The sequence below is a fragment of the Rhamphochromis sp. 'chilingali' genome, assembly GCF_963969265.1.
Source record: "Rhamphochromis sp. 'chilingali' genome assembly, chromosome: 8".
NCBI classification, from domain to species: domain Eukaryota; kingdom Metazoa; phylum Chordata; class Actinopteri; order Cichliformes; family Cichlidae; genus Rhamphochromis; species Rhamphochromis sp. 'chilingali'.
This window is the reverse complement of record NC_137935.1, coordinates 14634074-14754368: the sequence shown is the minus strand read 5'-3', so window position 1 is coordinate 14754368 and position 120295 is coordinate 14634074. Positions and strand designations below refer to the sequence as shown.

The 120295-nt window shown below is 41.7% G+C and overlaps 5 protein-coding genes across 6 annotated transcripts; all 5 read right to left on the bottom strand.

Annotated features, from left to right (window-relative positions):
* Positions 1–7940: 7940 nt before the first annotated feature.
* On the bottom strand, positions 7941–11781 carry LOC308400665 (extracellular calcium-sensing receptor-like; the record flags this gene model as incomplete). Its single annotated transcript, XM_080888501.1, has 8 exons — positions 7941–8297; positions 9314–9394; positions 9476–9948; positions 10129–10252; positions 10398–10494; positions 10620–10750; positions 10870–11475; positions 11557–11781. 8 exons carry the CDS (start codon positions 11779–11781, stop codon positions 7941–7943), a joined length of 2094 nt encoding a protein of 697 aa, XP_080744627.1.
* Positions 11782–19921: 8140 nt separating this feature from the next.
* Positions 19922–70517, bottom strand: LOC308400648 (extracellular calcium-sensing receptor-like). Of its 2 annotated transcripts, XM_080888484.1 has the most exons (11): positions 68129–70517; positions 66206–68021; positions 65807–66096; positions 65389–65687; positions 56560–56765; positions 56193–56414; positions 55984–56107; positions 21914–22119; positions 21550–21771; positions 21006–21129; positions 19922–20914 (listed from the first exon to the last, which is right to left on the bottom strand). In XM_080888484.1, the coding sequence occupies exons 2-11, from the start codon at positions 66464–66466 to the stop codon at positions 20010–20012; spliced, it is 2859 nt and encodes a 952-aa protein (XP_080744610.1). In that variant the 5' UTR covers positions 66467–68021; positions 68129–70517; the 3' UTR covers positions 19922–20009. The 2 variants fall into 2 exon arrangements, with proteins under 2 accessions (XP_080744610.1, XP_080744611.1); XM_080888485.1 differs by lacking the exons at positions 19922–20914; positions 21006–21129; positions 21550–21771; positions 21914–22119 and adding an exon at positions 54821–55892 and having other exon boundaries at positions 66206–70517.
* Positions 24829–26594, bottom strand: LOC308400674 (vomeronasal type-2 receptor 1-like; the record flags this gene model as incomplete). Its single annotated transcript, XM_080888516.1, has 3 exons — positions 24829–25834; positions 25946–26235; positions 26334–26594. 3 exons carry the CDS (start codon positions 26592–26594, stop codon positions 25516–25518), a joined length of 870 nt encoding a protein of 289 aa, XP_080744642.1. The 3' UTR covers positions 24829–25515.
* A 6594-nt stretch (positions 70518–77111) lies between the features above and the next one.
* LOC308400676 (extracellular calcium-sensing receptor-like) lies at positions 77112–86818 on the bottom strand. The gene is made up of 4 exons (XM_080888517.1): positions 86705–86818; positions 84822–85043; positions 84613–84736; positions 77112–78027 (listed from the first exon to the last, which is right to left on the bottom strand). The coding sequence occupies exons 1-4, from the start codon at positions 86813–86815 to the stop codon at positions 77864–77866; spliced, it is 621 nt and encodes a 206-aa protein (XP_080744643.1). The 5' UTR covers positions 86816–86818; the 3' UTR covers positions 77112–77863.
* A 21011-nt stretch (positions 86819–107829) lies between these two features.
* LOC308400662 (extracellular calcium-sensing receptor-like) lies at positions 107830–111090 on the bottom strand (the record flags this gene model as incomplete). Its single annotated transcript, XM_080888498.1, has 7 exons — positions 107830–108734; positions 108815–108938; positions 109019–109240; positions 109384–109589; positions 110032–110327; positions 110442–110731; positions 110830–111090. 7 exons carry the CDS (start codon positions 111088–111090, stop codon positions 107830–107832), a joined length of 2304 nt encoding a protein of 767 aa, XP_080744624.1.
* Between the last annotated feature and the right edge of the window lie 9205 nt (positions 111091–120295).

Here is a 120295-nt window from a genome sequence, read left to right as displayed (position 1 = left end):
CCAGAATGAAAAAAAAACAAACAGAACAAGAATTCTGACTCTCTCTTAGTCTGCATTTGGGTGTCCAGTGTGCCCTGTGTCTTGAATATCCTGTGCTGCCCCAGCCTCTGTCTAGTGTGCCCTGTGCAGGTCCAACCCGAAAACTCTGTATGCCCTATGCAATCCCAACCCACAGAGTATTCTTGAAGTTCTGCAGAGGCCTGGTAATGAACTAACAATTTGATTTAGGTGTGCTGACCCAGGGTTATATCTAAAACCTGCAGGACGCCAGCTCTTGAGGCCTTGAGTTCCCCATCACTGGACTAGGGGAATAGAGGGAACATGAAACACAGAACAGTAACTAAACGTGGTACACAAGGAAGACAGTGACAGAAAACTAAAGACTAGAAACTAAGCATATAACACATCAAGACCAATAAGGAGAACATAAATAAAACTGAATCAAAGAATAGAAGAACCTAAACACAAAAACTTGGTCATGACAGATACCCTTCCAGACACCCCTACGAATAACAAACAAAACAATGTCCAACCCAACCCGGGTAGGTGGCGAGCAGTCCAGGACAGAGGGCTCCAAAAAAACAGTCCAAAGCAAAAAGGTTCAGGAGGCCGACCGCGGAACCAGCGGCAGCGACATCGACAGAGCAGTTCTGGAGGCCAACTGCGGAGCCAGCAGTGGCACCTGAGACAAAGCACCTCTTGTTGACGAGGCCAACCACATGAGATGTTGTAGCTACACAGGCGGAGTAGGTCCGGAGGCCGACTGCATGGAAAGCGGCAGCGACAACACAGTTTAGATGGTAAATGGTAAATGGACTGATTCTTATATAGCGCTTTTCTACTCTTCCTTAGTACTCAAATCGCTGTATACAACATGCCACGTTCATCCAATCACACCCATTCTCACAAGCACTTTCTCTATACCTAGTACTTTCTAACTACATTCACACACATTCATACTCCGATGGATGCATCGGAGAGCAACTTCCGGTTAGTATCTTGCCCAAGGACACTTGACATGCAGACTAGAGGAGATCAAACCACCAACCTTCGATCAGTAGGTGACCTGCTCTACCTCCTGAGCTACAGCCACCCAGGAGGCCACCTTTTCAGGAAAGATCCTTGGCCAACAGATCTGAAGGACGACGGTGGTGAAGGAGGGACTTTTCAGAAGCAGAGAAAGGAGATGACCGAAACGAAGAGCTTTAGGTGACTTGGATGGCGCCCGTCGTTGGTGCTGCTTGGGGGATGGTTGGCATCGGTGTGGCTTGGTTGATGGACGTGGACGTGTAGGCCGAACACCACATGGACATGTTGGCGTGCTGATCTCTGGCAGAGACCAGCTAGACCAGACGACCTGCAGACCAGACGACCTCTGGTAGAGACGGAACTGAAGCTGCGGTTGGCATGGCAGCCACAGGTGGTTGATCTGATGGCTGGCTGGACTTTGCAGAGCCCCCAGTGGAGACTGGCAAAAGCTGGGCAGACTCTCCAGAGCCCCCAGCAGAGACAGGCGTCGGCTGGGCGGACTCTCCAGAGCCCCCAGTGGAGATGAGAAAGTGCTGAAGTAGTTCACCTGAGCCTCCAGCGGACACAGACAGTGGCATGGAAGCTGTGGGGGGCTGGACCGGCTCTCCTGAGCCTCCACCTAAAATGAGGGAGTGCTGGACCGGCTTATCTGAACCTCCAGTGGAAACGAGGCAGTGCTGGACCAACTCTCCAGAGCCTCCAGAGGACACGAAGAGTGCTGGACCAGTTCACTGCACCACGGCTCTCCTGCAGCTGGGCCCGGGACCACACCTCTGCCACACACAAATACTGGGTCACAGACCCAGTACTGTGACAGCCAAAGTATTTTACCAACTTGGCTAATGCCTTATCTTCGAACTGGGCACTCAGAAATGGAACTCTTGTCTAGATTCATAAGGTTTATTCACAGGCAATATTCAATGATATAAGATTTAGGTAAACGCACACTACCAGTCAAACATTTTAGAACACCCCATGACCTTAGCGCCCAGCGAGGAACTTCTCTTCAGATCCTGTCTGAAGGCTAGACACACTGTGGTGCATGGTCTGATACGATGTCATCCCGGATCCCACGCGAGTTGTGAGCAATTGCCTGGTTTCCAGGGCCAGTTTAGGGAAGTCAGAGGTTTAGGGAGGGCCACGAAGTAAGCTGTCTTGGAGAACCAAATGACAATGGTGAGTATGTGGTTGTTACCTCCAGAGGTGGATAATCCGGTGACAAAGTCCTGGGCTATGTGTGACCAGGGTTGGGACGGCATGGACAGAGGCTGCAACAACCCAGCGGTCAGCTGGAGAACTTGTTCTGGACGCAAACAGAGCAGACCAGGACATATTCACGTACGTTTCGAGACAGCTTTGGCCACCAGAAGTACTGCTGCAGGAAGGCAATGGTGCGGTGCACCCCAGAATGACAGGTAAATCAGGCCGTGTGTCCCCAATGCAGTACATGAGCGCAAATGGAAGCAGGCACAAAGAGCCGACCTGGGTGTCCATTCCCAGGATCTGGGTCGGTCCGCTGGGCCTGGTGGACTCAATCTCCCAAGTGACCCAATAGCGAAAGAAGCTGGCAGAACTGGTCTGGATCAACATTGCCTTCGGTGACTGCGAACTGGCGTGACAAGGCATCCTGTTTGACATTACGAGACCCAGGTGATGGAAAAATGGAAACGAGTAAAAAACAGAGCCCACCTGGCTTGACGAGCATTTAAATGATTTGCTGACTGCAGGTATGCCAGGTTCTTGTGATAAGTCCAAACAATGAATGGTTGAGCTGTGCCCTCCAACCAGTGCCTGCACTCCTCCAATGCCAGCTTGATTCCTGCTCCCCGACATCGTAGTTTCTCTCTGGTGGGGTTAGACGGCGAGAGTAAAAAAGCACATAGATGAAGCTTACCATCCCTTTGTTGCAAGAGTACAGCCCCCACCACAGAGTCAGAGGCATCCACCTCCACCACGAATTGCAGGCTGAGGTCTGGTTGGGACAGGTGCAGCGACAAACTGCTCCTTAAGGCAAAGGAAGGTTGATTGGGCCTCAGGAGAGGTTTTACTCTGTTCAATTCAGTTCAATTCAATTTTATTTATATAGCACCAAATCACAACAACAGTCGCTTCAAGGTAGTATACAAAGTAATGAGACTGTATTGACATGAAACTGGCACTTTTCACCTATCACAAAGAGTCTGTTTTCCAGGAGATACTCAAGGACCTGTCTGACATGGTTCTCATACTCTGAAACTGACTTAGAGAAGATTAAGATACCATCAAGGTAGGAGAATATGAATGTAATCCCTTAGCACATCGTTCACCAGGGCCTGGAACATGGTTAGGCCGAATGGTATCACCAGGTACTCAAAGTGTCCAAGGTACGTATTGAACGGCGTCTTTCACTCATCATCTTCACGGATCCTTACCAAGTGATAGGCGTTCAACAGGTCAAGCTTGCTGAAAATAGTGGCTCCCTGGAGGAGCTTGAAAGCAGAGGAGAGCAGAGATAATGGATACTTGTTTTATTACTGTTATGATGTTTAATCCGTGATAGTCTATGCATGCTCTCATAGGTTTCTCACCTTCATCACTTCCTTCACGCTACCAGAAATGTCTTGGCTTGGCAGTGCTCCCACTGCAGCTCGGCCCATAATGAACTGAGGGTTCGTAGCATGTCATCCACCTGAATACAGAAAGACATCATGGCACCTAGGGAAGAGGGCAACTCACACATGGTTAATTCATCCTTTAACTCGTCGTTTACATTTTTCAATAAGGCTGAGGGCTTCTTGACACCAACCAGTATTTTCGGCCAGAATCCAAAAGTCTATAGAGTAATCTGCCATAATTCTCACAGGAGCACTTCTGCAGGCGTAAGATAAGTGAACATTGGGTGAGGAATCCTGCACATTTGTCCAACAGGAGAACAGCTACGGTGTGGGTAAGTAACTTTCCATGGATGAAGGTGGAGTGAGAGGAAGAACGGGCCCCTTGGCTGAAGCAGAATCTTCCTGTGGAGGAGGGAAATAAGGTGGTAATGTGCTTACCAGCGGCATCTCCTGCGTGACTGCCTAAGGGGGAATGGCAATTTCACCATGCAGATGTGTGAACATTTGCTCGTGGCGGGACAGCAGCACTTCCTGTGCTGCGAGAGCCTGATGGACCAGATCCTGGTCATGCTGGCTGGATCATTCTGTCATGGGACAGAACGGACTCAAGCACAGACCAGATCTAAGAATAAAAGTCAACAGTTTATTTACACAAAAACAGCAGGTGAAGCTATATACAAAGTGCGAGGGTTCCAGGGACCCAGGGAACAAGGGCAACAGGCTCGTTCACACAATCCAATCCAACACACTCCACACTCTGATCCAATGTTCATTCCATGCTCCTGTTCAGTCGGTCACGCTCTCACTCCATTCACACTACACCACACTGTCAGACTCGGGAACAGGAGAGGAAACTGGGACAGTTCCAGGGAATGGAGGTTACTCAATGAACTTCTGAGGATTTAAAGGACTGTTTTTCACCTGCTCCACTTCTGCTACAACCATCACTACAGTAAGCTGCTCAGGCTTCAGTTTAGGCAGCCGCTCAGGCTTCTACTCAGTCACTCACTCAGGCTGTAGCGCAGCCTGTAGCTCTGTCGTTAGCTCAGTATGCTGCTCAGCCATTATCGCAGCCTGCAGCTCAGTCATCCATTTTGTTATCTGTTTAGTCATGAGCGCCGTCATTTGCTCAGTATGCAGTTCAATTTCCCGCTCAGTCATTAACTCAGTTACCTGCCAAGTCATTAACTCAACTACCTATTCAGCCACCACCTTCACCTGCTCTTTCTATACAACCTGTAAAACTCAAATTAGAATGTATAAGCACAGTCTGCTCAACAAAAAGCAACTCAGAAACAGAGTATCTGGTTTTGTGTTCCTGGACCAGGGCCTTTAGGAAACAGTAAAGTTAAATAGTGTAAAGAAGGGAGCCCACCTGGCTTGCCGTGTAAGGCAGAGGTGTGGTTTCTGGCTCCGCTGCTGGGGAGGGGTGGTGCAGCGAGCTCAAGGGGCTGTGCCCGGCAGGCAGGGCAGCTGTGGGACATCTCCTAATCTAGGGTCTTCCATATTTCAGTGATGTCAGGACCAGAGAGGTGGGATAACTAGAGCGCGGTTGGTCTGGACCTCAGAAGATTAGGTCTCTCTTCCAAGTCTCTGTTAGTACACGAGTTAATAGTTGACCAACAAATCAATTTTCTCTGCCTTACAGAAACCTGGTTACAGCAGGATGATTATGTGCATGCCGAGGGCGCAGTGTGGCAGCATTTTCCCACACCAGCTCAATCAACCAAAGACCATGACAGAGTTTTAATTAATTTGAAAGCCTGATGCTTACCCTTGTCCAACCTAGCTGGAAAACTCAAAAAACAGTCTTTTTTGTTATCATCTATCATCCACACAGGCCTTACACAGAGTTTCTGTCTGATTTCTCAGAGTTGATCTGATTTAGTGGTCACCTCAGATAAGATAATTATTGTGGCTGATTTTAGCATCCATGTAGATGCCAAAAATGACAGCCTCAACACGAAATTTAATCTGTTATTAGAATCAATTGGCTTCTCTCAAATGTAAAAGAACCCACTCATCACTTTCATCGCGCTTTAGATCTTGTTTTAAAATATGGCATAGAAACTGAACATTTAACAGTGTTTCCTGAAAACCCTCTCCTGTCTAATCATTTCCTAATAACATTTAAATTTACAAAAAGTAATTACACAGGAATGAGGAATGGAATTAATCACAGTAGATGTCTTCCTAAAAGTGCTGTAACTGAGTTTAAGAATGTAATTCACCGACTGTTATCATCTTCAATGTCCTTTATTAACACAGAGCCAGGCAGCTACCTGAACTCTGCTCCAAGAGAGGTCGATTATCTTGTTAATAATTTTACCTGCTCACTACGTATGACTCTAGATACTGTAATTCCTATGAAAAGAGAACCTCTAATCAGAAGCACTTGACTCCCTTGTATAACTCTCAAAGGTGCACCTTACATCAGATAACTCATAAGTTTGCTGCTTTATAAGAAAGTCCTCCAGAAATCTAGAACATCTTACTATTCATCACTGATTGAAGAAAATAAGAACACCCCTAGGTTTCTCTTCAGCACTGCAGCCAGGCTGACAAAAAGTCAGAGCGCTGTTGAGCCAACCATTCCTTTAACATTAGCTTGTAATGACTTTGTGAATTTCTTCACAAATAAAATTTTAACCATTAGAGAAAAAATGACTCATAATCATCTCAGAGAGGTAACATTATCTACAGCTACTTTCAGTACCGTTGATATTCATTTAGTCTTTTTCTCCAATTGATCTTTGAGTCAATTTTAGTAATTACTTCCTCCAAACCATCAATGTGTCTTTTAGACCCCATTGCTACAAGACTGCTCAAAGAAGTCCTGCCATTAATCAATGCTTGAGTCTTAAATATGATCAACCTATCTCTAATAATCGGCTATGTACCACAGGCCTTCAAGCTTGCAGCATTTAAGCCGATGATCAAAAAGCCATCTCTTTGCCCATCAGACTTAGCTATTATGGACCAATTTACAACCTTGTTTTTATATCAATTCTTGAAAGAGTGGTTGTCAAACAGCTAACAGATCATCTGCAGAGGAATGACTAATTTGAAGAGTTTCAGTCAGGTTTCAGAGCTCATCACAGTACAGAAACATCTTTAGTGAAGGTTACAAATCATCGTCTTATGGCCTCTGACAGTGGACTCATCTCTGTGCTTACCCTGCTTGACCTCAGTGCAGTGTTCAATACTGTTAACCATAATATCTTATTATAGCGATTGAAATATGCTGTAAGTATTACAGGTACTGTGCTGCAGTGGTTTGTATCATATCTATCTAATAGACTCCAATTTGTTCATGCAAATGGAGAGTCCTCTTCACACAGTAGGGTCAATTATGGAGTTCCACATGGTTCTGATTCCGTTTACATTACACGTTTCCCTTAGGCAGTATCATCAGAAACCATAGCTTACATTTTTACTGCTATGCTGATGACACTCAACTTTATCTATCCATGAAGTCAGATAACACACACCAATTAGTTAAACTGCAGGAATGTCTTAAAGACATAAAGACGTGGATGACCTTTCTACTTCTAAATTCAGATCAGTCTGAGGTTACTGCACTCGGCCATGAAAACCTAGAAATATTGCATCTAACCAGATTATTACTCTGGATGGCATAACCTTGGCATCCAGTAACACTATGAGGAACCTTGGAGTCATTTTTGACCAGCATATGTCCCTCAATGCAAATATTAAACAAATATGTAGGACTGCTTTCTTCCATTTACTCAATATCTCTAAAATTTGAAATATCCTGTCTGAAAAACTAGTTCATGCATTCATTACGTCTAGACTGGACTAATGTAATTCATTATTATCAGGTTGTCCTAAAACTCCCTGAAAAGCCTTCAGTTAATCCAAAATGCTGCAGCAAGAGTACTGACAAGGACTAGAAAGAGAGAGCATATTTCTCCTGTATTGGCTTCCCTTCATTGGCTCCCTGTTAAATTCAGAATTGAATTCACAATCCTGCTCTTCACATACAAGGTCTTGAATAATCAGGCCCTTATCTTGATGACCTTATAGTACCCTACCATCCCATTAGAGTACTTCGCTCTTCCACTGCAGGCTTACTTGTTGTTCCTAGAGTGTTTAAAAGTAGAATGGGATGCAGAGCCTTCAGTTTTCAGGCCCCTCTTCTATGGAACCAGCTTCCAGCTGAACGTATTTTAAAACACTATCCAGAATCACAAAGACATCTCACAAAGACATCTCTCATAGGGTATTTTATTTAGCTTCAAATTCAAATGTGAGCATTTTATTAGTTACCCTGAAAAACACTGAAAATATAAATGTTCATCTTTGATATTTTCCAATCATCCCTTTCTTAATATTCCTCTCAGGGTGCAGTAAAATAATATAACATTTGGGAACAAATATACATAGTAACAATCCAAAACTGGATGCTAAGATAGCAAATATTTCCACTGCCACAGAAAATTTTGCAGGAGAACTGACATAAGCTGGGATGAAAGAAATCCATACAGCCCAGAAAATTAGCATGCTGAAGGAGATGAACTTTGCTTCGTTGAATGTGTCCGGTAGCTTTCGTCCAAAGAATGCCAGGAGAAGACAGACAAAGGCCAGTAGGCCAATGTAACCAAGGAGCAGGTAGAATCCAGGAGGCCATGGCTCTTTACACTCCACAACAATCTAATGATGTTAAACAAGTATGAATACAGGGAGATTTTATATGAATTCTCTCAGAGCCTCTCTCTCGCTTTTTATATATATATATTCAAAAGATCATTCTATATATTCAAGTTTCATTCTATATATTCAAGCTTCATTCTATATATTCAAAAGATCATTCTATATATTCAAGCTTCATTCTATATATTCAAGTTTCATTCTATATACTCAAGTTTCATTCTATATATTCAAAAGATCATACTATATATTCAGACTTTGGTTGGAATATATATATAATATTTTCCTAAAGGGCATTCCATAATATATATATATATATATATATATATATATATATATATATATATATATATATGTACAGATATATATAGACAGATACATATATAGATCAATAACTCAAAAACCTAAACGCTGGATAACCAGACCCAGGACCGTGACAATATCTATCTATCTATCTATCTATCTATCTATCTATCTATCTATCTATCTATCTATCTATCTATCTATCTATCTATCTATCTATCTATCTATCGGGAGATACATATATATATAGATAAATATTGTCACGGTCCTGGGTCTGGTGATCCAGTGTTTATGTTTTTGAGTTAGGTTATACTTTCTGGATTATGTATTTCTCTTTGTATTGTAATTATAGTTCTCTCTGTTATGTGTTCTTCTGTTATTCTTGGTCTCATCGGTGTGTGTTTTCTCATCATTTCCTGTTTTACTTTCACAGTCTTTATCCTATGTTAATGTTTCTGGTTTTGCGTCTCCCTGGTCCCGTCTGTTAATTAGTGACAGCTGTGTTGTTTTGCTTGGGTCCAGCAATAAAGCTGTGTTTAAGTTCAAGTTATTGTCTCTTTGAGTCTGCATTTGGGTCTTTTCCTGCCTGCATGGACACAGTACCTGACAGATATAGATGTAGATATATAGATATTGATATAGATATGAAGATAAAGATAGGGACATTTTTTGATGGTTGATATGATATATCAGGTAAATACAGAAAATATACTCACTTTTCCAGTTAAAGCTTGGTAGTTTGGGTTCCTGAATGGAAAGGGAGGTGCTCCCAACACCCAGCCAGAACAGAGACAAATCTGAGGGGAGGATAGGATGACAGAAGAATACCAAAACACACGTTAAACTCATGTTTAAGTGACAGTGACTGTTCGTCCTACCTGAGGAGCTGTCGTACAGATGATCAGAATCCTCTGCTGAGATGTTCCAAACAGCTTCCAACCCCTGGAACCAGATATACTAGTCCGGAAAGCCAGGAGGACCACAATGGTCTTAACAAGTAAGCAAGAGAGACACAGAACAAAGCTGATCCCAAATGCTGCTTGGCGGAGCCTGCATGTCCACCAAGATGGCTGACCAATGAACACCAGAGAACACAGGAAACAGAGCTTGAGTGACAGGAGAAGCAAGAAACTTATTTCTGAGTTGTTGGCCTTGACAATGGGTGTATTGCGGAAACTGTGAAAAATAATTGTGATGATGGATGTCAGGATGAATCCAAGCAGGGTGAGTGCTACCAGGATGATACCCATGGTGTCGTAGAAAGAGAGGAATTCTTCTTCCCCTGCAACACATTTCACTTTTTCTTTGTCTGACCAGAAGTACTCAGGACATTTTGTGCACTCAGTAGAACCTTTCGTAACACAAAACATAGATATATGTGTATAAACATTCAGTAACTTCTAATTGCATATCAGCATGTTTTGATGGTTCTGGTTTAAACTGTGCAACTTTAAATTCAATGACCTTCTTTATTACACTACATAATAATTGATTTAAAAAAAAATAAACATAATAAACATATATAGACTACCAGTCTTGTTACTGATCTCTCCATCTGCACAGGGCAAACAGTCAAAGCAGCATTTGGGTTCTCCTTGGCGTGTGGCCTGCCTGTTGCCGGGAGGACATGGAGCACTACACTGAGATACAGGAACCTGAACAAGGAACAGAGAAAAGTAAAATAACGGGCATAAATATGTTGTATCTGAGAATCTGAGATAGTGTATCAAATTTACTTTAGTTTAAAACATCTTTATTTTAGGTGTCATATCAAATACGTGCAAGATAACTATGACCTACCTGTAACTGTCCTTTTGTCCATACAATACTGTTCTTTATTATCTGCAACTGCTCTCTCTGTGGTGCTGAACCATCATAGGTTCCAACTTTGATAAATCTAGCATAAAGTAGCATGAAATATTTGAAAAAGCAATTAGGTTAATGTTAAATGTTACTACAGTTTATTGTTCACAATTACTTCAACATGCAGTTCATTTCCACCTTTATGTATATATAGCTCACCTGATTTCATCCTTGCTGTCCTTCTGCCAGTTAATAATGTCATAAAGAGGGACAGGCTCTCCATTGGTGTCAAAATACACGTTCTCATCAAACTGGTTGTGGAAATTTACCATTTTCAGATGATGAAGAAACTACAGGAAAAGAAAATTAGAAAAACAAAACAAAGAATGTCAAAAAACTACACATGAATCCCATGAATGTTGAATTACATAAATGTTGATTTTAAATATTTTATAATATTTTCAATTACCTGACCATTTGAAAATGAGCTGTGTTTCTCACACAATCCCCCACTAGGTCCTGCTGAATCGCAGTTCAAAAAAGTGTGCAGAGCATGGGCAATGGCATACACAGCTTTATACACATTGTAGGATATTCGAACCTGAGATACATCACTATAACTGCTGTCAGTGTTTCTCAAATCCTCTGACCCTGTGCATACAGGCTTTTCAAAAGCATATTCACCGTCTTTATAAGCTGACATGTTAAATAAACTTTTTTGTCCCACATTAAATCCGACCATATAAAGAGAATTGTTTTGGAAACCTGGGTTGTAACGAAAACTATCATTATCATTAAAATCATCTGCTTCATAGTCTTTGGCTCTTTGGCTTTCAAACTCTAGCTTACAACCAAAATGTTCTTCCCAGAACATATTGAAAAATTCCATTCCTGGTTTGGGAGAGGGTCGGACATTCAAAAGAAACTCTTTCAAGCCTGGGATGCTGACTCCAGGGAAAGTGAAGCCCAGTGTTCCCTGTAGAATGTGGAGAAACTGGGGTGAGGCCAGTCGGCTCGAGGTCACCCAGGCTTCACTGGCTATCCATTGTATCCCTGTCACATTCCTTTGAGCTAGCTGGAAAATCATAGATAAAATAATGCAGCAATTTTCATGAAAACAATTATGAGCATAATAACACTATATATCACTACTTACTTCTAAGAACAGATTTAGGAGCTTCCCTTCTGTAGCAAACACCACCACAACCCGAGCAGTTGAACTCTCCAGCGTATCTGTCATTTCTTGTATTTCAGCCATTGTGGGCGATGTTGGGATGGTGAGATGAAATGCCACACATCCACCTTGCCTTCCAAACTGATTAGAGAATGCTTGGATGCCATAAAGGCTGTAGTCATCCTGAAATGTATATACAGAAAGCATTTATAAACCATGTTGCTGTCTAAAAATGTCTCATTGTAGCATTTAAAAAAGTTTTTATCTCACCGTAGTTCCTATTGTGCCCACCCAGAACCAGCCTAAAAATGTGACAAGCTTTACGAGACCTCTAACTTGAAAGAGATCACTTGGCACAGTTCTTAAGAATGATGGGTACAAATGCTTATCAGTAAGACAGGTACAGGTGGAAAAATAACTCACCTAGAGAGAAAGTGATTTCTTTCTGTATTATTGAGCTAAAACACAAATCAAATACACAACACTATTAAATAAAGTTGTACAGTATATTACCAGTGGTATGTTGAAAGGGCCAAGTGTGTGAGCGACAGCTCTTGTAGGGGAAGAGGATGCAAGACCAATCACAGCAGGCACCGGAGAATAATACAGACATGTGGAAGACTCTTTCGTCTTTATTTCTTCTCTTGTATTTTCATTTAGGTAATATCCAGTGTTTTTAACACTATTTGAAATTTCATTTCTATTTTTCAATGAGGTCATTATTTCTTTTGTAGTTAGTTTTACAGTCTTTAACCCTTCCCCGTTGATACCATTGTATTCAGTATCTTCTGATTTTTCAACTTTACTGTCAACAGTTTTAGAGTGTCTGAATAACGAAAAAAGAGCCTGCAGGCCGGTGGGGATATGGTCACAGCAGTCTATGATATGGTAGCCTAGTTTAACACCTGGTAACAGACTTGAATTATGGTTAATTTCCTCCACTGCAAACACCATAGTCATCATCCAGCGAAAGGCTCTTTGATAAAAGCTGTAGATAAGAAAAACTCCATAACGTATTTATTCATTTAATAAAATAATATCATTTAAACAGTCTTATAGAAACATGGCAATATGGTCAAAGCTTATGCTTTTTTGAATTTGTGTTACAAGGAAGAAGAAAAAAAAACACTATACTACACTCACCTGCTGCATGATGTAATTTGAGGTTTACTGTTGTAGCTGTGCTGTGGCTCAGTGACAACATAATGCAGAGGGAAAAACCCTCCAATCACAACATCCCCATCAGAGTGCAAGGCTGGGAGGTCACTGCCTCCCAGTTTTACACACTGAGATAAACTAGAATCAACACTTCTCATTCCCCTGATCTTTAAACCATGCATTGGCTCTGTCATCGCAGCTTCTTCTTTTTCCACAACACCTCCCTCCACACTTAGTGACTTAGTAATGTTAACATCAAAGAACACAATACAAATCGTATTAAAGAAGACATTAAAAAACACCCAAAGAAAATAACCAACAAGGGTTGAATGCATTATCCACAGTAAACTCATAAAAACTTTGTGCTTAAACCAGTGGTCCTCTAGCATAGTGTATGACACCACAGTGAAGTGTTTTAATATATCTGGTGCTTGTGTCATTTTATTGTTTCTTATGAGTCATCATTAGATCACCCAATCACAGCAAAGTGCAACAGGAGAGAGGATAACACTGCTTGAACAAATCATTAATTTCTTAAGTTGAACCACTGCTTTAAATTCAAGTTTGTTAAGCTGTTTTCCTAGAGTCACACACTTTTCATTACAAAACACAGAAAAGAATAATATTTTTTTCATTTCCTCTGATATATTATTATTCCCCTTTGTCTGGTGCTAAAAACCACCACAATCTCTCCTTATTGCATCTCCGGCAGATGCAGTCCAGCATTCCCACATTATAACTGTTCATCATATGTAGCTATCTCCAGTGTTTGGTCACTCTGCTTCCAGCACACTTATGTTTCTTGTTAGTCAGAAGCTACAATCACCTTACCTTTCCTGTGAATGTAGAGGGGACACTCTGGGGTAATTAAGTAAAACCAGATAACTACAGAATGCCCTGGGTCTGTTGAATTTGCTTTGCAGTACAGACCTCTGCTCACAAAATTTGAAATCCTTAATTATTTTATATTTTTCAGAAAATCCATGCGATGTTGTAGTGAAATATGAATTATTTATGCCTCAATACTAGCCATGCATGTTTTTTTTCTGCATTTACACAGTGTTTGAGAGTAACGGAATACATACCAGTGTTATGTATTTAAAATACAAAATATGAGTAATTGTATTCCGTTACAGTTACCGTTTAAAAAGATGATATTCAGAATACAATTACTTTGTTGAAATAAATGGATTACACTGCAGTCTTTTTCTGTTTCATATGTTGGGCTATGCCCTCTCTATTTTTGGTAATTCCACACCGGTAGAAACCCAAATAAAACACGCATTAAGAGGCTCTAATGCCTGTGTGTCAATCGCAGTCTCAGGCCATGTCACCCCTACTTGCGACCCGCATAATAAAGCGAATATTTTTTTTTTAAAATCATTGTTTGAAAAGTTTTTTAATATGAAGGCAATAGGCAGAGTATAGAATGTAGCTAAAGAATGTAGCCTCATGGGCAGTGTATTACGATTACGTGCTGCAGGGAGAATGGACTGCCATACCCGTTACAGTATGTGCCTGTGAGCGTGAGGGAGGGGGAAAAAGGAGAGTCAAAAAGTACGAGTTGTCACCAACCATAAATGGGAGATGGAAGCATGTAAATATAATAATTACCACTGCAGGCAAAGAGTGCCTGACGAGCCCAGTTGTAAGTAAGCTATTAAGACTCGACTGGACATTGTGTTCATTTTTTCCTCCAAAAAAAAAAAAACGTTTTGTTGAAGCAGCCTTTCAACTGCTCTCTCTGTCTCTCGCTAGCAAAGTTGACCCAGACAACAAAGTAGAGCTAGTTTTCGGCTACGAGCCCGTTTTATACGCACGGAATAGTTTTCTATACGAGATCGCTGCAAAAAGTGCAGCTTTACCTAATGTCCACCCTACTGTTACTCATTTTATACTAAGATTTAAAAATCTAGTTGGTATTGGTGTGGCAAGTAGCCTTCAGTAATAGTAATAAACAGCATTGGGTAAGTTACTTTAAATTAGTAACTTAGTTACATTACTAGTTACTTCTATCAAAAGTAACTCAGTTACTTCAAGGTACTCGTTACTTTCAAAGTAGCTAGTTACTAGGGAAAGTAACATTGGTTTTACTCAGAATTCTCTTATTAATGTGTTGCTTCCCTAACCGGATACCCAGCAAGGATGCCAGTCTTCTAGCTTGCTTACATGTTAGCACTATCCTGTCACAAGTGCACTGTGCCACCTAGCAACAGAAAGGAAAAAATTATGTGCATATTTCCATGAGAGAAATCACACACCTGGACCATCGTCGACTGCCGCTATGATTTTAGTCTACGTCACAGCGTCATATGCGCTTTTTAGGTCCAATACGGAAACTGCAGTCGTGGTACTTTCAATTGTACTCGGAATTCGGAAATTCTGCCTTCCGAGTAGGAAGATGTAGGTAACTCCAGACTGCAGATGAGATGCATACAGGGCTGGACTGGGACAAAAAAATTGGCCTGGGCATTTTGACTAGAGACCAGCCCACCATTATAGGAAAAACCATAAATCCTTTGAATGAAAACAAACACTGTTGTGACAGTGATGTACACTGTCTTGTTGATATATATATATCAGTCTAATTGTCATGGTCCGCGGCCCGGCGTCCGGGGTGCTGTTGGGATGCCCACGCCCACGGGCGTGGCTGCTAACCCCACACCTGCATCCCATCCCAGGCGATCACCAGGTGGACTATTTAATCCTGCCCTACCTGCTGCTCCACGCCAGTCCGTAGTCGCCTCTCAGCGATCACAACTCAGCGTTTTTGCGAGCCACCTGCCTGTCCACCTGTCCGCCTGAGATTCGGAAGCACTATCAGCCTCGCCGTCTCGACCCTTTTGGAGCCCCCCCCTCTGGTTCACTCAGCCCGGCTACCTCCGTAAGACGTATACTCCACCTTCCCTCGTATGCTGCCTTTATTCCGCACCCCAGTAATCTGTTTCTCTTTTTTGTTTTGCAGCTTCTCACAGCCCCGCTCTCGGCGTTCCCTGCGCAGTTCACCTCCCCAGTCCCTCGGTTTCTTCTGGTTCCATACGTTGTTTTTTCGGCTACCCTCACGGGACACCTTTAGTTATAATAAATTTGCTTTCTTTATTCCCTCCTACCCTGGTGTGTGTGTTCTGCTTCTGGGTCCAGCTTGCGCACGGAACTTCGGTTCATGACACTAATAAACTTAAACCTACACAATCCTCCCTATTCTGGTATTCTAAACAGTACTTAGCCAAAACCCAAAGACTGCTTGGTTTTGTTAACCTCCTGAACTATCTACAACACATGGTGGAAACCTGAAATTAAGACAGAGAAGACTAGAGGTGAGACATGATCATTACTGAATATTAAAATAATAAATGACAGATTTAGTGATATTTTCATAAACTATTTATTTACCACATCAATAACAAGCATGGGTTAGGGTTCTAACATAGCAACCTTTAAAAAGTGAAAGGAGACAGAAAGACAGGTGAGAAAGTGTTACAGCCAAGAGGGCCAGGCGGTGAGTGCAGACACAGAGGGAGGCAAAGCTGGCGTGAATACAGTGCTTTATTTACAGTGCTTAGTTTAATTACAGAGCAGGAAATAGTGTAAGCTATGAACTGTGACGGCTATGAACTGTGACGGCTATGAACTGTGAAAGCCATGAACTGTGAAGGCTAAGAGGCCAGACTATGGAACATAAAGCTTAGACTATGCGCTATGCAGGCGCAATTCTAGGATCAGAGCTTTGGGGGTGCTGAGCGTCCAGAGAGCTGCCCAGCCAGGCAAGATAAACCTGTCTCTGTCAGTCCCTGCATCCTTAAATGTTGTCCCGAGTTCTCTCTGACTGTCACTTTGGTGCATTTAAACCCTGTTCCTCCCTGTCCTCATCGTCTGTTGTCTTCGTCTCCGTTATCAGTCATCATAATTTTACCATCTCTGTGCAAGTCTGCAAATTTCTTTATTAAATCATAAGATTCTTAAATTCATCAAGTCTCTCTGTGCCTGGGTTCTCGTCACAAAACATGACATCACTGTTTTGTACATTTTAACACAATTTAATCCCCACATTTGTGAAAGAAAAGCAAAACACTTTTTGAAAAGTCTGTAAAAAAACCATCAAATCTGATCAAGGTTATTTAAATGCTGCAAAAGAAGAATGGATTAGAAAAAATACATATCCTAACCTTAATTACCGGGGGAGAATAATGAATGATGCTCATAGTGAGTAAAAAGTAAACTGAGTGCACTTTTTGGACAGAGATTCACTTTTAATGTGTATGTATAATATAATACAGATGCACAAAAAACACTCCCAAAACAGAATAAATTATTACAAATAAATTATTACAAATAAATTATTACAAAATATTAATAAAAGCTATAAAAATGGAGGCAACTTTGCCTGTGGTAGAATGTATACAATGTATGAAAAAATCTTTATTGCAGATACTAATTTCACTAATTTAATAATAATAATTTTGTGTTGTAACATTTATGACTTTCATGCTTTCATAGTGGTACTTAGGAGAGCTTGACATTTTTATCAGGTGGTACACACTGTAAAAAGTTTGAGAAACACTGATAAGTGTATGTGTGCTTTTGGAAAACATTTGAAGCTGCAGTACAGAATCTTTGAAACAAGCTTAAAACATTTTTAGAATATAAACAGAGCACTCTGCTTCTCTTTACAGCTCCACACTCCACCAGGGCACCGTTTGGCATTTTCTGATAGTGTGCAAATGTGATCTACGTACTGCGTCAGTCATACAGACAACTGGACAGTCCAAAAGTTGGCCTACCTAAAACTGGCTGAGGTTTTAGTAGAGTTGTGGCTGAACCACATAAAAACATATCATTAATTTTAATCTCTCCAATCAATTACAATGTTATGTTGGAATGTTGTTAAAGAGGGTCAAAAATGTTTCAACCCAGTTTGTTTTGCAGATTCTGTATAGCAGCTTTAATATAGGGAGGACACAACCTCCAGATTGTGTGAGTAAAATCAGGTTTTTTTTTCTCTTTGTCAGTTTAACAGTTTCTGTTTTGCATGTCACTATTCCCTGTCTGTTTTCTTACCTGGTTCTTCCTGATCTTGCCCTTTCTCCTCACATTCCCCTCTTTCCTCTCTCCCTCTTTGGACTGACAATCATACACAAATAGATTCAATTAGATGAAAAATTACATTAATATGAAAAAAATTCTATTAAGATCACTAACAAAAAGTCCTCTCTCAGTCTACTTTCAACCAAAAGGCAAATAACCAAACCACATGAACATCTAATAAAAGATAGACACACACACACACACACACACACACACACACACACACACACACACACACACACACACACACACACACACACACACACATGCACACACACAACAGGAGTTATAAGGTTAATGGGCATTCAGTCAGTTAGCTAGTTAGTATTCATTACAAACAGGACAGTGGTAACCAACAGTAGGCTGCGGACAATTTAAAGTTTTAGATTTTAAATAGGCTGTATGAATTTGAATAGGAGCAACAGGACGGTCAAATGTCGCTGAATTTACTACACAGCAGGACGGATTGTAGGGTAGCAAACATTGTCAGAAAACAAGTTTTCAACACAGCAGGTTACCTGGTGTAATGTTTTTCGGCTAAAAAGAAACATGGTCTGACTCCTACCTAACTATATAAAGAGTAACTGAAGGTTAAATGCAGCTAATATGTCCTGTTTTAAGCCAGGCACTTACACCTCCGGTCCGCTGCGTCTCAGCCACCATCGCTCTGGCAGCAACGGCGCTAGAGCCAGAGCAGAGGAGAGCCAAGTTGGAACAAACCATTTTGGGAGGGGGGTTATCTAAACTTGTTGTTAAAATGTTATGTCTCAAACAAGTACTGTATGCTTTTTATATTTTTAGTAGTGTGTCACACAAACAGCAAATATTGTCAAAAAAAAGTAAGAAATCTTTGGGGGTGCTTTGATTCATTTTGGGGGTGATGAAGCACAGAAGGGGGACAGAAGACTGTGTTCCATCTTCGGAAGGTTCATGACTCATTGAGATCACCTGATGCAAGATCTGAATGGGGTTTGAGGCACCTGGAAAGAGATCTCAAAACTGCACTGTAGGTACCAACAATGCAGTTCACATCTTCGGTCATACGCTCTCAGTGGGTCACATAATAGGGCGAGGCACGGTCTCACAATGACTTCACCTGAAACATCTGCTCATAATGACCCATGCCTTTTTCACACATTGCTGCATGTGGTGAGGTACATGATCAATAGTGGATCAACAACCTTGTTAAGGGACAACTCCCACTAGGAATTTAATACCCGGGACTACACCATTTGGTTTAGAACTGGAGAAGCTTCTTGAGATATGAAACTTTTCTAGTCGCGATCACTAGTTGATCAAGTTATATTTTAACCATATGTTCATCCAGCACTTGGAGGACTTTGAGGAAACCTACTCAAGGTATTCTAGAGCAGTGGTCCTCAACCTTTTTTGTTTATGTCCGACAATATTTTTAAGGTGTCGCGGATAAATACAGCAAAATAAAACCAGTACTGGTACCAAAATAAAGAAGATTTGTTCATAAGTCACATGATTAATAGTGGATCAACAACGTTGTTAAGGGACAACTCCCACTAGGAATTAAATATCTGGGACCATCTGGTTTAGGACTGAAGAAGCTTCTTGGATGAGAGATGAAACACCTTCAAAAAACTCAAAGAAGTCTAGTTACTTTCTTTCCAAGCGCCTTATATTACTGCATATAGACAATCATTATACCTCATGGCATTGATCAATCTGTTATTACTACAAAATAAAAAAGAAATGTGTAGTTTTCTTTATTATGCCTTCCTTATTTATGGTTTTTACATAGAAACTAAACATTGCTTCTGGGAAATAAGCCACAGCATCACTGAAAAAGATATTTAATAATCACATCATCATGTTCAAACAAAGGACCAGGATTATTATCAGCATAATAGTATAGAAAAAAGTATACTAAAATCTGAACTTATATTTAACATTAAGATCATTATATGGTACTAAACTCATGATAATAAGGTAATATGTTTTGTTTACCATACCATACCATACGTTATTGCCTCTTGGGGATTGTTAAATTTGGTTTCCACAGTATTATTCCTAGTTCTTCTTCTTTTGTCTACGCTGTTTAGGGGTCTCCACAGTAGATCATCAGCTTCCAACTCACCTTATCCCTGACATTCTCATGTGTCACACCACTCACTTGTCAGAACAGGAATTGATGAACATTAGCAAGTACTAGAAGCTCTATACTATAACTGATTTTTGTTGATTAAATATTTCTTAGTGTTCTTCTCAGGCTTAAACAATATGATAAAACACTTGGGAGCAAATATACACATTATTAGCCCAAAGCTGGAGGCCAGAATTGCAAAAATCTCCACAACTACAGTGAATTTCCCAGGAGAGCTGACATATGCTGGGATAAATGTGATCCAGACAGTACAAAATATTAGCATGCTGAAGGTGATAAGCTTGGCTTCATTGAAATTATCAGGTAATTTGCGGGCTAAGACTGCTAAAACAAAGCAAAAGGCAGCAAGTATGCCTAAGTATCCAAGCACAGCCCAGAAGCCAGCAGCTGAGCCTAATGCACATTCCAATATGATTTTCTCCTTGTATGTGGTTAGATTTTTTATTGGAAAGGGAGGGTTCACTACCAACCAAACAGTACATATTAAAACTTGAATAAAGGTGAAAGACACAACAGTCATTCTTTGCTGTGGAGGACCAAACCATTTCATGACATTACTACCTGGAATTGTAGCTTTAAAAGCCATTAAAACCACTATAGTTTTCCCAAGTACACAGGAGATACAGAGTACAAAGGTGATCCCAAATGCAGTGTGACGCAGCATGCAGGACCACTCAGATGGTGCTCCAATGAAAGTTAATGAACATAAGAAACACAGAGTCAGTGAGATGAGCAGCAGGAAGCTCAGCTCAGAGTTGTTGGCTCGGACAATTGGAGTTTTCCTATGACAAAAGAATACAGCCGCAGTTACGATGGTCAGACAGGCACCAATGACTGAGAATGTAGCCAGGATAATTCCTAGGAGGTCTTGAAAGGAAAGATACTCTACAGGCTTAGGGATACAAGTGTCTCTCTTTTTGTTAGGCCAGAATTCCTTTTGACAAGGTAAACAATCAGTCGAATCTGGATAAAAAACACATAAATACAATTTTTTCTTGATTTTTATATATACACAATGAAACATTTTAAATGCATCGTAATCATTTCTCTTTACCTGTACTATTACTGATCTCCCCCTCAGGACATGCTGTACAGTCATAGCAGCAGATGGGTTTTCCTTTCTGCAACACTTTACGAGTTCCTGGAGGACAACTGTCCGTGCACACTGACACTGGCACCTGTGAAAGACATAAAGGTTGCAGAATAAACGTAAATATTTACTATGCAGCTGTGTGTTGTTGTTTACTAATCGATCGTGCGATCGTGGCTCAAGAGTTGGCAGTTCGTCTTGTAATCAGAAGGTTGCCGGTTTGAGCCCCAGCTCGGACAGTCTCGTCGTTGTGTTCTTGCGCAAGACACTTCACCCGTTGCCTACCGGTGATGGCCAGAGGGGCCGATGGCGCGATATGGCAGCGTCGCTTCTGTCAGTCTGCCCCAGGGCAGCTGTGGCTACAACTGTAGCTTGCCTCCACCAGTGTGTAAATGTGTGAGTGAATGAATAGTGGAAATGTAAAAGCGCTTTGAGGGTCTCGAAAACCGCTATATAAATGCAATCGATTATTATTATTACTAAAGTTTGTCAAATTCTGACTGCTTACTTTCATGCTACCCTCCATCCAGGTAATGTTTTTGTCGATCTGGAATTCCTGGCCCACGTGCCGTGATGCATCGTACAGCCCTACAGTCACTATCTCAGTCACGCCGTTTTCACTTTTCTGCCAGTTAACCAGTTCATAAATAGCCACAGGATCCCCATTAGCGTCAAATGACACATCATAGCCATTTTGGGAGAAATTTGCTTTCTTCAGCTCAATTAAAATCTGATAAAATTAGGGATAAGGGGAGTGGAAAGCAAAAAAAAAAAAAAGATGCAATATTTCAATAACAAATATTAATATTGCATATCAATTCATATTGCAGTTGATGAAAGACACTGACATCAACATATTTATTTCTTCTGACCTGTTTGGACTCTAACTTGGTTAACTTGTCACACTTTGCAGTGCCATTTATTTCCTGGCACACTGCATTATGGATGGCATGTGCTACTGCATACACGGCCTTGTACACCATGTTAGTAACTCTGAGCTGTGATGTGTCAGTGTACTGGTTTTGCAGATTCTGTATGTCTTCATTTCCATCACATACTTTCTTCTTTGCAGTGGCATCTAAAATCACAAAAAGACAGAGCAGATGTCAACATTAAACTAGATCTCAACTGTGTTCTCTTTATAAATGTTGCAAATTATGCTGGTACCATGAAACATATTTATTTTATAAAAAATAAAATAAAATATAATAAAAAATGGAAAATAATCCTACCACGAATAATTAGTATAGGACATAATGTCTGGACTTCTTTAAGTTACAAAGGGACAAAAGGACCCCCAGATCAGATTAGAGGATCATCAGGGGGTCCTTTTGTCCCTCTGTGGGGGGATACTCCCACTAGGTTTATATCTGGGACTCTCCACCATTTGACCTTAGAACTGAAGAAGCTTCTCGGATGAGAGGTGAAACGTCTTCAAGTAACTTAAAGAAGTCCAGACGCTTTTCTTTGCAAGCTCCTTTGACTACGATGACCTGGATGACTGAGAACCTTCACAGACATATAGGACATAACACTAACAGTAATCTAGCTAATTGCATTTTCTATCGTACAATCACATTGCCATTACTAACAAGGAAATGCGATGTGAATGCGTTGCTATTTTTCAGCACACAGATGATTGAAGCTGTCTTCATCTTACCGGGAGCTGGGGGAGGGGGGGCAAAGTCACACAAGTGCTGCTGATTGGCTGAGGAAGAATAAAGTAGTTTACCATGACTACTTTATTCAAAAAGCTCTATATCATCATGGAGGTCTCTGATGTTAACTCAAACTACACATGACCAGTTTAAGATGACACAGCAACAAGATGTTATGTCAACCCTGGACAACCCTTAGTCTCCATTTCTTGTTTTAACAGTGTGAATTTCAAAGTATGTACCAGTTTTTAAATTGTGTTGATAAGCCACGAAAAAAACAGAGTTTTGTTATGTTTACTGCAGTGTTTTCTAAGGAAAGGGCTCGAAAGCATTCTCTTCTCTTGTTGCGATCAAAAACGAAAGAAAAGAAAAAAAACACAGTTTTTCCTATTGGTGGAAAAATGTGTCATGTTGACCAATCAAAAGATGATATGAGAGAGCAAAAGAGAAAGAGAGGGAGCTTTGAGATGCAAGAGATTAGTGTGTTTGGAATGTGTCGTTAGTGTGTCGTAGAGTCGATAGTTTTATTTTGTGTGTCAGAACAATGAGGCAACTGCTAAATGTTGCAGTTGTAAGTGCGGACGTATTTTACCTCCACAAACAGCTGAGACGTGGTTTGCGATACATGTGGCAAAAAAGTGCTCCAAGAGTGAGGTGTTGTGGCCATACTAGGGAGACATTCAAAAGGGCTGTTGGGGGGGGATAAATAAATTTTACAGGGTTTATTTATCGGATAAAATATGTCAATTCAGAGGCTGCTTCCACCTGAGGACCTGGCCTTCACGGTCTAAAGAAAGCCGGGTAGTACGTCACAAGCTCTCTCGGTGGAGGGAAACTCTGCCATCTGCTCCTTGCTATCTAAAATATAACCGGGCACTGACATAAACTCTCAACCATCTCACACTTTGTTTAATCAGTTTTCTGTTTGACGTTTATTTAGCTGTGTGAAAACCCTGGAGGAACCCTCCCGAGGGATTAATAAAGTTAAATTTAATTTAATCTAATCTAATAACTTTAATCTCAGCCAAACCGATTTACTCACGAACAAATAAAACACTGAAAAAGCCAAACAATAACATTTTTAAGTTATCAATGTGACTTATATATCATGTTTAACACGAGTAGCGAAAGACCGCAGGGGTTTGAAGACGATGTGTCAGTCGGCTCAGATATTTGAAGACCCAGAAAGAGAAATAAGACTAATATTAAAACTAAGTAGCTGCATTGTTGGAAATTGAAATTGGCCATTCTACGATATGGTTTTTCAATTTTGTTGTCCGGGTGGAAAATCGGGAGAAATTTGGGAGAATGTTGGCTCCGGGAGATTTTCGGGAGGGGCACTGAAATTCGGTATTCTCCCGGAAAAATCGGGAGGGTTGGCATGTATGGTTGTGGCAACACCACTAACCTTGTCAAACACCTCAGAGTAAATCATATCACAGAATATGACGAGCGTATGTTGAGGCGAACTGAAGAGGAGGACAGGGACAGGTGCTGCAAGGGCGAGACAGACGTCGGCAAGGTGTTCAAATAGCGCACAACTTCAGTTTTTTTTTTATTTCTATATGATGAACTCTGCATTATTAAGTGATAAGAACAAGGAATCTGATGTCCTGTAATCATTATGATGCTATAATTTGAGATACAATGAATAAAATAAGTTTTTGTACAAAGTATCGGTATCGGATCAGTATCATCGATACTACCCTGAATATTACTTGGTATTGGATCGGAAGGAAAATCAGTGGTATCGCACATCACTAGCCAAAATGCCACCAAGGGCAGATTGCAATGAAACGCTAACTCCAGGTCGAAGACACGAGGGGTGATACACCTCCTGCTTTCAGGCCTGCAGGTATCAGGCTTGTGATGTTCTCCTTTATGTTAGAGTGGACAAAAATATTTTTTTGGAGTAGCAAAAATTATTTGTGTTATCTTATTTAATGCAGAACACCTGATTGTTCTGTAAGTACTTTGAATTGGTTATATAAAAACAAGGAGTGGGAATTTAACGCGTTAATTGCGATTAATTAATTAGAAAAAAAACAACGTACTAAAAAATTACGCATTTAATTGAACTTTGCATTCCAGGCAAAAGCTAACTTTTGTCAATGCACAATTTCCTGGTATATCGATTACAGTGATGCACACATCAGAGCTACAAAGAGTAAGAAGAAAGTGCATTGCTAGGAATGATTGGAGGCAAATTTAATTTCAAAAGACTACCCAACCGATGGAAGGCTTGATAATTGTGGTTTTGTGCAAACTGTGAAAATAGGAATTTGCATACCACCGAAACACTTCAACCTTATGGTACCATCTAAATGCAAATCATGTTGCAGCGAGCACAGAAACTGTGGGAGCTGTTGACTCTAGCAGTCAAAAGGTGTCGGCAGCCCAAACTTGATGAAATGACTGGCTTCAGGACCAAAATTAGCAATTCAACATTGGACAAAGTAATAAATTCTCTCCGAAAATTGATTGCTCTGACTGTAAACCACTATCATTGGTAGAAGACAGGTGGTTAGAAAATGTACTACAGTTATCGTCAGGGGACCCAATTTTCCAACTGCTGTGCCGAAAGACTATTTCAAGTAAAATTCAACAGCTTTATGACACTGGAAAGAAAGCAAATTTAGATGCCTTACAGACAGGCCTGCTAATATGGAGGAACTACAGTAGGAGCAAACACCACTGGGGCAACAGAAAGAGCCACTCATACAGGATGTTTCATCTACTAAAGAATAAAGAGGCCGTTTTGCCTCAGCCCATGAAGCAGCATTAGACTTTGTAACATCAGCAGTTGACAAGATAATTTAAACCAAGAAAAATGTCTTACTTTTGGTCAGTGTGCAGTTAAATGCATCCTCCCAGAACTCAGTAAGTATTTGAGAAGATGCCACTTGTGAGGGGGACAGATTCAGCAGGAAGTCTCTGAGGCCTGGGATTATAGACTTTGGAATCCCAAATCCAATGGCCCCAGCACAGAAACTGAACCTCATTAATTCTGAGTTGGTTACCCATGATTCACTGCCAATCCACTGGCGAGAAGGGGAAGGCTCATATGATAGCTCCTCCAACAGTGCCCTCATGTCCCCTAAAGATAGAAGTGCCACAACAACCATGGCTGTAGACCTTGACAGACAATATTGTGCATTAGAAGCATTTTAAAGTGTAACTGTAAAAATGTAATTTTGAAGACAGTAAATCTAATATTTGCGGAAATAATATCTGCGATGAGGACACCTGCGGATAACATCTGCTACTCTCTGAATTCTGCTATGTGGGTATGTTCGATGGAAAGAAAGAGAGTACTCCACACAGATCCCCTCTTTCTGTGCTGCTTTTAGAAATGAAGCCATGCCATTATTTCCATAATCCGAATCTGACCGAACAGCACCTATCCAAGTCCAGCCAAAGTGTTTTACCAGCTTGGCCATTGCTTCAGCTTGGAACTGGTCACTGGGAATTGTTCTGAAAAAATTGGGGTGCTGCTGCTTGTCAGACAAGCATGCACATGTTGAAAAGTGGCTAACCTAAACCAAATGAAACAAAACACCACACACCGCAAAATCAAATATCATGCACATGCATATTTTAAATACAAAAATTGACAGAAATTGAAAACATTTACTTGGGGAATGTTAAAGGACCTGATGACTTGGGACAAACTGATGGATGTCGTAGACCCCGAGCCACCAACAACAGCCATCACCATACCGGAATGTGAGCAATTGTTATCCATGGAAAACACAGGGTCGAAGCTATTTAGAATCTGAAATGCCATGTGCACTGCTACAGGCACTGATGCACATGAGTCATAGATCTGATACCCGAGCCTGATTCCGGGCAGCAGCTCTGTGCTGTTGTTAATCTCTTCTATGGCAAAAACCATTGCACGTGATGATTGCAGTTCACTGGTGTAAAGGCTGAAAATAGTTGTGTCAATGTTAGAATATAGACTGTAGATTTAGTTTAAATTAAATAGAACCAACAACAGGATAATTTGCTGGTTGTATCTGTTGATCAAATGTTCATCAAAATGTTGCCTGACCAGTTAAATTGAGCACAAAAGATTAGCATAAGAAATTAGTGGAAAATTATGGATTACTAATTAAAGTCTTTTCATTTCCTTTAAAATATAATACATTTAAATGCATTTCCTTTATCATTTCCTTTAAATCATTTCCTTTATAAAACTATTATTTAACATTTTGTATAATTTCTGTTTTTTAAAACACAACAAATTATTTTATAAAGAATAAATGACTTTTTTTTTAACACTACACAGAATCAATCTAGTTCCATTGATCATAACACACATGAAAACATTTCTCTCCTCATACAGTCCAACATGTTTTTACTTCTTCTTCTTCCCATTACTGACTTTCTTACTCACTAACCTTCCTTTGCATTTTGCAGGCTCAGGCATGCTGGTGTAGTCACTGTAAACTGTGTTCATGTAGACGTGAAGGGAAAAATCACCACCAATAACAAAGTCCCCATCCTTTGAAAATACAGGTAGACGAGTGCTTCCCTGCAGCTTGCAGTTCAGAGAGGATGCCGTCGTACCAGCTTGAGCTCCTATATGCCTAGTCATTTGTCTCATACCATCTAGACACACTGCAAAGGCAACAGCTGAGTTGAGGTGAAACAAACAAACAGGCAATACCAAACCAATTACAAGAGCTGCAATCTCCATTTCCATCTAAAATTGTCTGTATATGGGCACACATTGTTTCCATTGGTTTATATAGGTCTTCAAACAAAGGGGTTTTGTCATCTTCTCATCTTCTTGAGAATATGTGGTCATGGATTAACCCTTGCATAGTGTTGACATTCTAAGTCTTCACAGTATGGTTTTGATTGGGCCCAAGATTTCCCTCACAATAATTGGCTACGACAAATGATCCAATACAGCTTTATTTAATTTAGATTGGAACATCAAAAGATTTTTAATCCTTAACTAATATTTCATACAGCAGAAAGAGTGTATATTTTTGCTTTTGCACCAACTGTTTTTGCAAAAAAAACATATATAATCACACAAGATCTTATGTTGGTATACCTTTGACAGAAAAATATCATAGAGTATTAAAAATTTAAATCTATTTTTTGGAAAGTGTAAATGGCAAGAAATTCTGGAATTGTCGGGATTTATTATGACTGTACTGCATAACCATTACTACTTCTAACATTGACTTTTCTCTGTAACTACTATCTGTAGTAATACAAAGGAATTAAAATTTAGAGCACAAAAGTCATAATAGTATAAAAATAGTATCCTAAAATGTGAACTTATATTACCTTATTATCATGAGTTCAGTAGCACATAAAGATCTTAATGTTAAATACAGTGGTATGCAAATATTTGGGCACCGTTGATAATTTTCATGATTTTCCTTCATAAATCATTGGTTGTTTGGATCAGCAATTTCATTTAAATATATCATATGTCAGATGAGCACAATGATATTTGAGAAGTGAAATAAAGTTTACAGGATTTACAGAAAGTGAGCAAAAGTTACTTGGAACTGGGAACCCGAACAGACAAATTACATCAATATTTAGTAGATCCTCCTTTTGCAGAAATAATGCCTCCAAACACTTCTTATAGCTTCCAATGAGAGTCTGGATTCTGGTTGAAGGTATTTTGGACCTTTCTTCTTTACAAAACATCTCCAGTTCAGTAAGGTTTGATGGTTTCCGAGCATGGACAGCCCGTTTAATTCACACCATAGATTTTCTATAATATTCAGGTCTGGGGAGTGAGATGGCCATTCCAGAACGTTGTACTTGATCCTCTGCCTGAACGCCTTAGTAGATTTTGAACAGTGTTTAGGGTCATTGTCTTGTTGAAATATCCAGCCCTGGTGCAACTTCAATTTTGTTACTGATTCTTGAACATTATTTTCAAGAATTTGCTAATATGCACTGGCCACACAGCCTCACAGCATGATGAAACTACCACCACATTTTACTGTGGGTGGCAAGTGTTTGTTTTGAAATGCTGTGTTCTGTTTCTGCCATGCATACCGCCTTTTATTATGCCCAGATAACTCAATTTTAGTTTTATCAGTCCACAGCACCTTATTCCATAATGGCTGGCTTGTCCAAATGTGCTTAAGCATACCTCAAACGAATCTGTATGTGGCATGCGCGCAGAAAAGGTTTCTTCTGCATTACTCTCCCATACAGCATCTCCTTGTGCAAAGTACGCTGAATAGTTGAACGATGCACAAGATGCAAGATGATGTTGCAGGTCTTTGGAACTGGTCTGTGGGTTGACTATGACTGTTCTTACCATCCTTTGCCTCTGCTTCTCTAAGATTTTTCTTGACCTGTAACTTCAAGGCATTTACTAGAACTGTCCCTGTGGTCTTCCATTTCCTCACTATGTTCTTCACAGTGGAAACGGACAGCTGAAATCTTTGAGATAGCTTTTTGTATACTTCCCCGAAATCATGATGTTGAACAATCTTTGTTTTCAGGTCATTTGAGAGTTGTTTTGAGGCTCCTATGTAGACACTCTCGAGAGAAGATGCAAAGAGGAGAAAAACTTTCAATTGGCCTGGCCACCCTAAATACCCTTTCTCATGATTGGATTCACCTGTGTATGTAGGTGAAGGGTCAATGAGCTTACCAAACAAATTTCATGTTCCAATTATTAGTGCTAAAGGTATTCAAATCAATAAAACGACAAGGGTGCCCAAATTTATGCACCTGCCTAATTTAGTTTAAGTAACTTTTGCACACTTTCTGTAAATCCTATAAACTTCATTTCACTTCTCAATTATCATTGTGTTTGTCTTCTATATGATATATTTAAATGAAATTGCTGATCCAAACAACCAATGATTTATGAAGGAAAAACATGATAATTATTAGGGGTGCCCAAACTTTTGCATACCACTGTATGTTTTGTTCGAAATGCCCCATAGATTTTACATTTTATTACTCATAATACTATACGTTATTGCCTCTTGGGAATTGTTAAATTGTTAAATTCCTAGTTCTTCTTTTGAGACTGGTGAGAGGTGCAACTACATCTGCAAAATTCTTACAGAAGCCACAATAATAGCCGGCCATTCCAAGGAACCGGCGAAGTTCACGTCTAGTGCGAGGCACAGGGAAATCTAGGATAGCCTGGATTTTAGCCAAAAGGGGGCGCACCTGTTCCTGACCCACCTGCTTCCCTAAAAGCATTCTCGGACAGTCATGGGAACCTCACTTCTCCATTGGCTAGATCATTCCCCAGAATCATAGTAACCCCCTGCACGGGCAAGCGAGCGCGCACCCGGGCCCGAAGCGAGAGGTGACTGTAGGAAGACTCTGTGTAGCGGAGCCCGTAACACACTCATTTTCACTCCCCACACGAGAGCATCAGCACCACAAAACGAGTTACTTGAAAAAGACAACGCGCTTTCCAAAATGAGAGACTGGGCAGCCCCAGTGTCGCGCAAAATTACAATCGGCACGCGATCCTCCTCTATTCCAGTCAGTGAGGCGACCCTTGTGAAATGAAAGGTCGGTAACTGCTGTCAAGACTGTCATTTCCTGGTTCATCACTGACGGGATTAGGAGTAGAAACCGACTGAACAAAACCAACACATTTTGGCTTTTTCAATGTGTGAGTTTGCTCTTTGCGACGGAGTGACGGACAATTGGCAATGAGATGGCCAGTATCATGGCAATAAAAGCATTCTCGGACAGTCATGGGAACCTGATCAGGGCGTGTTTGACGCTTAGGAGAAACCCTCAAACTCCTCGCAGGTTTAGGCAACGTAGCACATTCACGGCGCACAGCTGAAAACGTAGCGCGATGGGTCAACACAAACTCATCTACGAGAACAGCAGCTTTAAACAACGAATCCACCTTTTGCTCATTGAGATATACAACAACATTCTCTGGAAGACACGTTTTGAGGACCAATTCTCTTAGCTGAGCAAAGTCCTTCGCTTTACTTGCAGCTAACCACTTATCAAACAAGAGCGTCTTCTCCCAGGCAAACTCTACATGTGCAGGTGGGTCAGGGACAGGTGTGCCCCCTTCTGGCTAAAATCCAGGCTATCCTATATTTCCCTGTGCCTCGCACTAGACGTGAACTTCGCCGGTTCCTTGGAATGGCCGGCTATTATCGTGGCTTCTGTAAGAATTTTGCAGATGTAATTAACCTCTCACCAGTCTCACAAGTGTGTCAAAACCATTCGTATGGTCGCCCACATGCCAGAATGCTTTTGAATCTGCCAAAGCTCTCCTCTGCAGCACACCAGTACTTGCCGCTCCTGTTTTCACACATCCGTTTATGTGACAGGTTGAATGACTATTGCATATAAAACTGTTCAGTTAATACTAATTCATATCAGTTGATATAAGGATGAAAATAATGTAAATATGGTAAGAAAATGGTTAAGAGTTTATTATTTTTCATGTTATATTAATGGCTTTCATGTTACTTAAGAGAACTGCAATCTATACATCAGTGATCGGCTAGTAAGCCTTTTCTGGGATCGATTAGTAGTGTCTCTATTCTCCACTAGGGGGCTTTCGCGCGTTCTCCTCACTGCAATAAACTACTGCATGAGAGACGCAAGTCATAATCACTCTCGTGATTCTTTTCCCCCTGTTTTCAGGTAAAAGTGTTTAAAAGTTGATATATTTCCAATGTGTACACTGTTAAGATATTTAAGAGGTAATCCTTCATTGTTTTGTAAGCGTTAAAAGCATTACATTGCAGTTTTGTGCACATATACGTGGCGGTTTTGAGCTGTGTTTTGTACTGTGTAATGGCCATTAAGATAACGGCAGGAGCTAAAAACACCGCGATTGTCAGCCATTTTGTCAGGAAACCTGCTCAAGTATATGTATAGTAAGCACTTTAGTATTTCGGTTTATTATTTAGTGTTTTTCTTCCACCATGTGACATTTAGCAGTACAGAATGTGAAACGTTCCTGCTCATTTTCACTGCAATAAACTACTGCATGAGAGACGCAAGTCATAATCACTCTCGTGATTCTTTTCCCCCTGTTTTCAGGGGTGTAACATTTGGAGGTACCGCTGGGATAGCTGCTTAGATGTCCGGTGTCCACAATCTGCACATCGTAGTCCAAGCCAGCTAAATCCCCCCACTACAACCCAGGCAGACTGCAGTGAGGAAAGTGTTGCTGTCGAGGCGAACTGGTAGCTGTGTTTTAGCGCATGTTTCCTGAGGCCAGCCAGAGATCATCAGGGGCTGCAAAAGCGACTCAGCTCAGCGTCACCCGTACATGCAAAATTCTTCCAGCCTACTGCCACAATGTCTTCGGTGGAAGAGCTGCGAGAAGAGGTTGTGCGTGAAATGCACACTCTGTCCAAAGACCAACTAGTGTCAATCTGCGAGTTCCTTGGCATTGCAGAGAAAATAGATGTTAGCAGAAAAACACGACTGTCACTGCTAACACACATCCAAATACACATTGAGAGAGAAGGTATAACAGTACTTGAGGATGAAGGAATGTCAGAACTGTTGTTGCTTAATGATAAGATTGCTGAAATAATGAAAGAGACAATTGTTGAGACTGAACCAAATGCAAATGAAGAGGGTGATTCAGGGCACAGAGAGCAACCAAATACTGCAACCTCACTGGTAACAGAGACAGCTAATGCAGTTAACACAGCGGTTATTTCTCACTCCCAAGGTAATAGCTTTGTCCCTAACTCATCTGTGTCAAGTACCCCCCAACGACCAAGCCCTTACTGGCAGAAAGATTTCAAAATATCAGGCCAGATTGGCGAACCAGGTCAAAAAGACAAACTGACATTTTCCAGTCTTGCTCACCAGATCGAAAATGGACTGAGCAGAGGCTACTCAGAGCTTGACATTGTAGATGCTGTCATCAGAGCTATCTTGCCAGGTCTACAACTACGCAGCTATTTGGAGGGAAAAGCTCAACTCACCCTTCCGACTCTACGCCGCATACTGCGCTCCCATTTCCAGGAGAAGAGCGCCACCAAACTGTATAAACAACTTGCCTCTGAGGTACAGACCCCAAAAGAGACTGCTCAAAGCTTCCTGATGAGAGTTTTAGATCTAAAGCAGAAAGTCTTATTTGCTTCCCAAGAATCTGAGTCAGGACTCAAATACGACCCAGCTTTAGTCCAGCGTATGTGTTTGCACACCATACTCACAGGCTTCCAGAGTGACAGTGTCAGGATAGATATTGTTAAGGTTCAAAATATTGGGGATGGAGACAAGAGAAAAACCACAATAACAACACTGGTCCGGTCGGGTTGAGTCAAACGATGATTTAATGATCACACACGTGGGAGATGGACACTGATGCAGACAGCCTCAAATCTCAAAGTGGTGGAGCATTGCTCAAACTCTTATAGCCTCTGGTTCTCCCATCTTATCATAAAAGCCTAAACATTCACATTCTTTCTCTCACACGGCGCCTAAGCTACGACCTTGGCTCCCTGTTTATCTGCTCGTGCTGAGATGGGGCAGAAAACTCCAGCATGTTCTATTCTCTTCTAATCAGACAAATAAGGCGATGACTTTCTGCTAACAGTATTCCTTATAACTCAACAGTATAATGCATCATAAACAATATCATTCATTCACAATAAATCAGCAGTCTAATGCAATGCAAATCAGTTTAAATACTGCAATAATTATCACCTTCTTCTAATTCAGGAGAATAATGCCAACTTAAACTACATAATAATTCACAATCTTTATTTCGGGGTCTAACATGGCATAAAATAATATCATAATTTTACAATTCCCCCTGATGAGCTCATTATTCTAATGAGCTCACAAACAACCCTGTAGCCCAGTGTGACCGGGTTCATCTCTTCTCACTCCTGAGGTACTTTGTCCCCCTGACGGGCAAACCATATGTAAGATGACCTCTGTGTTTGCGCAAGTCAGGTGCAAGACAAACTATTACTACAAGGATAGCAGGTCCAGATGACACTCCCCTGTTCTCCCACAGCTTTATTTGGTGTTCCCTTATACCATTCAGACGTAGACTAGAACCTCTGTCCGAAGAGCTCTTAACCTTTATTTTATTGCTGCAGCTACCAGTGTCGTCCAGTTGCGTGATCCTCTGTTCTTCTTACTTCAACCTCAGGGGTTAGACAACCCTTCAGTCGTGACACAGATCAGGGGATTATTCTGCCCCTATTTCAAACAACGATCTGTGTATCCTCGGGTCCTGTGTCTCCCGTGTATCCTCCAGAAAAGAACAGGAAGGCGTCCCCCTTTTGCCCAAGAGCCCCTCGAACCTCGTTGGTCTGGTGTTTCCGGATTTCCGTCAACCCCTTAATGGTTATTGCTGTATTTATGGGATTCATCCTTTTGAAGTGACTAGCTGGAGCCCAAACGCCATGACCCTTGGACCCAGTTGGTGTCTCGGCAGTCACTGTATCTGTCTCTGCTGCGAAGGACCCTCGTATCTCTGTGGCCTCGTCTGGTGTCTGTTCCTTTCTCTGTAAGAGACAGAAAACCAAAACACCCCCTTCCTAGCCCTAATAATCTAATGTTATTATCTACTGACCTTCTAGTGGATGGAAATAATGATAAATAAATAATGATTTATGCTTCTCACTGATTCTCTACAAAAGACCGTAAACTTCTCGGGCCACCATTAGCTTAAGCTTTACCATTCCTAAGTTATTAAAGACACAAATCAAGTTATAAAAATGTTCAAACAATCCTTGTTTGATGTTGAAACCCAACTCCCCCCCCCCCCCTTTTTTGACACATTCCAATGTGTCAAATCAACAGAACTAGAACATTAAAAGAAAAGGTGAGGCAGGCACCACGTTACCCAGAATATTAAGTTGATCTGCGTGCAATGTTCTGACTCAAGTATTTTTAATATTTTAATGAATATCGTCTAATTAACTGCCACTACTTATACCTAGCAAAAGACATAATTGAATAAAAATCACAAAGAATAACATGATCTTAGTGTTATGTAAGCGCGTGCAGCCCTCCATGCTCGAAGTCACTCCACACCATAGATCAGTCAGACCTCGCGCTGACTGTAGCTTTTGACCCTTATTAACTTGAGTGCAACTCTATAATGAGCAACAAACTGCCATATGTATATAAATTATCATGATTACCCCTGCAAAGAAAAATTAAATCAATATCCTAACACCTGTAAATAAAAGACTAATCAGAGGTTATAACAATCACAGGGACACAAATGTTAGAATACGGTCAAAAGCTTCTATAAATGCTCGTTGCATAAGTCTCATACAACAATAAAATGCTGATATTAAAACAACAGTAAAACACCCCCTTTTGTCCCATTCAACCTGACACATAAACGTTTATAGATGGCTCTCTTAAATTTGACATTCTCCTGATTTTTCTTCACTGACCACAGCAGGGGAAACTCTGCCATGATACAGCCATAAATGCAGCTCACCTGATTCATCACTGAGCTCCATCGTCACTGGGGTCTGACAGGGTGGCGCTGCATACTCTTCTCATCTAATGTGTCTATTTTCAACCTGTTTAGTCAGAGTGCTCAAACATGAGGCAGACTACGTCCACAACAAGTCAACACAGCCGTAAATGTGGCCAATTATCAATCTATTACCAATCAATAACAACAGATAGCTTTTATTTTATGAATGTTTTCAATCAACCACTCACCCAGAGGATCTTCAATCCCAGGAACTTCCTTCTTCTCATTTAATGAGTCTGTCCTCTTTCCAAGACCTGGTAACTGGTCTATCCAGAGCCACCTGATCTCAAAATATACTTACAACAAGCCAAACCACCCGTTGGTCACACCAACCCTTTTCCGCCCTAAAGATGTTCAACGGCTAAAGATGTTCAATGCCATCGTAGACTGGAGTGCCGAAAGAGACTATAACGCCAACTGTTCCAACAATCCATTTTATATTGCTTCCTGGTCAGAGTTGCAAAACTCCACACCAGGGTTCAAATCGTTTTACTATTTTCATTAGTTCTTATTTTTTATTTTAGTTTCGACTCCAGATTTACAATAGTCATCAGTCCTGATGTTTGTACCAGGTGTAATCAATGTTTACCTTAGTTTAGTCTAATTTATATTGTCCGAAAATCCTCAGTTTCAGGTTAATGTTGATTAGTGCCAGTTATAATTTTAGTTGTATTTTGCCAAAACTAAGTGTCACAAAATTCCAGTTTCAACACATCAGCCATGCTCCCCTGCTTATCCCTGGGTATTAAGACTATTAACTCCTGCTGCACTGCGTGTTCATAATTTTGGTCAATCGACAAACCTTTTGAAGGTGCTCGCACAATTATTTAGATGTTCCAATCCTGTTGTCTCGGGCTGCACCACGCTGCCTTATCCGGTGTTAGCTGTTTTCCGGTGATGTGGGTTGAATGGGGGAGCTCTTCAAGGAGGGGGAGTATGCTCCCCCTGATGAGCTCTTCAAGGTCAGCTAAGCTAACCTTCGTGTGTGAGCTTTTCAAGTGCATTTCAAGATTTGTGGGATTTTTGCTTTATAAATGTCCCTCATAACCCCCTGACGGCCCTCTAATTTATTTTAACACACCATAGTGTACATTTAGTGTTCACTTGTAGCTCTCATACTCTACTTACCACTCTTCTAAGTCCTGATGTTTCTTAAAGAGGACAACCGTACCTTTAAATAATATCACATGTGTGGGGTGGTGGTCTTACCAATTGTTTTTTCCCACCCTTTTTACATTTTATGAAAGCCAGAGAGATAGACCTGATATTTTCATTTGAAACATTTTGTTAAACTCAGAGTTTTATTTTATTATTTTTATTTATTTATTTTAAGCTTATTTAATTTCACGGAGAACATGCCTAACCTATTAATTTATACTGTAGTGCACGTCGGGACTTTATACTTATATTCATTTCACTTTTTCCTAGTAGACAACTCTTTAACAAGGGCATAGAGAATTCTTGACCGAATAGCGAGATTCAAACATAATTTTTCAAAAGGTAAGAGTCATGTGAGCCAGATAGGGGAGAGTGACACCCCAGGAGGAACAACACAAAGATTATCGAGATGCAGTGGCAGGTGTAATGGAGGAAAACACAGGGCCACAATCTGTCGTCCTATCTGGTTCAAAACTGATATGCAGGAGAATGTGGAATTTTGATTTTTGTTAAAAACAAATATGGATAAAATGCAAAAATATTTTCCAATAAAGTAAAACTGAGAGTCGCACTTATAACTGACTCCATGTCACCTGATTGTTTCTACAAGATCACATTTTTGCTAAGAGTTATTAGTGATCTCAATGTGCGAAAAGACTTCACCATATTTGGAGTTCAAACTCCTCTTGACTGAGAGACCTGGAACAAACATGTGAACAAAACCTGACTAGTACTAGTAATGAAGAGCTCTCTCCAAACGTCAAGAATAAAAGCCCCAATCAGATGGGATTATAACAGAATATGGTTCGCTCCGTTTGCCTGAAATAATTAGGAGTCACAGGCATTTCAGTTGTGGAATGGTTGGGTGCAACAGTAAACATATGTGAGATGTGGGAAGTGCCAAATGTTCCTTTGTGTCTCCAAATTAAATCACAATACTTCCTCAGATATCATAAATGAGTTGACTTTTGTGTAATAGAAAGCCCAGTGCAATCACTTATTCCTAAACCAATGGTTTACAGCTAGTCAAGTGTCAGTGACTTCTAAGTTGGTCCCTGATCTACATTTTTGATATTGTTATATAAATAAGTTTTAATATCCTGCTTATAAAAATTTCAGTGGAACCTGTAAGTTTCTTACATAGCTCCTAAATCTTATTAGTTTCACAGTAGTGATCAATGAACTCCCCTTGTGCACTATGTAAAGTTTAAATGACTTGACTATCGTAGGGCATACACACAACAATGGTGCTACACACATTTTGCTATAAATCCAATTGATTTTAATTAGTTTTGTAAACACTTTTCTTATTTTGATTTTATTTCCGTTAGCACAAATGTTTTTCCACTTCTAGTTTTTGCTATTTCATTTGTATTCTTTAGTAATAATAATCCTGCTCTGCTCACTAGAATAAACATAATCAACGTGATCGACAGCTTACTGCGTATCGATTCACCATCTTATCAATTCATTTGCTTCATCCTTTTGTGGTTTATAACCTTATATTTTATTTCAACCTACTTTGTCTCTAAATATTTGAAGAATTTTTCAAGTTCGGGGTCAAATTTTAAGAATTTGACCATAAGTGAAAGTTATGGTGTTATCACCCCCTTTGGGGCTTACCTTTCCCAGTTTTGGTGATTTTCCTCCCCATTCTCTATTCTCTACAAGTACTCCTTTTCGGTGGCGAAAAACTGTTGGTGTGGTCAAGCGGGTGCTGTAAAAACAAAAGCTCAGGACAGAACAGTCACCAGTCATGTACTTCACTCAAAATTAGCATATATCAAACTTCATATTGATCCTCTGAGTGTAATGGTACATTTTAATTTAAACTTCTCAAAGCTAAACACAATATTTTACTTTATCTTACTCTCGTTCTTGTGCAGCACCACCCCTGTCGGTTCTATCTTACTTTTAAATTGCTGACTATTTCAAGATGTCACCCAAAAGGCGGGGACCAGTATTTATCATTACATTATCTCTATTTTGCGTGTGGCAAGTCTATCATTCCCTGTTATTTATAGGCCTCGGTAGAGGGTTTTTTCTTTTTTTTTTCTTTCTTTCCTCTATAAAAGTTACTTGACTCTTTACAGTGACCCACTATGATTAATACTAATAACATGTTCAGTCATAAGTGAATTCAAACCTTTTCTTCATTTTAGCATTTAACATTCCCAACCATTTTATAATGGTACCCTAATCGAAACACAGCTACTAAAACACAATTTTTTATGTAAGCATCAGTAACTCCAACTTGGCAACCCAAGGGTTAAATCCGCAGTTCACACTCCTGTGAAGCTACAGCCTCCCCCCTCAGTCTCTGTCAACCTTCTGCTCTTGCAAAAACAAAACAAAGCAAGACAAAACATCCACCCTTCTTTTACAGGCTGGGTGAACTGTCTGTGGACATTTACTAATCCTAAAGTCGGTACCGTCTTTGTCTCAGTACCAAGTCAGTTAAAGCTTTTAGTCGTCAGTCCATAACAGTCCAGTCACATGCATACATCCACACACATTCATACCAGATATTGCTGATAATGGAGTCTCACGCGCAACCTATTCGAGGCTCCTTCACCAGCAAGATGACGTCATCATTTTAAAGGAAACAATTCCTTATTTATTGCTTTTTCTTGGACTGGATTGACTCGCTGCAATCCTTTTAGGATCAGGACTTTTCATTCGACCAGTGTCCCATACAAGTGAATTTCTCCTCAGCCCATTATAATCATGGAGAAAAATACTTCGCGACTGTTTTCAGTAAGAATATTTTATAGCACTTTAAAATTCACTCTCTCAGGCCTGGATTAAGGAGCCGATTTGTTAAATCAGGAGCTCACAAAATACCAAAATATCACCACCGGTGGATCACACCTCTCAGATGTTCTTATCTCAGTGCACTGTAACGAAAGCAAACACAGACGTAACCAATTAAACACTCATATAATAACAGATACTGGGGCCCATTACAAACATGCCCAAGCATAAAACCATCCTTTTCTCTCTCAGAGAAAGAAAACAATCCAAACCTCACTGATAGAATCAACCTAGTATCAAACAAAACCCAAAGATCAACCAAAACTCCTTTTTGCACCAACAAAACATGTTGGATTTACTTGACTCAATAGTGGACACTAGTTACACAACAACTAAGTTGAATCAACACAACCTTTTCATAATCTCTTCGAAATAAAACTCACACCATTCATTCATCATTTTCGCTCTGTACCACTGCTCCTTGTTAGACTGTGTGAAGCACAGTAAACAATTCAGTGGAGGCTTTGAGCCATAAACAGACATCACGCACAGACATTGTTTTCATTATCAAAGTGCTTCAGACCATGTCCTCTAAATCTACACAAATGCCCTCTGCGTGGCATGAAATACATTTAAGCAATAAATAATCAATCAGTTCTTGCTGTTGTAACCAACTCCGTATTTGGATGTTTGTGTGCAGCATTTGTTAGTAAAGCATTCTTCATTGCATCAGCGTGTGTGTGTGTGGATCACTTCTCAGTTCATTGAATCAACATTTTAATTTGTGTGTGTGTGTGTGTCATTTCTCCCTCAATCAACGAGTGCATATGTTCATATGTATGTTTCTTTTCACTCTGAGTCGGTGCATGTAGATGTGTGTGTTTGTGTGGGTGTTTGTGTTCATCACTTTCCTGTTGTAGTGTTCTGGGTAAACCACGGCCTGAAGCGTGCCCTGGGTCCTGCCCTCCTCCTTTTCAGTCTGTTTGCATCCATTGGTGCTGCTGCTCAGAGTTCTGTCCATACTGGTTCTGGCCCCAATTGAGGCAGTCCTTTTCTCCAGTGTCCAGCATCTTCTCCTTATTTCGCTCCTCCTTAACTTGACCCTTTTGCTTCGGTCTTCCTTCAGGGTTTTGATACGCAGCTCAATTGTCTGGATGTCCGTTTGTTGCTTGCAGAAGTGCGACTGCTGTCCGTTTGTTTGCAGGTGGAACGGCTGACATCCAGAAGGTGTATAGGAGAGTCTGCAGCTTCCACCTCCCCAGTGGAAGACCTCAATCTTTGTTCTGTTAGTTTAACACAGGCCTCAAGGCTCTCTGGGATCCCTGCTTGCACTTTCAAGCCCACGGCTCAGGTCGTAGTCGTGGTCCCATTCCAGGGGAATGGAGTCCATGGTTGTTTGGGTGTCTCGGCCCGAGCGTTCAGTCCGGAGCTGGGCAGCCCAGGACGCTGAGCGATCGGAGGACGGCAGAGGCGACAGGAAGCCATCCCCCTAACGTTTGCTCCATAGCAGACCGGACAAATCACACTGCTCATCTAGCTCCAGGATGCTCCGGCCTGATTTCAAGTCCGGTGTCTTGGACTCCAAGCCTGATGGGTTCGATTTTCAGCTAGCTCCTCCTGGGCCATGCTCAGTTTCTGCTCTGATGCCTCGAGGTCTTATTGAGGGCAGAAACCTCAGAGTCTTTTCCGTAGCAATCAGATTAAAGTCCATTGATGTTTCCCTTGGACCTTCTGTGGTTCTGCTGTTCGGCTCTTCCCAGAGGTCAGCTCCTGTCTGAGCCCCGACCCCTGTGCCTTCAGCTTATTTTCTCCTGGTGTTTTTCTCCATTCTGAGGTGCCTCCTGTCCTCAGTTTTCCTTTGTCTGTGGCACGCCCTGTTTTGCTGCCCGATCATCAGTGTTGGTCCGTCACTGTCCTGCACAGTTTTAATGCAGAGTTGTTAAGGTCAGCATTGTTTTGCTCGGCCTCACTTTTCCTCCGGGCTTAATGGGCGTGTCGTCACAGCTCTGTCCGCTGAAGCTGTCTTTTTCCATATGGCAAGAATGTGAAGAGTGTGTGAGAGGGGTGTGTCCGATCAGGCACTGCCTGCTGTGGATTGAGTGCAGGTCAAGGTGTTCGGAGCGGATGGTGCGCTCAGCTGCTCGCATAACCCTCTGTAGAGCTCGTCTGTCCGGCATGTTGCTGTTCCCGAACCAGACAGTGATACAGCTGCTCAGTATGCTCTCGATAGTTCCTCTATAGCAGGTGGTCAAAGTCATTGGTGGGAGCCGGACCTTTCTCAATCTTCTCATTTAAGAAGAGAGACTGACGGAAATCTCCCCGTGTAGTGAAACGGGCCTTGGATTTAACACTCTCCATCTCCGCAGCCTGATATCGTTTTCCTGCAGCACTGTTGACATTTTCAAGCTGTTGTTATAGGTCCAGCTGCTGTAGCATTTGGTCAGGGTCACTTCAAAGATGGTGGAGGAGTGAGCAACGATGGTGGAGGGGAGAGCAGGCGTCCAGGTCAGCCTCGGCTTCCCTACCTGTAATCAAACATAAAGAGAAAAAAAACAAAAAAAAAACAAAACAAAAACAAAACAAAACAAAACTAATGATGTTGTATTGGCTATATCAGTCAGAGAGGGGAGAAACACCGGGGCCAGGCCCTGTGTCAGCCTTCACTCCCCCTTTTTTTTTTTTTTTTTTCTCTCCATATAATCCTCTCATAACCCACCAAGCTGACAGGACGACACAGATACATTTTAAAATTCTTAAGATTGTATTTAAAGTTCAAAATGGAATTTTCTTTCATTCAGTAATCACCTATATTTATCAATCGGCAGAAAACTTGTCACAATTTGACTTTTCTAACCACTAAATTTGTCATATCTTCACTGGTTTGTCAGACCAGTGTTTTTTTTTTTTTTTTGAAGTTAAGATGTTGTCCTGCAACCCAGAGAGTTTATTCGTTAGTAGTGGATAAACTTTATTGTGTAACGGCGGGTGTATGTTAAGCTTCACTGCTTTAAACTTGCTGGAAAATCTTCACATGTTCATGGGTGTAAGCTGTTTCTTCATTGCGTGTATGTGCGTTTGTAGGTGGGTTAACTTAACTTTTTGTTTGCTCATGGGGCCGGGTGGTCCAGGCCCGTAGCCACCTGTATCAACACACTAAGAGATTTATTTAATATCATTTTCATCACAATCACACTCTGCCGACTGAAGTGCCGGTCTTACTCAAACACAATTTATCTCTTCTATATTAAAATCCAGCCGAACATCAAACATTCAGCGTAGTCATTCAAATCCTTATTTATAATATTATAATCAACAAAATCAGCGTTTTTATTACAAGCTTGTATCATTATTTGCAAATCCCACAAAACACACTAAACAGGAAGCAAAAGTCCTCTGTGTAGTTCACAGCTCATTTGCATGTTCACACACAGTCTAAAAATAGCCCTCAGCGCCGCAGCTGCACGTCACACACAGTCTCACACCAAGCTCAGGCAAAACTCTATTATTTTATATGACAAAAGACGTCTTGTATTTACAATCACTGACAGGCCTAACAGATTGAGCACCTAAGAAATTTCGACAAATTTAAAATAACGAGTAATCAATTAACCAGTATCTGTTTCCTCCAGAACAGCCTATGGCCTGATTTCTAAAGAACCTAAACAATTTCGACAAATTTAACCATAACGGGTCCAACCAAAGAAAGTTAACTTTTTTGTAATCAATTAAACAGTATCTGTTACTTCTGGAACAGTTTCTGACCTAATTTGTAAAACTATTAACCAGTCTCTGTTACTTCTGGAACAGTTTCTGTCCTAATTTCCCTACTAAACTACCTGAGCCTTCAGCTCACTATCCAGGGACTCAAACCCAACATTCTCTGTTACTTCTGGAACAGTTTCATATTTCTTCAACTTCATTAAATACTCTTAAGCAACTTTAACTGCATAACACACGGTGATTCTCATCAAAATCAAAACAGACACTCTACCAGTAATTTCAGTGAGTAGACTTTAATTTAGTCATATCCAATTTGGCACATTTTGGAAATAATTCAACAGGTAGTGCCTTACCTTTAGATAAGCCGGCTTTTGTCCACTCAAATCAGACCACTGGCTCGTGCCTGTCCGTTCGACAACCTCGGACCGTCCAAACTTTTAAATTCCACCCCAATACCACAGGACGAGCCCCCAAAATGTTAAGGTTCAAAATATTGGGGATGGAGACAAGAGAAAAACCACAATAACAACACTGGTCCGGTCGGGTTGAGTCAAACGATGATTTAATGATCACACACGTGGGAGATGGACACTGATGCAGACAGCCTCAAATCTCAAAGTGGTGGAGCATTGCTCAAACTCTTATAGCCTCTGGTTCTCCCATCTTATCATAAAAGCCTAAACATTCACATTCTTTCTCTCACACGGCGCCTAAGCTACGACCTTGGCTCCCTGTTTATCTGCTCGTGCTGAGATGGGGCAGAAAACTCCAGCATGTTCTATTCTCTTCTAATCAGACAAATAAGGCGATGACTTTCTGCGAACAGTATTCCTTATAACTCAACAGTATAATGCATCATAAACAATATCATTCATTCACAATAAATCAGCAGTCTAATGCAATGCAAATCAGTTTAAATACTGCAATAATTATCACCTTCTTCTAATTCAGGAGAATAATGCCAACTTAAACTACATAATAATTCACAATCTTTATTTCGGGGTCTAACATGGCATAAAATAATATCATAATTTTACAATATGCAGCCACTCCTGTTAGACTCTAAGGCACCTGATGAACTCCTGTTAGAGAGGTTAAATATGGCTTGTGCCAACGAGGCAGAAAGGAAAAACAAGAAGAGATGTTTAGCATCACAGACTGCTACAAGTGTGAGTGCAGTGCAGTCAGATGATGTGTCACCGGCTAAGAACCCTGTGAAAGAAGTTAAAGCTAAGATACCACCCGAGCTTTTAACTGAGTTAGCGGAGCTTAAGACAGGTGTAGCCTCCCTGAAAGGTCTCAGTGCAGAGATAGCTCAGATTAAAGAAACTCTACAGCAGCCGGTGGCTGGTCCTCAGTCATATGCCCCACCACCAGTTATGCAGTATGATAGGGACCAGCAGTATTATAGCTTCCAGGGCCCCCGTCAAAGGCCACCACCCCCTCAGTATCCTGTACAGCACTACACAGGTAGTCCAGCCCGCCGTTAGAGGAGGTGCCACATCTGCCAGCAGAATGGAGTCAACGAGCGCTGCACCCACTGCTACCTCTGTGGGAGTAGAGAACACTTTCAGGCTGGATGTAGAAGCAGAGGTATGAGACCATATAAAGAGAAACATTTAAACCAGCAATGGTTACCACCGAGGGACGAGTGTTAACCATGCCCATCATCCACAAGTCCCAACATTGCTCCAACTGTAAACAAGAAAAGTCAGGCATGAGACAGTGTTCAGCATGTAAAAACGCACTTTATTGTTCAAGAACATGCCAGAAACAACACTGGAGACAACATAAGAGACAATGCACTGGCTTAAAGACTAAGAAAGAAAATGAGACTGTCCAGGTACCACTGTCGCCAGCTCATGTAAATTCCCCTCACAAAGTCACATCTCTGGTGGGCAGGCAATGTCTGGTTGAGTGTTTCCTGGACGGCCACAGGCTTCAAGCTCTATGGGACTCAGGCTCACAGGTATCAATCATCGATGAGAAGTGGAAAAAGGACTATCTGCCACACACAGAGCTGAGAGATGTAGCAGATATTATGGACACATCTGAACTCACCCTGACCGCAGCAAATGGGACCAACATGCCATATCTTGGGTGGGTTGAGACAACCTTCCAACTTGTTTCCGGAACGGAACAAACTGAGAAATTGACCATCCCCATGTTGATAATGAAAGGTTTTCAGCTCACATGCCCAATTATAGGCTACAATGTAATTGAATACATTGTGAATAAGACTGACCAAGCTAAACTGTACAGCACAGTGAGAAAAGCATTTCCCAGCCTCAAAAGACACAAGGTGAAAGCTTTTATACAGGCTGTTAGTGCAGATGCAGTTGACGAGTACAAAGTGATGACAAAGAAAAACTGTATTACTGTACCTAAAAAAAGCCACATGCATGTTGAGGGTCGTATAGCAGCAGGGCCATTTAAACAAGACATGGTCATGATATTTGAGCCAGACTTAAACCCCCAGTGGCCAGACGATCTTGAGTTTTTTGACACTTTGGTTAAAGTTAAGAAGGGTACTTTACCCGTCATAACACTAGGTGTCTCTAACCCAACTGACCATGAAATTGTCATTCCAGGCCGTACATTAGTTGGCTCGGTTCAGACTATTACAGCTGTTTTACCTGCCCAGGTGTTTGAAAAAGCCACATCTGTAGCTACTGTTAACCAGACAAATACACAAGCCCAGTGTAGCGCTAGTGAAGAGTGGGACCCACCTGTAGATCTTAGCCACCTGGGTGAAGAGCAGAGAGTATTAGCGAAACAGATGCTCAGAGAGGAATGCCAGTCTTTCTCTAAAACAGACAATGATATAGGCTGTATTGAAAAACTGAAAATGACCATATCACTCAAAGACTACGAACCAGTCAAACGCACATACCTGTCTGTGCCACGGCCGCTCTACCAAGAGATGAAAAGTTACCTGCATGATTTAATAGCACAAGGCTGGGTCAGGAAGTCAGACTCGTCATACTCCTCACCAGTTGTTTGTGTTAGAAAAAAAGATGGTACTTTAAGACTGTGCATAGACTACAGAGACCTGAATCGGAAAACCCATCCTGATCGCCAGCCCATCCCACGCGTCCAGGACATTATGGACAGTTTGGGTGGAAACTCCTCGTTTTCGCTTTTAGATCAGGGGAAAGCGTACCACCAGGGGTTCATGTCAGAAGGAAGTCGTCCACTCACTGCTTTTGTGACCCCCTGGGGATTATATGAGTGGATTCGCATCCCCTTTGGACTTATGAATGCCCCTGCAGCATTTCAGCGCTGTATGGAAGAGTGTCTGGATGGACTGCGCGACAACATCTGCATCCCCTATCTGGATGACACATTAGTTTACAGCAAAACGTTCAAAGATCACTTGGAGGACGTGAGAAAAGTGCTCCAGAGATTGAGAGGCTTTGGTATAAAGCTTAAGCCAAGTAAGTGTGACATGTTTAAGTCTGAGGTGCGCTATTTGGGCAGAATAGTGTCTGCAGAAGGCAGTAAAGTGGATCCTGCAGATTTTGAAGCAGTCAAAGCACTCAAAGGTATAAAACCACAAAATGTTGGTCAGCTCAGAAAAATGTTAGGCCTTCTCTCCTACTACAGACAATACATAAAATACTTCTCCAGAAAAGCAGGTTGTTTGTATGAACTGTTAAAAGCTGACAAAACCACAGAGAACTCAGACACCACAAAAGGGACAAGGGCAAGACCAAAGAGAGCCAGTCAAGTTGTGCCCTCCTCAAAACAAATCGTGTGGACTGACCAGCATCAACGTGCGCTTGAGGAACTAATAGACTGTTTGCTCCACCCACCAGTGCTGGGGTTCCCAGATTTCACACAGCCGTTCATCGTACACACAGACGCCTCACACAAAGGGCTAGGCGCAGTGTTGTACCAGAGACAAGATGGTAAGCTGCGAGTTATTGCTTATGGCTCCCGTACTCTAACAGCGGCTGAAAAAAACTACCACTTCCATGCAGGAAAACTAGAATTTTTAGCATTGAAGTGGGCTATCACTGACAAATTTAGAGACTATTTGTACTATGCCCCAACATTTACTGTCTATAGCGATAACAACCCGCTAACGTACATTCTGTCAACAGCCAAACTGAATGCCACCACATCAAGATGGGTCGCTGAGCTCGCTGATTTTCACTTCACCATTAAGTACAAACCAGGGAAGGAAAACAGTGATGCAGATGCTTTATCAAGAATGCCACTTGATGTCGAAACCTTGATGAGAGACTGCTCTGAGGAAGTGCCACCGGACACTATTGCAGCTGCTATCCAGGCCATTGAGGTACAGAAAGACACACCTGCCGCATGGACACTCTCAGCTGCAGCAATGTCAGTCACAGCAGAAGGTGAGCCAGCAGAAGCAACATTCACACCCATACCAAAAGAACAGCTTAATGAAGCGCAAAAGTCTGATCCTGTTATAAGCCCTGTATTACAGTGTAAACAGACAGATTCAAAACCACTGCCCAAAGAGCTAAGAACATTTGACCCTAAGACAAAATGCTTGTTCAGAGAGTGGGGCAAGTTAAGACTAGATAACAATGGCATCTTGTACAGACTCACTTCTGCCCGGAAACAGCTAGTCCTGCCAGATCAGTTCAAAAAGACTGTACTTGAAGAGCTGCACAATAATATGGGCCATCAAGGTGTTGATCGCACAGTGTCTTTGATACGTGAACGCTTCTTTTGGCCACACATGCAGTCAGACATCGAGCATTATGTGACCAACGTTTGCTCCTGTGTAAAGCAGAAAAAGCCCAGCCATGAAACAAGAGCTCCTTTAACAAACATCGTAACTACGCAGCCCTTTGAGCTGGTGTGTATAGACTTTCTCCTTCTTGAAAAATGCAAAGGCGGTTATGAATATATTCTAGTGATAACTGACCACTTCACACGTTTTGCCCAAGCCTATGCCACCACCTCAAAGTCAGGCAAAACTGCTGCAAACCTGATATTCAATGACTATGCCCTAAAGTTTGGCTTCCCCTGTCGCATTCACCATGACCAAGGAGGTGAATTTGAAAATCAGCTATTCAGTCAGCTCAAGAAACTGTGTGGCATGGCCGGTTCTAGGACAACACCCTATCACCCAATGGGGAACGGTCAAGTTGAACGTATGAACAGGACATTGTTGCAAATGCTTAGAACGCTAACTGAAACACAAAAGTCAAACTGGAAGGAATCTATCAACAAGTTAATGTATGCATATAATTGCACACGTTGTGAAGTCACTGGCTATTCCCCATTTTACCTACTGTTTGGACGGTCACCCAGGCTACCAGTAGATATGCTCTTTGGACTGTACTCAGAAACAGATTTTAGTGACCACAGAGACTATGTTGAAAAATGGAGAAAGGGCATGGAACAAGCCTACTCTATAGCAAATGAGAATGCAAAGAAAGCTGCTGACAAGGGCAAAAGACACTACGACACAAAAGTAAGGAGTTCTGTGTTACAACCTGGCGAGAGAGTTCTGGTCAAAAACCTGACACCTAGAGGAGGCCCAGGGAAACTGAGAGACTATTGGGAGGACACTGTTCACACAGTAGTCAGACAAATGGGGCCTGACCTCCCTATCTATGAGGTAAGACCGGAGAGAGGCAGAGGGCGCTCTAGAGTGCTTCACAGAAACTTGCTTATGTCATGTGACCACTTACCTTTTGAAAAAGTGCCTGAAAAAGATAATCGTACAAGACATGAACAGAAAAAGACTGATAAACCTGTCGCTGTTGTGCCAGACTCTGATGATGAGGGCAGTGTTGATGAATACCGCTGTCATTACGCACCACCTCAACCTGTGTCCCAGCCATCAGAACAAGAACTTCTCACAGCAACGTCTCAGCCCGCAGCTTCAGTCCCTGCTCTTGCACCAACACCAGAGCCTCTTGCTGGAGACCATCTGGAGGCGCCTGACCCAGTTGCCGTGGAGACAACTTGTGAGGAGGCAGAGCCCACTGCAGGTGACATACCTGCCCCTCCTCCACCTGTTGTACTCGAGAGACTTGAGGAGGAGACACCTCAGCGGCCACAGCGAGAGAGACACCCGCCAAGACGGATGACGTATGACCAACTGGGCACCCCATCTTGCTACAGTGTTCAGCCAGCACCGCAACTGCTTCCTGTGTACCCGGGCCTGGTTCCATGGTTTCCAGCTGTGCAGTCATACTGCACCCAGCCCATTGGTTTGTATGGACTCCAGCAAATGTAAGTTGACACTTTTCCACTGATGACTTGAGAACTGTACTTAAAGACTGTCATCAAGAAAAAGACATGAACTTTTCCCCATCTGTGGATTATAACCATAGACAATAGACTTTGTGAAGACTCACATATGGACTGGTTATAGACTTTGTCTTCAGTCACCAGTGATGGACTGTGGTGAAACAGGTGTTAAACCCACAGAATTAAGGACATTGGTTCACTCTACTGTTGATGTCCTGACTACAAGAGAATATAGACTGAAAAGCATCTTGTTGGTATAATGTCGGGACGACATTTTTTGAGTGGGGGAGAGTGTGACAGGTTGAATGACTATTGCATATAAAACTGTTCAGTTAATACTAATTCATATCAGTTGATATAAGGACGAAAATAATGTAAATATGGTAAGAAAATGGTTAAGAGTTTATTATTTTTCATGTTATATTAATGGCTTTCATGTTACTTAAGAGAACTGCAATCTATACATCAGTGATCGGCTAGTAAGCCTTTTCTGGGATCGATTAGTAGTGTCTCTATTCTCCACTAGGGGGCTTTCGCGCGTTCTCCTCACTGCAATAAACTACTGCATGAGAGACGCAAGTCATAATCACTCTCGTGATTCTTTTCCCCCTGTTTTCAGGTAAAAGTGTTTAAAAGTTGATATATTTCCAATGTGTACACTGTTAAGATATTTAAGAGGTAATCCTTCATTGTTTTGTAAGCGTTAAAAGCATTACATTGCAGTTTTGTGCACATATACGTGGCGGTTTTGAGCTGTGTTTTGTACTGTGTAATGGCCATTAAGATAACGGCAGGAGCTAAAAACACCGCGATTGTCAGCCTTTTCAGGAAAAGAAAAACAGCGGGGAAGAGGAACGGTGATAAAGGGCAAAAAACAAAAACCAACAAAACAAACAGACAGAAAATACATATATCAATCACCTGGATCACCTGTTGAGAAAGAAAAAACAGAAAACAAGCAAACAAAAAGAGCAATATAATAAACAACATCATTGCAATGATCTATGTGAATATAACAGTAAATACTAAATATTGAATATTATTGTGCAGCATGTAGGATTGACAGCGCACAGTGTGCTTTGAGGTAGGAGCCAAAAAGGGTGTAGTTTGTGTGTGTGAGCACCTGTGTGTACACCTGTGAGCATGAGCACGCTTGTATTTAAAAGGTTCCTTCATGTAATGATCTGCTAGAGGGTGTGGGGAGCCATAGCCCCGTCCTCCAGGGCATGGAGCAGGTATGAAGGAGATCCAGGCTCCAGACATCCAGAGGCCCTCAGAGATCAAGAGACCAAAGAAGACCAATGGAGGGGCAACCGTGCCACTCTCCCGGAAAGAGCTGAGGAGAGCCCCAGATGAGGGGTCACTCAGCAGCCGCGGAGCAGAAGCCCAGGGGGGTTGCAGTGATGTGCCCGTGAGCTCCGCTGACAGAGCCCCAGGCTCCAGGCCACGTCAGGCAGCCACCAGGAGTGAGCCGGTGCATACCTGGATGCCCATCCCTGGACACAAAGAACCACCAATGCACCGATGTCTGAGTGCGTCTGCCACTGGCAGGGGGAGTGGTGGGGGGAGATAGGCCTCCATACCTTGGAGGGCCTGAGATGTCCCTAGAGAGGTGGCGTCTGATACCCGACCTGACATATAGACACAGACATAGAGGCGCACACAGAGACAAACATCCATTCCCACCCTCATGCTCTCATATGCAATTACTCAGCACTCACCCAATTTGGAGGCAGACCTAAATAGACACTGTACACACAATCACACTCCCCAAGCGTACTCTATATTCCAGGATTAGGTACCCTTGCCCCTGGAGGGGGAAAGTGCACCCAGACCCAGGTGGTGTTACCCTTTTCCCTGGGGTGGGGAGAAGCAGACCGCCCCGACTCCGCAGCAGCAGGGAGGCCCAACATTCCAGAGCCCAATCGGACGGCCAACTCCTCCTCCCAGCCCCCCCCGTCCCAACAGGCAACAGAGACTCCAAACCTCCCTCCGCCTGCTCATATGTAGTGTTGATGAATGTGTTTTCTAAGGTGCATTTAAAACACAGGAGTGCATGGAGCTACCTGCCAGTGAGCAGCAGATAAACGCATAGCCCCTTCTGATAGCCCTCAATGTATACGTGTATGTAAAATTGAGAGGTGGGCAACGGCGCCAGGGGTCAGGCTATACACCCTGATGGTGTTCTGGATGCCGTGTAGCGTGCCCACCAAGGTCCTATATGTACAGTGGGGCAAAAAAGTATTTAGTCAGCCACCGATTGTGCAAGTTCCCCCACTTAAAATGATGACAGAGGTCAGTAATTTGCACCAGAGGTACACTTCAACTGTGAGAGACAGAATGTGAAAAAAAAATCCATGAATCCACATGGTAGGATTTGTAAAGAATTTATTCGTAAATTAGGGTGGAAAATAAGTATTTGGTCACCTCAAACAAGGAAAATCTCTGGCTCTCACAGACCTGTAACGTCTTCTGTAAGAAGCTTTTCTGTCCCCCACTCGTTACCTGTATGAATGGCACCTGTTTGAACTCATCATCTGTATAAAAGACACCTGTCCACAGCCTCAAACAGTCAGACTCCAAACTCCGCCATGGCCAAGACCAAAGAGCTTTCGAAGGACACCAGGAAAAGTATTGTAGACCTGCACCAGACTGGGAAGAGTGAATCTACAATAGGCAAGCAGCTTGGTGTGAAAAAATCAACTGTGGGAGCAATCATCAGAAAATGGAAGACATACAAGACCACTGATAATCTCCCTCGATCTGGGGCTCCACACAAGATCTCATCCCGTGGGGTCAAAATGATCATGAGAACGGTGAGCAAAGATCCCAGAACCACACGGGGGGACCTGGTGAATGACCAGCAGAGAGGTGGGACCAAAGTAACAAAGGTCACCATCAGTAACACACTACAACGGCAGGGAATCAAATCCCGCAGTGCCAGACGTGTTCCGCTGCTGAAGCCAGTGCATGTCCAGGCCCGTCTGAAGTTTGCCAGAGAGCACATGGATGATACAGCAGAGGATTGGGAGAATGTCATGTGGTCAGATGAAACCAAAGTAGAACTTTTTGGTATAAACGCAACTCGTCGTGTTTGGAGGAAGAAGAATACTGAGTTGCATCCCAAGAACACCATACACCATACCTTGCTGCCTACTTCCATCTACGTAACATTAACAGATTGCTTCCTTCTCTTTCCACCCAGTCTACGTCCATTCTTGTACACAGTCTTGTTACCTCCCGTATTGACTACTGCAATTCTCTTCTGCATGGTCTCCCCCAAAAATCCCTCCATAAGCTTCAACTGGTTCAGAACTCTGCTGCTCGCATTATCACCAGAACCCCCTCCTACCAGCACATCACCCCTGTTCTTCAGGAACTTCACTGGCTCCCTGTGAAATTCCGGATAATTTTCAAACTTCTTCTGCTCACCTTCAAGGCCATTCATAACCTCGCTCCTTCTTACCTTTCTGACCTGTTAACCACCACTTGTTCTGCCCGTTCACTTCATTCTTCTTCTTCTATCCAGCTTACTGTACCTTCCTTCCGCCTCACCACCATGGGAAGCAGAGCTTTCAGCTGTTCTGCTCCCAGGCTGTGGAGCTCTCTGTCCCCTGAAATAAGAAATACTGGTTCTCTCCCCCAGTTTAAATCCCAACTCAAAACTCATCTGTTCAAATCTGCATATTCACTGTGAGTCCACTGTTTGTTCATTTTATCTTGTGCTTGTATTTTATTGTTCTTATTCTCCCATTGTTTTACTAAGTGTTTTATTCTATTGTAAAGTGTCCTTGGGTGACTTGAAAGGCGCTCATGAATAAAATTTATTATTATTATTACCTACTGTGAAGCATGGGGGTGGAAACATCATGCTATGGGGCTGTTTTTCTGCCAAGGGGACAGGACGACTGATCCGTGTTAAGGACAGAATGAATGGGGCCATGTATCGTGAGATTTTGAGCCAAAACCTCCTTCCATCAGTGAGAACTTTGAAGATGAAACGAGGCTGGGTCTTCCAACATGACAATGATCCAAAACACACCGCCCGGGCAACAAAGGAGTGGCTCCGTAAGAAGCATTTGAAAGTCCTCGAGTGGCCTAGCCAGTCTCCAGACCTCAACCCCATAGAAAATCTGTGGCGGGAATTGAAAGTCTGTGTTGCTCGGCGACAGCCCCAAAACATCACTGCTCTCAAGAAGATCTGCATGGAGGAATGGGCCAAAATACCAGCTACTGTGTGTGCAAACCTGGTAAAGACTTATAGTAAACGTTTGACCTTTGTTATTGCTAACAAAGGTTATGTTACAAAGTATTGAGTTGTATTTTTGTTATTGACCAAATACTTATTTTCCACCCTGATTTACGAATAAATTCTTTACAAATCCTACCATGTGAATTCATGGATTTTTTTTTCACATTCTGTCTCTCACAGTTGAAGTGTACCTCTGGTGCAAATTACTGACCTCTGTCATCATTTTAGGTGGGGGAACTTGCACAATCGGTGGCTGACTAAATACTTTTTTGCCCCACTGTATGTGTTATGAGAGTGTGAGTAATGTGAATGTCTAAGTTGTGGGATAAAATTGAGGCACAGGCAGCCAGAAGGGGAGAGGGGGGGTGCCTCCCCTGCACCCTTGTGACACACCTTTACCCCAAGGCCCTGCATGTGTGGGTGATTGTTGTGGAGCGGGAAGAAGGAAGCAGCTGGAGATGGGGAGGGAAGGAAGGGAGGGGCAAGTGCCCCCTCAGCAGCGCCGCCTGGCCCCACAGAGCCCGGGAAAGCCCACCCAACCCCACCACAGAGAAAACTGCACCCACCCCGTCATCCACTCATCTTCCAGACTACACAAGACAATAGACACTAAGCTGAGTTCTTCCTCCACCTCTCCTATATCTCCCCCACCAGCAGAGTGAGTTCCTGGAGAGAGGAGACCTCCTGCAAGATGTGACAGCCTCCCCCACCAGTTGAAGAGCCCCTCAGGTGGCTCGATGCACTGGCGGCACCCTGCGCCAGGGCTGAGCCCCCATACACCCACCCACCCAAAACCCTGGCGACACACCAACCAGGACCCAAGGCCCAGCCAGGGCAGCCTGGTGACGTAGCACCCCCAGAAAGTAGTAGTATTTTGTATTGAATTAATTGAAGACTGGGATTTCTAATTAAATGAAAGCTTTGTATGCATATCTGAGACAAGAAGTTTTGGTCTAAGTTAACTAATAAATCCGCTTCCCATTTTGCAATAGGAAGTGATATTGATTCATCTGTTTTAGAAAGCATTCTGTACAGTTTGGAGAGTAATTTTGGGGTTTTAAGAGTAAGAAATTATGCCACACTTGATGGTGTTTGTAGTTCAACCTGACCGGGTTTAAATTTCTTTTTTACTATGGACTTAATTTGTTGATATTCTAAAAATCTTTTCTTGTTGATCCCATATTGTGTAACTAGTCTGTCAAATGGAATAAATTCTGTTCCTTCTAATATATGTTCTAAGCATGTGATTCCTTTACAACTCTGGAAAGTTTATCATATTATTGTTTTGTAACACATCAGGGTTGTTTCAGATAGGTGTACGTTTCCATGGGATTAATGAAGACTCCGTCAATTTTAGAAACTCCCACTATGCTGTCAGAGAAGAGCTAATGTTGACGCTTTTAACCCTTTAAGACATACCATAGAACCAAGTCCGCCAGAGCTTATATTATATTTTTACATGCTGTAGTGCCATTTTTGGGAGCATTTCAAGTTTATATACATCATTACAACCATTATAGCCCAAATTTTAATAATATGAATAAATAACAATAACATTAATTAATAACAGAAAAAAGTTGTAAATAAAGAGATTTTTGAAATTAAAAAAAATTTGAAAACTTTTCTTTTTGCATTGAATTTGTACAATTCCAGCTTAATGTTGCAATAATTGCAAGTACTAGAAGCTCTGATATACTATGATTGATTTTTGTTCATTAAATATTTTTTGGTGTTCTTCTCAGGCTTGAACAATATGATAAAACACTTGGGAGCAAATATACACATTATTAGACCAAAGCTGGAGGCCAGAATTGCAAAAATCTCCACAACTACAGTAAATTTCCCAGGGGAGCTGACATATGCTGGGATAAATGTGATCCAGACAGTACAGAATATCAACATACTGAAGGTGATAAACTTGCCTTCATTGAAATTATCAGGTAATTTGCGGGCTAAGACTGCTAAAACAAAGCAAAAGGCAGCAAGTATGCCTAAGTATCCAAGCACAGCCCAGAAGCCAGCAGCAGAGCCTAATGCACATTCCAATATAATTTTCTCCTTGTACGTGGTTAGATTTTTTATTGGAAAGGGAGGGCTCACTACTATCCAAACAGTACATATTAAAACTTGAAGAAAGGTGAAAGACACAACAGTCATTCTTTGCTGTGGAGGACCAAACCATTTCATCACATTACTACCTGGAATTGTCACTTTAAAAGCCATTAAGACCACTATAGTTTTCCCAAGTACACAGGAGATAGAGAGTACAAAGGTGATCCCAAATGCAGTGTGACGCAGCATGCAGGACCACTCAGATTGTGCTCCAATGAAAGTTAATGAACATAAGAAACACAGAGTCAGTGAGATGAGCAGCAGGAAGCTCAGCTCAGAGTTGTTGGCCCTGACAATTGGAGTTTTCCTGTGACAAAAGAATACAGCTGCAATTACGATGGTCAGACAGGCACCCACAACTGAGAATGTAGCCAGGATAATTCCTAGGAGGTCTTGAAAGGAAAGATACTCTACAGGCTTAGGGATGCAAGTGTCTCTCTTTGCGTTAGGCCAGAATTCTTTTTGACAAGGTAAACAATCAGTCGAATCTGGATAAAAAACACATAAATACAAAATTTTCTTGATTTTCATATATACACAATGAAACATTTTAAATGCATGGCAATCATTTCTCTTTACCTGTGCTATTACTGATCTCCCCCTCAGGACATGCTGTACAGTCATAGCAGCAGATGGGTTTTCCTTTCTGCAACACTTTACGAGTTCCTGGAGGACAACTGTCCGTGCACACTGACACTGGCACCTGTCAAAGACATAAATGTTGGAGAATACATGTAAATATTTAATATGCAGCTGTAATCATTGTTTACTAAAGTTTGACTGCTTACTTTCGTGCTACCCTCCATCCAGGTAATGTTTTTGTCGATCTGGAATTCCTGGCCCACGGGCCGTGATGCATCGTACAGCCCTACAGCCACTATCTCAGTCGCACCGTTTTCACTTTTCTGCCAGTTAGCCAGTTCATAAATAGCCACAGGATCCCCATTAGCATCAAATGACACTTCATAGCCATTTCGGGAAAAATTTACTTTCTTCAGCTCAATTAAAATCTGAAAAGACGAAATTAGGTATAATGGGAGGGGAAAGGAAAAAAAATAATTATGCAATATTTCAATAACAAATATTAATATTACATATCAACTCATATTGCAGTTGATGAAAGACACTGGCATCAACATATTTATTTCTTCTGACCTGTTTGGACTCTAACTTGGTTAACTTGTCACACTTTGCAGTGCCATTTATTTCCTGGCACACTGCATTATGGATGGCATGTGCTACTGCATACACGGCCTTGTACACCATGTTAGTAACTCTTAGCTGTGATTTGTCAGTGGACTGGTTTTGCAGATTCTGTATGTCTTCATTTCCATCACATACTTTCTTCTTTGCAGTGGCATCTAAAAATTACAAAAAGGGCAAACAATCACACGAGTGCTTCTGATTGGTTGAGGAAGAATAAAGTAGTTTATCATGGCCCTTTCTCAATTCTCAAGTACACGAGTCCGTACTCATGTTCTCTGCAAGTCCGGACTTGCCAAGAACACGAGAATGCAAGCACGGACTCGCGATTTGTACAGTTGGAACACCACACTTGATGATATCACGGGTCCGGAGTTTTTACTGCCGTCCCCTCTTAATTTAACTGTGATTAACCCTCTGGGGTCGATGAACGCGCCGGTGCGTCAAAATCACATGACCAATTTAAGACGACACAGCAACAAGATGCAGCGACCCAGAGTCTCCATTTCAATGTGGGTCTAAAGTGCGGACTTCAAACTATATACCAGTTTTTAAATGGCCACGTAAAACCAGAGTTGTGATAACAAATACACACTATTGTTTTTCCTAAACAAAACAGTGGTGTTTACAGCGGGAAGAAACAGTAAAAACTGTTTTCTACAGACAGCGCCTGCAATCACTCCCCGCTTGCAAGTGAAAAAAGAAACAACACCCATTTCCTATTGGTGTTAAATTGTGCCATATCAACCAATCAAAAGATGATATGGCAACATGTGGTATTTTGTTGTGTATGAAGAGGGGGAAGTTTTAGGAGTGACACTGGTGACAGAAAGCGGGCGAGCAAAGAGAGAGCGTGTTTTCATATGTGAGACATTAGTGACGTTGAGTGTGTTTGGAGGCTATATTTAGTGTGTAGTGTAGTCACTGTTTTGTGTGTTAGTTATACTAGTCAATGTCACATTTGCTCCAGAAAAAGCCACCAAAGGCAGATTCCAGTGTAAACGCTATCCCCACATGGAAAACAGGACTGGTAGAACTACTGTTGTCAGAACTGCAGGGTTTAGGCCTGTGGTGTTCTCCTATAATAATAATAATAATAATGGATTGGATTTATATAGCGCTTTTCAAGGCACCCAAAGCGCTTTACAATGCCACTATTCATTCACTCTCGCATTCACACAGTGGTGGAGGCAAGCTACGGTTGTAGCCACAGCTGCCCTGGGGCAGACTGACAGAAGCGAGGCTGCCATATTGCGCCATCGCGCCATAGCCACTTTACCCTACCGCCTACTGGTGTTGGCCAGAGGGCCAACACCAGTAGGCGGTTGAAATTTTTTTCTGAGTTTAGATCAATTGTGCTAATATAGTATGCCAAAATGAAAAATTAACTCCATTTTCAGATATTTGAGGTTGTGCTGAAAATAATGAAAGCAAACAAGGCAAGATAAACAGTTTTTAAAGGTAAGATATAGATGTAAAATCAAAAGTAGACAAAAACGGCCAATTACACCCTGGACCCCAGAGGGTTAATATGTTATGAAGCTTAACACTAATCTCAGCTAAACCGATTTACTCAGGAACAAATAAAACACTGAAATAAACCAAACATTAACATTTCGAAGTTATCTAAGAGATTTATATATCATATTTAACCTGAGTAGCGAAACACCGCGGGGGGGTCAAAACGATGTGCCAGGAGTCCATTGTTCTTGCCAACTCTAGTGATCCTCGACCTCCCGGTCTGCTATGGAGCTGGTGGGTAACAGGCATCTCTGAAAACGTCGGAGCACGTTTGGAAATATTTGATATCTTGATAAGTCGAGCAGATATTCGAAGCTTACACAGCTACATTCTCTCTTGAAAATAAATTAAAAGTTTGTTTTGTGACCCAGAAAGAGTAATATTTAAATGTTTTTAGCCACGCTCTGCCATTGCTGCGTTTGGGTTTTCAGTGAAATGCATTCTGGGATATTTAGCTATACCAAGTACACACAAGTCACCACCAATGCATGCTCAATAAAAAAGGCGGAGCGAGAACACATCCGCAATCACAATCTTGGCTTGATGCGTACGTTGAATTGGAACAGTATTTGGTCTCCCACTGGTAACGTATCATGACTACACGAGAACGCCTCATGACTACTTTATTCAAAAAGCTCTATATCATCATGGAGGTATCTGGTGATGAATCAAACTACACATGACCAATGTAAGATGACACAGCAACAAGCTGCTATGTCAACCCTGAGCCTCCAATTTTTGTTTTAAAAGTGTGAACTTCAAAGTATGTACCAGTTTTTAAATTGTGTTGATAGGCCACGTAAAACCAGAGTTACGATAACAAATACACACAATGTTTTTTTTTTCCTGAATATTGTTGTTATGTTTACTGCAGAAAAAAAAACGGTGTTTTCTAAGGAAAGCGCTTGGAAGCAGACTCTTCTTGCGATCAAAAAAAGAAAAAAGAAAAGAAAAAAAACACCTCTTTCCTGTTGGTGGAAAAATGTGCCATGTTGACCACTCAGAAGATGATATGGCAAAATGGCTTTGGTTGTTTAGGAAGAGGGGGAAAACGGCAGCGAGAAAGCGAGAGGCAGCAAGTTTTGAGATGCAAGACATTAGCATGTTAGGAGTGTGTAGTAAGTGTGTCGTGCAGTCAAACATTTTGTTTTGTGTGTCAGAACAATGAGGCAACTGCTAAATGTTGCAGTTGCTGCCAAAATGCCACCAAAGGCAGCTTGCAATGTAAACGCTGGTCGAAGACACGAGGGGTGATACACCTCCTGCTTTCAGGCCTGCAGATATCAGGCTTGTGATGTTCTCCTTTATGTTAGAGTGGACAGAAAAATTTTTTAGGAGTAGCAAAAATAATTTGCACGTTATCTTATTTAATGCAGAACACCTGATTGTTCTGTAAGTACTTTGAATTGGTTATTTAAAAACTAGGAGTCGGAATTTGCCTCTATGTCCTTGTCTTGCCTCTATGTCCTTGTCTTGTCTTGTGTGCATTACTTTCCCTGGAATAGCCTCCCACTGTCGTTCTCTAAAACCTAAAAGAGAATTATGGATTTGATCAGCTGGTCTCTGAATGCTATTGACACCCTTTTCTCAACGAGAAATCTGGGCTCGGGAGAGCCTGAGTGCCCTGGAGCGACTTTCCCTGCCGGATACACGATGGACGGGTGGCAGAACTGGAGGATCATGTGCCTGGCGGGACTGTCGATCGAGGACGCTGAAGATATCTATCTATTCGGAACCATGATAACAGGGTTCATGCTGATCGGAGTTGGCTTAGCCCTGGTTTATCGGAGAAATAAGAGAGCGGAACCGGCTGTTCAAACCCCCCCCAAGGCTGCCCGCTGGAATCGAAATGGAACGAGGCGCAACCTCTCACAACGAACGTAATATGGTCAACACCTTGGAGACGCTTGCAGCTGCTGTGAAGGCTCAAAACAACACCATTGAGCGTATGAGGGGAAACATCAGAGAGAGGCCTGCTCAAAATGAGACCCTTGAGCGACAGTTGGAAAACATCGCGGAACGGATCACTGCAGTTGTGAGGTCTCAGAATCAAAAGAACGATAACACCATGGAACAGAAGTTTGATACCATCATGGGGAGGCTCGTGACTCTCCAACGGGAGATCGAGAGGCCAGTGTCGGAGTGTTAAAGAGCAGCCTGAAAAATTCTCCTGGGCTGCTTGCATGGAAATTAACAAAACCAACATAAACATTGCGGATCCCCATCACGGCACCAGCTGCAGGCCCAAGGCTGGAGCCAAACAATCACTCCCTGATAACGACTGTGTTACGGCTATTCTTCCCATCCCATGCAAGGACACCTGGATTGGCTGGAGGACTGTTTACTTAGCCTGATAGGCCGAAGGACACTGTCTCAGCTAAACTATGGACACGCACACACACACACTTACACTGATAAGCACTCACTCATTCCCCCTCCCTTTCCAACGCCTTCGATGCTTGTGCCCTACCGGGGAAGATAGCAGTCAACTGGACCAGCACAGATGCTGCAGGACCGGATGCGCTGTCTACACCGGCTCTCTCTTACCCTTTACCCGCCCCTGTTGCTTGTCTTGTGTTTCTATGGTGTATTGATAGTCATGTGCTTTTGTGCTGAGGTGTTTTTTCTGTTATCAAACTGTTCTCCCACTAGGAGCTCAGTCTGAGTGGAGGTTTTTTTTCTCCTCCTCTTACCTCATGTAGTGTATTTTCGTTGTTTTTTCCTATCAGCCTACCTTTCTGACATGTCTGCCAAATGTGATGTTTGTGTAAAGTTGGTCAGAAGGTTCCTTTGTAAGTGCTGTTAAGGTTCAAAATTGAGGAAGGAGAGTACAAACCACCCTTGGTCCAGAAGGTCTTGGTCAAACAATGATTTTAATGACTACACACGTGTGGGAAGAACACTCTGTACGCCGACAGCAAGTGATCTCCGACTTAATCAAAGCATAAACAGATATTTTATAGCATCAGGGTTTGATTTACTGACGCCCCTTCATGCGTCACAGATACATTTTATACATAGATCAGATCAACACCACAATGACTTTTAACCCAGAAGATCATCTTCTATTTTCATGGCTGGTACTTTCCGTTCTTGTCTTAAAGTGAATTGTTCCTCTTTCTTGCCGAGACACGACTAATCTCTCCTCTAAATAAATCTAACTCATGTGTGTGTGTGTGTTGACCCCACATGCTCTTTCTCAATTCACCTGTTGCACTTCTGACCTTTCACCAGGACAGAGGCTCACTGAGACTATGTGTATGTCTTCTACTAAATAAATGTTTTAACCAAGAACCTCTACTAAAACCTTAATATGAAATGACCTGATATATAAGTGTTTTGTAAGCATGTACTGCAATTCCTTCTATGGCTCCAAGTCACTTGCACAATAGATTGTCCGGACATCGCGCCGAACAAAGCTTCCAACCCCCAATTAATTGACCGAGCTCCAACTCTTTAATAAGCACAGATATGCATTGTGTATAAAATAGTCATAACTGCACCTGAAATACAAGGTCAACATAATAACTGTATGCATAACATCTTAAGGCCTTCTTAAAGCTATCTGTTACATTGTTAAAGCCTCGTCTTAGCCTGCTGCTCAAAATAACTTTCACTTCTGCAAAACTCTCCAAGCCTGTTTCCTGTCCTGTTACTTTTAGCCTTTCTGAAAGACACACTGTTCAACCCCTGAATGCAATATAAACTCCAGATTATATTATTAATGCAATGGTAATGATGACAATTATTTAACAATAGCAGTAAAATAATTTCCCTGCTCCACAGTGCGCATGCGCCATTAGCGTGCTGCCTGCTGTAACCCTAATTTCCCTCGGGATGAATAAAGTATTCTGATTCTGATTCTGATTAACGTGTTAATTGCGATTAATTAATTTGAAAAAAACAACAACGTACTAAAAAAATTACACATTTAATTGCAGTTTGCATTCCAGGCAAAAGCTAACTTTTGTCAATGCACAATTTCCTGGTATATCGATTACACTGATGCACACATCAGAGCTACAAAGAATCAGAAGAAAGTGCATTGCTAGGAATGATCCTAGCAATGGATGGATGAAAGGCAAATTTAATTTCAAAAGACTACCCAACTGAAGGCTTGATGACAGTGTGGTTTTGTGCAAACTGTGAAAAAGGAGTTTGAATAGATTCCTTAATATACATCAGAGTTAAAGGGAATATAGTTTCGGATTTCTTGTAATATTACATTATGGCGGTTAATGGGTATACAAAATAGGAAATAGGCCTGGAATGGGAACAAAGAATTGAGGTGCAGGGCAGGAGGACAATCAACACCCACCCCCAGGGCAGGAAGCAAAAGCTACTGAGGGTGAGGGGCAGACAAAGGGCAAATGGACACTACCTTAAAAGGAGATGGGGGTCAGGGCGTCAACACCTCTGGCAACTGTACCACTTTTTTTTCTATTGTGGGCGTGTTTACTGTAGGGGGAAGGAGACCAGAGGTTATAACTGTAACTGCTGTGTTACTCTTTAGATCACCCTTCAGAATAGGACTGCATAGGATGCAGTGTGCTGATCTCCAGATGCATCTGTAAGAATAATGGGTAATAAAAGGATTGTGTAAAACATGGAAACGTGATCACTACCAGGACCAAAAGAATCGCAGAGACTGGCGTTGTCTCAACACATAACACCGAAGCACTTCATGTTACCATCTAAATGCAAAACATGTTGCTAGCAGTCTGAGTACCAACAAAAGGTGATGGCAGCCCATACTTGATGAAATGACTAACTTAAGGACCAAAATTAGTAAGTCAACATTGGACAAACTTACAAATTCTCTCGCAAAATTGATTGCTCTGGACTGTAAACCACTATCAGTGGTAAAAGATAGGGGGTTAGAAAATGTACTACACTTAGCGTCAGGTGATCCAACTTCCAACTGCTCTGCCAAAAGACTATTTCAAGTAAAATTCAACAGCTTTATGACACTGAAAAGAAAGAAAAATTAGACACCTTAAGGACAGCCCTGCTAATATGGAGGAACTACACCAGGAGCAAACAAGACTTTGGTTACAGCCAAACAAAAGCACAAGCTAGTCGTTTTAACTCCAAAAGCTGGCGACTGTCCTTGAGCCATGCAAGTAAATCAAACTATTTTTTAACTTTTTGTTACTGTTTCTTCAAAAAGCTCTATCCGTTCTTTAAGTCTGACGTTATTAGCCTTGTCTGGGCCCAAACTCCGCTGCATGTCCATAAGCCAAATGATCACTGCAGCATCACCGAGAGCTAAAAACTGTCTAAATTCTTTCATCTGTAATAAAAAGATCAGTGTGGCTGCTCTACCAGGTGTAGCAATTAAGTTAAACATCCAGGCATCCATGAAAACGGAATTTATTAAACTTAATGGAGTTAGAAGTTAGCAAGGAGTTAGCTCGCTAGCTTCCATCTAAATATAATATAGCCTGTCCTGACTGAGAGATTTCTGAAACAAATTAAGATGTACAGCTCTGCTATCACTTCTGACATAAATGAAGACAGAAAAGTAAACTGCAGTGGCATTTGTAGGGTTACTTTAGTTTGGCTAGCTGATATATAACTGATATATAATAATGAGCTAAGTGATCGCTAGCGACACAGCTATGTTAGCATAATATAAACAGTGAAGGTGGAGGATGAATGCTAACTTCTTTCCACTCGATAAAGGTTGCCGTGAGGATTCTCAATGGTTAGAGACAAATGCAGTCGCATGGCAGGATGCTGTAAACGGACCAAACTTAAGTCAAGAGAACAACTGAGATAATTCATCCACAATCCGAGGTTAGTCATTAATATACTGCTGCATGGGCTGGGCTGTAGTTGCATTGTAAAGTTTTAAAAACTGAGCTTTAGCGTTAATAAAAACCGAGAGAGGGCGACAGTGATCACTGACTGTTTTTAGGGGCTTTTTGAGAATAAATAGAACTAGATACAAAGCATTAAAATGTTAAAAACACAAAAGCAGGGTAGTTTGGGCCTGGAAGCAGGATTCATCACGTCATCACTTAAAGACCGGATATTTGACAGTTATTGTGTAGATTAATATTTACTTTCTTGAACTGTCTACTACAGGTGTGTGACTGAGCTTCTTGGAGGTGAGACATATGTCTCATGTTCAGGGGTTTATCTGTTTTCTGCCACCTGCATCACACCATGGAGGTCTTCGATGATGACTCAAACTACATGGTGAAATTTAAAACCACCTTCACAACGTGTAGCTACCCTCAACCATCTGTGGCCCAAGATAGCTACTGTGCTTGGCCACACTTTAAGGATTTAAAGTGTCTTGCAAGGAGGAGAGCGAGAAGAGTTTTGGACCAGCCTTGAGGCCCTGCTGCAGGAACAGTGTAAAGATAAAAGCCTCAGCACAACCTCAGATGCAAAATGTACTCTCGTCAGAAAAGAGGTCTTGGGACCACTGAGCAACAGACCAGTTCTTTTTTTTCTTTAGCCCAGGTAAGACGCTTCTGACATCTGTTGTTCAGGAGCAGCTTGACAAGAGGAATACGACATTTGAAGCCCATGTCCAGGCTCTTGATGCACTAACTCTTACTAACTAACTAACACTTTTGAATGGCCTTTTTCCTAACTATCCTCTCCAGGCTGTGGTCATCCATGCTGTTTGTGCACCATTTTCTTCCATGCTTTTCCCTTACACATAACTTTCTATTAATGTGTTTTGATACAGCTCTTTGGGAACATTCAAGTTCTTTTGTAATGACTTTTTGAGGCTTTCCCCTCCTTATGAAGGGTGTGGATGATGATTTTCTGCACAACTGTAGGTCAGCAGTCTTCCCCATAAATGGGATTCCTACTGAACCAGACTGAGAGATAAAGGCTCAGGAACCATTTGCAGCTGTTTTGAATTAATTAGCTGATTAGACATTAACACTTTGAGCCTACAATATTGAACCTTTTTCACCATATCCTAATTTTCTGAGCTTTTGAATTTTGGGTTTTCATAAGGTGTAAGTCATAATAATCAAACTTAAAACAAATAAAGGTGTGAAATTTTTCACTTTGCATGCAGTAAGTCTAATCTTATATTACGTTCACCTTTTAAGTTGAATTACTGAAATAGATGAACTTTTTCATGATATTCAAATTTTTCAAGTTACACCTGTATTTTCTCCTCACACTTGGTCATGATTAATAACTTTTCAATTAAAATAGGTCAACCAATGAAGCTACATCCGACATCAGCAGTTGATCAGATAATTTAAACCAAGAAAAATGTCTTACTTTTGGTCAGTGTGCAGTTAAATGCATCCTCCCAGAACTCAGTAAGTATTTGAGAAGAAGCCACTTGTGAGGGGGACAGCTTCAGCAGGAAGTCTCTGAGGCCTGGGATTATAGACTTCGGAATCCCAAATCCAATGGCCCCAGCACAGAAACTAAACCTCGTTAATTCTGGGTTGGTTACCCATGATTCACTGCCTATCCACTGGCGGGGTGGGGAAGGCTCATGTGATGTGAGCTCCTTCAACAGGATCTTCATGTCTCCAAAAGATGCAAATGCCACAACAACTACAGCTTTAGACCTGGAGAGACAATGTAATGCATTAGAAAAATGTTTTTTAAATGTCTTCACATGATCAAACATTTATTTTACAAATAATTAAACAAGTCAATGCACAATAATTATCTCTGATGAGGAAACCTGCGGATAACATCTGCCACTCTCTGAATTCTGCTCTGTGGGTCTGTCCGATAGAAAGACACAGAGTATTCCACACAGATCCCCTCTTTATGTGCTGCTTTTAGAAATGAAGCCATGCCATTATTTCCATAATCCGAATCTGACCGAACAGCACCTATCCAAGTCCAGCCAAAGTGTTTCACTAGCTTGGCTAGTGCTTCAGCTTGAATCTGATCACCGGGGACTGTTCTGAAAAAACTTGGGTACTGCTGCTTGTCAGACAAGCATGCACATGTCGAAAAGTGGCTCACCTAAACCAAAAGAAATAAAACAGTGTAGCTCAGAAAATACCGCAAACACAAATATCACATAGCATATTTTAAATACAAAAATTGACAGAAATTGGAAATTGGCATTTACCTGGGGAATGTTAAAAGAACTGATGACTTGGGACAAACTGATGGATGTCGTAGACCCCGAGCCACCAACAACAGCCATCACCATACCAGAATGTGAGCAATTGTTATCCGTGGAAAACACAGGGTCGAAGCTATTTAGAAACTGAAATGCCATATGCACTGCTACAGGCACTGATGCACATGAGTCATAGATCTGATACCCGAGCCTGATTCCGGGCAGCAGCTCTGTGCTGTTGTTAATCTCTTCTATGGCAAAAACCATTGTACGCGATGATTGCAGTTCACTGGTGATAATACTGCAAATAGTTGTGTCACTGTTAGAATATACACTGTAGATTTAGTTTAAGTTAAATGTTAAAAAATAAAATAAAGAAAAAATCAACAACAGGATAATTTAAACAAATTAAAGTCTTTTCATTTCCTTTTAAATATAATTCCTTTCCTGTGTTTCCTTTATAAAACTGTTATTTAACATATTGTATAATTTGTTTTTTAAAATACAACATTTTTTTTATAAAGAATAAAAGACCATTGTTTACATTTTTTAACACTATACTGAATCAATGTAGTTCCGTAGATCATAACACACATGAAAACATTTCTCTCCTCATACAGTCCAACATGTTTTTACTTCTTCTTCTTCTCATTACTGAACTTCTTACTTACTAACCTTCCTTTGCATTTTACAGGCTCAGGCATGCTGGTGTAGTCACTGTAAACTGTGTTCATGTAGACGTGAAGGGAAAAATCACCACCAATAACAAAGTCCCCATCCTTTGAAAATGCTGGTAGACGAGTGCTTCCCTGCAGCTTGCAGTTCAGAGAGGATGCCGTCGTACCATCTTGAGCTCCTATATGCCTAGTCATTTGTCTCATACCATCTAGACACACTGCAAAGGCAACAGCTGAGTTGAGGTGAAACAAACAAACAGGCAATACCAAACCAATTACAAGAGCTGCAATCTCCATTTCCATCTAAAATTGTCTGTATATGGGCACACATTGTTTCCATTGGTTTATATAGGTCTTCAAACAAAGGGGTTTTGTCATCTTCTCACCTTCTTGAGAATATGTGGTCATGGATTAACCCTTACATGGTGTTGAATTTCTAAGTCTTCACAGTATGGTTTTGATTGGGCCCAAGATTTCCCTCACAATAATTGGCAACAGCAAATGATACAATACAGCTTTATTTAATTTAGATTGGAACATCAACAGATTTTTAATCCTTAAGTAATGTTTCATAGAGTAGAAAGAGTGTATATTTTTGTTTTTGCACCAATTTTGGGGGGAGAAAAACAATATTATCACACACAATCTTATGCTGGTATACCTAAGACAGAAAAATATCATAGTATTAATAATTTAAATCTATTTTTTGGAAAGTGTAAATGGCAAGAAAATTCTGGAATTGTCGGGATTTATTATGTGACTGTACTACATAACCATTACTACTACTAACATTGTCTTTACTCTGTAACTACTATCTGTAGTAATACAAAGGAATTAAAAAAGGGTAAATGGCCTTTATTTGTATAGCGCTTTACTAGTCCCTAAGGACCCCAAAGCGCTTGACACTTCCAGTCATCCACCAATTCACACACTGGTGATGGCAAGCTACATTGTAGCCACCCTGGGGCGCACTGACAGAGGCGAAGCTGCCGGACACTGGCGCCACCGGGCCCTCTGACCACCACCAGTAGGCAACGGGTGTGTCTTGCCCAAGGACACAACAAGCAAGACTGTCCAAGCCGGTGCTCGAACTGGCAACCTTCCGTTTACAAGGCGAACTCCCAACTCTTGAGCCACGATCGCCCCTAAACAAGTTAAAATTTTGAGCACAAAAGTCATTCATTAGTCTGCATTCAAAGCATTGGGAGGAAATGTTGCATATTTGGGATTTTTATGTGTTTCTTAACCTCACTAAAATAGTAGCTCAGGTGCTTCTCTGTTCTCACGACATTCCACTCCATCTTTGATAGCTGTTTTAATCTTAGTTAGCTCATAATAAACGGATTTCACTTTAGTTAATGTTGCATTTTTTTTTCTTTTTTCTTTTGCCTGTCCCGTTTGGCTCTTTTGCCATCAGAATTGTTGTCTAAAGGCAAAGAAAGATGCCCAACGGATTTACTTTACCAAATTGACCATCCCAGCCTTGCCGTAATGGTCCATTTGATTCACCTTTTATTGTTCATTTTATTTTCATTTACTGAATGCGGGACAGACTTGACTGGGGGAAAGAAGGGGAGAAAGAAAGAGGGAAAGAGAAACAGCTGAGAAGAGGGACGGGGGAGAAGGGCAAAAGACAAAAACCAACAGAATGAGCAGAAAAAAAAAAGAAGAAAAAAAAATGCATATATCGATCACCTGGGTCACCTGCTGAGAAAGAAAAAAGAAAACAAGCAGAAGAGAACAAGAGTAATAGAATAAACAACATCACAATGATATATGGGAATATGACAGTAAATACTAAATATTAAACATTATTGTGCAGCACATAAGATCAACAGAACACAGTGTGCTTTGAGGTAGGAGCCAAAAAGGGTGTCGTTTGTGGGTGTGATCACCCGTGTGTACACCTGTGAGCATGGACGTGCTTGTTGTTTTTTTTTTTTTAAAGGTTCCTTCATGTAATGATCTGCTAGAGGGTGTGGGGGGGCCACAGCCCCGTCCTCCAGGGCATGAAGCAGGTATGGAGGAGATCAAAACTCCAGACATCCAGAGGCCCCCAGAACACAAGAGACCAAGGAAGACCAACAGAGGGGCAGCCGCGCCACTGTCCCAGAAAGAGCTGAGGAGAGTCCCAGATGAGGGCTCACTCAGCAGCCGCGGAGCAGAAGCCAGGGGGAGTTGCAGTGACGCGCCCGTGAGCTCCGCCGGCAGCCAGCCGTGCCTGAGTGACCGAGCCCCAGGCCGAGAGGCCGGGGGCACCCCACCTCCGAAGTGGCCCGGGCGAGCCCCAGGCTCCAGGCCCCGATAAGCGGCCGCCAAGGAGTGAGCCGGTGTGTACCTGGACGCCCATCCCCGGACACAAAGAACCACCAACGCACCGATGTCTGAGGGAGTCCGCCACTGGCAGGGAAGTGGTGGTAGGGGGAGATAGGCCTCCAAACCTTGGAGGGCCTAAGATGTCCCCAGAGAGGTGGCGCCTGACACCCAACCTGACATATAGACACAGAAATACAGGCACACACATAAACAAACATCCATTCCCACCCTCATGCTCTCATATGCACTTACTCCACACTCAACCAACGTGGAGACAGACATAAAGAGACGCTGTACACACGATTACACTCCCCAAGCGTACTCTACACACCGGGTCTAGGTACCCTTGCCCCTGGAGGGGGAAACTGCACCCAGACCCAGGTGGTGTTACCCTTTTCCCTGCGGTGGGGGGAGGCAGACCACCCCGACTCCGCAGCAGCAGGAAGGCCCCACACTCCAGACCGCAGTCGGACGGCCAACTCCTCCTCCTAGCCCCCCCACTCCAGCAGGTCGCAGAGAACGGGGGTGAGAGAAGATTCCAAACCTCCCTCCACCCGCTCATTGTAGTGTTGATGCATATGTGTTCTAAGGTGCATTTAAAACCCAGGAGGGCATGGAGCTACCTGCCAGAGAGCAGCAGGTAAGCGCATGGTCCCTCCTGCTAGCCCTCAATGTCTACGTGTATTTAACACCCTGATGGTACTTTGGATTCCGTGTATTGTGCCCACCCCCAAGATCCTATATGTATGTGTAATGAGAGTGTGAGTAATGTGAATGTCTAAGTTGTGGGATAAAATTGAGGCAGAGGCAGCCAGAAGGGGACAGGGGGGGTGGCCTCCTCTGCACCCTGGTGACATACCCCTACTCCAAGGTCCTGCATGTGTGGGTGGTTGTGGTGGAGCGGGAAGAGGGAGGCAGCTGGAGATGGGGAGGGAAGGAAGGGAGGGGCAAGTGACCCCTCCCTGGGGCCAGCACCCCCGCTGACCCCAGTAGGCACCCCCATACTCCGCGACCCGCCAGGGAAAGGGGGCCCAGGCCCATCCAGACCGGGGCCCAGCGCAGCAGCGCCTCCCGGCCCCACAGAGCCCGGGACAGTCCACCCAACCCCACCACAGAGAAAACTGCACCCACCCCACCATCCACTCATCTTCCAGACTACATAAGACAATAAACACCCAGGCTGAGATCTTCTTCCACCTCTCCTGTATCTCCCCCTCCTGCAGAGAGAGCCCCTGAGGAGAGGAAAGCTCCTGCAAGATGTGACAATCTTCCCCACCAGTTGAAGAGCCTCCCAGGTGGCTCGATGCACCGGCGGCACCCCGCTCCAGGGCTGGGCCCCCATGCACCCACCCGCCCACAACCCCGGCAACACACCAACCAGGACCCAAGCCCCCGAGGCCCGGCCCGGGCCCCAGCCCAGAGACGGAGCGCCCCCAGAACCTCACGCCCATCCCGGACCCACCCAGGGGCAGCCAGGCTACCAGGTCAGTAACCCACGTCCGTCAGCACAGACCCTCCCCTAGCCCCGCTGCACGCAGCCGCGAGGAAACAGTCATCTGAGAGCCAACAGAGCCCCTAACCGGACGTGACCGCTACCCCGGGTTGAGCCCCCCAAGGAAGATGCCTCCGGGGAACCCCCCGACGCCCTAAGCCTGTCCCTACCCCCACACCAATCACAACAGTGAAGGCGGGACCAAACTATGACCCCCCCACCCCCACTAGGTGATGGAGCTGATCAAAGGAGCCCAGAGCAATTGATCTGATGTGGTGGCAGAGGCTGTATCAAGACTAATGTAATCTAATAGATAATTTCTATATTGGTTAGAATTAAGATTGGTTTTATTTTTCCAGTTCATGAGGACTGTTTTCTTGGCTATGCATAGGGCAGTGAAAACCATATGGGCGATATTCTTTTCTGAAGTGACATTATCTAAGCTGCCTAACAAACACACTAAGGGGGAAGTTGGAATGTTACATTTCAGACACTTCGATAAGTCTTCACATATCTCGCGCCAAAACTTCTGAACTGGTGGACAGAACCAAAGAGCGTGGATATAATTGTCCGGTGAATTGGTTTGGCAGTGTGAGCAGTTGTTGGTAGACGTAAAGCCCATCTTGAACATCCGATGACCTGTATAGTGCACTCTATGTAATATTTTGTATTGAATTAATTGAAGACTGGGATTTCTAATTAGATGAAAGGTTTTTAAGCAAATCTGAGACCAGAAGTTTAGGTCTAAGTTAACTGATAAATCCGCTTCCCATTTTGCAATAGGAAGTGATATTGATTCATCTGTTTTAGAAAGCATTCTGTATATTTTGGATAGTAATTTGGGGGTTTTAAGAGTAAGAAATTGAACCACACTTGGTGGTGTTTGTAGTTCAACTTGACCCAGTTTAAATTTCTTTTTTACTATGGCTTTAATTTGTTGATATTCTAAAAATCTTTTCTTGTTGATCCCATATTTTGTAACTAGTCCGTCAAATGAAATAAATTCTGTTCCTTCTAGTATATGTTCTAAATATTTGATTCCTTTACCACTCCAATCTGAAAAGTTTATCATATTATTGTTTTGTAATATGTCAGGGTTGTTCCAGATAGGTGTACGTTTGCATGGGATTAATGAAGACGCCGTCAATTTTAGAAACTCCCACCATGCTGTCAGAGAAGAGCTGATGTTGATGCTTTTAAAGCATTCATGTCGTTGGATGTTTGAGCTGATAAATGGTAGGTCTGAGATCTCTAGATTATTGCAAAGTGCTTGTTCTACATCTAGCCAAGGTTCATCTAAGAGGGTATGTTTTAGCCATCCTGAGATAAACTGAAGCCTGTTGGCTAAGAAGTAGTGCTGAAAGTTAGGCAGTTCTAGTCCTCCTTTATCCTTGGTCTTTTGTAGTGTTTTTAAGCTTATACGTGGGGGTTTATTTTTCCAAAGGAATTTGGACATACATGAATCTAGAGATCTGAACCAATCTTGTGGCGGTTTAGTTGGGATCATTGAGAATAAATAATTTATTTTTGGTAAGACCATCATTTTTATAGCGGCAACCCTTCCCATGAGTGATATGGGTAGACATTTCCATCTAGCCAGATGCATTATTTTCTTACATTGTGGATGCTAGTCCTTGCACAAGTACCAACAGACAGACACGTAAGGTAATAGCATTTCCATAGCACATTTGTAGTCGTGATTACTAGTTGACCAAGTTATATTTTAAACATATGTTCATCCAGCACTTGGAGGACTTTGAGGAAACCCACTCAAGGTATTCTAGAGCAGTGGTCCCTAACCTTTTTTGTGCCACGCACCGGTTTATGTCCAACAATATTTTTAAGGTGTCGCCGATGAATAGCAAAATAAAACCAGCACTGGTGCCAAAATAAAGAAGATTTATTCATAACGCATATGAAAAGACCCAGGGAGACAGAGTTAACAATACAAAAAATACAAAAATAATTATCAAAACCCTGAAAGCCATAAATGTCACAACCGAGCCTCAAATCTTGCGCCCCGGTAACCAAATGACTCATGGACTGGCCCGGTGGCTGAGCACCGCTGTTCTAGAGTAATGTTTTAAAACACAACTAAACAGTGGGGAAGACTGAGATAAAGTGAGCTATATTTAAATGTGTGGTCCTCACGATAATTGAAAATGAGGCAGCATTACAATCAAAATGTGCAAACTAGGTTACTTACTTTTCTAGGTTATTTAGTTTAAATAATGCTTTCAGATCAATTGTATGCTCCATCAAATGCCATCTTATCATGGTGGATGGGGTTGAACACCTAAGAGTGTGCATCTGATGGCTGACCTTGCGTGAATGTGTGACGTAGGTTTTGATGCACTGTGGACTGGATGTTTATGGGGCATGGAATACCCAGGGGATAAGACTGACATTAGGTATGTAGCCCTGGCTATATAAATAGTTCATTTATTTTGATGGTTAAATACAAATGTTCACTGTGTTCAAGAATGTATATAAAGGCCTGTAAGGTATGTGATGTGTGTTAGTGGTGGGTAGATCGATCCAAAAATCGATTGTATCAATACCAAGTCAGCATCGGTATCGGATCGATACTAGCTTGATGAGATTGATTCTTTGCTTTAAGTTCTGCTCTTGTTTGCAATGCTGTGGTTTCGGCAAAGACGAAACAGCCAGGTCACCAGACTCGCCGCTCCTGTGTAAGGAGAGCAGGCACACTTTGCTACCCCTCCCACCTCTTGTGTTTAGATGTTGCACTGTCACATGACGTGACCTAGATGCTTTGGGGGTTGTTAAGTTGTTTACGTATTATTTATATTTTCACCAGTTGTTGTTTTTGTTTGAGAGGTGAAACTTAAAAGATGAATATCAGTTTGTACATGCTCCAGATAGCTTTTCTTCAAATTCTTTAATTCTCACTCACTTTTGCGCATGCGCAGGACTGAGACGTAAGCGTTTTCATCCATTTCAATGTGGAAGCACACCTCTGTGAAATAGACTGAAGCCGCTAGCTTAACCAAGGATGTTTGGTAAAAATGGTAAATGGCCTGTATTTGTATAGCGCTTTACTTAGTCCCTAAGGACCCCAAAGCACTTTACACTACATTCAGTCATCCACCAATTCACACACACACACACTGGTGATGGCAAGCTACATTGTAGCCACAGCTGCCCTGGGGCGCACTGACAGAGGCGAGGCTGCCGGACACTGGCACCACCAGGCCCTCTGACCACCACCAGTAGGAAACAGGTGAAGTGTCTTGCCCATGGACCAAGACTGTTGGAGCTCGAACCGGCAATCTTCTGATTACAAGACAAACTGTCCTGCTCTCTTCTTATGTATTAAGCTAATGCTAATATTGCTAAGACTGAATGTAATAGCATGTGAACTGGCATTTAGCTGAGTTATCTGATTCGGTAGGAGGACACGGACATCTTGCTGGCGTGCCAGAGAGGTCTCTTCTGCTTATGTGTTAACGTGGGAACACGTAGATACAGCACCTGTGAGTGCTGCTGCTGCCGTGCCCTGCTGGTGGCCTTGACCCAGTTTCCCCAACTATCCCCTTGAACTCCCTGGAGGCGGGAGTACTGTTGTGTATACATGCTTTTTATTTTACTGCTTGGCAACAAGTGAAGCGGCCATGTTGTTTTAGATCCCAATACACCCGAGCCACGACTCAGGTCAGCAACAAAGTGTTTGTTAACAGAGAAACACTGTTGCACTTAAGGTGTGTGTGTGTTGGTGAGAGTGTATGTAGGTCCACAATATTGTTTAATTACTTGGTTTCAGTTGATGTTAACACTTAGACCCCCGGAGAGCAGTCATTTTGGTTTTCTACCTTAGACCCCCGCGGAGTCATCATTTTGCGTTTCTACCTTTAAAAGCCGGAGAGCAGTCAGTCAAATGCTGGAGTCATTCATATGTATATTGGGTCGTTACCTAGGAATTCTGGAGGGAGGGGAGTGGGGGTGAGTGATTGAGGGGGTGGGGGAGCTGCTAAAAGCGGTGAGCTTCCTTTTGTGTTTCATCTTGATGCATTCTCAATCATCCAGGGAAACAAATCTCCAAAAGTCACCAACTTGGAGTGTTTCAGTTTGCCATCTTGGGGAGAAATCAACACACATGGGTGTATGTCCTTTGTTGCTGACATTTATTGATAAAAACAGTACAAAAAACCAACCATTTGTACACATATTTACAAATAATTCAACATTGTCAGCAATCACTCACAATCCTGGCACTGCCTCTGGTGTACGGACCTCCTCTCCAAGGAAAGAAAATGCAGAGAAGACTCACCACTCAGCAGGCCTTGGAAATGATCCTGACGGAAGTCGACCCTTGTGACTCGGATGGAGAAGACCTAGCAGTTCAGCCGGATTCGGACTCAGAGCTGTCTGATCAGTCTTCCGGTTAGTTTCATTTCATGTTATTTCCTTTTTCATTTCAAACAAGTAAGTGGATGTAGTTAGTAAGTAAGATATTTCAGACATTATTCTGATACAGAGGAGGAGATACTGGAATTATAATTAGTATCTATGCATGCATTTGTGATTTTGTTTGACCTTCCCATTTTGCTCACAATTTGAATTTGTTCACACTGCAGATGAGGAGACTGCAGTCTCTCATAAAAGGGCTATGAAAATAACAATTTATCTTATTTCTTAGGTGTTTTCAACCTCTGCTGCCACGCTGACGGCGTATGCGGCCAAACGGAAGAAGACAGTCTATATTCTTAGCAGCATGCACAGCGTGGTTCACCAAACACTGTCACCCTTTACAACAAAACAAAGTGTGGCGTGGATGTGATTGACCAGATGGTTCTGGAGTACACTGTCCGCAAAGGAACACGGTGCTGGCCAGTCGCCGTGTTTTATAACATGATTGACATGGCAGCACTGAATGCACATGTGCTGTATCAAGCATGCACCGGGACGAAGGAAAGACGGGTGGACTTCCTGGTGGCGCTTGCAACAGAGTTGGCTCACTCTCATGTAGCTGCGAAGAAGGCAAGAAAAGATCAGTTGCTTCGGGCAGAACCCTCCACACCGAGCCCTGGAAAAAGAGCCACGTGTCAGGTCAAACACAAATGCAAGATAAATCAGGCCACTGTGCGATGTGTTCACTGCTACAGGTACACATGTGGTAAATGCAGACTACAGGTACCATGGCAGTGCCAGGATTGTGAGTGATTGCTGACAATGTTGAATTATTTGTAAATATGTGTACAAATGGTTGGTTTTTTGTACTGTTTTTATCAATAAATGTCAGCAACAAAGGACATACACCCATGTGTGTTGATTTCTCCCCAAGATGGCAAACTGAAACACTCCAAGTTGGTGACTTTTGGAGATTTGTTTCCCTGGATGATTGAGAATGCATCAAGATGAAACACAAAAGGAAGCTCACCGCTTTTAGCAGCTCCCCCACCCCCTCAATCACTCACCCCCACTCCCCTCCCTCCAGAATTCCTAGGTAACGACCCAATATACTTATGAATGACTAGCCAATTTAGCTTCCACTTCCACCATTTGACTGCTCTCGGGTTTTATAGGTAGAAAGGTAGAAGCCTGGGGATGCTAGTGTTAAATACTTTATTATTGCTCAACAAACTTTGTTATTTTTACTTATTTTTCTTTTGTGTTTTGGAACTAATCAGCAGTGTTGGGGAGTAACGGAATACATGTACCGCCGTTATGTATTTAAAATACAAAATATGAGTAACTGTATTCTGTTACAGTTACCGTTTAAAAAGGTGATATTCAAAATACAGTTACTTTGCTGAAATAAAGGGATTACACTGCGGTATTTTCCTATTTCATGTGTTCGGCTATGCCCTCACCATTTTTGGTTTCCACGCCCCAAACAAAACACGCGTTAAGAGTCTCTAATACCTGTGTCTCAATCTCGCAGCCCATGTCACCCCTACTTGCGGCCGCATATAGACATGAAGAAACATTTTTAAAAATTATTCACAAAAATGATTTAATATGAAGGCAATAGGCAGAGTGTTACAGGCATAGCCCTAAAGAATGTAGCTTCATAGGCAGTGTAGTCCGTTTTGTGAGCACGAGGGAGGGAGAAAAAGGAGAGTCGAAAAGTACGAGTTGTCACCGACCAGAAACGGGAGCTGGAAGAATGCAAATATAATAATAACCACTGCAGCCAAAAAGAGTGCCTGACGAGCCCAGTTGTAAGTAAGCTATTAAGACTCGGCTGTAAGTTCTGTTGAAACAACCTTTCAACGCCTCACTCTGTCTCTCGCTAGCAAAGTTGACCCAGACAACAAAGTAAAGCTAGTTTTTGGCTACGAGCCCCACACGGAACCCGACTTATTAGCCAGAGGTCTCTTTACTACGGTTCAGAGCCGCGGACCTGTTTTATATACGTGTGAAATAGTTTTCTATACAAGATCGCTGCAAAAAGTGCAGCCTTACCTAATGTCCACACTACTGTTACTAATTTTATATTAAGATTTAAACATCTAGTTGGTATTGGTATGGCGAGTAACCTTCAGTAAAAGTAATAATTCACACAGCAATAGTACATTCATGTAGTTGTAAAAAGCATGATAATATAATAGGTAATCCAAAGTATTGAGAATACGTTACTTTCATTGAGTAACGTAACGGAATACGTTATAAAATTGATTTTGGGGCATGTATTCTGTAATCTGTAGTGGAATACATTTTAAAAGTAACCTTCCCAACATTGCTAATGAGTCACTAAAGTGGACTGCTTGCGTGTGGTTTATTGTAATTAGGGATGGGTATCGTTTAGGTTTTATCCGATACCGGTGCCAAATCGGTACTTTTGAAACGGTGCCGGTGCTTAAACGGTGCTCAAACCGGTGCTTAAAGAATGGAGAACACAAAATTGGTCCAAAAACCTCTCATGTTCAGCTGTTTTTTTGTAAAAAGATAACAATGTTAGCCTTTTCTGCAGCTATGGGTCATATATGGCATCACTCTTGGCTGGAAGCAGTGCTTAAACAATGGAAAAAACACAAACTTTGTCCAAAAACCTCTCATGTTTAGCTGTTTTCCACTTTTTCTTTGGTCATTTTAGCCTTTTTGGCCAGGGTGAAGGGAGCATCTGCCATCAAACAAGAAGACAGCCGCATGTAGCTATGATGATGTTTGCTAGTTCACCTTACATGCATTAATGTAATAACGTGGTTAGCCTACTCAACGTAAATTACACACGAACAACAACATTAAGCTACTCACGCAGAGAAGAACGGCTGCTGCTGCCGTCATCATTTCTGCTACACTGGCAGGGCTAGGGGCCAGGACTCTCCTCTTCGGGTTTTTGGGGGATATTGCTCCGGGTCCGATAACAGGCAACCCACCTGCAGTAGATGTGCACGGTGTGAGGTCTCGCAGCAAGCTATCAAATACGGCGCATTTCTCGGCTTTTAAAAAAAAACAAAAAAAACCCACTATGAGTCGCCAGGTGTTTCATCGGATTTGAGGAGTTACCTCCTTTGACAGTATCACAGTATCAGCTTAAACCATTGTTGCAGGCTGCTGAGTTTGCATATTTTGCTGTGAAGTACAGCCAGACTTTTGACCGCTTTGCCTTGGACATTTTTAATCTGTAGCTCTGCTCTAAAAGAACGTATGTACCTGTACCCGCCTACTATCCTCGGAAACGTAAAATGATTGGCTAGAATCTAAAGTGTATCACAGCTCAGGAAAAAAAAAGCACCGAAATAAAGCACCGAAATGTGCGCTGCTTTTCGGTCTGGTTACTACCGTTTATGTCAGAACCGGTGCCATCATGGCACCGGACACCGGTACCCATCCCTAATTGTAATATAGTCTATTTTAATGCACATTTCATATTACAAGCAAAAAACGGAGTATCAGTAGTAAGTGACAACAGGAACTCAGGGCCCCTCTCAATAGAATGTGGGACGGGTTTTACACTATTATGAAGGCACTGCTAGGATACTCCCATGCTAAACCTTTCTAGTTTGTTCTTTGCTGTTTCTATTTATCCTTATTATACAGAACTTACCACAGGTGTTTCCAGGTTATAGTCACACATTTTTTTAAGCTTTAATAGGTTAACAATATGCTATTAATTAGAAACAGATAGTTTTGCATTTACAATTAGGCCATCCGGAGCGCAGAATGGACAAACTTTGTACAAACTGCGCAAAATGTGTTGACAATCACAATTCAGGGATTTGAGTCATTCTGTGCTCCAGATGAAAATATTAATCACGTTAATCGTGGTGATGACAGATTAATGCGCATTACTGCGTTAATGTTGACAGCCCCACTATTTTCTCAATACAAATATTCTAATCATAAATCAACCATAAATAGCTCATAAGTAGCTATACAGTCTGAATGATGATCTAACTCACAGTTTTCAAATGACATATTCATGAGCAAAAAAGAAGATTCTGTGTCACAATAAACACACTTTGAATGCAAAATGAGATGTATTAATGCAAACAATTTTTTTTAAATCAAGGATTAAAATACAAACAAACATCCTTCTAAAATCTATTTAACTTTACAATATTACAATTTTAGAATTGTTTAATGGTTTGATGATTTTTAGAAAGTCTACTCAACTTAAAAATAAAAAAAAGGAGGACAGATCTTCAGAAGGTCCATCACTCATTGAGATCTAAATGGGGTTTGAGGCGCCTGAAAAGAAATCTCAAAACTGCACTGTAGGTACCAACAATGCAGTTCACATCTGGTTTTGAACTGAAGAAGCTTCTTGGATGAGAGTTGAAACACCTTCAAAAAACTCAAAGAAGTCTAGTTGCTTTCTTTCCAAGCGCCTTATATTACCGCATATAGACAATTATTATACCTCATGACATTAATCAATCTGTTATTACTACAAAATAAAAAAGAAATGTGTAGTTTTCTTTATTATGCCTTCCTGATTTATGGTTTTTACATAGAAACTAAAAATTGTTTCTGGGAAATAAGCCACAGCATCATTGAAAAAGACATTTAATAATCACAGCATTACATTCAAACAAAGGACCAGGATTATTATCAGGATAATAGTATGAAAAGTATCCTAAAATGTGAACTTATATTACCTTATGATCATGAGTTTAGTACCACATAAAGATCTTAATGTTAAATATGTTTTGTTTGAAATGCCCCATAGAAACTTACATTTTATTACTTACCATACTATATGTTATTGCTTCTTGGGAAAAATTTTCTTCCACAGTATTATTCCTAGTTCTTGTTCTTTTGTCTACGCTGTTTAGGGGTCTCCGCAGTAGATCATCAGCTTCCAACTTACCCTATCCCTAACATTCTCCTGTGTCACACGCTGATCACTTGTCAGAACAGGAAGTGGTGAACATTGTTGTAATACAGCTGAAAGAAGCATTAAATTCCCCTTCACGAACCACTACCTTATCGCGGAGGGGTTTGTGTGTCCCAGGGATCTCAGGGCTACAGTATGTTGTTCAAGTGCTTTTGTCCTGTGGTAGGGTCTCCCATGGGAAATTGGTCCTGGGTGAGGGACCAGACAAAGAGTGATTCAGAAGACCCTTGAGAGAATAAGGGGATATGGGCCCATCTTCCTGCAGGCCCACCACCGATAGGAGATGCCATAGGAGTTGTTTGCACTGTGTGCCAAGCGGTCGCCAGGCGCAGAGGCCCTGGCGGACCGATCCCCGCCTACCAAGACTGGCAATTGGGACATGGAATGTCACCTCTCTGGTGGGGAAGGAGCCTGAGGTCGTGCTTGAGGTTGAGAGGTACCAGCTTAACGCAGGGCTTGGGCTCTGGAAACAGTCTCTGCTAGGCTGGGAATGCCTAGCAAAGGCCCCAGTCCGCGAGATATTAAACGCACACCGGCAGACCTTCAACAGCATTCCGAGGGAAACTGGGGACATTGAGGCCGAATGAACCATGTTCAGCATCTCCATTGCCGAAGCTGCTGCAATGAGCTGCGGCCGCAAAGTGGTTGGTGCCTGTCGTGGTGGTAACCCCCGAACCAAATGGTGGACACCAGAGGAGAAGGGAGCCCCCAGTCTTATCGACCTTGGTTAGCCTGTGGGACTTTGGAGGCAGCTGATAGGTACCAACCAGCCAAGCGGAATGCGGCTCGGGCAGTGGCTGAAGCAAAAACTCGGGTGTGGGAGGAGTTCGGAGAGCCCATGAAAAAATAAATTTTTTCTGGTGACTTCATCGGGTGATGGACTCCAGCTCACACTGAAACAGTTCGCAGCCGAATGTGAAGCAGCGGGAATGAGGATCAGCACCTCCAAATCTGAGACCATGGTTTTCAGCCGGAAAAGGGTGGAGTGCCCACTCTGGGTTGGAGACAAGTTCCTGCTCCAAGTGGAGGATTTTAAGTATCTTGGGGTCTTGTTCACGGGTCATGGGAGAAGGGAGCCAGAGATCGACAGACAGATTGGTGGTGTGGCTGTAGTGATGCTGACACTGCACCAGTCCATCATGGTGAAGAGAGAGCTGAGCGTAAAAGCGGTTTACCGGTCGATCTACATCCCTACCCTCACCTATGGTCACAAGCTGTGGGTAGTGACCGAAAGAACGAGATTGTGGATACAAGCGGCGGAAATGAGCTTCCGCCGAAGGGTGGCTGGCCTCTCCCTTAGAGATAGGGTGAGAAGTTCAGCCATTGAGGAGGGGCTTAGAGAAGAGCCCTTGCTCCTTCACATCGAAAGGAGCCAGTTGAGGTGGTTCAGGCGCCTGACAAGGATGACTCCTGGGTGAGGTGTTCCGGGCATGTCCCACCGGGAGGAGGCCCCGGGGCAGACCCAGGATATGCTGGATATATCTCTCGGCTGGCCTGGGAACGCCTTGGTGTTCCCCTGGACAAGCTCAAGGAGGTGGCTAGGGAGAGGGAAATCTGGGCTTCTCTACTTCGGCTGCTGCCCCCACGGCCCCAGATACAGCGGAAGAAAATGGATTGATGGTGGATGTTTTTTTTATTACTGAGTATAATGGAATGCTGAAATTTTGAAGGCCGGTTCTTTTTGTTGAGTTCCAATTCTCTGGTGGGGGCTTGGGGGAATTGAAAACTATTGAAAAATAACTCGGAATCATGTAGTGTTATTGTGAAAGGTGATTTTCTGTTTATTTACTTTACTCCAAATTAAATATTATTGGATTAAAATAAACCAAAAAATAAATAAAAAATAATAACTTTAAAAAGTTTATCTTTAAAAGTAAAATTTGAAGCTATTTAACAGAAAAAAGTTATAAATAAAGAGATTTTTGAAATAAAAAAAAAATTGAAAAGTTTTGTTTTTGCATTGAATTTGTGCAATAATTGCAAGTACTAGAAGCTCTGATATACTATGATTGATTTTTGTTCATTAAATATTTCTTAGTGTTCTTCTCAGGCTTGAACAATATGATAAAACACTTGGGAGCAAATATACACATTATTAGCCCAAAGCTGGAGGCCAGAATTGCAAAAATCTCCACAACTACAGTGAATTTCCCAGGGGAGCTGACATATGCTGGGATAAATGTGATCCAGACAGTACAAAATATCAACATGCTGAAGGTGATAAGCTTGGCTTCATTGAAATTATCAGGTAATTTGCGGGCTAAGACTGCTAAAACAAAGCAAAAGGCAGCAAGTATGCCTAAGTATCCAAGCACAGCCCAGAAGCCAGCAGCAGAGCCTAATGCACATTCCAATATGATTTTCTCCTTGTACGTGGTTAGATTTTTTATTGGAAAGGGAGGGCTCACTACCAACCAAACAGTACATATTAAAACTTGAAGAAAGGTGAAAGACACAACAGTCATTCTTTTTTGTGGAGGGCCAAACCATTTCATCACATTACTACCTGGAAGTGTCGATTTAAAAGCCATTAAAACCACTATAGTCTTCCCAAGTACACAGGAGATACAGAGCACAAAGGTGATCCCAAATGCAGTGTGACGCAGCATGCAGGACCACTCAGATGGTGCTCCAATGAAAGTTAATGAACATAAGAAACACAGAGCCAGTGAGATGAGCAGCAGGAAGCTCAGCTCAGAGTTGTTGGTAGTGATGTGCGGATCGATCCTGAAATATCGATTCCTCCGATACCAATCATTTATGTTCTAGAATCGATTCTCACATTAAAATATCGATATTTTAGTAATTTAGAGTAAATTTGTAGTTTATCATTAACAGGAACACAGTGGAAAGAAACTATAACATTCGGATTGTCTACATTCAAAGGAACTACTTCCTCTTCCGCCTTTCATAGTCATGTGCGAAATACGGCTGTATAAATGTCTCGCAGCCCCTTGGCGTGCGCACTCACAACAATGGCTGAGCGTAATTGAAGTCATGTGCGGACGTATTTTACCTCCACACACAGCTGAGACGTGGTTTGCAATACATGTGGCAAAAAAAGTGCTCCTAGAGTGAGGTGTTGTGGCCATACTAGGGAGACATTCAAAAGGGCGTTTGGGGGGGGGAAAATACATTTTACAGGGTTTATTTATCGGATAAAATACGTTAAATGTCACCGTTATTATTGGCCGGCCCGGAAACAGCAGGGGTGTCCAAATTCAGAGGCTGCTTCCACCTGAGGACCCGGCCTTCGCGGTCTAAAGAAAGCCGGGTAGTACGTCACGAGCTCCCTCGGTGGAGTGAAACTGCTGTCTGCTCCTTGCTCTCTAAAATATAACCGGGCACTGACGTAAACTCTCGACCGTCTCACACTTCTGTTTAACCATTTTCTGTTTGACGTTTATTCAGCTGTGTGAAAACCCCGGAGGAACCCTTCCGACGGATTAATAAAGTCAAATTTAATTTAATCAAATCTAATAACTTTAATCTCAGCCAAACCGATTTACTCACGAACAAATAAAACACTGAAAAAGCCAAACAATAACATTTTTAAGTTATCAAAGTGACTTATATATCATGTTTAACCCGAGTAGCGAAAGACCGGGGGGGTTTGAAGACGATGTGTCGGTCGGCTCAGATATTTGAAGTTTACACAGCTACATTCTCACCTGAAAATATGTTAAAAGTTTTTTTGCGACCCAAAAAGAGAAATAAGAGCAATATTAAAACTAAGTTGCTGCTGCCATTGTTGGAAACTGGAATTGGCTGGGCCACGCTATGAATTCTGCAATATGATTTTTCAATTTTGTTGTCTTAGAAAATCGGGCGAAATTCGGGAGAATGGTGGCTCCGGGAGATTTTCGGGAGGGCACTGAAATTCGGTATTCTCTCGGAAAAATCGGGAGGGTTGGCATGTATGGTTGTGGCAACATCACTAACCTTGTCAAACACCTCAGAGTAAATCATATCACAGAATATGACGAGCGTATGTTGAGGTGAACTGAAGAGGAGGAGAGAGACAGGTGCTGCTAGGGCGAGACAGACGTCTCTCACGGAGTCCTTTAGTGCTGCAGGCAGGCAAGCTGTTCAAATAGCACAACTTCATTTTTTTTATTTCTATATGATGAACCCTGCATTATTAAGTGATAAGAACAAATAATCTGATGTCCTGTAATCATTATGATGCTATAATTTGAGATACAATAAATAAAATAAGTTTTTGTACAAAGTATCGGTATCGGATCAGTATCGCCGATACCACCCTGAATATTACTTGGTATCGGATTGGAAAGAAAATCAGTGGTATCGCACATCACTAGTTGTTGGCCCTGACAATTGGAGTTTTCCTGTGACAAAAGAATACAGCTGCAATTACGATGGTCAGACAGGCACCCACAACTGAGAATGTAGCCAGGATAATTCCTAGGAGGTCTTGAAAGGAAAGATACTCTACAGGCTTAGGGATGCAAGTGTCTCTCTTTGCGTTAGGCCAGAATTCTTTTTGACAAGGTAAACAATCAGTCGAATCTGGATAAAAAACACATAAATACAAAATTTTCTTGATTTTCATATATACACAATGAAACATTTTAAATGCATGGCAATCATTTCTCTTTACCTGTGCTATTACTGATCTCCCCCTCAGGACATGCTGTACAGTCATAGCAGCAGATGGGTTTTCCTTTCTGCAACACTTTACGAGTTCCTGGAGGACAACTGTCCGTGCACACTGACACTGGCACCTGTCAAAGACATAAATGTTGGAGAATACATGTAAATATTTACTATGCAGCTGTAATCATTGTTTAGTAAAGTTTGAATGCTTACTTTCATGCTACCCTCCATCCAGGTAATGTTTTTGTCGATCTGGAATTCCTGGCCCACGGGCCGTGATGCATCATACAGCCCTACAGTCACCATGTCAGTTGCGCCCTTTTCATTTTTCTGCCAGTTAACCAGTTCATAAATAGCCACAGGATCCCCATTAGCGTCAAATGACACATCATAGCCATTTCGGGAAAAATTTACTTTCTTCAGCTCAATTAAAATCTGAAAAGATGAAATTAGGTATAATGGGAGGGGAAAGGAAAAAAAATGCACTATTTCAATAACAAATATTAATATTACATACAATGTTCCCTCTAATCTTTCATGTGTCTGAGCGAACACGCAAACTCCCTGAGCGGTCCCTTGGACCACTGTGAGCAACAGTAGACGTGAGCACTGTGGCCACGCCATCATCGAATCCATCCAAGTTACATGGTTTATTAAAATAATCCAATAACAGCATTTATATTTATGTTAGACTACTTTTAATTAAGTGCTTTAGCCCACTTACATTGAAATTTTAAAAAATCTTGTTCATGACCTGTGTAGTATGTTAACACTATTGGAAGTAAAAATAACTTGAACTCCAATTTATAAACACAACTTTCTTTCTTTTTTTTTAAATAGAGCTCTGACTTTTATTATGAGTCTGTGGTCTGGGAGAGATTCCTGTAACTCTCTGTCTGCAATATACAGTATATAAAGACCAATGTTGGGCAATTAATTATATAGTTACTTCTTCAAAAAAGTTACTGAGTTTTGCAAACAACAAAGTTTTTTGCAGCTGTTTACCTAAACATGCAGCCAAGGCATTTTTTTAGACAAACATTTCAAAATATTTACAGAACAATCAGGTGCTCTGCAACAAATTTGATGCCACACAAATTATTTGTGCCACTCCAAAAAATTATTTCTGTCCACTATGAGATAAAGGAGAACAACAGCCTGATACCTGCAGACCTGACAACAGGAGATGTATCACTGCTGTAACACCTGTAACATTCAGCAGTCGCCTCATTGTTCTGACACACACAACAAAACTATTGACTACACTACACACTAACTACACAAGATTTGCGTCCCAACGTTGCAAATCTCTCACTTCTCAAAACACCGCCGTCACTCCTAAAACTTCCTCCCGTTTCTTAACACTACATGCCATGATTTGATTGGTCGACATGGTACATTTTTCCACCAATAGGAAAGGGTGGGGGGTGTTTTGGTTTCATCTTTGCTCACAGGTGGAGAGTGCTTTCGATCGTTTTCCTTATAAAACGCTGTTTGTACCGTTTCTTCCTGCAGTAAATATAAACAACGATAATATTCAGGAAGAAAACCAAACATTGCATATATTTTTATCATAACTGGCCTATCAACACAATTTAAAACTGGTATATACTGGTATATAAGTCCACACTTTTTCTGTCAATTGTTCCGTCTGTCCCGCTCACATCTCCAATGGTTGTACACGTTGTCATTAACGTGGATTCACTCCACACTGTCAGCCACACCGTTTTGCTAGCTAAAACACCGGCACATAAGGACGCTGTCATAGCCTGTCAACGACTTTGATTAGCTGCGTATATACGAATGTGAGTCGCGTGATTAGCTGCGCTATGGGATAAGGTGGCATCGTTCTAATCCCATACAGGAGCAGCCAGTCACTTACTGACTAACACTGCAAAACAGAATTGTTAAAGTATTTACTTTAATTTCAATTCAGGTTAGAATTGTTTACGCAATGCAGATTTTTTTCTGCGCAGAGACCGTGCCAGCAGTGCACAATTGCGCACGCGCGCAGCTTAGAGGGAACACTGATTACATATCAACTCATATTGCAGTTGATGAAAGACACTGGCATCAACATATTTATTTCTTCTGACCTGTTTGGACTCTAACTTGGTTAACTTGTCACACTTTGCAGTGCCATTTATTTCCTTGCACACTGCATTATGGATGGCATGTGCTACTGCATACATGGCCTTGTACACCATGTTAGTAACTCTGAGCTGTGATGTGTCAGTGTACTGGTTTTGAAGATTCTGTATGTCTTCATTTCCATCACATACTTTCTTCTTTGCAGTGGCATCTAAAAATCACAAAAAGACAGAGCAGATGTCAACGTTGAACTAGATCTCAACTGTGTTCTCTTTATAAATGTTGCAAATTATGTTGGTAACATGAAACATATTTCTAAAAGGTTAAAATAAATAAAATAAAAAATGGAAAATAATCCTAGTTTACCATGGCCCTTTCTCAATTCTCAAGTACGCAAGTCCATACTCGCTTGCCGAGAATGTGAGCACGGACTGAGGAACAAATAAAACACTGAAATAAACCAAAGATTAACATTTCAAAGTTATCTAAGAGTCTTACATATATATATATATATCCCACAGTTGTTCATGTTTTTAAACCCATTTTGCACAGAGAGGCATATTTTGAAAAATGTATTGATAGCAATGTTGAATATTATTACACAGAAAAAAAAAACAACTACATGTAACATAATTACACCGTGACGCCTCTGCCTTTCTAAATAGAGGGACAGTAACTGCATGTGTAAATGTAAGTGTGTAAAGCCTGAAGATAGAGACAAAATACTGTTAATCTGACTATCTGCCGTTCTGCAATTTATCTCCTGTAAACAATAACGTGGCGCACAGCGTGACGTGGAAAAAGGCACATACCTTTAACGTTGTGTGACGAACTCTGTATTCCTCGTCCACACATAAACCCAAAAAAGGAGTTTTTAAAAATCTCCGTTTTCGGTGATTCCAAACGCCGTTTACGTGTGGACGAAACAGCTGCGTTTTCAAAATCACCCGTGTACGTGCGGACGCAGCGTAAAAGAGTTAGTAGTTTATTTTCTTACTACCTGCAGATTACTTGTATTTGCTTAATTGTTTACTAAATGTTTGAGGTGTGAAATAAACCGCAATGGAGCAAAATATGGGTGTGTGTGGTTGGAGGATGTGATTGTGCGTGGGCGCGCGGGAGTGGGGCGAATATTTTTTTTGTAAAACAAAGGGGGGCCCAGCAAAAAAAGTTTGGGAACCACTGCTCTATATCATCATGAAGGTATCCGATGATGAATCAAACTACACATGACCAATTTAAGATGACACAGCAACAAGATGCTATGTCAACCCTGAGCCTCCAATTTTTGTTTTAAAAGTGTGAACTTCAAAGTATGTACCAGTTTTTAAATTGTGTTAATAGGCCACATAAAACCAGAGTTACAATAACAAATACACACAATGTCTTTTTCCTGAATATTGTTGTCATGTTTACTGCAGAAAGAAACGGTAAAAACAGTGTTTTCTAAGGAAAGCGCTCAAAAGCAGTCTCTTCTTGCGATCAAAAAAAGAAAGAAAAGAAAAAACACCTTTTTCATATAGATGGAAAAATGTGCCATATCGACCACTCAGAAGATGATATGGCAAAATGGCTTTGGTTGTTTAGGAAGAGGGGGAAAACAGCTGAAAGAAAGAGAGAGAGAGAGAGAGCGAGTTTTGAGATGTAAGAGATTGGCATGTTAGGAATGTGTAGTAAGTGTGTTGTGCAGTGTGTTGAACAATGAGGCAACTGCTAAATATTGCAGTTACTGCCAAAACGCCACCAAAGGCCGCTTGCAATGTAAACGTTGCCTCCAGGTCGAAGAGGCAACATATTTGCACATATTCAACTCTGTATATTTTATATATTTTATTATTATTATTATTATTATTATTATTTTATTTTATTTTTTTTACTATTTAATTTGTAAAAATGTGTACACACACACACACACACACACACACACACGTAGGAAAATATTTAGTATACACATCCAGAAATGCATACACTATTATATATTGTACATATATTTATTAGTTTCAGGTTGGCCATTCTTGTATTTTGCTCGTTTGTGTTGTTGTGTTTGCACATCTCTGTTGCTTGTGGGGCTCGCACACAAGAATTTCACTCGCATGTGCTGTGCCAGTGTGCCTGCACATGTGATGTGACAATAAAAGTGATTTGATTTGATTTGATTTGATTTGAAGACATGAGGGGTGATACACCTCCTGCTTTCAGGCCTGCAGGTATCAGGCTTGTGATGTTCTCCTTTATGTTAGAGTGGACAGAAATATTTTTTTGGAGTAGCAAAAATAATTTGCGTGTTATCTTATTACCTGATTGTTCTATAAGTACTTTGAATTGGTTATATAAAAACTAGGAGCATTAATTGCAATTAATTAATTTGAAAAAAACAATGTACTAAAAAAATTATGTATTTAATTGCAGTTTGCATTCCAGGCAAAGGCTAACTTTTGTCAATGCACAATTTTCTGGTATATCGATTACACTGATGCACACATCAGAATCAGAAGAAAGTGCATTGCTAGGAATGATTGGAGGCAAGTTTAATTTCAAAAGACTACCCAATGGAAGGCTTGATGAAAGTGTGGCTTTGTGCAAACTGTGAAAAATGGAGTTTGCATACCACAGAAGCACTTCAACTTTCCATTACCATCTAAATGCAAAACATGTTGCTAGCAGTCTGAGTACCAACAAAAGGTAATGGCAGCCCAAACTTGATGAAATGACTAACTTAAGGACTAAAATTAGTAAGTCAACATTGGACAAATTTACAAATTCTCTTGCAAAATTGATTGCTCTGGACTGTAACCCACTATCAGTGGTAGAAGATAGGGGGTTAGAAAATGTACTACACTTAGCGTCAGGTGATCCAACTTCCAACTGCTCTGCCAAAAGACTATTTCAAGTAAAATTCAACAGCTTTATGACACTGAAAAGCAAGAAAAATTAGACGCCTTATAGACAGCCCTGCTAATATGGAGGAACTACACCAAGAGCAAACAAGACTGGGGCAACAGCCAAACAAAAGCACAAGCTAGTCATTATAACTCCATCAGAGCTGGTAAAACTCCAAAAGCTAGCGACTGTCCTTGAGCCATGCAAGTAAATTAAACTATTTTTTAACTTTTTGTTACTGTTTCTTCAAAAAGCTCTATTCGTTCTTTAAGTCTGACCTCATTAGCCGTGTCTGGTCCCAAACTCTGCTGCATGTCCATAAGCCAAATGATCACTGCGGCATCACTGAGAGTTAAAAAGTGTCTAAATTCTTTCATCTGTAATAAAAAAATCAGTGTGGCTGCTCTACCAGGTGTAGCAATTAAGTTAAACATCCAGGCATCCATGAAAACGGAATTTATTAAACTTAACGGAGTTAGAAGTTAGCAAGGAGTTAGCTCGCTAGCTTCCATCTAAATATAATATAGCCTGTCCTGACTGAGAGATTTCTGAAACAAATTAAGATGTACAGCTCTGCTATCACTTCTGACATAAATGAAGACAGAAAAGTAAACAGCAGTGGCGTTTGTAGGGTTACTTTAGTTTGGCTAGCTGATATATAACTGATATATAACAATGAGCTAAGTGATAGCTAGCGACACAGCTATGTTAGCATAATATAAACAGTGAAGGTGGAGGATGAACGCTAACTTCTTTCCACTCGATAAAAGTTGCCGTGAGGATTCTCGATTGTTCATTAATTCATTAGTCATTAATATACTGCTGCATGGGCTGGGCTGTAGTTGCATCATAAGTGTTATAACCTCAGGATAAAAATGCTCAAAAACTCAGGTGCCACTTTTAGGACGTTTACTGACCACTTTTAGAAACAACCACAGGTAGTCACAACACTCACAACACATATAGGAAACTGTTTCTCACATAACATTCCGATAGGGAAAACCCTGAAAAACCTCTGAAGGTTCCGGCGTGCAACGCCCCCAAACATACATTAACAATAACACTGTCTACAACAGTAAGGTTTTAAAAACTGAGCTTTAAAATGAATAGCGCTAATAAAAACCGAGTGAAGGCGACTGGCTGTCGCCCTCGCTGATTTTAGGGGCTTTTTGAGAATGAATAGAACCAGACACAAAGCATTAAAACATGTTAAAAACACAAAAGCCTTATTAAACGCAGGGTAGTTTGGGCCCGGAAGGAGGATTCATCACATCATCACTTAAAGACCGGATATTTGACAGTTATTGTGTAGATTAATAATTACTTTCTTGAACTGTCTACTACAGGTTTGTGACTGAGCTTCTTAGAGCAGAGACATATGTCTCATGTTCAGGGGTTTATCTGTTTTCTGCCACCTGCATCACACCATGGAGGTCTCCGATGATGACTCAAACTACATGGTGAAATTCAAGGCTACCTGCACAATGTGTAGCTACCCTCAACCACCTGTGGCTCAAGATAGCTACTGTGCTTGGCCACACTTTAAGGATTTAAAGTGTCTTGCAAGGAGGAGAGCGAGAAGAGGTTTGGACCACATTTGAGGCCCTGCTGCAGGAACAGTGTAAAAATAAAAGCCTCAGCACAGCCTCAGATGAAAAGATTTCCTCTCATCAGAAAAGAGGAACCACTGAGCAACAGACCAGTTCTTTTTTTCTTTAGCCCAGGTAAGACGCTTCTGACATCTGTTGTTCAGGAGCAGCTTGACAAGAGGAATACGACATTTGAAGCCCATGTCCAGGCTCTTGATGCACTAACTCTTACTAACTAACACTTTTGAATGGCCTTTTTCCTGACAATCCTCTCCAGGCTGTGGTCATCCCTGTTGTTTGTGCACCATTTTCTTCCATGCTTTTCCCTTACACATAACTTTCTATTAATGTGTTTTGATACAGCTCTTTGGGAACATTCAAGTAGGTCAGCAGTCTTCCCCATAAATGGGATTCCTACTGAACCAGACTGAGAGATAAAGGCTCAGGAACCCTTTGCAGCTGTTTTGAATTAATTAGCTGATTAGACATTAACACTTTGAGCCTACAATATTGAACCTTTTTCACCATATCCTAATTTTCTGAGCTTTTGAATTTTGGGTTTTCATAAGGTGTAAGTCATAATAATCAAACTTAAAACAAATAAAGGTGTGAAATTTTTCACTTTGCATGCAGTAAGTCTAAATCTTATATTACGTTCACCTTTTAAGTTGAATTACTGATATAAATAAACTTTTGCATAATATTCTTATTTTTCGAGTTACACCTGTATTTTCTCCTCACACTTGGTCATGATTAATAACTTTTCAATGAAAGTAGGTCAGCCCATGAAGCAACATCAGACTTTGTAACATCAGCAGTTGATCAGATAATTTAAACCAAGAAAAATGTCTTACTTTTGGTCAGTGTGCAGTTAAATGCATCCTCCCAGAACTCAGTAAGTATTTGAGAAGAAGCCACTTGTGAGGGGGACAGATTCAGCAGGAAGTCTCTGAGACCTAGGATTCTAGACTTCGGAATCCCAAATCCAATGGCCCCAGCACAGAAACTAAACCTCGTTAATTCTGGGTTGGTTACCCATGATTCACTGCCTATCCACTGGCGGGGTGGGGAATGCTGATGTGATAGCTCCTCCAAAAGTGCCCTCATGTCCCCCAAAGAGAGAAGTGCCACAACAACCATGGCTGTAGACCTTGACAGACAATATTGTGCATTAGAAGCATTTTAAAATGTAAATGTATGAAAAATTTTAATTTAGACAGTAAAACTAATATTTGCAGAATAAATATCTGTGATGAGGACACCTGCGGATAACATCTGCTACTTTCTGAATTCTGCTATGTGGGTATGTTCGATGGAAAGAAAGAGAGTATTCCACACAGATCCCCTCTTTCTGTGCTGCTTTTAGAAATGAAGCCATGCCATTATTTCCATAATCCGAATCTGATCGAACAGCACCTATCCAAGTCCAGCCAAAGTGTTTTACCAGCTTGGCCATTGCTTCAGCTTGGAACTGGTCACTGGGAATTGTTCTGAAGAAACTTGGGTACTGCTGCTTGTCAGACAAGCATGCGCATGTTGAAAAGTGGCTAACCTAAACCAAATTAAATAAAACACCACACACCGCAAAATCAAATATCATGCACATACATATTTTAAATACAAAAATTGACAGAAATTGAAAACATTTACCTGGGGAATGTTAAAGGACCTGATGACTTTTGACAAACTGATGGATTCTGTAGACCCCGAGCCACCAACAACAGCCATCACCATACCAGAATGTGAGCAATTGTTATCCATGGAAAACACAGGGTCGAAGCTATTTAGAAACTGAAATGCCATGTGCACTGCTACAGGCACTGATCCACATGAGTCATATATCTGATACCCGAGCCTGATTCCGGGCAGCAGCTCTGTACTGTTGTTAATCTCTTCTATGGCAAAAACCATTGCACGCGATGATTGCAGTTCACTGGTGAAAAGGCTGCAAATAGTTGTGTCACTGTTAGCATATACACTGTAGATTTAGTTTAAGTTAAATGTTACAAAAATAAAATAAAGAAAAAATCAACAACAGGATAATTTAAACAAATTAAAGTCTTTTTATTTCCTTTTAAATATAATTCCTTTCCTATATTTCCTGTATAAAACTGTTATTTAACATATTGTATAATTTCTGTTTTGAAAATACAACAATTTTTTTATAAAGAATAAATGACCTTTTTTTTTTTTTTTTTTACATTTTTTAACACTACACAGAATCAATGTAGTTCCATAGAACATAACACACATGAAAAAATTTCTCTCCTCATACAGTCCAACATGTTTTTAGCACCTTCTTCTTCCCATTACTGAACTTCTTACTTACTAACCTTCCTTTGCATTTTGCAGGCTCAGGCATGCTGGTGTAGTCACTGTAAACTGTGTTCATGTAGACGTGAAGGGAAAAATCACCACCAATAACAAAGTCCCCATCCTTTGAAAATGCAGGTAGACGAGTGCTTCCCTGCAGCTTGCAGTTCAGAGAGGATGTCGACGTACCAGCTTGAGCTCCTATATGCCTAGTCATTTGTCTCATACCATCTAGACACACTGCAAAGGCAACAGCTGAGTTGAGGTGAAACAAACACACAGCCAATGCCAGACCAATTTTAACAGCTGCTATCTCCATTTCGATCTAAAATTGTCTGTATATGGGCACACATTGTTTCCATTGGCTATATAAGTCTTCAGACAAAGGGGTTTGGTCATCTTTTTAAGGACATGTGGTCGTGGATTAACCCTTACATAGTGTTGACATTCTAAGTCTTCACAGTATGGTTCATGTACATTTTGATTGGGACCAAGATTTCCCTCATAATTATCGGCTATGATAAATTATGAACTTCAGATTAATTTAGAATGGATAATCAACAGAATTTTAATCCTTAACTAATGTTTCATAGAGCAGAAAGAGTGTAAATTTTTTGTGTACATTTTTGGTTTTACACCAGTTGTTTTTGGAGAAAAACATATTATCACACAAGATCTTATGTCAGTATGCCTAAGACAGAAACATATCATAAAAAAAACCATATCAATAATTTAAACATAATTTTAGAAAGTGTAAATGGCAAGAAAATTCTGGAATTGTTGGGATTTATTATATAACTGTACTTCGTAACCATTACTACTACTAACATTGTCTTTACTATGTAACTAATATCTGTAGTGATACAAAGGAATTAAAATTTAGAGCACAAAAGTCATTCATTAGTCTGCATTCAAATTATTGGGAGGAAATGTTGGATATTTGGGATTTTTATGTGTTTCTTAACCTCACTAAAATGGCAGCTCAGGTGCTTCTCTGTTCTCACGACATTCCACTCCATCTTTGATAGCTGTTTTAATCTTAGTTAGCTCATAATAAACAGATTCCACTTTTTTGAAAAAAAAGTACCTTTTTTCCACTATACTTTTTTACTTGTACTTGAGTACATTTATGAAGAAGAAACTGTACTTTTACTCTGCTACATTTGGCAATATTTGACCCGTTACTTTTTTTAAAAAAAATAATTAATTTCACACATTAGATAATGCTACTAATAATAGATCATGGTGCCAGTGGAGTTTCCTGTAACTCTTTCACCAATCAGATGTAGCCATGCGGTCACACAACCAGTTATGAACTGTGGCGGGCAGAGCGGCCCAAGCCTTTCTGAATTTCTTTTTAGCTCTGTTTAGGTGCATGCCAGTCTTCATGTTACAGAAGCTGTGTCGAACTCCTTTCCCTCGAGGTGTCTGTGTACTGGAACTTTTTGATATGTCCATAGTCCAATTAATTAAATGGCTAAATTGCCACCTCTGCATGCAGTACTATAGAGTCTTGCTAATGACCTAATGATTTTATACTGGTGTGTTGCGGTGAGGACATGTTTAATAGTTTTAGGACACTGGGCCTCGAGGATTGGAGCGATTTTCCTCCTGCCCTCAGTTTGACTAAACTAGAATCACATATTTTCGGTGCTACGTTGTGGTGAGATAAGTTCGTGGGTGTTGTCTGCAGCTTCTATTGTCCTTTTAATGTCTCGCTGGTTAGCTAGCGTGAGCTATAAGCTAACAGCTAGCCTGGTTAATAACGCCAGAGTTCCACGCACATGTAAACACAGTATTTCTGTGGTGTTGATGCTGTGCTGAGCGGGCAGCACCCGAAGCAATTGAAGTGTCGGAATGTGGAAATTTCAGCATCGCTTGAAAAAACTGCCAGCTAGCAAAGTCCCTCTCACCGGTAGGTAGGGTTGCCAACCGTCCCTTAAAAAACGGAATCATCCTGTATTTCGAAACAAAAGTACACGTCCCGTATTGAGCTAATAAAGGACGCACTTTGTCCCGTAATACAGTGAGAATCAAAAGTAGTCTATAAATGTTAATGGAATTAACGCTTTGTTGGAAAACATAATTCCCAGCCCCTCCCCTGCTTTGTGACCAATGAACTGACAGCACACTTATGACAATTCGAGTATGACAATTCAGATTACCGCTCATCTCATTGGTCGAGGAAAGGTCGCTTACGGAGAAAATACCGGAAGACAACAGATGACCACAACAAGAAGCATGGCCAACAGGGAAACAAACGCCGACACTGCGGTGCAAGTCTCGGACGTCAGTACACCTAAAGCTGGACATACACTGGGCGATTTTCAAACTGCACGATTGACTCGCAGGGGTTAGAAGTTGGTAGGTCACGATGCAGGTCTCACACTATACCGCCCGATGCTCTGATGCGACCTGAGTGCTCACACTGTGCCTCCATAAAATGAAGGTTATAACAGAAAAGCTGTCGCTCGCTCTCTCTGTCTTTCACTCACACAGACACACCACCACCATCAACTTTGCTAAATTGCTAATGAAAAACATTGATCAGGCAGCTGTGATTGAGCAGCAATGTAAATCCAACTATTTTCACGGTTGTTGTGGTCGTGATAATTTTGTGATGCCACATGGAAAAGGCTCGGATGAGCTTTTCCAAAGTTCTACAAGTTGTGCCTCCATCGCTTGTGTCCAGATCACAGGCTGCACAGCCGTGCTGCTCCGTCTTTTTCACCGACGTTTACGTGTTTGCGCGTGAGCAGCTGCGGTGACACCCTCACGAGCGATTGATGATCGGGAGCTGCTCGAGGTGTTAATCGCTTCTCGTTACCCCACGTATACTGCACGATGAAGGCCAAAATTGGGCCGATCACCAAATCGGTCGCATGACTCAAAAATCGGCTCAAAATGGGCCAAAAATCGCACAGTATAAGCCCAGCATTACAGCAGCAATGTTTGTTCCCCTCAGAGAAAGAAAAATATGCTGCAAAAGTACAGGGAGGAATGGGAAAAGGAAAACACCTGGCTGGAAAAGTGCACGATAACATCTATAAAGCGCACTGCACTGTATGCCGGCGCACTTTTTCCATAGGCATGCTTCTAATGGTGGGCACATGAAGAACATGAGGGGCGTGAAAGCTCGGGGAACCCTTAACCAATTTTTTGTCCACCAGGCCACGGCAGAAGTAGATATGGTATGTAAGCGTTGGTTTGTTTTTTTTTAAACCCTCTGGTTAAGGTTAATATGGGCATGTGCGGTGAATATCAGCGCTATGTGGCCAGAAGTGTGATAATATAATTTATTTTGTGTAATAAACAACTGCAAGGATAGATGATTACAACAAATAGATGACTAATACATAAAAGTAATACATAGATGAATAATGATGATGAGTTAAGATGCGTAATCATGGGAACAAGTGGGTTTACAAACAGGAGCAGCTGATTAGCATTAGAAAAGCTGATACGTCAACTGAAGCCAATTGTACTAAATGCACTATATGTGCACAGTTACAAGAATGATTTTGTTCTATTGTTTTCTATTAATTTATATAATTTTAAGTTAAGCAGGACAGAGTTCTTTTAAAGAAAGATTTACTTATATTCTCAAAAGTTAAGCATGACAGGCTTCTGTTTAAGAAAGAGACCTGTTTTACTGTGTTACTGTTGTCATTTTGAGCTAAAAATAAATGGCTAAATGATCATTTGTTTCCCATATGGTCATATCACAAAGAATATGCATCTGCTTAAATCAAATTCAAGTCAAATGATTAAAAAATAATTTCACACACAAAAAAAAGAGCTACCACACTGGGAAGGGTGAAGACAACTGGGTTGCCCGGCCCTGGCCACGAGGTGTCCCTTATTTATTTTTCAGGGAGTTGGCAACCCTACCGGTAGGCGAAGTGATTTTCAACCAATTACAAGATGAATCTGGTAGTTTTGTTGTTGTTAGCTAAGATACTGTCATTAAGAAGCGGCACAACTAATGTGTCTATGCGAGCTAATTTGCGATGTGCACTGCGGGTCGTGCCATCAGTTAACCCTTCGCATGCCAGCTGTGGCACGAGTGCCCAGGGTTGCCGACCCCTGATCTATTGGATAGTTTTCCTCAATCAAGAAGCTGTCAATCAAAATCACTACATCTCTTCCTGCATCTGGAGCTTGTGAAAGACTGTGCGAGATTCCTGTTCACTGCTGAACAGTTACAGCTTCACAGCAAAAATCTTTAGAGCAGGGGTCTCAAACTCGCAGGCCATATGCGGCCCATGTCACCTCAACTTGCGGCTGCATATTGATGTGAAGAAATATTTTTAAAAAACTATTACACGAAAAATTATTTAAGATGACGGCAGAGTGTTACAGGCATGGCCCTTTAAGACTGTAGCCTCATGGGCGGTGTAGTCCTTGCTGCAGGGAAAACATGTGGGACCGCCCCTCCCGCTGTATGTGTGTGAGCGTGAGGGAGGGAGAAAAAGGAACGTTGAAAATTACGAGGTGCTACCGAGCAGAAACGGGAGATGGAAGCATGTAAATATAAAAATAACTACTGCAGCCAAAAAGAGTGCCTGACGAGCCCAGTTGTACGTAAGCTATTTAGACTCGACTGTACACTGTGTTCGGGTTTTCCTCCGAAACAATAAAGTTCTGCTCGAGCAGCCTTTCAACGCCTCTTTCTGTCTCTCGCTAGCAAAGATGACCCAGATAGTAAAGCTACTTCCCGGCTACGAGCCCGACACGGAACCCAAAGTATTAGCCAGAGGTCTCCTTACCATGGTTCGGAGCCGCGGACCTGGCCGAGGTAAGAAGAGAGTTCAAATATGTTGAGAGAGTGGCTGTGTTAGTTCAGTGACAGATTTATTTGGAAAGAAAACAGTTTTCACTTGCAGTCGAAAACTAATGTGTACGCTTATGCCTGCATTTTTATACATAAATGTAGCAAAAGTGCTGCCACGTGTCTGGCCAGAAAGAGCTGTTTATTTGGTAGTTCAATGAAACTACTGTACTCTACTGTACTATACTGCTGAGTGACTGTCTTCTGCTCGTCAAATAAATTTCATTGCAGTGTTGACCCTGTGCTAACTTGCATATGACAAATGAAACTGAAAGGCTTCAGATAGTTAAGAGTGAGAAAAAAAATTGCATTCATGTTTGCAATTTTGTCTTGTTACACAATATTTGGAATTAAATTAATTAATTAAATAAAAACACTACATTTCAGGAAATATTAGTGGGTGTTTTCGTGTTTGTTTTCTTTGTACTACTTGGACACTAAAGTGGCCCTCCAATGAGATGACAGTGCCAGAAGTGGTCCGCGGCTCATTTGAGTTTGAGACCCCTTGTCATGGTCCTGAGTCTGAGGACTCAGTGTTTTGTGTTTCCTTATGTTTTTGTTCATTCCGAGTGTGTATTCTGTTGTGATTTTGCCATTTGTTAGGTTTCTGTTCTTTGCCTGCCTGCTCCCACTTCTCTGTGTTCCCTCTGTCTGTCTATGGTGTCACCCTGTCTGTTTGTGAAGCTGTCCGTTTAGTTCTGTGTCTTGTTTGGTTCCCCGTGTCTGAGTTTCCTGTTTTATTGTGAAGGTCTCTGTCTGATGTGAGTGTGTTCAGTTTACATTTCCCCTGTCCCGTCAGCTCTGATTCCTCCCAGCTGTGTTGCCCTCCTGTCTCTCATCCCCTGATTACTGGTGTGTGTATTTAAGCCCTGTTTGTTCTCCTGCCTGTTGCTGGTTTGTCTGTGTCAGTCTGTGTCAGTCGGTGTTACTCGGTGTTACTCGGTGTCCTGCTCCTGCTCCTGCTCCTGCTCCTGCTCCTGCTCCTGCTCCTGCTCCTGCTCCTGCTCCTGCTCCTGCTCCTGCTCCTGCTCGTCTGCCTCTCATCCCTTTGTCGTATGCTCCCAGGTCTGTTATTTTAGTTCTCCCAGTTTAGGTGTTTTCAGCTATTTGTCATGCCCCACTGCTTGTTTGCCACTACACCTTGTAAATAAACTTCACTAGCATTTTCATCCACTGCTTGCATCTTGGGTCCTCCTTCCTCCACACCACACGGCTCACCTTCCCAGCCGTGACACCCCTGCTTTAGAGCATACTGCTGCTGAAGCTCAATCATCACTTACTGAGTGAAGAAATGGCGCTTTTTTGCTAAATATGCAGAGATTGATGCACACCCATACAATTTATGGTAAAGTGAGCTGCCTTGTATGTACTTATGTTGAAGATGCCTCCTTCTAATGTTTTCTCTGAGGCTGCTGTGCCATTTAGAGTAGAAGTGAATATAAAGTATACAGCATATCTTGTCACTGAAAATAGTTTGCACTGTTTATATATTTATATTGTTCACTGTAGTTATTGGTTAAAAAAGCTTTATGTTGTGAAAAACTGAAATCAGGAAATTAGAATTGTTGTCCCTAACTTGTTAATGTATTTACATATATTCTATTTAAGTGTGTGTGTGTGTGTGTGTGTGTGTGCATTAAAAATGCTCGAACATTACGAGCAGTTACTCACTACATGACCAGTCTTTTCACCAACTACTTTTTTTGGATGACTACTTTATACTTTTACTTGAGTAATAATATTGTAAAGTAATTAATTTTTGGATACTCGACCCACCTCTGGCTGCCAACTTGAAGGTCTGTGGTACATAGTCGATTATTACAGTTAGATTGATCATATTTAAGATTCAAGCATTGATTAATGGTAGGACTTTAAGCAGTTTTTCAGGAATGGGTATAAAAGACACATTGATGGTTCAAAGGAAGTAATTACTGAAGTTGACTCAGAAAGCTCAATTGGAGAAAGACTAAATGAATATCAATGGTACTGAAAGTAGCTGTAGATAATGTTACATCTGTGAGATGATTATGAGTAATTTTTTCTCTAATGGTTAAAATTTTATTTGTTAAGAAGTTCATGAAGTCATTACTAGTTAACATTAAAGGAATGGTTTGCGCAACAGCCTCTGACTTTTTGTCTGCCTGGCTACAGTGCTGAAGAGAAACCTAGGGTTGCTCTTCTTTTCTTTAATCAATGACGGGAATAAAACAATATCCACCACTGCTCAGTGCATCTTATGCCGGGCTCACACTGTGCGATTTTTGGCCCATTTTGAGCCGATTTTTGAGTCGTGCGACCGTTTTGGCGATCGGCCCGATTTTGGCCTTCATCGTGCGTTGTGCATCGTGTAGTATACGTGGGGTAACGAGAAGCGATTAACACCTCACGACCAGCTCCCGATCATCAATCGCTTGGTCGCGAGGGTGTCACCGCAGTTTCTCACACTGCGCACGCGCAAACACAAATGTCAGCGAAAAAGACGGCGCAGCACGGCAGTGCAGCGTGTGATCTGGACACAAGCGATGGACGCACTTGTAGAACTTTGGAAAGCTCATCCGAGCCTTTTCGGTGTAACCTCACAAAATTATCACGACCACAACAACCGTGAAAATAGTTGGATGGACATTGCTGCTCAATCACAGCTGCCTGATCAGTGTTTTTCATTAGCAATTTAGCAAAGTTGATGGTGGTGGTGTGTCTGTGTGAGTGAAAGACAGAGAGGGAGAGCAAGCGACAGAATTTCTGTTATAACCTTCATTTTATGGACGCACAGTGTGAGCACTCAGATCGCATCAGAGCATCGGGTCATATAGTGTGAGACCCTGCATCGTGACCTACAAACTTCTAACCCCTGCGAGTCAATCGTACAGTTTGAGCAGGAGCTGAATTGCGCGACTGACAAAATCGCACAGTGTGAGCCCGGCATTACTGAGAGTACAGAGTCCAGCACCTCTTCGGGAGACTGGCTCCAGAATCGAGCCAGTTTATTATAACTAGCTGGTTACTTTTCAACCTCATGCACAAGCTCAGGCTGCTTATCCATCAAAATGTAATGTTCCCTGATCCTAAAGCCAAATTGTTCAGTCAGGCATCAGACTGCCAGACTCTGCTCCTGTCCCCTACCCAATAATCAAATCACAGAGCTCTGATAACAAACCACACTGTCGAGGGAAAAATGCCTTTCGTAGGGTGTTTCAAGTAGAGATAGCACGATGCCACTTTTTTATGTCCGATACCGATATCATAAATTTGGATATCTGCCGATACCGATGTGAATCCGATATAGTGTGTTTTTTAATTAATAAAACTGTTTTTTTAATATCTTGCTGCATTTTGTATAAGTTCATAATCAAGTTTAAATAAACAACAACACTAAAGCTATTCTGTTATACCTGTATGTGTAAAAAAAAAAAAAAAAAAAAAAAATACACTGCACCCAAAATATTTCATAGTTCAGCAATACTGATCAATCTAATAAACCTAAACCTACTCCATCCTTCCTATTCTGGTATTTTGTGCGCATGCGCCAACCAGCGTGCAGCCTGTTACAGTCGCTCCTGCTTTTCTCTTAGTTTAGCTCTTTTTTTCTTACGTATTCTTTTTTTTTTCTGACTTGTATTTTCATCCGTTTTCTATCTCTTACTCAATCATGTGGATTGAGAGAGTTTTTGTTCTTCTGGTGGCCGTGGAACTGTTACTTTTATCAAGGAACGGGACCGCGGCACATCTCCTACACTCACGGACTGTTTACTCCAGAGATCAGCTGATCGCCCTGATGCCGGCCGGCTCGCTGGCCAGGCCCGCAGAAGTACCAGCTGAAATTTGGAGGAAAACACATCGGGGATGCAGAGGTCAAGGACAGAAAAGAAGAAAAAAGGTGACGGTGAGACAGCGGAGGCTCGAAGCAAGGAGGAGGTTTAAACCATGTCTGCCGTCTATCGTGATGGGAAATGTGCGATCGTTGGCAATTAAAATCGAGGAGCTCTCAGCACTGGTACGGAGTCAGAGGGAATACCGAGAGTGTAGCCTGATGTGTTTCACCGAATCATGGCTGCACCAGGACATTCCCGATGAGAATGCTTCCGTGGAAGGCTTCCAGACTGTTCGGGCGGACAGGGACAGCATTGCTAGCGGTAAGCGGAAAGGAGGTGGGCTTGCTGTTTTAGTTAACAACCGGTGGTGTAACCCTGCCAACATAACAATCAAAGAAAGGATTTGTTGCCCGGACACTGAACTGTGTGCTGTTGGACTCAGGCCGTATTATTTACCCAGGGAATTCTCTCACGTCATCTTGGTGGCTGTTTATGTTCCTCCCTCTGCTAACCCCACAGCTGCATGTGACACTATCCACTCTGCCATAGCTCGGTTACAGACTCAGCACCCGGGTGCCTTTATTGTGATCTCGGGTGACTTCAACCATGTATCACTGGACAATACACTACCAACATTCAAACAATATGTGGACTGTCCCACCAGGGGAGAGAAAATTTTAGACTTACTGTATGCTAACGTCAAGGATGCATACAGCTCCTCCTCCCTCCCCCCACTTGGTAGGTCAGATCATAACCTGATTCACCTCATCCCCCGCTATGTGCCAATTGTGAGGAGGGAACCTGTGACCACCAGGACTGTTAGGAGGTGGTCAGAGGAGGCAATAGCAGAACTACAGGGCTGTTTCGAGGTGACCGACTGGGAAACACTCTGTGAGCCTCACGCCGAGGACATCAATGGGCTTACTGAGTGTATCACAGACTACATAACTTTCTGCACCGACTCCATTGTTCCAGCTCGGACTGTTCATTGTTACCCAAATAACAAGCCGTGGGTGACTAAGGACAGCAAAGCCCTCCTCAACAACAAGAAGAGGGCTTTCAGAGGGGGCAACAAAGAGGAGGTGAGGAAGATCCAGGTGTTACTAAAGGACAAGATCAGAGAGGCTAAGGACAATTACAGGAGGAAGCTGGAGTGGAAACTCCAGCAGAACAGCATGAGAGAGGTGTGGAGGGGCATGAAGACCATCACTGGATTCAGGCCAACCAACAGCAGGGGAGCTGAGGGAGGTGAGAATAGAGCCAACAAGTTGAATCTGTTTTTCAATAGATTCGACACCACAGTGTCTGCTCCCACCCCCACAACCTCACCTGTAGTCAGCCTGGAATCCAGAGCCACACCACTGTGCCAGCCTCTCTCTTCACATGGCGCTGTTGCCTCCTGTGAGATTCCTGACACCCCTCCCCCACCCATCACCTTCACTCAATACCAGGTTGAATGAGGAGACTTCACTCAGGCAAGTCTGCTGGACCAGACGGAGTGAGTCCCCTTGTCCTCAAGACCTGTGCCCCCCAGCTGTGTGGAGTCTTTCATAAACTGTTTATGCTGAGTCTGAGTCTGCAGAGGGTCCCGGTGATGTGGAAGACATCATGCCTCGTCCCTGTACCAAAGACGCCTCGTCCCAGTGGCCCCCAGGATTACAGGCCCGTGGCACTGACCTCTCACATCATGAAGACCCTGGAAAGGCTCATCCTGGACCAGCTGCGACCCATAGTAAGACCACATCTGGATCCCCTTCAGTTCGCTTATCAGCCTCGTCTCGGAACTGAGGACGCCATCATCTACCTGCTCAATCGTGTCTACACCCATCTGGACCAGCCGGCGAGCACTGTGAGGGTCATGTTTTTTGACTTTTCCAGTGCTTTCAATACCATCAGGCCGACCCTCCTGGGTGATAAGTTAGCAGCGATGCAGGTGGATGCTTCTCTGGTGTCCTGGATTGTTGATTACCTGACAGGAAGACCACAATATGTACGTCTCCCACAGTGTGTGTCTGACAAGGTGATCAGCAACACAGGGGCACCACAGGGGACTGTCCTCTCCCCCTTCCTCTTCACCCTCTACACCACAGACTTCAGCCACTGCACAGAGACCTGCCATCTTCAGAAGTTTTCTGATGACTCTGCGGTGGTTGGATGCATCAGCAGGGATGATGAGACAGAGTACCGGGCTGTGGTCGACTCCTTTGTCACGTGGTGTGAGCAGAATCATCTGCAGCTCAACGTGGCAAAGACCAAGGAACTGATCGTGGACTTCAGGAAGACCAGGAAACACTCGACCCCTGTTTCAATCCAGGGGGTCAGTGTTGACATTGTGGAGGACTATAAATACCTTGGAGTACACATTGACAATAAACTGGACTGGGCTAAAAACACCACAGCACTTTACAGGAAGGGCCAGAGTCGTCTCTATTTTTTTGAGGCGACTGAGGTCCTTCAACATATGCCGGAAAATGCTGAGGATTTTCTATGAGTCTGTTGTGGCCAGTGCGATCCTCTATGCTGTTGCATGCTGGGGGAGCAGGCTGAGGGTCGCAGATGCCAACAGACTCAATAAACTAATCCGTAAGGCCAGCAATGTTGTGGGGATGGAGCTGGACTCCCTCAAGGTGGTGTCGGAGAGGCGGATGCTGTCCAAGATAAAGACAATGTTGGATAACACCTCCCACCCACTCCATGACATGCTGGTCAGTCACAGGAGCACGTTCAGTGAGAGACTGAGATTACCGAAAAGCACCACTGAACGACACAGGAAATCTTTCCTGCCTGTGGCCATCTCCCTGTACAACGCATCCACTTAACACACTGTTTGCTGCTATAATTACACATGTTTCTTTTTCAGCTATTTATTTATGAGTGACTTATGTATGTATGTATGTATGTATGTGTATATATATGTATATATTGTACTATTCTTAGTTAGTGTATTGTCTGCCTTGTCTTAATGTTGGTTTATAATGGAGCACTGTAACAAAACATAATTTCCCCCAGGGATCAATAAAGTATTCTGATTCTGATTTTAAAGAGTACTTAGCAGAAATATTATGCAACCTAACTAATAGGGTTGCAAGCTCCCAGCAAAAAAAAATAGGGAACCACCCTCCACCTCATGATGCTTAATAGACGTAATCGACTTTAATTTGATGCAGTGTGAAAAGAAATGCACAGAAATAAATTATTTTTCGTGAATAATTAAATAAATTCAACATCTTTCTTCAACAGAATTGCAGACTGCACAGATGGTATCTTTCCAAAGGAAAAAGTAGTATAGCTTACTAGGGTATATTAGACTTAACTGTTACTATATACAGTAATGGACTTCTATACATTTTACATCAGATTAAAACTTTGGGTGTAAGATTCAGATAATCATTTATTAAAAGCTAGACATTTTAAATGAGAATAAGAAAGAAAAGCATGTCTTTGTGCCCTCCTTTTCCCTGTTAATGCCCTATCGGCCCCCCTGGCTAAACTTTGCTAGATCCGCCACTGCACAGTTACCAGCCGTCAGCTACGTAGAAAAAGATCCTGGTGTAGAAAGTAATATTAAATAAATTCTAACAACAGCTTATCAAGCTTAAACGTGCTGCTGTTGTTCAGCCGCTGGTTTCCTCTTTCTGGCACGAAGTGGGCCAAAAACAAAGAAGAGAGACAGACTCGCAACAGAAAAGCCGATCAGCTGATCATTAATCAGTTTCATGATTGAAGTACCAGCAGGAGAGGGAGAGAAGAGGCACTAGCTCTATATATCGGTTGTTAAGCTTAACATGGGAATGCTTTACAAACATTCAGAGATGAACTTACACACTTGCTTTACTTCTCTTGGGGATCACTTCCTCGGAGATGAAATGCCACCGGTTTGGTAGCAAGGCTACAAATACACACAGCCGCTCTATCACATGATGCATACTGCTCCGAGTGCTACGGTTATGAGCCGAGTTATGCCATGTCGCAAGTTTTGTGAGGTGCTTTTTTGATATTTAATGGATCGGATTACATTTTTTATTTATATCCGATCCAGTAATTTACATCAGTATCGGACCGATACCGATACGTAATATCGGATCGGTCCATCTCTAGTTTCAAGGCAAATTCAGGAAACCCCTAGGAGTAACTCCCTCTTAATGCCTGTCCACTGAGAGGGTTACTAGAGCCTCACCCCATATAAATCAACTCATATAAATGTAAAGGTATTATTATAATAATTAATTCCATTTTATTTAATTCAATTTACTTTTATGTATAAAATTAGTGGCCTGAATAAATAGAGGAGCTGAGCTTCTAACTGATCAACATGTGGTGGTATATTGCCTATATGGAGTTGGTGTGGTGCTTGGTGCCTTTCATGGCAGTCAACCCTGAACCAGATGCATCAACCCTGACACCACAACTGACGGGCACTATAGCAAGAGAATTTGAGTGCAGCTTTAGTATTACTCAAAAGTCAAGGAGGCCATAGAGCACGACTTTTTGTTACATTGTCAAATGACACTGCCTTACAATGAGTGAACAATTATTGAACCTGCAAAATAGGAATGGTTTTATAGGTGATTGCCACTGAGATTTCCTCAGTTGTCTTTTCTGAATGCTTTTCTTTCTCACTTTTTTTTTTTTTTTTTTTTTTTGCCTTTGCTAGGGTCACTGTCACTACTGGTAGCATGAAGTGATACCTGAACCCTACAGAGGTTTCACAGGTAATCCTGCCCTTTCAGAATGGCACATCAATACCTACATTCGCAGAAACATTGTTGTATCTCTGAAGACAGTCTAAAGAACAGGTGATTCCAGGAGACAAACAGTTATTCTAAGAGAGCTTATTGCACACAGGAGGAGAATTTGGTCCCTAACCCATCATCAAGACCGTTATTTGTTTTTGTGTGCAGGAAAGAACCGGATGAGCATTGGCATCACCCTACAAAATTACCTCCAGCAGACCACTGCTATGAATGTTTCTGACCAAATATTCAGAAGCAGACTTAATAATGGTGGCCTAAGGGCCTGATATAATGTACTGGGCCCAGTACTGATGGCTCAGCATCATGGAGCCCACTTGGCATTTGCCATAGACTGCTAGAATTGGCTGTTCTACCATTGGCTCCCTGTACATTTCAAACATGAGGGCATGCAATGATTATTATATGAGTACATGTAATAAATGTCAAAGGGTTGGAAGAAACCATGGAGAATGTTGTATGCCTGTAACACTGTTCACCATGACTGGTTTGATGATGGGTCACCACTAATCTGGGTAAGCATATTAATTTTACAGTTTACTTTATAAAGGCGAAACAATTACAGTACCCAACCAAAATAGTCCTTTGTTTCTGTAAATTTAAGAAACTCCCAACAAAAGTGTTTATTTCTTTGAGCAGTTTGATTATACTATGACTGAGTATGATTTAGTGTTTGATACAAAATGAAATGGTAAAAGAAATCAAACTGCTAGAAGAAATTGTATCAGGCCACTGAGAAATAACTCAGAACCACACACTGAGTGTTAAATATGACTTTACATTTATTTATGTGATTGACTCTCAATGAAATATCCATACACTAAATAATTACATGTACAAAAAAATAAATAATGACATATGAATTTGAACTTAGCAACAACAACAAAAATACTTTGAAGGGGCACAATTTAAGTTTGCGATTAGAATATTCACCATTTTCCGATTGTTAATAGACTATGATTGATTTTTGTTCATTAAATATTTCTTGGTGTTCTTCTCAGGCTTAAACAATATGATAAAACACTTTGGAGCAAATATACACATTATTAGCCCAAAGCTGGAGGCCAGAATGGCAAAAATCTCCACAACCACTGTAAATTTCCCAGGAGAGCTGACATATGCTGGGATAAAGGTGATCCACACTGCACAGAATATCAGCATGCTGAAAGTGATAAGCTTGGCTTCATTGAAATTATCAGGTAATTTGCGGGCTAAGACAGCTAAAACAAAACAAAAGGCAGCAAGTAGGCCTATGTAACCGAGAACAGCCCAGAAGCCAACAGCAGAGCCTAATGAACATTCCAATATGATTTTCTCCTTGTATGTGGTTAGATTTTTTATTGGAAAAGGAGGGCTCACTACCAACCAAATAGTACATATTAAAACTTGAATAAAGGTGAAAGACACAACAGTCATTCTTTGTTGTGGAGGACCAAACCATTTCATGACATTGCTACCTGGAAGTGTCGCTTTAAAAGCCATTAAAACCACTATGGTTTTCCCAAGTACACAGGAGATACAGAGCACAAAGGTGATCCCAAATGCAGTGTGACGCAGCATGCAGGACCACTCTGATGGTGCTCCAATGAAAGTTAATGAACATAAGAAACACAGAGTGAGAGAGATGAGCAGCAGAAAGCTCAGCTCAGAGTTGTTGGCCCTAACTATTGGAGATGTCCTGTGATGAAAGAATACAGCCGCCGTGATAATAGCCAGAAAAGCACCCACAACTGAGAATGTAGCCAGGATAATTCCTAGGATGCCTTGAAAGGAAAGATACTCTACAGGCTTAGGGATACAAGTGTCTCTCTTTGCATTAGGCCAGAATTCCGTGTGACAGCGTAGACAATCAGCAGAATCTGAATAAAGAAAAAAAAAAAGAGAGACTTCTGGGAAGCGTAAAACCATTTTAAATGCTTGGACAAAAATTTGATTTTACCTGTTGTATTACTGATCTCTCCCTCAGGACACGCTATACAGTCATAGCAGCAGATGGGTTTTCCTTTCTGCAGTACTTTACGAGTTCCTGGAGGACAACTGTCAGTGCACACTGACACTGGCACCTGTCAACACACAAAGGTGGCATAATAAATATAAATTATCTTGTTCAGTAGAGTTAGATTCTCATCCTTTGAGTCATTACTTTTCTGCTATCCTCCATCCAGGTAATGTTTCTGTTAATCCAAAATTCGTGGCCCACTGGTAGTGATGCATCATACAGCCCCACAGTTATCATATCAATGATTCCACTTTCACTTTTCTGCCAGTTGACGAGCTCATAAATAGCCACAGGATCCCCATTAGCATTAAATGACACATCATATCCATTTTGGGTAAAATTAACTTTTTTCAGTTCAATTAAAATCTGTAAAAATGAATAAAGAGAGAGCGTGGGAGAGAAAGAAAATACATACAATATTGCAATTATTAATAGTAATACTTTATTTGATCCAAGTTATATTAGAGGTGATGAGGGAAACTGCCATTAAGATATTTATTTCTTCTGACCTGTTTGGACTGCAACTTGTTTAATGTGTCACACTGAGCTGTGACATTTGCTCCTCGACACATTGCATTATGAATGGCATGTGCTATTGCATACACAGCTTTGTACACCATGTTAGTAATTCTGAGCTGAGATGTGTCAGTGTACTGATTATGGAGACTGTTTATGTCTTCTTTTCCATCACATACCTTCTTGTCTGCAGCAGTATCTAAAAATAAACAAAGACACAACTGACATTTTAAACTCTGAAATTCAAACTAGTCTCAGATCTCATTTATGTACTTACAAATTACATTACCACTGTGATTCATAATCTCAAAAGATTAAAAATATATAGATATGTAAAGTCTGTAATACAAAAACTAAGTCACGTAAACTTCAACTGAATTAGAAGTCATCATAAATCTGTGACGGTTCTCAGACATCCAGGTCATCGTTGTCTAAGGAGCTTGGAAAGAAATGCATCTGGAAGTGCAGATTCTTTTCTTTCCATGTTCCTTAGACAAGGTATCATAAGTATCAATATTTGTAGAGAGCCACCTGTCTCATATTTCATTGCTACCATTAATACTTCAAGCTCATGGATCAACAGTGCACCTTGTAACACCAGAAGTTTGACAGGATCATTTAAACCTAGAAACATTCCTTACTGTTTTTAAGTGTGCAGTTGAATGAACCTTCCCAAAACTCAGCAAGTATTTGGGAAGCAGCCACTTCAGAGGGAGACAGATTCAACAAGAAGTCTCTGAGACCTGAAATTACTGACTTCGGAATCGCAAATCCAATGGCCCCAGCACATAAATGGAATTTCGTTAATTCTGAGTATGTTATCCAAGACTCACTGCCTATCCACTGGCGGGGTGGGGAAGGCTCACGTGAAAGCTCCTCCAGCAGTATCCTCATGTCTCCTAAAGCTGCAAATGCGACAACAACCATAGCTGTAGACCTTGACAAACAACATAGTGCATTAGAAAGATGTTTTTGTCTTCACATCATCAAATGTTTATTTTAAAGATAATTAAACAAGTTAATGCACAATAAATATCTGTGATGAAGAAACCTGCGGATAACATCTGCCACTCTCTGAATTCTGCTCTGTGGGTCTGTCCGATAAAAAGATACAGAGTATTCCACACAGATCCCCTCTTTCTGTGCTGCTTGGAGAAAAGAAGCCATGCCCTTATTTCCATAATCCGAATCTGACCGAACAGCACCTATCCAAGTCCAGCCAAAGTGTTTCACTAGCTTGGCTAGTGCTTCAGCTTGAATCTGGTCACTGGGAATTGTTCTGAAAAAACTTGGGTACTGCTGCTTGTCAGACAAGCATGCACATGTCGAAAAGTGGCTAACCTAAACCAAAAGAAATAAAACAGTGTAAATGTAAAAGAACCGCAAAATCAAATATCATGCACATGCTTAATGTAAATACAAAAATTGGAAACATTTACTTGGGGAATGTTAAAGGCCCTGATGACTTGTGACAAACTGATGGATGTCGTAGACCCAGAGTCCCCAACAACGGCCATCACCATACCAGATTGTGAGCAATTGTTACCAATAAAAAACACAGGGTCGAAGCCATTTAGAAACTGAAATGCCACATGCACTGCCACAGCCACTGATGCACATGAGTCATAGATCTGATACCCGAGCCTAATTCTGGGCAGCAGCTCTGTGCTGTTGTTAATCTCTTCTATGGCAAAGACCATTGCACGTAATGATTGCAGTTCACTGGTGATAATGCTGCAGAAAGTCAACTCACTGTTAGAAATTAAACTACAGACTTAGGTTAAATGTCACAAGAAAACATTGTAGGAGTTGTGGGTTTTGACCATGGCCAGATAATGACTTCATTGTATAAGGGTACTTCAACACATTGTCTGACCAGTTAAATTCAGCAAAAATGATTATCATGCTCACAAGATCACAAAAATGTATAAATAAATATGTAAAGGCTTGCCATTTCCTGTTCAATTTTTTTTTTAATTGTTGTTTAACAATATGATTTTTGTTTTCAAAATACAACTATTACTTCCAAGAATATAAATGACTGACTATTGGAATACTTTTCTTGTTTATTTTTTTTTCAGCACCACACAAGAGCAATGTAATACCACAGAACATAAAACGTGAAAATAGTTTTATTTTTAGACAGTCCAACATGTTTTGAGCACTCTCTTCATCCCAGTACTGACCTTCCTTTGCATTTCACAGGCTCGGGTATGATGGTGTAGTCATTGTAAACTGTGTGTGTGTAGGCATGAAGGGAAAAAGCACCACCAATAACAAAGTCCCCGTCCTTTGAAAATGCAGGTAAACGAGTGCTTCCTTGCAGCTTGCATTTCACAGATGATACTACCGTACCAGCCCAAGCCCCTGTAGACATGGTTGTTTGAGTCAGATGAGCAGCCAATACCAGACCAATTAAAACAGCTGATCTTTCCATCTCTGTCTGACATCCAGCTTGTGCATATGGGCGTACGTTTGTTTTCCCTCGTTTATATGTCTTTGGAGAAATCCTTTTTCTTGTTTTTTTTAACCTTCTCAAGTACATCCTCTTACCAAGTATTTTTTTTCAAAACCCCCAGATATTAATCATATTCTATGCCGTCCCAGTGTGGTTTGGTGACTTTGAGTTGCCTAGGCCAAAAATCATTTCATAATTAGTTTAACTTTTAACAATTGATATATTTAGAATGTATAAATAGCTTGTCTCACATTAAGAAATTGATCATTTATTAATTATCCATTGATCCAGAACATCCTAAATGTACAAAAAATTAGAGCACTTGTATAGCAGTATAAAATAAGAAAAAAAAAAAGGTATTTAATTTTTGTTTATTTATGTCACTTCTGTGAAACATCATCAAATGTCAGGCAAAAACAAATTAGGATGTCTTTGCTGTCAAAACTGTTCAAATTTTACCTGAAAATTTTTGCTATCAATAAAAGAGTAAGATGAAACATGTAATGACTTGGATGTAGTGATAGAGATTGTCCCCATGGGGGAGAGATTTGTCAATGGAGCAAATGTTGATGATTGATTTGTAGTTGCAAGGAATAGAGAAGCTAAAGATGTGTTTGACAGATAGGATATTAAGGAGAGAAATGCAGGAAAATAGATGGTGGTGGATTCTGCAGAAAGGATGCAAATGACTATGGAAATAATTATCAAGAGACACATTGTGTACCTAAATAGACACTGAGGGTGTAGTATTAACATCTGTATGGCCTAAGGCCTCTTTCTACATCATTTTCAATTACTATCTCCTGCATAACTTTGACAGTATACCAAGGGATTTGGGAAATTTGAATGCTGAGTTGGCTGTATGAAGCTGTCATTGTAGAACCTATACCTACAGGCTCTGCACATGCGCAGCTTAAAAATAAATGCACAATTGTTAGCAAGACGTTAACATCAGTGTTTGTCTTGATGCATGCTCAATTATCCAGGTAAAGAAATACCCAAAAAGTTGATTTTTAAATACCCAAAACTGAACATTGATTCAGCGTAACATCTTAAAGTTTCTGGCATTGGTCCTCAACCCCACATCCAAAACACCTTGGATTTTGTTGAGAAGGTGATTATGGAGGCAGATGACACAATGGTCTCATATGATGTTACGTCACTTCACTCTTGTTCCAGTCACTGAATCAGTGAAGGTAGTTCGTAAGAGACTTAGCAACAGGACCACTGTCAGCACCGACCAAGTGCGTTTGCTCTTGGAACCGTGAGGATATGAGAAGAGGCAGGTTAGCCTTCTTAAACTGTAAGATTTCCATCAGCAATGGAGGACATTTAACTGTTGATGTGTATCCTGAATATATGCATACAGGTCATAATTTAAGGTTTGACTCTCATCGTCCACCGGAGTACAAACTGGATGTCATCAGGATGCTACAACACAGAGCGAACATTATCCCCAAAGACACAGCACCCAGGGAAGCAGACGAACATCATATCAAGAAGATCCCCAAGCTAGTGAAACACTTTGGCTGGCCTCTGTCAGTGCACCCCAGGGTGGCTGTGGCTACAATGTAACTTGCCATCATCAGTGTGTGTATGTGTGCGTGAATGGGTGGATGACTGGATATGTAAAGCGCTTTGGGGTCCTTAGGGACTAGTAAAGCGCTATACAAATACAGGCCATTTAAATGTGGTTGTCTGAACTGGAAATACCCAAGCAATCATGAGAGAAGGACAACTGCTGCCTATGTGTCAGGGGAATTGGAACAGTTGAGCCGATTTTTTTTCTAAACGCCACGTCTCTGTGGCTTTTAAACACCAAAACTCGCTGTGCCAAAAATTCGTCTACCCCAAGGATCTGGTTACCCGACACAAACAGAGTAATATAGTAAATGCTGTTAAGTGCCAGTAGGGTTGTCATGATTTATACATTGGGGAAACCAAACAACCTTTGGCTAAGCAGATGGCACAACACAGAAGAGCTAACTGCTAAGAGCTAACGACTCTGGAGTCTATTTACACCTGCAGGCCAGTGGCCACTCTTTCAATGATGAGGATGTATACATCCTGGACAGGGAGGAATGCTGGTTTGATCAGAGAGTCAAGGAGGGCATTTACGTGAAAAGGGAAAGACCATCTCTGAACTGAGGAGGGGGCCTAAGGGTACATCTTTCACCATGTTACAATGCTATGATTGCAGCAATTCCCCAACTCTCTATGAATGGTACTCATTTGTCATTTGGTACTCAATTGTCATGACCACTGATCATTGATAATTTGCATATCAATGACCTAGGAAGTGACCTCACAGTCCATTGTTCATTCAGTGGGCTAGTTTCAGTCATTATTATTGTTTAGAGAGAAGAGGTTAAAGATATTTAACCAGCTTAAAATACTACAGGCAGATGTTGATTTGTGTTACGTGCGTATGTTGGTGGGTTATTTATTTCTTAATGTGTGTATGCAAATTCACCTGTTCAGGAGCTCGGCTGTGATTGGTGGACCTAAGGAATGGCCTGATGTAACTGGTTCCTGCTGTGGACGTGAACTATAAAAGGGCGACTGAAGAGCTGTGGTGCGGGGGTGTGTGGCAGACTTCCCGTGCACTTGCCTCAGGTCCAGACGGAGCAGCCGTAGCCATAGCTACTTGGTTACAAGGTTGGGCATGTGTATGAAGTGCGGAGCAAGTAGGGGGTGAGCTGCCGATTATTTTGGGAAGCCTTCTTTTCTCCTGTGTTTTTAGACCAGGGAGGTCAGACTGTGTTATTTCTTTGTTTTCTTTTCCTTGAACAGGTCAGAGGGGAACCGAAGCCTAGGTTGAGTTTTGTTTGTTGTGTTGGCCTTAGCTCACCCCGAAATTATACATTCACACTACCGTGAGTGCCATTGTTGTGAATAAACTTTTGTTAAAAGTCAGATGCTGTGGCTGTGTCTGTTTGAGCGTGGGAAGTCACGGGACACCCCGCTCTTGTTACGGTCATTTTGAGCCGGGTCGTAACAATTTGTTACAGGAGGCTCATAGGCCTGTCACAGCTACAGATTAATTTAAAACACCTGAGTTTCCAAATGCGTTGTCAGCCTGCTATAACTCTAGGCAAAGGGGAGTAGCAATTTTAATACACAAAAAGTCCACAAATATAGTTGAACAGTATGTCAGCGATTTCGGACTTTGCGACACATGGCATTCATCTCAACCATAAGAAATATACTTTATAGTAGTCAGCAGCTCACTGTTGAGTGACATTGAGTGACAGCTGTCAGCGATCATGCTCCTGCATCTCTAACACTAATACATAAGAAGAACATTCCGCCAAGTAAAAACTGCAGATTTAATACATCACTGCTCAAAGATATAGAATTTACTAAATATTTTAAAAAAGAATAGACTTCAGGCAATAATGACACTCCTGGGACATCAGCATCTCTTCTCTGGGAAGCAGGGAAAGCTGTGATGAAAAGTAAAATAATTTCTTTTTCATCACATAAAAAGTGCCACATGGAGCAAAACTGTTAGCCTTTGTTTGCTCTAATTTGTTATCAACTGCCTGAAAGTTCATCTCATTCTGCTTCCATAATTAAGGTAACACTTAAAGTACAACTTATGTTGATTTTTATTCACGTTGAGACGTCATGTCACTGTCATTAAAGACTAAAATAAACATGCCCTGTTATGTTGTTTAGACCCCTGCATGTTCCGACCGGGAGACACCATATCATTGTCTTTGGCCATGATACACTGAGATCGGTGAGCACATATTGTATGTCTCAGTTAGTTTTAATCTGTTTTGACCTTTATAGTTGAATAACTGAATTCATCTGAATTGTTTGATTAATAATTGTTGCATATCCAATAAATTTAAAACTTACCAATCGAACTAAGTAATATTTTCATATTGTATTTGGAAAAGTACTTATTTTGCAATTTACAAAAAAGTGTTCTGACAATACATTGCAGTAGCACATAGTTTGTATAAGAGAGATGTTTTATTGTTTTTGCAAATTTGAGTATTTTAGTTACAAATTGATGCCAAATGTGATGTCAACAAAAGCCTAAGTTGTGGATTATAGCTAGAACAGCATAATTAATTGAATTACTCTTCTGACCCTGCCTGTTGACTATGGAACGCCAGGACTGCCATAATGAATTAATTAAATACACCATTAAATAACACCGGTGGTGTCTAACGCGGAGCTCAATCGTGGATAAGGGAAACCGAAGGCAGGAGCGTGAGGTGGTGGCTGACGCGGAGCTATAACAGAGGGCAGCTAGCCACCGGTGTATGTCTCTTTCCCCTCGTATGTGGGGAAAGAAACATGCGAGGCGGTGAGGCGGCCGCCGATCGACCGGTGGTGGCTTACGCGGAGCTCAATCGTGGATAAGGGAAACCGAAGGCAGGAGAAGCAGGCGGCTGCCGGTCGGAGCATGAGGTGAACTGAATTTCAGGTAAGAAGTTATGAACTGCACTCTATTTGGGTCAGATATAAACCGAGTTTAGGTGTAGTTTATTTTCGTTGTGCTGATGGTTACAATAACTCGTACTGCGTGCTAGCTAGCACGACGGAGTTTCTATACAGCTGTGTGCGCTAAGTTACTGATGTTGAACTTTGACAGCCTCCCCTGTCATTCTCTCGCCTGTTGAAACTTCAGTCATGAAACTGGTCAATGATCGGCTTTTCTCTCGTTTGTTTATTGCGCTAAACAACAGCAGCAGTTTAAGCTTGATCAGCTGTTGTTAGAATTCATTTGATTTTAATTTCTAGTATCAGCTGATGTTTGCTGGAGCCACAGCTGTAAAAAAGGGCTGGTCGAAACCAGGAGATGTCCTTACTGAATCATCAGAGCTGAACTGGTGATGGAAAAACAGGTTTACCTTTTAGGTGACATGAATGAGTTGAAGGGAAGTTATGAACTGTTTCTGAGAGACAACTAACACCAAGCTCCTTTTTTTGTGTAGCTGACAGCTGGTAACTGTGCAGGGGCGGATCTAGCACAGCTTTTGCCAGGGGGCCAGGTAGGGCATTAACAGGGAGAGGGGGACACAAATATGTACTTTTCTTTCTTACTCTCATATAAAATATTTAGCTTTTATTAAATAGTTATCTGAATCTTACAACCAAAGTTTGTATAATAATACACAAGATTGGCTGTAGACCATTGTTAATCATTCAGAACACTGTGTAAAAATAACAAAAAACAAAAAGTGAGTGCAAAAGTGCATAAATATTTATTTTACGTGTTTGATGTGTGTGGCAGGGCGTGGTCTGCAGTGCCGCTGCAGGGGAGGTGGACCCACCTCAGCGGCATCTGCAATCGGGCCTCTCAGGCGTAAAGTCTGTGCTCTCTCGGCTGTTTTGTTTTTTTTTTTTTTGTATGTGTCGGGCTGTGAGATGAAAAGCTACAGCCGGCTGTGTGGGTACAGCAACTATGTGTGAAAAGTGGTCCATAACGTAATGCTTCAAAGCGTGTTCATGCAAACATTGTCGGGTCTGCTTATGAACCTCTGTGCACAGCGTCTGCAAATCGGGGCTGTACGAAGTCACCTCATCTTTACACAAAACTGTAAGCTGTCATCTGTGAGGCGCGAGCGGTGTTTGGTTTTACCATAGTTCATGGTGGAGAATGGCTGCTCTGCTGAGTTTTGCTCTCTGTAGCCGTTTGAATGGCAAACTACACTGATTAGCGGCGGCATAGGCACACTTAAAATTTCTTCTGAAATTTTCGCTTTCTAGTTTATGTTTGATGTGTGTTTATTCCTCCCTAAATATCGTCGGTGAAGTTTGCCATGCACGTCAGATTTTCCTGCGCATTTTTATACCTCTGCCAACAGAGAGAGAAAAAAATTCACATTCTAACAGACAGCTGGTGCTTAGAATACAGTTAAATAACTATTAAATAACAGATGATATAATATTTCTGTCCAGGTTGTACACTTCATGATGAACATGAAACCCTGCTCCTCTCGGTGGAAATGCGCCTTCTCTTTCCTCTTTGTATAAAAACATTTTAAAAGTCAGTTTAATCTCAAAATTCACTGTTAAATCCAAAACACACCAGATAAAGAAAAGCGAATAGTTCAGTCTAACACATGTGCCAGTGAACCATTAAACGTCTGTGAAACTATGCAGTTATGAAACGTAACTTTAACCTCAGCCAAACCGATTTGCTCAGTTGTAAATAAAACAGCGAAGTAAACGTGACCCGACAGACAGAACCTGAGTGAATGAAGTCCAGCGTTTAACCACTGAGAGCTAAAACTAAGGTGAGGTTTCAAAGCTGTGTGCCGGTGATTGGACATCAGCCGCTGATGAAGCTGGTTCGCCTATAAAGTGCTCTGTAAGGAAACAAGCTCCAGCAGCTCTGCGCTTGGGGAAAACACTATATTTCCTTATCTTGTGCAGAAAAATGCGCTGACATTGCTTTATATCGAGCACCGGCTGCCCAGTTAAACTGTGACTATCACCAGGTAACGTAGGCGTGTTTCTTGAATTAGCAGCAGGTGTTAAACAGCTAACAGATGAGGAGGAGGATGCATGCAGGTAAACTGAGGGTCTGTTGAGCTGATCGCTGGTTTCGTGAGAAAAATGTCAGCTCGTTCTTTATGTTACAGAAGCACAGAGACACAAGACCAGGCGGAAAGAGACGATCGTTCGGTGAAAATGAGAATCTGCGAATGCAACATGTGGAACACGGAGAGTGGAATATGTAAACAAACCGGTTAACGTAACCCCCTGGGTGCACTCTGCATGCTAATTGTTAGCAGAGCTAGTGAAATCTCTGAAAACATCTGAGCACTTTTGCAAACATGTTCTATGTTGACAACCTGACCAGACATACGGCGCGACATTCGCGGCTAAAACACTGTTAAAAGTGTAGTTGGTGACAGAAAAACGGGGTATTTTAAAACTACACCACCACCATAGCTGCCTGTGATTTGATCTGCATTCTGGGATACCTGGCTGCCCCAAGTCTACACAAGCAATCGATTATATAGGATCGACCTGTTTTGACTTACTTTGCACGGCAACCAATCAAATGTTAGAGAAGCTGCATGGGCAGCGTTAACCCCGCCCCCTGAGTTTGATGGGTGAGGCTGACAGATAAAATTATTTCAAGATGAGAGCCAGACGCCAGGACTGCCAAAATGAAATAAATAAATATATCATTAAATAATTCATTAAATGTGTCAATAATTAATTAAATGTGTCAATAATTAATTAATTAATTAATTAATTAATTAAATGTGTCAATAATTAATTAAAATGTGAAATACATAAATAATTAATTAAATGTGTCAATAATTAATTAATTACATGTGTCATAACTATTTATTTAATTAATTAATTCCAATTTTAATTAATTATTGACACATTTAATTAATTATTTAATCAATCAATCAATCTTTATTTATAAAGCACTTTTCATACAAAAAAAATGTAGCACAAAGTGCTTTACATAGTTAAAAGCAGCCCACCCCACCCTCCAACTCACTCCCCACACTCTCATTAACATAAATGATGTGAATACAAACATATCCCCCCCCCCCCCCCCTTCCACACACACACACACACATACACACACGCGCACACTTAAAGAGTAAAAATTGGGCTGGGCTCGCATGAGCCAAGTGAGGAAACACTATAACAGGGAACCGTCTGCACCGGGAGCCGGTCACAGACCGCAGCCTCCAGGCTGGGCACACAGCAGGAGGGAGGCCAGAAGATTAAAAAATGAATAAGAATAAAATCAATAAATATTAGGTAAAGTCTAAATTAATAATAGAATAACAGGATAGAATAAATAAGCATAAAATAAATAAACGTTCAGTAAAAGCTAAATTAAAAAGGTGGGTCTTGAGCCTGTTCTTAAAAACATGTACGTTCTCTGCGGCCCTGAGCTCCTCCGGCAGGCTGTTCCACAGACGAGGACCATACCACTGAAAAGCTGCCTCTCCGTGAGTATGTGTCCTGACTTTAGGGACAATTAAAAGGCCAGTACCAGAGGACCTCAGGGTCCGCGAGGGTTCGTATGGTAAAAGCAGATCTGAGAGATAAGAAGGCCCAAGACCATTAAGACATTTAAAAAACAATAAAAGAACTTTAAAATCGATCCTGAAACACACGGGGAGCCAATGCAGCGATTCTAAAACCGGTGTAATGTGGGCCCGCCCTCTGGTCTTCGTCAGCACACGAGCTGCCGAGTTTTGCAAAAGTTGTAAAGTTGAAATATTCTTCTTAGGAAGACCAGAGAGCAGGGCATTACAGTAATCAATGCGACTGGTAATAAAAGCATGCATCAGCATCTCCGTGTTGGCCCGAGAGAGAATAGGGCGAACTCTGGCTATATTTTTTAGATGATAAAATCCAATTTTGGTTACATGTTTAACATGTGGGATAAAACCAAGCTCAGAGTCAAAAATAACACCCAGGTTTTTCACTTGTAGCGAAGG

What these genes read in the sequence shown, in the direction of transcription:
- LOC308400648 (XM_080888484.1), bottom strand. Translation starts at nt 66,466, where the DNA reads ATGGTTTTTGCCATAGAAGAGATTAACAACAGCACAGAGCTGCTGCCC. An exon ending in GTTCTTTTAACATTCCCCAG is followed by an intron (nt 66,097 to 66,205) that starts GTAAATGCCAAT and finishes CTTTTGGTTTAG; the next exon opens with GTGAGCCACTTTTCGACATG. An exon ending in CCAAGTTAGAGTCCAAACAG is followed by an intron (nt 56,415 to 56,559) that starts GTCAGAAGAAAT and finishes TCGTCTTTTCAG; the next exon opens with ATTTTAATTGAGCTGAAGAA.
- LOC308400676 (XM_080888517.1), bottom strand. Translation starts at nt 86,815, where the DNA reads ATGGTGTACAAGGCCATGTATGCAGTAGCACATGCCATCCATAATGCA. An exon ending in GGATGGAGGGTAGCATGAAA is followed by an intron (nt 84,737 to 84,821) that starts GTAAGCATTCAA and finishes TGTCTTTGACAG; the next exon opens with GTGCCAGTGTCAGTGTGCAC. An exon ending in GGAGATCAGTAATAGCACAG is followed by an intron (nt 78,028 to 84,612) that starts GTAAAGAGAAAT and finishes CATCTACTGCAG; the next exon opens with GTGGGTTGCCTGTTATCGGA.